This window comes from Pristiophorus japonicus, chromosome 8 (genome assembly GCF_044704955.1).
Source record: "Pristiophorus japonicus isolate sPriJap1 chromosome 8, sPriJap1.hap1, whole genome shotgun sequence".
NCBI lineage: Eukaryota > Metazoa > Chordata > Chondrichthyes > Pristiophoridae > Pristiophorus > Pristiophorus japonicus.
Window position 1 is genome coordinate 25,199,453 of NC_091984.1, and position 144,179 is coordinate 25,343,631.

General features: G+C 44.6%; 1 protein-coding gene and 1 pseudogene across 7 annotated transcripts; one reads left to right on the forward strand and one right to left on the reverse strand.

The window, feature by feature from the left end:
* The first annotated feature begins 4,356 nt into the window (after nucleotides 1-4,356).
* cdc7 (cell division cycle 7 homolog (S. cerevisiae)) lies at nucleotides 4,357-66,367 on the forward strand. Of its 7 annotated transcripts, XM_070886581.1 has the most exons (14): nucleotides 4,359-4,515; nucleotides 19,947-20,000; nucleotides 20,635-20,677; nucleotides 26,958-27,075; nucleotides 29,412-29,498; nucleotides 32,998-33,133; nucleotides 37,958-38,051; nucleotides 38,167-38,309; nucleotides 41,362-41,587; nucleotides 43,578-43,664; nucleotides 45,168-45,343; nucleotides 54,255-54,337; nucleotides 57,471-57,620; nucleotides 65,074-66,367. In XM_070886581.1, the coding sequence occupies exons 2-14, from the start codon at nucleotides 19,975-19,977 to the stop codon at nucleotides 65,487-65,489; spliced, it is 1,785 nt and encodes a 594-aa protein (XP_070742682.1). In that variant the 5' UTR covers nucleotides 4,359-4,515; nucleotides 19,947-19,974; the 3' UTR covers nucleotides 65,490-66,367. The 7 variants fall into 7 exon arrangements, with proteins under 7 accessions (XP_070742688.1, XP_070742682.1, XP_070742683.1 ...); XM_070886587.1 differs by lacking the exon at nucleotides 43,578-43,664 and having other exon boundaries at nucleotides 4,357-4,515; XM_070886582.1 differs by lacking the exon at nucleotides 20,635-20,677 and having other exon boundaries at nucleotides 4,360-4,515.
* A 72,676-nt stretch (nucleotides 66,368-139,043) lies between these two features.
* LOC139269956 (U2 spliceosomal RNA) lies at nucleotides 139,044-139,282 on the reverse strand (annotated as a pseudogene).
* Nucleotides 139,283-144,179: the final 4,897 nt, after the last annotated feature.

A 144,179-nucleotide genomic window follows, 5' to 3' on the forward strand; every position in this document is an offset into this window, starting at 1 on the left:
AAAAAATCCAGGCTGATTTGGGGGAAAAAAATCTGGGAAATTCCTCTCCGACCCATTTAGGTGATCGAAACTAGTCCAGATCACTCTGGCCATTAAATTCCCTGATGTACCTACCTTCTGTAAGATGTGATCTCCACCGCAGCCAGAAACAAATCCAATTTTCGCTTGAAGAAATTCAGCGAGTCTGCATCCATCACATGGTTTCCTATTTTCTGGGAAAAGAACCACTTCCTGACATCGAACTTAAATTTGTGACCCCTGGACCTGCCTAACTTATTTAATTGAAATAAACTGTCAGCTGGAACATCGTCTATTACCTTCATTATCTTACAAACCTCAACCTAAGTCTACCGTGCTCTAAGATATAGAGTCCCAAATCTTAGCCTATCTTGATAACTAAGATGCTTTAGACTTGGAATTAGTCAAGTGGCCTCTTTCCAGAGCCTCAATATCACCCACCATGTGAGGAAACTAAAACTGGACATAGTATTCCAAGTGTGGCCTGACCGGATTTGTACAAGGACAAAACAATACGCCTCGTCTTATACTCAATTGTCCGATGGATACACCCCAATGCCCTATTTGCTCTAGCTATTGCTGCATGGCATTGCTCATGTATCTTTAAGAATGTATGCACTAGAATGCCCAAATCTATCTCTATCTCCACTATTGTGTTCCTAACACAGATGAGACTGCACACAGGGAGGTTAAAGTAACAGTGACCTCAGTTTTATTAAGACACTCCAGAGTGAGTAACAGGCCTTAGGGGCCGGCTTATATACAGTGCTCAGGGAATGCGCTCCCTGGTGGCGGAACATGGGAGTGCCTGCTTTACAGATACACAACATCACTCCCCCCCCAAAGTCAAAGTGAAAACTATTTACAAGGTGAGGCGGTCAGGAGCCTTTCTTTCCCTGGTGGACCGCCTCGGTACAAATGTCTGTTCTGGTGTGTTGGCTGTGCCCTTGCTGGGCTGGCGTGTTGTTGGCCCTGCAGGGCTGCTGGGTGAGCCTGGCCTTGCTGGGCTGTTGGGCGTGATGGGTTCAATTTCCTGGTCCGTTGATTCTTTGGGTGTGTGTTGTGGGCTCGAAAAAGATGGTGTCTGCTGTGAGTTGTTCAGGGCAGTCTGTGAACCACAGCCTCATTTGGTCCAGATGCTTTCTGCAAATTTGTCCATTGTCTAGTTTGACTAACAACATGCTACTCCCTTCTTTAGCTATCACCGTGCCCGCGATCCACTTGGGACCACGTCCATAGTTTAGCACATACACAGGGTCATTCAGATCAATTTCCCGTGACACAGTGGCGTGACCATCGTTTACATTTTGTTGCTGCCGCCTGCTCTCTACCTGATCATGCAGGTTGGGGTGAACCAGCGAGAGTCTGGTTTGAAGTGTCCTTTTCATGAGTAGCTCAGCCGGGAGCACCACTGTGAGCGAGTGGGGTCTCGTGCGGTAGCTGAGCAGTACTCGGGACAGGCGGGTTTGGAGTGAGCCTTCTGTGACTCGTTTAAGGCTCTGTTTGATTGTTTGTACTGCCCGCTCTGCCTGCCCATTGGAGGCTGGTTTAAACGGGGCCGAGGTAACATGTTTGATCCCATTGCGGGTCATGAATTCTTTAAATTCGGCACTGGTGAAACATGGCCCGTTGTCACTGACCAGTATGTCAGGCAGGCCGTGGGTGGCAAACATGGCCCTCAGGCTTTCAATGGTGGCAGTGGCGGTGCTTCCCGACATTATTTCACGTTCAATCCATTTTGAAAAAACATCCACTAACACCAGGAACATTTTACCGAGAAACGGGCCCGCATAGTCGACATGGATCCTCGACCATGGTCTGGAGGGCCAGGACCACAAACTTCGTGGTGCCTCTCTGGGCGTGTTGCTCAACTGAGCACATACGCTGCATTGCCGTATACAGGACTCTAAGTCAGAGTCGATACTGGGCCACCACACGTGGGATCTGGCTATCGCTTTCATCATTACTATACCCGGGTGTGTGTGCTGTGGAGATCTGAGATGAACGTCTCCCTGCCCTTTTTGGGTAGCACTACGTGGTTACCCCACAACAGGCAGTCTGCCTGAATGGACAGCTCGTCCTTTCGCCGCTGGAATGGCTTGATTAGCTCTTGCATTTCAACGGGGATGCTGGCCCAGCTCCTATGCAGTACACAGTTTTTTACTAGGGACAGCAGAGGATCTTGGCTGGTCCAAGTCCTAATCTGGCAGGCTGTGAAAGGTGATTTATAATTTTCAAATGCTTCCATGACCATCAACAAGTCTGCGGGCTCCACCACCATCAACAAGTTTGCAGGCTGCACCATTTCCACCATCGTGGTGGGCAATGGTAGCCGACTGAGAGCATCCGCACAGTTCTCGGTGCCTGGCCTGTGGCGGATGGTATAGTTATATGCTGATAGCGCGAGTGCCCATCTTCGTATGTGGGCTGAGGCATTAGTATTTATCCCTTTGTTTTCAACGAACAGGGATTTGAGGGGCTTGTGATCGGTTTCCAGCTCAAATTTGAGGCCAAACAGGTACAGATGCATTTTCTTTACCCCGAACACACACGGTAATGCCTCTTTCTTAATCATGCTGTAGGCCCTCTCGGCCTTAGACAAACTCCTGGAGGCATAGGCGACAGGTTGCAACTTCCCTGCAACATTAGTTTGTTGTAATACACATCCGACTCCATACGACGACGCATCACATGTTAGCACAAGTCTTTTACACGGGTTATACAATACAAGCAGCTTGTTGGAGCATAAAATGTTTCTGGCTTTCTCAAAAGCAATTACTTGGTTTTTTTCCCCATACCCAGTTCTCACCTTTACGCAATAACACATGTAGGGGCTCTAAGAGGGTGCTTAACCCTGGTAGGAAGTTACCAAAATAGTTGAGGAGTCCCAGGAACGACCGCAGCTCCGTGACGTTCTGTGGCCTGGGCGCGTTCCTGATAGCCTCTGTCTTGGCTTCTGTGGGCCGAGTGCCATCTGCCACGATCTTTCTCCCCAAAAACTCCACTTCTTCTGCCATGAAGACGCATTTCGACCTCTTTAGCCGCAGCCCTATGCGATCCAGTCGCTGGAGGACCTCCTCCAGGTTTTGTAGTTGCTCGACGGTGTCCCGACCCATGATCAATATGTCATCCTGAAAAACCACCTCTCCATGTTTCTAGGAGATCCCCTCTCATTCTTCTAAACTCCATTGGATACAAGCCCAGTTGATCCAGTCTCTCCTCATATGTCAGTCCTGCCATCCCGGAATCAATCTGGTGAACCTTCGCTGTACTCCCTCAATAGCAAGAACGTCCTTCCTCAGATTAGGGGACCAAAACTGAACACAATATTCAAGGTGTGGTCTCACCCAGGCTCTGTACAACTGCAGTAAGACCTCCCTGCTCCTATACTCAAATCCTCTAGCTATGAAGGCCAACATGCCATTTGCCTTGTTCACCGCCTGCTGTACCTGCATGCCAAACTTCAATGACTGATGTACCATGACACCCAGGTCTCGTTGTACCTCCCCTTTTCCTAATCTGTCACCATTCAGATAATATTCTGTCTTCCTGTTTTTGCCACCAAAGTGGATAACCTCACATTTATCCACATTATACTGCATCTGCCATGCATTTGCCCACTCACCTAACCTGTCCAAGTCACCCTGCAGTCTCTTAGCATCCTCCTCACAGCTCACACCGCCACCAGCTTAGTGTCATCTGCAAACTTGGAGATACTACCTTCAATTCCTTTATCTAAATAATTGATGTATATTGTAAATAGCTGGGGTCCCAGCACTGAACCCTGCAGCACCCCACTGGTCACTGCCTGCCATTCTGAAAAGGACCCGTTTATTCCGACTCTCTGCTTTCTCTCTGCCAATCAGTTCTCTACCACGTCAATACATTACCCCCAATACCATGTGCTTTAATTTTGCACGCTAATCTCTTGTGTGGGACTTTGTTAAAAGCCTTTTGAAAGTCCAAATACACCACATGCACTAGTTCGCCCTTGTCCACTCTACCAGTTACATCTTGAAATATAGCACCTCTTGCGATGTTTTATTACATTAAAGGTGCTATATAAATACAAGTTGTTGTTGTCTCATCCGACAGGCGGTACCTCCAACAATACTGCACTGGAGTGTCAGCCTAGATTTTTTTTAGTGCTCAAGTCTCTGGAATGGAACTTGAACAACAGAACCAAGGCTGACACTTAAAAGGAGGAAATTTTGCAAGGTTATTGAGGAGAGGAGGGGAAACTAGCTGTTCGAAAGAGCCAAGACAGGCAGACTGGGTCTCTTCTTGTGCTGCACGGTTCTGTAATGCAGCACTTGCCCTCAGTGTTGAAGCAGCAGCAGCAGCTGGCAGGTGCCGCTATACAGATTCCGGGGCCCCGGCCGGCATTGCGTCACTTTCGGCGGGGAGTTTGTCGGCGGGATATTTTCCCTGCCGGGTCGCCGCAACGAGGGCTCGGTGCCCGGGCACAGTTCGGTGCCTCGGTGGGCGCTTTCCTTGGTAAGACTCTGGTTGATGGCTGCGGCCGCGGCCGCTTGTGTTTAAACGCGTTGCTGGTCGAGGGTTTAGCTCGGTGCAGCGTGAGGCCGCCCCTCGCAACAAAGGCCCGCCGCCCGTGGGCCTCCTCAAACTGCACCACTCACCCCCTCACTCCGGCCAGTCACAATTGTCTCCTGAACCACGTTCGGTGGCGGGGGGATTATCAATTACATCTCTGAAATCTCTGAGATAAGCCGCAGATTCATGGTTTTCCGCAGGTAGCACAGAAAACAGAATTTTAACAAATATATGGGGGGGGGGGGTGATTTTTTTGGCTAATTCTCGTTTTGGGAACTTGTCGGGTCATTTGATTTTAAAAGGTCAACATTTTAAGCAAGGGGCAGGAACTTTTGTTCCAACATCATGTCAAAGAGAAACAAATTATTTCACAGGGAATATCTTGTGGTTTATCACTAGAATTTTATGTAGGATTTAAAGAAAAATATATAACACTAAATCTTACCCCTTCTTGCTATGTGCAATAATCCGCAGTGAGGAACTGGGAAATAGCTTGTATAATCTCTCTTTTGGATGAGATGTTAAACTGAAGCCCTGTCTGGCTGCTCAGGTGAATGCAAAAGATCCCATGGCTCGAATCTAGGAGTTGGGTTCTCCTGGTGCCTTGGCTAACATTCATCCCTGAATCAACGTCACCAAAGACAGATTATCTGGCCTTCATTTATGCTGGTGAGCCTGCACTGTGTGCAGAATTAGCTGTGCTTCAGAAGTAATCCTTTGGTTATAAAGCACTTGGGATGTCCTGAGGATGGGTATGGTGCTGTATGTGCAAGTTATTTTCCTTCTATAGACCGACATTACAACTGTGACTACACTTCAAAAAAAGTACTTCATTGGCTGTAATGGGCTTTGGGACGTCCAGTGGTTGTGAAAGGCACTATATAAAGTCTGTCTTTCTATCTTTCTATGATCAACTTGGGTAATAAGTAATGAGGTTGTATCAGTTTTCTTTATTGCTTTCCAACATTCACTGTTAATGGCATAGTAAATAACATAGTCACTCGATTGGTCACCACTCCAGGCAACATTTTCCTTTGAACAATGTGGCTGATGCAGTATTTTTGTAGTCCACTGTGAAGTCATAGGAGCTGATTGGAACCAATAATTTCAAAATGAATTCCTGATCTCAGCTGTGCCTTTGTAGGATAAGGTGTTTTCTGTATGGAAGAAGGAAAAATTGATGAAGTCACTCTGGCTGTCACCTTGCACATTGACTAGCTCAAGAATGGCATTGGTGAATTATTAGGAGCAATTCACCTATGCATCCTCTTGGCCCAGGAGTGGGAAGAAGCATCAGAGAAAGCTGCATCTTGAGCATGTCTCAAATCAGGTTCTGATCTGTAAAGCTACTGTACAAAGTAGTTGTCCTGTTTGTGCCAAGCATTGCTACACACACAACATCTGTCAAATGTAGGCATAGGAACTTCCAATGGAAAAAGTTGAGAGGAAGTGCAAGCCTATGTAATTTTTAATTTATTATAAATATAGATGAATTGAAGCAATGAGTACACATATTGCAGAAATCTATCATTCTTTTTTTAAAAAATCAGGTATTTGAATCTTGCTTTTCTGTGATCTGACTGGTCTATTAGCTGAAGCCACCATTGCAGTCGTTTTTTTTGTGGGGGGGGGGAATCTGATTAGTCTGTAAGCTGAAGCTTTTTTCGTTGAAACCAATGCCAATGTTCCACAAGCTCCTGTCATATATTTTCCTTTATTTATATATTTTTTTAAAGTTCCAGAGCGCGAGAAGGAAGCTGAGTCCCAAGTCTCTGCAGTCGCTGTGCTGTCCAGGATATATATTGGTTGAAGAAAAGCAATGAAAAGTTGAGCAGGAGAAAACAAGGCAAAGTGTAGAGAGGAGGAATTACAAAGTAAAATAATATTGCAGAGAAGGGGAGGGCAGACTGAGCTTAGACAGGAAGAAGGCTTGGATGCTGAAAACTTCGATAAGCTGAAATGGTGCAAGGACAGAGCGAAGAGATTCTGTTGATCAGGGGGAAGAGGCATTTGGGTGGATTATCCTGACCGTTGCCCCCAGAAAATTCCCAATTGTACAAGCACAGAGATTAGGAAGAAGGGATGGAGACCCAGATCATTGGGTCTCTGCCTCTCTTACATACCTCAGGATTTCCAATGCTTTCCAGGGTGGGGGATACGATGATGGGGTTTGGCAGGGGCCTATCGTAAACGCAAGTCAGACTGAGTCATCCTAGTGAGGTGGGACATAGAAACATAGAAAATAGGTGCAGGAGTAGGCCATTCGGCCCTTCGAGCCTGCACTGCCATTCAATGAGTTCATGGCTGAACATACAACTTCAGTATCCCATTCCTGCTTTCTCGCCATACCTTGATCCCCCTAGTAGTAAGGACTACATCTAACTCCTTTTTGAATCTATTTAGTGAATTGGCCTCAACAACTTTCTGTGGTAGAGAATTCCACAGGTTCATCACTCTGGGTGAAGAAGTTTCTTCTCATCTCGGTCCTAAATGGCTTACCCCTTATCCTTAGACTGTGACCCCTGGTTCTGGACTTCCCTAACATTGGGAACATTCTTCCTGCATCTAACATGTCTAAACCTGTCAGAATTTTATACGTTTCTATAAGATCCCCTCTCATTCTTCTGAACTCCAGTGAATAAAATCCCAGTTGATCCAGTCTTTCTTGATAGGTCAGTCCCACCATCCCGGGAATCAGTCTGGTGAACCTTCGCTGCACTCCCTCAATAGCAAGAATGTCCTTCCTCAAGTTAGGTGACCAAAACTGTACACAATACTTCAGGTGTGGCCTCACCAAGGCTCTGTACAACTGTAGTAACACCCCCCTGCCCCTGTACTCAAATCCCATCGCTATGAAGGCCAACATGCCATTTGCCTTCTTAACCGCCTGCTGTACCTGCATGCCAACCTTCAATGACTGATGTACCATGACACCCAGGTCTCGTTGCACCTCCCCTTTGCCTAATTTGTCACCATTCAGATAATAGTCTGTCTCTGTTTTTACAACCAAAGTGGATAACCTCACATTTATCCACATTATACTTCATCTGCCATGCATTTGCCCACTGACCTAACCTATCCAAGTCACTGCAGCCTCATAGCATCCTCCTCGCAGCTCACACTGCCACCCAACTTGGTGTCATCCGCAAATTTGGAGATACTACATTTAATCCCCTTGTCTAAATCATTAATGTACAATGCAAACAGCTGGGGTCCCAGCACAGAACCTTGCAGTACCCCACTAGTCACTGACTGCCATTCTGAAAAGTACCAATTTACTCCTACTCTTTGCTTCCTGTCTGCCAACAGTTCTCAATCCACGTCAGCACACTACCCCCAATCCCATGTGCTTTAACTTTGCACACTAATCTCTTGTGTGGGACCTTGTCGAAAGCCTTCTGAAAGTCCAAATATACCATATCAACCGGTTCTCCCTTGTCCACTCTACTGGAAACATCCTCAAAAAATTCCAGAAGATTTGTCAAGCATGATTTCCCTTTCACAAATCCATGCTGACTTGGACCTATCATGTCACCTCTTTCCAAATGCGCTGCTATGACATCCTTAATCATTTTAACAACAACCGATGTCAGGCTGACCGGTCTATAATTCCCTGTTTTCTCCTTTTTTTAAAAAGTGGGGTTACATTGGCTACCCACCACTCCATAGGAACTGATCCAGAGTCTATGGAATGTTGGAAAATGACTGTCAATGCATCCGCTATTTCCAAGGCCACCTCCTTAAGTACTCTGGGATGCAGACCATCAGGCCCTGGGGATTTATTGGCCTTCAATCCCATCAATTTCCCCAACACAATTTCCTGACTAATAAGGATTTCCCTCAGTTCCTCCTTCTTACTAGACCTTCTGACCCCTTTTATATCCGGAAGGTTGATTGTGTCCTCCTTAATGAATACCGAAACAAAGTACTTGTTCAATTGGTCTGCCGTTTCTTTGTTCCCAGTTATGACTTCCCCTGATTCTGACTGCAGGGACCTACGTTTGTCTTTACGAATCTTTTTCTCTTTACATATCTATAGAAGCTTTTGCAGTCCGTTTTAATGTTCCCTGCAAGCTTCCTCTCGTACTCTATTTTCCCTGCCCTAATCAAACCCTTTGTCCTCCTCTGCTGAGTTCTAAATTTCTCCCAGTCCCTGGGTTCGCTGCTATTTCTGGCCAATTTGTATGCCACTTCCTTGGCTTTAATACTATCCCTGATTTCCCTTGATAGCCATGGTTGAGCCACCTTCCCTTTTTTCTTTTTACGCCAGACAGGGATGTACAATTGTTGTAGTTCATCCATGCGATCTCTAAATGTCTGCCATTGCCCATCCACTGTCAACCCCTTAAGTATCATTCGCCAATCTATCCTAGCCAATTCACGCCTCATACCTTCAAAGTCACCCTTCTTTAAGTTCTGGACCATGGTCTCTGTTTCCTTCTCCATCCTAATGTAGAATTCCACCATATTATGGTCACTCTTCCCCAAGGGGCCTAGCACAACGAGATTGCTAATTAATCCTCTCATTACGCAACATCCAGTCTAAGCTGGCCTCCCCCCTTGTTGGTTCCTCGACATATTGGTCTAGAAAACCATCCCTTATGCACTCCAGGAAATCCTCCTCCACCGTATTGTTTCCAGTTTGGTTAGCCCAATTTATATGCATATTAAAGTCACCCATGATAACTGCTGTACCTTTATTGCATGCACCCCTAATTTCCTGTTTGATGCCCTCCCCAACATCACTACTGTGTGGAGGTCTGTAGAGGTCTCCCACTAGCGTTTTCTGCCCTTTGGTTTTCCGTAGCTCCACCCATACCGATTCCACATCATCCAAGCTAATGTCTTTCCTTACAATTGCATTAATTTCCTCTTTAAGCAGCAACGCCACCCCGCTTCCTTTTCCTTTCTGTCTATCCTTCCTAAATGTTGAGTTCCCAGCCTTGGTCACCCTGGAGCCATGTCTCCGTGATGCCAACCACATCGTATCCGTTAACTGCTATCTGCACAGTTGATTCATCCAACTTATTTCGAATACTCCTCGCATTGAAGCACAGAGCCTACAGGCTTGCCTTTTTAATACACTTTGGCCTGCCTCCCACCACTCGCCTCATTTCCTGTATTGAAGGCTTGCTGCACACCCTACTGCGGGGTAGCCCAGAAAAGATAGTGCTGCATTCTTCCCCACTATCCCTGCCACTAGAGTCTGTGGGCGGGGTCCCAGGGCCAAGCTGAAGATTTTATGGTAGGCCTCCTCTGAACGTTTTAAATTTCTCCGCCCCCCTGCCCCGCAGCCAAGGGCTCAGAGTTCTGACATGTATCAGCAGACCTGAGAAGCCTGCAGCTGGGCCTTGTTTTGATGACCCTTCCATCAACACAAAGCCTGTGCTGCAAGTGCCACCAAAGCATGTAAATAGGCCAGGACAAGAAGTCCTGGTGATCCTGGAGCTGTACAGGAACACAGGGCTTTGGTTGTGCTGCTTCTGTCCAGTTCCCCAGGAAAATTTGCCACCTTGTGTTATTTTTGTAATGTGACAGACACTACTTCATTTCTTTTCAACAAATTTATTAGCTTAACTATCGCATCGATCATTAATCAGCACTCGCAGTCACCTATTTTGACCCGGGTCAATATCAGGAGTCGGTAATCCTTATGCCAGCACCATTAGAGAATTCCCTGGATTAGGATGCAAGTTCCATTTTGGTGGTGTGGCGCTGGGGGATTGGCTGCCTGTGAACATTAGAGGTCTCGTATCCCGCACAGTCAAGTAACACAACCGGGACACCGTCTTATCTTTTAGGTGTTTAGCTGCTAGCATTTGGCAGAGGAGAAAGAGAGAAGCTGCGATTGGAGAGGGAAGGGAGGAAAGAGAGATGCATGCATACACTCTAGGGAGGGGCCGGGCTCCGACGAGCTGGGGAGGGGGGGGTGGGCGGGCGGAAGTGGGAGTGAGCAAGGCAGACCATGTTACTGGTATCAGTGGCAAAGGAAGAGAACAAAGCTCTTTTGCTTGAAGAAAGTGGAGGAGGAGGAGATATTTATATTTTTACATTTTTATTTCCCTGACTGTTCTCATGTTTGTCAGTCAGTAAGAGGTGAGCAGGCCACAAGATGCAGCTAGGTAAAGGACTAGCATCAGATGAGGTGGGGGGAGTACGGTTATTGTAGCTCTGGGAGGAGACCTCCACCCCATCTCAACCAGGTCAGAGAGGGGCTGGGACTTGAGCTGCACAGCACAGCCCAGATACAGTGTGAATAGGAGGGAGAGGCTTCATGAGATTAAAATTTGTTTTTTTTTGTACCCAAAGGACAAGGCCCATCAGCCTTGAGTACTAAAACTCGACTATTCATCAGCAATGCTAAGGGACACCACTCGTGCTTAGTGAAACCTATCTATTATTGCTAACATGTGGCACAGCCTGCTGATGAAGTTAAATTTGGTTCCTTAAGACCTGTAGTTGCAACAGGGCCTAACAAGGGTCTTTGCAAACATTGTTGAGGGTCTTGTTACCGAACAATTACTTCAAAGGCCATTCTCGCCTCTACCACAGAGCATTTCCACGGTTCCGTTTTTAAGTCTCGCATTCTATCCAGCACGCACTTGCTCGCATTCTTTCTTTTAACTCTACTAAATTCCAGCCCTGCCGAAAAACCTGAGCTGTGTTTAAGGCCCAGACATGTGTGAAGTAGCAGATCTGCTGCAGTCTGGGGCACCTGGGCTACAAGTGGTCTCCGTGCTAGATTTTGTATAACTGCTCCTTTTTTTAGAAAATAACTGCTTGAGATCCAAGCTCCCCCACCTTTGCCCCTCCCTCCCTCCCTACCAAAATTCTAATCTACAGTTCCATTATCTTGTGGCTGGACCTCTTCAGTGCTCTCATAGAATCGTACAGCACAGAAGGTGGCCATTCGATTCAGTGTGCTCATGTCAGTTCTTTGAAAGAACTCTCCAATTAGTCCCACTCCCTGCTCTTTCCCCATTGCCCTGCAAACATTTCCTTACTCTCTTCATTTCTACCATTCATAATGATATGAAAGATATAATGATAAAGACATAAGAAATAGGAGCAGGAGTAGGCCATCTGGCCCCTCGAGCCTGTTCCGCCATTCAATAAAATCATGGCTGATCCAATCCTGGCTTCAACTCGACTTCCCTGCTCTCTCTCCATAATTCTTGACTCCCTTATCGATCAGAAATCTGTCTATCCACCTTAAATATATTCAGTGACCCAGCCTCCACAGCTCTCTGGGGTAGAGAATTCCAAAGATTCATGACCCTCTGAGAGAAGAAATTCTGTTTTAAATGGGTGACCCCTTATTCTGAAACTATGGCCCCCAGTTCTAGATTCCCTGGCGAGGGGAAACATCCTCTCTGCAGCTACCCTGTCGAGCCCTCTCAGACTCCTGTACATTTCAATAAAATCACCTCTCAGTCTTCTAAACTCCAATGGGTCTAGGCCCAACCTTTCTTCATATGACAGCCCCTTCATCTCAGGAATCAACCTAGTGAACCTTCTCTGAACTGCCTCCAATGCAAGTATATCCCTCCTTAAATAAGGAGACCTAAACTGTACACAGTACTCCAGGTGTGGTCTCACCAACAGTTGTAGCAGGACTTCCCTACTTTTATACTCTATCCCCCTTGCAATAAAGGCCAACATTCCATTTGCCTTCCTAATTACTTGCTGTACCTGCATACTAACTTTTTGTGTTTCATATAGAAAGATCTTCAGATCCCTCTGTACCTCAGCATTTTGTAATCTCTCCTCATTTAAATAATTTTCTTTTTTATTTTTCCTACCAAAGTGAATAATCTCACATTTCCCCACGTTATGCTTCCATCTGTCAAATTTTTGCCCGCTCACTTAGCCTGTCTATATCCCTTTGCAGATTCTTTGCGTCTTTCTCATAACTTGCTTTCCCACCTATCTTTGTATCATCAACAAATTTGGCTACATTACACTCGGTCCCTTCATCCAAATCGTTACTATAGATTGTAAATAGTTGAGGCCCCAGCACTGATCCCTGTGGTACCCCACTAGTTACAGTTTGCCAACCTGAAAATGATCCATTTATCCCGACTCTCTGTTTTCTGTTAGTTAGCCAATCCTTTATCCATGCTAATGTATTACCCCCAGCCCCGTGAGCTCTTATCTTGTGCAGTAACCTTTTACGTGGCACCTTATCGATTGCCTTCTGGAAATCCAAATATACGACATCTACTGGTTCCCCTTTATCCACCCTGATCGTTACATCCTCAAAGAACTCGAGCAAATTTGTCAAACATGATTTCCCTTTCATCATCATCATCATCATCAGAGGCAGTGCCTCAGAATTGAGGAAGACTTGCTTCCACTCCTGAAGTGAGTTCTCTGGCTGAACAATCCAATACAAGAGCCACAGACTCTGTCACAGGTGGGACAGATATTCGCCGAGGGAAGGGGTGTGTGGGACTGGTTTGCCGCGCGTTCCTTCTGCTGCCTGCGCTTGGCGACTTCGCGCTCTTGGCGTTGAGATTCGAAGAGCTCAACGCCCTTCCGGATGCACTTTCTCCACTTAGGGTTGTCTTTGGCCAAGGACTCCCAGGTGTCAGTGGTGATGTCGCACTTTATCAGGGAGGCTTCTTGTAACATTTCCGCTGCCCACCTTTGGCTTGTTTGCCGTGAAGGAACTCCGCATAGAACATTTGCTTTGGGAGTCTCGTGTCTGGCATGCGAACTATGTGGCCTGCCCGGCGAAGCTGATCGAGTGTGGTCAGTGCTTCAATGCTGGGGATGTTAGCCTGGACGAGGACACTGATGTTAGTGCACTTGTCCTTTCAGAAAACCATGCTGACTCTGCTTGACTGCATTATGATTTTCTAAATGTACTGCTACTACAGGTTGAACCTCTTATCCGTCACCCTCGAGCCTGTGCCGGATAAGGGATTTTGTCGGACGAGGGGAGGTCACGTTAAATTAGGTACTGAACAAGGGGATATTGTAGCTGGATTCGGGCTGGGAGTGTGGCAGAGAAATCGTGCGATGGATCGCGGGGTCAGGCCAGCAATTGTGGGAATTGGCAGCAAGGGAAGACTTCAATTTGTTCATGTCTGAGTTTTGCACATGTGCCTCCTGGTGGCCAGGAATGGTGCCGGACATAAGAACATGAGAATTAGGAACAGGAGTAGGCCATCTAGCCCCTCAAGCCTGCTCCGCCATTCAACAAAATCATGGCTGATCTGGCCGTGGACTCAGCTCCACTTACCCACCCTCTCCCCGTAACCCTTAATTCCCTTATTGGTTAAAAATCTATCTATTTGTGATTTGAATACATTCAATGATCTAGCCTCAACTGCTTCCTTGGGCAGAGAATTCCACAGATTCACAACCCTCTAGGAGAAGAAATTCCTTCTGAACTTGGTTTTAAATTGGCCCCCCTGTATCTTAAGGCTGTGCCTCCTAGTTTTAGTCTCCCCGACCAGTGGAAACAACCTCTCTGCCTCTATCTTGTCTATCCCTTTCATTATTTTAAATGTTTCTATAAGATCACCCCTCATCCTTCTGAACTCCAACGAGTAAAGACCCAGTCTACTCAATCTATTATCATAAAGTAACCCCCTCATCTCCGGAATCAGCCTAGTGAATCGTCTCTGTACCCCCTCCAAAGCTAGTATATCCTTCCTTAAGTAAGGTGATCAAAACTGCACGCAGTACTCCAGGTGCGGCCTCACCAATACCCTGTATAGTTGCAGCAGGACCTCCCTGCTTTTGTACTCCATCCCTCTCGCAATGAAGGCCAACATTCCATTCGCCTTCCTGATTACCTGCTGCACCTGCAAACTAACTTTTTGGGATTCAGAATACCAGGTGCAGTAGGCTTTGCGGAGGGGTTTCCTGTACGGGCTGCTCCTGCACACTCTCAACTTTGCCATCCTCACCTGCCGTCCGGACACGCCATGGCGTACCATCTTGCCGTCCGGAGGAGGCGGAGGTCCCCGATGGAGGGCACTCTACGAAGGGGTCCTCCCACTATTTATCGGGGACTTGGCCTGGAGGGTGGTGCACGGAGCAGTGCCGTGCAATAAATTTTTAAGGCGGTTCACGGGCTCCCAGGCCGCCTGCAATTTCTGCGGTCTGGAAGAGTCCGTGTTCCATGTTTTTATTGAGTGCACAAGGTTGCAGCCCCTGTTTTGTTATTTAAAGGGGCTGCTCCTGAAATTCTGGCTGCACTTCAGTCCCACACTCCTGATCTTCGGGCACCCTGTGCGGAGGGGAGCGGGTAGGTCCGAGGGCCTCCTCGTAGGACTGCTCCTGGGCACGGCCAAGGGTGCCATCAGCCGGTCCAGGCAGCGGGCGGTCGAGGGGGTTGTTCAGCCAGACTGCCTACCTCTCTTCCGCGCATACATCCGGTCCAGGGTGTCCTTGGAGATGGAGCACGCGGTGTCCACCGGTACCCTCGCGGCCTTCCGCGAGAGATGAGCACCGGAGGGACTGGAGTGCATCATCACGCCCGGCAACCAAATTTTAATTTGATTTTATGTTTTTAAGTTAATTTGTTTTAATTGCCGGTGCTTTTAGTGTCCCCCTCCCCTTTTATAGGGGGCACTTGGAGAAAAAATTCGATTCTGTGCCCAAAAAAAACCCCCCAAAAAATAAAAAAAGGGCCTTGTAAATGTTGGTGTTTCCCCCAGATCGGGGGGCACGGTTTAATGTTTTTTGTTTGCTCCTAAAAAGAGTTTCATGCACAAGGACCCCCAGGTCCCTCTGCACCGCAGCATGTTGTAATTTCTCCCCATTCAAATAATATTCCCTTTTACTGTTTTTTTTTCCCCAAGGTGGATGACCTTGCATTTTCCGACATTGTATTCCAGCTGCCAAACCTTAGCCCATTCGCTTAACCTATCTAAATCTCTTTGCAGCCTCTCTGTGTCCTCTACACAACCCGCTTTCCCACTAATCTTTGTGCCATCTGCAAATTTTGTTACACTACACTCTGTCCCCTCTTCCAGGTCATCTATGTATATTGTGGTCCCAGCACCGATCCCTGTGGCACACCGCTAACCACCGATTTCCAACCTGAAAAGGATCCATTTATCCCGACTCTCTGCTTTCTGTTAGCCAGCCAATTCTCGATCCATGCTAATACATTTCCTCTGACTCCACGTACCTTTTTCTTCTGCAGTAACCTTTTGTGTGGCACCTTATCGAATGCCTTTTGGAAATCTAAATACACCACATCCATCGGTACACCTCTATCCACCATGCTCGTTATATCCTCAAAGAATTCGAGTACATTAGTTACACATGATTTCCCCTTCATGAATCCATGTTGCATCTGCTTGATTGCACTATTCCTATCTAGATGTCCCGCTATTTCTTCCTTAATGATAGCTTCAAGCATTTTCCCCACTACAGATGTTAAACTAACCGGCCTATAGTTACCTGCCTTTTGTCTGCCCCCTTTTTTAAACAGAGGCGTTACATTAGCTGCTTTCCAATCCGCTGGTACCTCCCCAGAATCCAGAGAATTTTGGTAGATTATAACGAATGCATCTGCTATAACTTCCGCCATCTCTTTTAATACCCTGGGATGCATTTCATCAGGACCAGGGGACTTGTCTACCTTGAGTCCCATTAGCCTGTCCAGCACTATCCCCCTAGTGATAGTGATTGTCTCAAGGTCCTCCCCACATTCCCGTGACCAGCAATTTTTGACATGGTTTTTGTGTCTTCCACTGTGAAAACAGAAGCAAAATAATTGTTTAAGGTCTCAGCCATTTCCACATTTCCCATTATTAAATCCCTCTTCTCATCTTCTAAGGGACTAACATTTACTTTAGTCACTCTCTTCCATTTTATATATCGGTAAAAACTTTTACTATCTGGACGAGGAGTGGTGCTAGATAAGGGAGTCCCAGATAAGGGATGTTCAACCTGTACTTCCTTAATAATGGACTCCAGTATTTTCCCAATGACATGTTAAGCTAATTGGTCTATAATTGCCTCGTGATATTTTATTCCTCATGATACATTTTTAGCTCTGATTTTACCACATGCCTCTCAATTTTAAGTTTTGTTTAGTTTCAATCTCTTCCTTTATCCAAAGAGGTCTATCCTTTGATGCCCCCTTCATCTTACAGGAATATATCTATTTTATGTTCTGTGCATTTTTTCTTTGAAGATTCTCCACCGCTGATCTGTCATCCTGTTTGCTAATTTTTCCGCCCAGTTAATTTGGGCTACATCTCACTAAATTCTCTCTTTTTCCAGTCCAGCATCCTTTGACGCTTCACTATACTTTTCTATTTTCACATTGAACCTAATTGTATTGTGTTCAGTAATTCACAGTTCTACTGTCTTGTCTTTCTTTGCCCCACTTTGTTTTCTAGATATATAGAGTTTTTTTTAAAAAAGCTTGTGTTTGTAGATGGAAGACTTTTTTTAGGGAGAGTACATCTTTCAGTAAGGATCCATTCATTTAAATAGGCTGGAAGCTAAGAGATTAGCTCAGAATTTACAATGTTTCATTACAAAGTGTACAAGTTTAAACAAGTTTGCAGATGATATAAAAATGTTTTAGGCAAACTTAAGTTAAGTTACTTGAATGGCCCCATGTGTGGGAGATGGCATTTAATGTGGGCAAGTCACTTGTCATACACTTGGGATTAGGAAATTTTGGCTTGTTGATGCCATGCAGGGGTATCTGTTGAAAGTAACTGATCAAGAAAGAAATCTAGGAGCAACTGATCATTTGTTCAAGTCGCACAAGCAATGTCGGGTAGCATGCGGGAAAGTAAATAAGAGTTTTAAGTTGTATTGCTGAGATCATTGAGTACAACATGAAGGATACTGTATACTTCGGTTTTATAACGTTCTGGGCAGTGGGACTAGTTTGGGATTGATAAAAGGCTATGGGGGGAGTGCAGGGCAGTGGGATTAGTTTAGGATTGCTCTAGCAATGAGTGGGTACAGACAAGATGGGCTGCATGGCCTCCTGTGCTGTAAATTTCTATAGCTCTGCAGCTTTTCTATAGCTCTACAGTTGGGATTATGTTGTCACTACAGTCCTTTAAAACTGAAATTGCCAAGTTAATTTCCAGTGTAGATCTTAAGTTGCTGGATAGCTGCGACTGTAATGTCTTACTGGCAACTGCAGTGTGGTGGAGCTTAGTAATTTCCTTGGGGAATTGGAGAGGAATGCTCCATTTTTTCCCGAAATTGCCGACAGGTTTTTTTTTCTTATCTCATCTTGGAGATGGTGTGCTTAGTGGGTGCGTAAATGGTGTACTAAGTTACAGGTTGAATGCATGGGGATGTGCTTGGTGGTCTTTCCTTATCCATTTTGTATGTTCATATGTAAATGTTCTCAAGTGGACTGAGGCGTTCCCATCACCCCCGTCTTCGTCAAGCTCCAGTGGCTTCCTATATCTAAGAATGGACTTTGAACATTTTTATCCTCACCTTAATGACATGTAAGTTGTGATCCTTACCAATGGATCCATCACAGACCCAATTCACGTCCGGACCGGGGCCAAGCAGGGCTTGCGTCATCGCCCCAACCCTCTTCTCAATCTTCCTCGCTGCCATGCTCCACCTCACAGTTGATAAGCTCCCCGCTGGAGTCGAACTAAACTACTGAACCAGTGGGAAGCTGTTCAACCTTCGCCATCTCCAGGTCAGGTCCAAGACCACTCCAATCTCTGTCGTCGAGCTACAGTACGCAGAGGCTGAACTCCAGGACATAATCGATGTATTTACCGAGGCGTATGAAAGATGGGCCTTATGCTAAGCATTAGTGAGACAAAGGTCCTCCACCAGCCTGTCCTCACCGCACAGCACTGCCCCTCAGACATCAAGATCCACGCCATGGACAACATGGACCACTTCCCCTATCTCTGGAGCCTCCTATCAACAAGAGCAGGCATCGACGACGAGATCCAACACTGCCTCCAGTGCAGCCTTCGGCCGCCTGAGGAAAAGAGCGTTTGAAGACCAGTCCCTCAAGACTGTCACCAAGCTCATGGTCTACAGGGCCGTAGTAATACCCGCCCTCCTTTATGGTTCAGAGACATGGATCATGTACAGTAGACACCTCAAGTCGCTGGAGAAATACCACCAGCGATGTCTCCACAAGATCCTGGGAGGACAGACTAGTGTCCTCGTCCAGGCCAACATCCCCAGCATTGAAGCACTGACCACACTTGATCAGCTCTGCTGGGCAGGCCACATAGTTCGCATGCCAGACACGAGACTCCCAAAGCAAGCGCTCTACTCCGAACTTGTCCACGGCAAACGAGCCAAAGGTGGGCAGAGGAAATGTTACAAGGACACCCTCAAAGCCTCCCTGATAAAGTGCGACATCCCCACTGACACCTGGGAGTCTCTGGCCATAGACCGCCCGAAATGGAGGATGTGCATTCGGGAGGGCGCTGAGCTCCTCGAATATTGTCGCCGAGAGCATGCAGAAATCACTTGCAGGCAGCGGAAGGAGCGTGCGGCAAACCAGGCTCCCTGCCCACCCTTTCCCTCAACAACTATCTGCCCAACTATGACTGTAGTTCTCGTATTGGACTGTACAGCCACCTAAGAACTCATGCTAAGAATGGAAGCAAGCTTTCCTCAATTCCGAGGGACTGCCTATGATGATGACTCCGGCGGCCCATCCCTCTAAAAAGAAAGACTTGCATTTATAAAGAGCCTCTCACGACTTCAAGACGTCCCAAAGCGCTTTACAGCCAATAAAGTACTTTTGAAGTGTAGTCACTGTTGTAATGTAGGAAACACAGCAGTCAATTTGTCCACAGCAATGTGATAATGACTAAATAATTTGTTTTTATGATGATGATTGAGGGATAATAATTGGCCAGGACACTGGGGATAATTGCTCTTCAGAATAATGCCATGGTATCTTTTATGTCCACCTGAGAGAGCAGACAATGCCTCGATTTATCATCCGAAAGATGGCACCTCCGACAACGCAGCACTCCCTCAGCACTGCACTAGAATGTCGCCTAGACTTTTGTGCTCAAGTCTCTCTACCACCCTTACCTCTTCCAACTCTCTGTCCCTGCCCCCGATCCTCAAATTCTCACCACTTACTTGTTCTTCTGTCAATTTTGCCTTTGCCCTCTTGAATTTATCCCTCAGCATCTCTGCTTTGTTACCTCCCTTGAAATCCTACTTTATGTTTGTGCTTTTGCCTCCTCATGTCCCTATTCCTCTTTCATTCTCCCCACATCACTGCTCTGTGCCATCTCTTGCTGTGTAATGAGTGCTAAAAAAATGTAAGTTGTTATGCAATCTGTACCCTTTCACTACACTACTGTGCAAAACTTGCTGCAACCTATAATTAGATGGACTATCCATCCATTTAAATTCTATTATGTTGGCAGAATAACCCATTATATTGGGGAAGAATGAATGAAGGTGGAAGCTACTTTACAAAAGTAAGTGGTAATAATTATTCTTTCACTATACTATAGCACTCCTGTGGACAACAATTTACTTCCCTTTGATCATTGCCATCAGATTGAAGAAGGAATTCCTGTGATGCATTTAAAAAAAAATGTTTTTTTTAAACTTTTGCACTACTTCTGCACCATTCTGAGAGTTGAGAAGTTTCTAGGCTGTTCCCTGTGCCTGTGCTCTTTTCGGAGGTGTGCAATATTATTGTGGGTTGATTATCTGAAAGATGAACTCCTTTCCTTTCCATTACCCTCCTTGTACCTTGCCCTTGTTTTTGCCTCTGCTGATGGATTAATAACTGTCAGGAATTTCTCTTGAGATAATGTGAGCTGAACCAGTGTTTTACCACTCCAAGCAAAAGCATACAGGCAAGCTGAGGCCCTGTGTCACTGCACTGCCACAAGGGATTTTTTTTTTTGTGGTGTTTGATTAAAAACATCTTTAACAAAGAGCAGATGAAGGCAAGTTTATTTTTCAAAAGAAGTTATTTTTCTTTTTATTGGCACACGTCCAATGTAATTCCTTGCCAATCAGAATGGTTCAGCGATGGTATAGGAAGATGAAAGTCACGTGCTGAGGTTGTGCAACATTTTGTTTGTTTTCTTTTCTCTAAAGGGAAACTTCTCATGGGTTTAGAGGCTTTGGATCGTTGCCCAAGGTATGTGGAGGAGAACTGTTGCACTGCTGTCCCTTTGGAAGGCCGCTTAGTTATTTGAAATCTTGATTTGGTTTCACAATAAATACTGTGATTAGGACTTGGAGGAGATTTCAACTGCAGCTCCAGAAGAAAATAGGGTTTGTGTATCATTTGACCATTTATATTTGCGCATTATGTCCCAAATGGTGGGTTACTGGCATAATATGTAAATAATACAGTGCATGCATTGCATTGTACTGCAGCGGGTGTTGAACCAAAGTCAGTACAGGGTACCAGCAAATATAAATTGTTCGCAGTTGAGTCTCTGATGTATTTTTCATTGTCTCCCCGTGCACAGACCAAGGCTTAAAGTAAAAGGGGTTTTAACCATTTCTTTTGCCGGGAAAGGCATGCCTCCTCTTGAAAAGAAGTCATCAGTACTCTCTCACTTGCGGGGGGAGGGGGTGTGGGGGGTTGATGTATTCTATTGGAGAGGAGGAATTAAAATCTATATTTTTTTAAGCTATCAATCTGAAATGTCAGTGACGAGGTGACTCGTTGGGTCAATTTGTGTATGGGTTTGAACACAGTTCAGGCTGGTGGGATTAAAAACCTGCACTTTCATTGTCGGCTAGTTTTAAAGATCTTGCGTGAAATCAATTATAACAGTTTCAACCCAGAACCAAAAGCACAAAAAGTTGCACTTAATTGCCAGTTTCAGTCCGAGTCCAGAAAGCTGCCTGATGTGGAAGTGAAATTCACTCAGTCGGAGATGCTTTTCTGCAGCTGGAGTTGAGACATCATAACCTGTATTTTAGCGGCCGATGATGGCAAATGCACAGCGTGCGCCATCCTAAGTGCTCAGGATGGCCCTTGCAAGCTCTGGGTTTCTGTATGCGCTCGGCAGGTGCGAAAACCCCGAACTTGCAATCTATCAAGTTTTGCATTGACAGATCCTTCGAATCCGCTGCAAAAACACTTTCGCTGGTGCAGAGTTGGGCTATTTTCCAAACTATTGCCCAGAGAATGCCCATGAAAAAGCAGGGGTAAGTCTTTCTTTTACCAGCATATGGGTTAAAGTAAATGTTAAAATTAAAGATTTTAAATGGTTAAAAGATACACATACATTTAAAAATGGTTTCAGTCAATCTTGGCCCGTTTTAAAATGTTTACATTTATTTTTCAAAAATTTTAATAGTAATTTTAAATGCTTAATTAAAGGGTCTTTTCATTAATTTTGAATATGTGATCATTTATTTTTATTTTAAGTGGGAGTAAATTCTTATTTATTTGGGGATTTCTAATATGCTTATGGGGATTCTGTACGTAAATGGAATCCCCACAATCATCATCGGAATCTCCCTTTTTGATTGGTTGACTGGGCCAACGTGATCCTAGGGAAGCTTGCGAACCGCCTGCATCCATGGGTTCCGTAGGTCTTTTATGCAGGTGAATGCCTACAGACCCAGGACCCATAGAGTCCGAAGCTCCGAAGGCACCAGCTACATTTGTTTTTTTTTTCCAGTTGGGAAGCGTATTCTTCTGGTGTGCCTCCGACCGCACATTCGGGGCCATTATTGAGGCAGCAAAGAAAGATTTATTCTGATCCTTGTGCTGCATCTTGCCTGTCAGTGTTTGATCCTGATACTTGATGGTAAAATGCTGCAGTTTAACTGCATTATTGCTTTCACTTTAGGGCATTCCTGCTTCAATTCATTTCAGCTCTGTAATGAGGGCTAGAATAAACTGACATTGAAATCCCCAGCCTAAATGGCGTGCCTGATGTTTGGCTTTGCCAGCCAATTATTTTTCCAGTTGAATGCACTATTATCAAAACACATCAAACATTTAGATGCATTAACCTGTTATTTTTATAACACTTCCTGATAGCAGAGTACTCCAGTAGGTACATTTAATGTCACATTGACTGAACTTCAGCTATACAATTTACATTTTCAGCCGCTATACTGGAAACTACAACTAATAAAACTTTAGATAAAAAGTGCATGCTGCACACAGTCCAGCTGGTTTCACATTATTACATTGGAATTTAAACTCGGTTATTCCTGAGAACTGCCTGTTTCAGGTTCCATACCTGGGCATCTAGGGAGAGAAAAAACATGGAAAAATCATTTTCTGCTTTGCCTCTGCATGGCTTTTGCTGGGGTTACATTTGATCTATGAATTGTATTACCTGTACAGGCAAATGAGCGTTGGGCAAGACTTGCTTATAGTGCTATTATTCAGTTCATTAGCAAAGATCTGATTGCAGGAAAAGCTGTAAAAGTGGATATTCTGTAATAACTGACTCCGGGACCTATCTAACCCACAAGAAACAAAACTGAGTGAGTTGTATATATTTGAAAAATCCCCTTACAGAACTAAATATTCTTGGGGAAATATCAGCATTGTTCCTTATTTATTTCCCCCCGGAAGGCTCCGATCAAGATGTTTAGATTGGGAAAGATACATTCTGGTAGCAGGGGAAATGGACTGATCATGAACGAAACCTAGCTGAAGATAAAAAAGAAAACCATGAATACTGAAATAAAAGCAGAATAGTCTAAGGATAAGGGGTAAGCCATTTAGGACCAAGATGAGGAGAAACTTCTTCACCCAAAGAGTGGTGAACCTGTGGAATTCTCTACCGCAGAGAGTTGTTGATGCCAGGTCATTGGATATATTCAAGACGGAGTTAGATATGGCCCTTACGGCTAAAGGGATCAAGGGGTATGGAGAGAAAGCAGGCATGGGGTACTGAGGCGAATGATCAGCCATGATCTTATTGAATGGTAGTAACATAGAAAATAGGTGCAGGAGTAGGCCATTCGGCCCTTCGAGCCTGCACCACCATTCAATAAGATCATGGCTGATCATTCACCTTAGTACCCCTTTCCTGCTTTCTCTCCATATCCCTTGATCCCTTTAGCCGTAAGGGCCATATCTAACTCCCTCTTGAATATATCCAATGAACTGGCATCAACAACTCTCTGCGGCAGAGAATTCCACAGGTTAACAACACTCTAGTGAAGAAGTTTCTCCTCATCTCAGTCCTAAATGGCTTACCCCTTATCCTTAGATTATGTCCACTGGTTCTGGACTTCCCCAACATCGGGAACATTCTTCCTGCATCTAACCTGTCCAGTCCCATCAGAATTTTATGTTTCTGAGATCCCCTCTCATCCTTTTAAACTCCAGTGAATACTAAGGCCCTGTACATTTACAGTAAGACCTCCCTGCTCCTTTACTCAAATCCCCTAGCTATGAAGGCCAACATATCATTTGCCGCCTTCACCGCTTGCTGTACCTGCATGCCAACTTTCAATGACTGATGTACCATGATACACAGATCTCGTTGCACCTCCCCTTTTCCTAATCTGCCGCCATTCAGATAATTTGCCTTCGTGTTTTTGCCACCAAAGTGGATAACCTCACATTTATCCATATTATACTGCACCTGCTACGCGTTTGCCCACTCACCTAACCTGTCCAAGTCACCCTGTAGCCTTTTAGCGTCCTCCTCACAGCTCACACCACCACCCAGCTTAGTGTCATCTGCAAACTTGGAGATATTACACTCTATTCCCTCATCCAAATCATTAACGTATATTGTAAATAGCTGGGGTCCCAGCACTGAGCCTTGCGGCACCCCACTAGTCACTGCCTGCCATTCTGAAAAGGACCTGTTTATCCCGACTCTCTGCTTCCTGTCTGCCAACCAGTTCTCTATCCACGTCAGTACATTACCCCCAATACCATGTGCTTTAATTTTGCACACCAATCTCTTGTGTGGGACCTTGTCAAAAGCCTTTTGAAAGTCCAAATACACCACATCCACTGGTTCTCCCTTGTCCACTCTACTAGTTACATCCTCAAAAAATTCCAGAAGATTTGTCAAGCATGATTTCCCCTTCATATATCCATGCTGACTTAGACTGATCCTGTCACTGCTTTCCAAATGTGCTGCTATTTCATCTTTAATAATTGATTCCAATATTTTCCCCACTACTGATGTCAGGCTAACTGGTCTATAATTAACCGTTTTCTCTCTCCCTCCTTTCTTAAAAAGTGGTGTTACATTAGCTACCCTCCAGTCCATAGGAACTGATCTAGAGTCGATAGACTGTTGGAAAATGATCACCAATGCATCCACTATTTCTAGGACTACTTCCTTAAGTACTCTGGGATGCAGACTATCAGGCCCTGGGGATTTATCGACCTTCAATCCCACCAATTTTCCTAACACAATTTCCCGCCTAATAAGGATTTCCTTCAGTTCCTCCTTTTCACTAGACCACCGGTCCCCTCGTATTTCCGGAAGGTTATTTGTGTCTTCCTTCGTGAAGACAGAACCAAAGTATTTGTTTAACTGGTCCACCATTTTTTTGCTCCTCATTATAAATTCACCTGAATCTGACTGCAAGGGACCTACGTTTGTTTTCATTAATCTTTTTCTCTTCACATATCTATAGAAGCTTTTGCAGTCAGTTTTTATGTTCCCAGCAAGCTTCTTCTCGTACTCTATTTTCCCCCTCCTAATTAAACCCTTTGTCCTCCTCTGCTGAATTCTAAATTTCTCCCAGTCCTCGGGTTTGCTGCTTTTTCTGACCAATATATATGCCTCTTCCTTGGATTTAACACTATCCTTAATTTCCCTTGTTAGCCACTATTGAGCCACCTTCCCCGTTTTATTTTTACTCCAGACAGGGATGTACAATTGCTGAAGTTCATCCATGTGATCTTTAAATGTTTGCCATTGCCTATCCACCGGCAACCCTTTAAGTATCACTCTAGCCAATTCACGTGCTGCAGGCTCGAAGGACCGAATGGCCGACTCCTGCACCTATTTTCTATGTTTCTATGTTTCATACACACAGCAAGTCAGCCCACATTTAAAAAGGAAGCTGCGTAAATGTTGTGGGTATACCGCATCATCAGAGCTAGGTTATATATAACACAAATGTTAACCAATCTTTGTCTTCCGGATGCTAACTGACTTGTGTGTTTCCAGCCTTTCCTGTTTCTGCGAGTGCTGGAAATGGGATACTTTTCCATTTCACACACATCGTGTTGGCATTGAGCACTTGGAGTTCGGGTATAGTGGAGGGAAAGTAAAGCGCCCTCTACTTTGCTCCAAAAGTATGCCTTGGCCCAAATTCAGAAAGAGTGACATTTTCCATTTCCTACATCAGTAATCCTGTGGCTTCTGTAGTAAGATTGCCAAATTAGGAGTAAGTTTGAGCTGTGGCTTTGTGTGCACTAATTAGTGGGTTGAGATTAACCAATCCATTTCATCCCATCAGTGTATTTTAGATTTGATTTTAGTTCTTTTATTATCCCTTTCATCATACCGCAGGGAACCACGTAGAGCCACACAATTCTCATCACCTAAGAAGGTGCAGGATTATTGGGATCGTGGGTTCAATAGCCTTTTAAAATATATTCTTGTAAGAGGCAGAGCACTGCGGCCCAGCTGGAGTGCTTAACAGTCCTAAGGAACTCCTGGCCAAGAACTGATTCAAATTCACTTTCATGTGTGGTAGACAGAGCTCAAGTAATGAGCAGCCCTGAGATTTGAAGTTGCAGCGACCTGGTAGGGAAGCAGACATTCCACTGGATCAGCCTCGAGCCGCTGTGTGATCATAGCACTAATGCTATTCAGTGGTGCATAAAGTTTGCACCTATTTACTTCCCCTCCCTATAACAAATAATTTCCCTGTCAAGATTGGGGACACTAAAAATCAGAATAATTACAGTACAATTAGCAGAATTTTATTAACTTGTTTAAATTTGGACTTTCTGTTGTTTCCAGTCTCTCTTTTTCAAAACTAGTTAGTGAAGGGGAAGGGTAGCAGTTGATGCTGGATTGAGCTTTCCTCTGCTATGCGAGACTATTCCTCTTGGGCACTGTAACATGATTCTGGCCACATCATGCTGCAGAATAAATGACTTTCAGCAACACTCTGCTACAGATTGTTTAGTTTGCCTTTGGTGCACAATCATAGAGAATTGAAATGGTACAGCGAAAGAGCTGACGGTGGGGGGGGGGAAGGGGAAGGAAGGAGGGAGGAGGGAGGAGGGAGGAGGGAGAAGAGAAGAAGAAGAAGAAGAAGGAGTGGGACAAAGTGAATTGTCCTTTCAGTGACCCTGGACAGGTGCAACGGGCCGAATAGCCTCTTTCTGTGCTGTTAAATTGTATGATTCTACTGAGCTTTGAAAGAGTAATTCCAGTCTCCTGTGAAAGTTGTTTCTGTGTGTTGTTATGTCTGTCTCTAACTGTTGATGTGCTGTGTTTTCTCAGGGACATACCATGACGGCAACTTTGGAAACCATATCAAAAGATACTTTCAATGTGCATCAAAATAATCAAATAAAGAATGATTCTGGTAAAGAAAATGAAGATGGTTACAAACTTTCAAGTAAGTTCATTGCAATACAGATAGAATGCATTGTTTCTTGTTCAATTTTTCTGGTGCTTTTAAATTTCAGGGTAACATTGAAGACTAAAAGATCACCATTGGATCTGCTCAGACTTGTGCAGCTAACAACCAGGACAACTAAGCGGGCGAGAGTACAAACAAATTGATGACTGTCATCAGTGGTCGGTCAGTGCTCCTTGACTGTGAGGGCTATGTTGCTACAGGATCAACCGATACTGTGGGGGGTCTCCTGCTAAATGAAGCAGCCTTCATAAATTGAATTGTTCCATCTAGAAGCCAATCTGAGAAATGGTGAAAAGTTCCTTGCAAGCAGGGTTGGGCCGGGCTGCAGCTTGAAGTACATAGCAATGTTTTTGACCGCTGTTCATAGTCTACAATCTATTCTGCAATCTGCCAAAAGAAGGCAACAACATTGCTCAACTTAACACACCATTGCGCATTTTGACTTATTGGAGCTACATTGCGTCTGAGACAAAACATATGCTGTTCATCTCGGATGAAATGTATACACATTATTTTTCACGCCAGACTTATTTGTCATCAGTTTACTTATTTCAGATGTTTCTCTGGTTCTACATATTTTGTCACGTGCTATATAGTACCTATATCAAACAAATACAGGGAGAGCATAAACCATACTCTAACTTGTAAACTCTGAATTGCTATGTTTTTTGTTTTACATTGTCCATTCTACAGATAATGAATATAAAGGTAAAAGATAAATCAGTTATCTGGAAACTGAGGGACAGATTATGCGAAGAAAACTAACTGGGGATCATTTGCAAGTGTGCAACCTGTAAACTGTTCACAACACCAAGTGTCGGTTTATGTTTGCATAACCACACATTAACAAGTCATTTATCTAATATCACACTTTAATCTAGTAGATGTGATGGTCTGAAATACTGAAGAATTAAAATGGAGATGATTCTCCATCTTGAGTTAGCCACAGTAACAGTCACTTCCAAGGTGGAAAATAGCCATCCTGTTGGTTTACACAATATATATGCATATAGTGTAAAGTTGTTTAATTGAGCTGGAAAACAACTCTAAATTTTAAAGAAACTTTATAAAATAAGTCAGTGGGACCAATTTTCGGTTGACCGATTCCCATTGGGTGGGAGATGGGTGGGTGGGGAGGGTGGAAGATTTTTGTGGAGCTTTCTTGCCCCACAGAAAATCTTTTTGTATTTAAAAAAAATAAAAAAATAATTTGGTCTGTTTTGAGTGACCTGCAGTGGTCTCTTTAAGGATTGCTGCTTAGGTCACTCATGCCTAGTGCGCTGTGCATACTCTGCCCATTGGCACAGAGAAAGGGCATTGGCATCCTACAACAAACACAGGGTCCCGATTTAAATATTTAAACGAGGCTCTCTGCTGTTTTAGGCAGGAGTGCTGGCTGCTCGTTTAGAGGCTGGCTCAAAAATTGAGTTGGGCCACCCATGGGTGGGAGATTAAAAAATATGTTTTGTCTGCCAACTGTACCCATTTTGAGCACGAATGGGGCGGTAGACAGATGAAAATCGCCCCCAGTATCTCTTCAAGGGAATATTGGATTCCAACCAGAGGTTACGAGTTTCAATCTGTTCCTTAACAATGGTTTAATCTCATCTGTTGCCATTGGAATAAATTGGTGAGTTCTTGGCTAGGCTACTAGGTGGAACATTGATTGTCACATTTAGATTAAACGTACAAAATTGCAACATCTTTAGATTGACCATGGAGTGACATTGATGGTTGTTATATAATCTGCGGTCCAAGACAGCCTTGCCTTCCTAACTGCAAGTTAACTCGTCCTGATGGTGTATAGAAGTGGTTTGGGGAAGGGTGGAAGTGAACAGCCTTGTAACGCAGATAGTAGTTAATGCCTGCTGGCCAAAGCATGCAGTTGCTGGTCACAGTGCTGCTTATCCTGAGGATTCATCTGTAGAAGTTGGCTGAAATTTGTCAGTTTGAGGTCGGCCTGTTGTATGGGACATTATGTGAAATTACTGCATTGCCTTTTTAACTGCACTGATCTTCCAATTTGCCATTCGTTAAGTGATGTTGATGCCTGTCGCAGAGCTGTCTTCAGGGCAGATTGGCCTCTCTGCACTGCCATTGAACTGGAGGAGAATGCTTTGTGTAAAGTATGTAAGTGGGCTATTTAAAAAAATATTTATCAGTGCAAAGCTAAAAACTTTTAGCTTCAGACTGACAAATATTTAAAGGAAACATTTTATGAAATGTTTAAACTTCTTAAATAAGGTAGTGTGTTTTTAAGTATAATTTATCGAAGAATATTGCAGTGACAATTTAACTGCTTTTTTCTGTAGCGGAGATTAAAATGGATATTGACAGACTCTATGAAGTAGTACCTCAGCTATCAAAACATTTTTTCATCGAAGACAAAATTGGTGAAGGTAAATTTAGACTTTAGTATTTGCGAATACCTATAAACAATAAATTCCCTTGCTTTTTGACCTTGATCTTTATATCTTCTGATATAGCTTACTGGCATGCCACAATGCAAATATTCTCCTATTTAGCTCTTAACCAAGCCTTTTATGGGAACTGTTTGAGAGATCATTTGTGATGTGAGTCTACATCAGGATTTAGTTGACGAGGTATTGGCTGATTTACTGGACTCTGGCAGACGCATCGAAAAACAGACCTGATGTAGTATGATTCTTTAATATTTCATGCCATGCTGCAGAATAGATAATATTTACTAGAATTTCAACGTGCAATTCCGGCAGTGTACCATAGGCAGAGCAAATGCATTCATGGATAGTGCAATCTTCAGGTCATCAGAGATCATTATCATTTTTAAAACTGAAGATTATTCAACATCTAAATATACTGGTGCTCTCTTTTCCTCAACCCCCCCCTTCCCTCCACCCCCCGCCAATAAGTGTTCCATTAAAGAACATAGCAATCGGATCACAATCTTTGATTGCAATACCGATGACATGCAGTGTGGGAGTATTTTGTCCAGGACTAATATTTTCTTTTATACTTGCATTGTGAACTATTTTACAAAAGGTCACCCAAACTGCAGCCTTCTACTCGCAGAACATTGCTCAGCTATGCTGTGACCTTGCTCCCACCACGCTTGAAATCCTTATCCTTGCCTTCATCTCAGATGCTTTCCTCACTGGCTTCCACTCTTCTTAAATTTTGGCTAGTGTAGAGCTCTGTGGCCCTAGTGCTTTCCCAACGAAAAGTTCTCCACACCATCCCTTTTCTCATCAAGCTCCATTGACTTCCCATGCCCCTGCGATTTCAAGATTCTCATCCTGTTTGTCAAATCACTGGGTAGCCTTGTTCTACCTTATCTAGAAAATAATCTTGAGGCCCATGTCCCGTCATCTGACTATGGATTGATGCTCGTTCCCCACTTGCTTTATTCACCTATCGGGGGCTCACTGTGCCCATGTCCTTGGTAATTATCTTACTTGACCACTTTGCTTGCTACCTTTGTTCCTATTTTCAAAAGCTTTTTTTCCCCCACCTTCAAACCGAGGTTCTTTCATTTCTGCTCCTCTTCCTTTTAAAGCAAAGAATGTTTAAACTAAGGCCTTGTCTGCGCGCCCAGGTCGACAGAAAAGATCCTATGGCACTATATCATTGAAGAGCAGTTATCCCCGGTGTCCTGGCCAATACTTATCCCTCAATCAATATCGGTCAAATAGATTATCTAGCCATTATCACATTGCTGTTTGTGGGAACTTGCTGTGCACAAAGTGGCTGCTGCCTGTCCCACTTTACGACAGTGACAACACTTCACAAGTACTTATTTGGCTGAAAACCTTTGGGATGCCCTGAGGTTGTATAAGTCTTGACTATTCCAACGCATTCCTGGCTGGCCTCCCACAGTCTACCCTACATAAACTTGAGGTCATCCAAAACTCAGCTATCCATCTCCTAACTCGCACCAAGTCCAGTTCACCCATCACTCCTGTGCTCGCTGACCTATATTGGCTCCCAGTTAAGCAACGCCTTGATTTCAAAATTCTTATCATTGTCTTCAAATACCTCCATGGCCTCGCCCCTCCCTATCTCTGTAATCTCTTCAGTCCCACAACCCACCGAGATAGCTGCATTCCTCTAATTCTGCCCTAGTGAGCATCCCTGATTATAATCACTCAACCATTGATGGCCGTGCCTTCAGCTGCTTGGGCCCTAAGCTCTGGAACTTACTCCCTAAACCTCTCCACCTCTCTACCTCTCTTTTCTCCTTTAAGATGCTCCTTAAAACCTACTTCTTTGACCAAGCTTTTGGTCACCTGCCCTAATTTCTCCTTGTCAAATTTTTAATCTCAACACTCCTGTGAAGCGCTTTTGGGACATTTTACTACGTTAAAGGTGCTATATAAATACAAGTTAAAATTACAGTTGAGCATTTCAATTTCAGAACACATGGATATACAGTTAAAATGGATTGGCAGTCTTGGTGGATTTAGAGATTTTTTAAGTCTAAAAATTCACTTACAGAAGTTGCTTTGTTGCAGAAGGCTGCCAAAATTACATTTTCAATTTTTTTTTTTTAAGTGTATTTTGTGCCTTTAGAAAAATAACTTGAAAGACCAGAAGTAATTTAAACCTTACTGACGTCACATTGGAATACAAGTCTGGAAATGTTTGTGGTCTCTTGAGCTCTGCTCTTTTTAATTTCTAAAATTCTCGGACTGTTCAGTAATAAAAATACAAAGCTGTTTTTGTTCTGTTTGTGAGTATATCATAGTGTAGGCTGTGGATAGAGCTTGAGGATTTATACATATATCACAGATCCAAGAATGTGTAACCACTTTAAATGCACTTCATAAAGTAATACGTTGAATTTGTAGTGCTTTTGGAACGTTCTGATGCACTATGTAAATGCAAGTGACTTTTCTTCATTTCTCTTTTTTCTCTCTGTTACAGAATCACAATTTATCTGTTAATTTTTAATATGCTGTTTGTGAACATTTTGGTTTGTGTTTTTCTGGGTGTCCTGGCCAATATTTCTTGACCAACATCAGATATATATATTTTATATTATATTATATATATAATATGCAGATTATTTGGTCCTTTTAATATTTCTGTTTTTGGAATCTTGCTATGTGCAAAATTGGCTATCACATTTCCTACATTACACCGGTGACTACATTTCAAAAAGTACTTCATTGGTTGTAAAGCGCTTTGGGATGTTCTGAGGTTGTGACAGGCGCTATATAAATACAAGTTCCTTCTTTTACTGATGGGATTCCTATCTTCAATTGCCACTGTAAATTTCTCTTTGTAATGCTATTGAGCTTTGCTGTGTGGTCTGCCATCAAGTGTCAAAAGGAGTTTTTTATTTTATTTTTTTTTTAAACTTGATTATGACCCTGAACACTGTCTCTAATAAGCATCAGTTTACACGGAGAGAGAATTTTACTTTTTTTTTAAACTGTCTGAAAGCGGTAGACTATTATCTACTTCTGGATATTATTGCATTTAAATACAAGACACACATTTTTACTTATTGCAGGACCATCCCAAATACCCTCTCTTAATTTAGGCTTTATGGTATGATTTGCACTAATGCACAATGACTGCTTTTAACAAAATCCACCTGCTTTTGCTGCACATACTTCTGGAAGCTGAGACACAACCAGTTACTTTGGCGCCGAGAAGTGTAAACTGTACTGTTTGAGAACTCTTAGTTTTTTTTTATGGCATTCAAAATATGTGATATATTGCTTCTAGTGCTCCTGCTGTACATAATTCTGCATACTTCTGATAGTTTATCAAGTGTTTCATCTATAGGCATCTACTTGTGTACTGACAACAATAGTACCAGAATATTTCAACAAGATGTAGTTATTTCAGAAAAAAAACGTTTTAACTTTACGGATATTTAAAAAAAGATTTATTATTTCTGTCCTTCCTCAGGTACATTCAGTTCTGTTTATTTGGCTACAGCTCAGTTGAAGTCAAGAATAGTAGAGAAGTTTGCACTTAAACATTTAATTCCCACAAGCCATCCAGTGCGAATTGCTGCTGAACTTCAATGTCTGACAGTTGCTGGGTCAGTATCAACACCTATATTTTATTGTTCGTGCATCAGCAGGCAGATGAAGTATGTGTAGAAGCCAATGACAAAATTTTATCTGTCTGTCTGTTCTCTGACTAGCAGCCATTTAGCAAGTTCTCTGTCTGTCTAATGGGTAATTTAATTCTTTGCATCCAATTAACAATAATATGCTTTTACAGGAATGTTAACAAAACAGTAAAATGGAAAAATGTATAACATCGGTTATATTTTAAACAAAGGTATTTAAGGTTCCTCTGCTCCATTGGTTCATTGAAACTTTAATGATTGCATTAGAGTAATTCTGTTCCCCTGCTTCCCAGTTGTAGAATCAGTGTTTTGACTACAGATTTGACAGAATTCTCATTAAAAGTCCATATATGCAGCTCAATCAGTCTGTTCGTTTAAAAAAAGAACATTTGGAATGCAAAGTAATTTACTGCAATCTGAGTTACATCCACCATAAACAAGCACATTTAATTTGTCTGAAGTTGTCAAATGTCTTGAGTAAATTAAAGATATTTTGTACTAATCAAAATGTTCCTCTTTTTATAGGTATACTATCGAGGTGTTTGTTACAGGGAATAGAGAACTAGACTAGAACCAAGACTAACATTGTCACATTACAAGATAGGAATAGATTTTTCTTTTTCTCCCAATTTCCTCCATTCCTCACAAATCCCAAAATAGTACCTTGCCCAATTGGCCATTCTTCATGTATGGTCCTGAGCAGTGTGTGTTGGAAGAAATTTGACTATTGGAGACACCTTAATTAAGTCAGATCCGGTACTTGACTAATGTCCTTTTTGTGGTATCTTTCGGTAAGGGTCATTGGATAGTAATCAGGACCAAGGACCCTTGGCTGTTGTTTCTTCCACTCCATATCCTTGGGACAACAAGATGAATTGTACTGGCTCAAGTGCTGCAGCAGCGATCAGCTAACTCACCACAGACAAAGGGATTAATCCTGATACCTTCTTTGGTCTGTTGTTGAGTACCACATAATGTGCATTTACTCACTCAGCCATCACATGAGCCCAATTTCTCTTTTAAATTGAAATAAATTTAAAGAGTTCTTTTGAGTGTGGTTTTGGATACCACAAGATAATTGGATCGCCACTGCATTATTGACAGCTATAGTCCCCCACATAGAGAGTGTTTGATTTGATCTCTCAACGGTCAATTTAATGTGGGCCAGCCATTAAGTGGCACTAGCAAAGGCCTGCCAATTAGGTAAAGGTGGATATTATAGGCTAAAATGAGGGAGAGGGGAGAAAATATAACCAAGTGGCCTTCAAATAGGAGTATCTTTGAAGCGCTATTTGATCAGTCATTGTATGAGGTCAAGGTGGGTTCAAAGTCGGCCAGTAATTTTACATAAATTTCTGTTTCATTTATAGTCGAGTTTCTTTATTCTCTGTAACAGAATTCCAGATGACAATGCAAATATAATACTCATATCAATAAAATAAAGAAACTGGAAATGCTAGCAGCCTGACATAAGAACAGAAAATGCTGAAATTACACAGCAGATCAATCAACATCTGTAGAGAACATACAAGTTAATATTTCTGTTGTCGACCCTTCTTCAGAACCAACAAATATATGTAATAAGAAATAAACTGGCACCAGTACTTTTGTGAACACAAGTACCATATATATAAATTTATACAGTGGTCCACAATATTTCCAGTTTGCCATTTTGCTTTTGATACCATCAGTAACAAAATTGTATCTGTGGATAAAAATTTGTTATTTGATTAGTGTTTGATTGGTACCAAACTTTGTCAATCTATTGCTACTCAAAAATGTCAAAGGTTCGTCAGCCTTTTCTCGTTAACTTCCACCAACATCAGTCCCCAGCTGAACAGTAAGAACATAAGAAATAAGGGCCGGAGTAGGCCATTGGCCGCTCGAGCCTGCTCCGCCATTTAATAAAATCATGCTGGCCTGTTCCATGGACTCTATATATTGATTTGAGTTGGATACCAAGTACGTGAAAACTGAATGGTTGACTCCGCTCGCCTTCTGTTCGCATCCTGTGCAATTGTTATTGCTCCATAGCTGGCTACGATTGGAAATTCATTGCCTTAGTAAAGGTCTCTATCTTTGGATTGAATTTGTAACAACAGAACAAAGAAATATGAGCTTTTTCTCATGCTGCTGGTTAAGTATAAATACAGATGTTTGTGATGGAAGGGCTGTTTCAACGTTCTACCTTTTTATAAATGCATTGACTAGAGTATCAAAACTATTAGGATGCAGACCTGGAACTTGGTCAGCATGATGTTAACCAGTTAGTGTAGAAGACATTGAGTGTATTTGGTCACTAAGAAATGTTAGGAGTGAATATTTGTTTAGTTGGCTGTAAAATGTGACTTAACCTAATTATTAGCTTGCAACAGAAACATCAGACTTAAAAGTACACCAGTTTGTATCATTTTAGGGACCTCAGCAGTTATTTGTAAAGCAGAGTCTGTACAGGTGTTTACTATGTCCCTACCAATTGGTTTGCATTATGGACAACTAGTTGATTATTGCATTTTGATTATACTTTATACAGTCCTTTACAACATTAAACTTTTTTTTATATCAACAACCACGTTTGTTGAATTGGGGGGAAGGTTATTTGTAATGCTTGGCTAGATTGTTGCATAGATACACAAATATATTTGGTCTTGTGTTTAAAAAATCTCTGTGTGTTTTTTCTGTATTTCCTCTCTCATTTTGTTGGTCTGCTCCATGCTGCCCACATCCTCAAATGTGGAAGCATAATTCTACAAACGCCTGCAACATTCCAGCTACGTGTGGAAAAAGTGGCCTGGAGTGAGCCCCCCCCCCCCCCCCCCGCCCTTTCAATTCCCCCCTCCTATCCTGTGATGAAGTACTCGGCATTTGTTCAGAAAATCCGTTGAGACAAGAATGCCCCTTGTGGCCATCATGTGTGAACCAGTCACCTACTACTTGGTGGCACAAGTGCACATTTGTTTATGCTTGGAAACTATTTTTGGCTGTTCATTGGTCACACATATTTCTTTTGTGTATTTGGGACGCACGGTGGTGTTGAAGCAGCTCAGCAGTGTTGGGACATGACGATCTAAAATATTAGGATTATTAATATCAAGAGTAGCTCTGCTATTAAATTGGTTTAATATAACCTCATAGTTGTCCTTTGTCATTTGATGCTGCCACTGCAGGACCCCAGTGATATCAAAGCATGCTTCTGTTTGTCTAAGTGTTATTTAATCAACTCTCAATTATGATCTTGCTGTTAAAAAGAGCTTTAAGTTGAAGGCAGAAGTGATTGAGATGTGATCTGTCATCCTTCAGTTGAGCTACCTGCCCTCCGTTTAAAAATCTACCAGACTCTAATGCGTACATTGCTGATTCCAATTTGTAATCAGTGGTACATTTAGACAGAACATACGCGTTCTGTTGATAAAAATTTATCTTGTGTCTGGAACAAAGTTGTCATTCTTAATGAGAAACCTTGAAGTGAGCTAAAGCAGATGTACTGCTGAGGTTGCCTTGATGTACTGAGGTAACCTATCTGTGAAAGGAAGAGGACTGTTTTTGTATTTAGATTACATGGTTATTTTACGCCACATTAAGTACTTTTCTATGAATAAGATATTATGACAGATGACTGTTTAGTTCTTTTATTATTATAATAGAACAAGTGGAAGTAATTTTGTATTGTGTTCCCACAGAAATATTTTTCCATGTTTAACACACTTTTTGAACCTTAACCATAATGCACTATTTCTTAACTCAATTGTAGCTCATTGTATAGCCTACTTCATCAGTGTTAGTCATTGATTTAGTCCATTCAGTCTTCTCTGCTCATCTAAATCAGTTCTTGTTACCCCAAAATATTCTAAATCTTAAAAGTATTTGACATTTTGTGATAACTTACTGTGTCCCGTGTGCATTGTGCTGTCATCACACAGTATTTGACAAAAGTGATATTTGGTGTTAGATGCTTTATAAATGCAATATGCAGTTAATTTTTTTCAAAGAATTTTTATTATTTTAATACCGGTTTGTTCTTGACCATGTTTAAACAAAGTTTTTTTTAAAAAGAATGTCAATTTACATTGAGCAGCATGTTACAAATAGATGTAAGTATTGAGAGCTATTGATATATTAAAATCAAATTAAGCTTAGTGGATTTTGCTTTGTCCTCCTAAGTACAGGGGTAATTGTATATCGCTAAATTTTGACATCCTACTGTTAAAATATAATCATCATCATAGGCGGTCCCTCATATCGAGGATGACTTGCTTCCACGCCAAAAAAGGATGAGTTCACAGCTGTTTCAATGAAGGACCTAATATTCCAGGTCCTGAACTACATCCTGAAGGGTGGAAGATGCCTGTGCGTGGATTTTTTTTTAAACGTGTGATAACCGTTGCACACAAGCCATCAGCTTGACAGAGCTAGGTCTTGGTCCAGTGGCAAGGGCTAACCAAGACGACTGGATACTTGCTCTGCTACATGGACCTAGTGCGCACACATATCGCAGTGTGGGCTGGCCTGTGCTGCCCCTGGCCCCGAACGCCTCTCCTGGGCCCCGATCACACCCCTCTACAATCTCTCTCACCGCTCCTTCGCCCTGATCTCGCTGCTCCTGCTATATCTGCCCACGCTCCAATCACCGACCTTGACCTTGATGACGTCACTCTTCGCTGCTGTCGCCTAAACAAATAGCAAATAGAGAGTTACTGCACAATCTAATTTGATTTTAAGGATAAAATAGACTTCTGTTTGATCATCTTCTGGAGTTGTGTTATTTATATAGGATGAAATTGTTTATTCCAGGGGTCAAGACAATGTAATGGGAGTTAAATACTGCTTAAGGAAAGATGATCACGTGGTTATTGTTATGCCGTATCTAGAGCACGAGTCTTTTTTGGTAGGTTTATTTTTAATTCAAATTACATTTGATACGACAGTGCCCAACATTAACTAAAAATGTGAAGCTATTCTGTAATTGATTTTATTTTAACTGGAATACGTTTTTTTTTCAGGATCTTCTGAGTTCTATGAAGTTGGAAGAAGTACGGGAGTATATGTATAACTTACTGAAAGCCTTGAGACGCATTCACCATTTTGGCATCATTCATCGCGACATCAAGCCAAGCAACTTCCTGTACAATGGGCGTCTGAAAAAGTACGAATTTCTACATAAGAATACCTATGTTATGATGTAATTAAAATACATAGTTTGGCTAAAGAGAAGATACACGTAGTTTAATTTTATGCCAGTTGTAACTGTAAGGTATTTTGATGAATGCATTCCCTAATGGAAGTGAATTTTGGTTTGCCTTGATCCTAGAAGAGTCCTGAAAAATACTTGGGTATTATTCCATATTATGATGCACAGCTGTTACAAATTAGTACTTAACAGTACTAAACATTTCCTTAATAAAATGTGTGTGCCTTAGTGCTTGTGGTTTTATTTTAAATTAAAATGTGCCTTAATGCATATTACAGTTTAATGATACAACCGGATCTGTTCTGTGGTCTCAATTAGTGTGGTGATATTCGACTTATCTCTGTCTCCACATTCCTGAGATATTGCTGACTCCAAGAAACTTGAAAAAGATCCTGTACTGATGGGATTCTCAGCGGAGCTCCTTGGCTTTCCAATCATTCATATTTCGGCCTGTCTTTTTCAATAGGAGTATTGGTCCCACCATATCCGCTCTGTGAAACCAGCGATCTATCTCTAGCCCCAAGTAGTGCGGTGCTGATTCTTGAAAAAATTCTGTACTGATGGGATTCTCAGTGGAGCTCCTTGCCTTTCCAATCATTGATGTAGTTTCTTGCTTTATCCCATTTTTTGCAGTAGGAGTTTTGGTCCCACCAGATCTACTCTGAATCCAGCAAACTTTCTCTAGTCCCAAAAGCAAAATAATGTGGATACTGGAAATCTGCTTGACTACGTCATCATCCGAGCGAGAGACCGCAAGGACGTGCACATCACCCGCGCCATGACAGTGCTGGACGGACCACTGCCTAATCCGTTCTGTCATCAACATTAATATAGCCCCAAAACAGCGACAGCAACAGAAACTGCCGCAGAAATATCAACTCAGACCCAGTTAAGAGAGCCCTATACAGCCAGCGTCTCACTGCCAACCTGGCAACCCTCGATGACCCCGAGACGCAGAATGCCCACAGCGCCTGGTCTGCCCTCAAGGCCACCATAACCAGTGCCTGCGAAGAGACACTCGGTCACTCAACCAGGAAACACCAAGACTGGTTTGACGAGAACGACCAGGAGATCCAGGAACTAATAAACCGCAAGTGCAGTGCATTTCTGAACTTAAAGCAGCAACCCAATTCTGGAGCAGCGAAGCAGCTCAGCAGACAGCTGAAGGCCGAGGTCCAACAAAAAAACCCGCGACCTAAAGAATAGATGATGGGTGGAGAAAGCACAGGAGATCCAGCAGCTGGCCGACAGCCATGATGTGCGAGGATTCTTCACCGCAGTTAAATCCACCTACCGCACAAGCATCCAAGGCCCCACCACACTGCTGGCCAAAAACAGGGGGACACTCATTAAGGACACCGAGGCAGTCAAGACCCGCTGGAAGGAGCACTTCGAAGATCTTAATCGAGACTCTGCCTTTGACACGAGTGCCCTCGACTCCATCCCACAGCATGCTACCCGCCACCATCTCAGCAAAAGCCTAGCCCTGCACGAAGTAGAAAAGGACATCTGTCAGCTCAAGAACAATAAGGCATCAGGAGCAGATGGAATTCCCACCAAGGCACTAAAGTGTGGTTGCACGATTGCATGACTTCGTCTCTCTTATCTGGAAGGAGGAGAGCATGCCGGGAGATCTCTGAGATGCCATAATCGTTACCATCTTCAAAAAAGGGGACAAGTCCGACTGCGGCAACTACAGAGGAATCTCCCTGCTATCGGCCACTGGGAAAGTCATCGCTAGAATCCTCCGCAACTGTCTTCTCCCTGTGGCTGAAGAGCTCCTCCCAGAGTCACAATCCGGATTCTGTCCACTAAGGGGTACAACGGACATGATCTTCACCGCACGGCAACTACAAGAGAAATGCAGGGAACAGCACCAACCCTTGTACATGGCCGCCTTTGACCTCACAAAGACCTTTTGACACAGTTAACCGCGAGGGACAATGGAGCGTCTTCCTCCGTTTCGGCTGCCCCCAAAAGTTTGTCACCATCCTCCGCCTGCTCCACAACAACATGCAAGCTGTGATCCTGACCAACGGATCCACTACAGACCCAATCCACATCTGGACTGGGGTCAAGGAGCGCTGCGTCATCGTGCCAACGCTCTTCTTCTCGATCTTCCTTACTCCAATACTCCATCTCACTCTCATCAAGCTCCCCGATGGAGTGGAACTGAACTATAGAACCAATGGGAACCTGTTCAACCTTCATCGCCTCCAGGCTAGATCCAAGGTCGTCCCATCCTCTGTCATCGAACTACAGTACAGGGACGACGCTTGCGTCTGCGCACATTCAGAGGCTGAACTCCAAGACCTCTAACATCTTCACAGAGGCGTACAATGTTGGGCGGGGGCCACATTGTCCGCATGCCCGACACGAGACTTCCAAAGCAAGCACTCTACTCAACTCCTACACGGCAAGCGAGCCCCAGGTAGGCAGAGGAAATGTTTCAAGGACACCCTCAAAATCTCCGTGATAAAGTGCAACATCCCCACTGGCGCCTGGGAATCCCTGGCTCAGGACCACCCAGAGTGGGAGAGCACTGAGCACCTCGAATCTCATTGCCGAGAGCATGCAGAAATCAAACGCAGACAGCGGAAGGAGCAGTGGAAAACCAGTCTACCCATCCATCCTTTCCTTCAACCACTGTCTGCCCCACCTGTAACAGAGACTGTAATTCCCGTATTGGACTGTACAGTCACCTGAAAACTCACTTTTAGAGTGGAAGCAAGTCTTCCTCGACTTCGAGGGACTGCCTATGATGATGATGATGATGACAGTTTAATATAATGTCACGGTCGCAACTTTAACATTCCTATTTTATTTTTCTAACTTAGATAATTGAATGCCCATGAATGAAATTTCAACTTCTTCAGCAAACCTAGTTAATTTAGCATTTTTGTTAAATAAGTATTGGTGTGTCATCATTGTGGGCAAGAAGAGAGTTGATATTTTCTAATGATCTAATTCTTTTGACTAATCTCAGTTGTTTTTCATTACATTGCAGGTATGCTTTAGTGGACTTTGGTTTAGCCCAAGGCACACCTGACACTAAGATAGAGCTCCTTAAAATAGTAAAGACCGAGGACCAACAGGGAAGTTGCTCAAAGAATAAACCAACAACCAGCTATGGAAATAAGCTTCCTAACACCGTAACAATGAGTAATCAACACATTGCTGGCAAACTGCCCATTAAAAGGCCCTGGCCCCTCTCTCAAGCTAAACATGGAAAGGTTCTGTCTTGACTTTTTTTTCTGATTTATTTTCGTAATAGGATGCATTTGAAATATGAAGGAAAATAACAGTGCTGGCAGATTTAATTATTGCGTGTAAAATTGCTTTTTATTTAAAGGATAATGGCTGTAGTCTACTTTTAATGCTGTTGGTAATCGAGTATATGAATCCTGTGGGAGTACTCATGTGAGTGCTGGTAAGGAGTACAACTTGTTTAAATCTCGAAGATTATTCAATTTGCAGTAATAACTACTTTTGTAATCGCAAGATAACTGGATGTGGTTGGTTATTTGACTTGCCTTCGCTCCTCCATCTAGGAACATAGTAATGTGCAGGGCTGGAAATAACCATCTGAACAGTTCAAATGACTAGGGAATATATCTTGCAATACTTCCCATATTCATCTTTCAAATTTCTCTTCAGCTACGTTGTATAGTTCAAAAATCTTCCCCTATGGTCTCCCATTGATAATCTATTCCGTGCATCCACTACCCTCTATGTAAAGTAGTTAAATCTAAACTGTCTTTTCACCTTCCCTCTTCTACAAGAAGGCGTAGCCTCAAGTTTAGAATCTGTTTCCGTTAGCATATTGAGGTTTATTTTATACATCTAGGTACCCTTTAGGATCTTGAATACTTTGAATGCGTGATTCTTTTCTTCAGGGTAAATATTTGTAGCCTCTCCTTGTTGCTCGGGTGTCTAAGAAAAAGCTATTGTTCCCCTTCACAGCATCCAACTGTCTTTTAAATGCTCCAAGATTTTTGCCTTCACTACCCTACCTGAACTCCATTTCAAGTTTAATCACTCCTTGTATGGAAGAGAAGTCCCTGTCATTGGTCCTACTTTGCCAATTTGAAGCGATACTGCCATTTTGTACTTTCATGATGACATAGCTTGACATAGTATTCCATATTTACCTTTTCTATACTATTTAGTGTTACAAACCTCCACCTTTGCACGGTCTCCTTTTAATCACCTTCTTTGAAGACTAGAGTTTGGGTCCCTCAAGTCTTTCCTCATAACTCAACTCTCTGATACTAGGGAATGGTCTCATGGCTTCCAGGCCTTGCATCTCAGTGACAGAAACTGGACACTGTTTTCAAGATGTGGTCTGACCAGAGCACTGCAGTCTGATAACGCTCCGAGATCTCTTTCCTTTTTTCCCTTAGCTCATTCAACTCCATTTGCACATATTAAACTTTTTCTTCTCTTCCATTTGTGCAGTACTTCACATTTGACTTGTTTTTGCTCTGTGCGTTTTATCTAGCAACTTTCGTTGATTCTTGGTTTACCCCTGCCCATCCCAGTTTAGAGTCACCTATGAATTGAATCATTTTGTGTTGTTTCTGAACCCCATGTTGTTGATTGGAACCTCTGAGCCACAGTGAGGATTGCTAGTCCCACTCTTCTCTCCACCCCCACCCCCCCCTTTGCACTTTTGATAGAGTAATTAAGCAGAAACTGGTTTCACTGGAAGGAGGACCAGTAATCCGAGGGCGTATATTTAATATAACGTAAAAGAGCCAGAGAGGAGATGAGATTTTTTTTTACGCAGTGAGATGTTATGATCTGGAACGCACTGCCTGAAAGGGTGGCGGAAGCAGATTCAATAGTAGATTGAATTCAACAGCAGATAGTAACTTTCAAAAGATAATTGGTTATATACTTGAAAAGGAATAATTTGCAGAATAATGGGAAACGAGTAGGGGAATAGGATTAATTGGACAGCTCTTTCAGAGAGCTGACACAGACACGATGGGCCAAATGGCGGCCACCTCATCTGTATGATTCCATATATTCAAGAGTTTCTGTGATCTGGCTTGACTCAATGCACAATATAATGGTATTTATGACTGTCAAGACTTTATCATATTTTGAGACATTAAAGTAATACTTCCAATAGGAGGATATGATTTGGTTTTTTATATGTCATTTTACATATGTCATACCTCTGACGGGCCACACATAGCTTTAAAATTTTTATTGTAGGGGGAATCATCAGTTCCACGTTCTGTATTTGGGGAAAGAAATTTGAATGTTCGTAGCACTGGAATTTTTGAGGGTGCAAGTGTAAAGGTAAGACGTCCACAGCAAGGAGTTAATAACACGTTGAACACGCAGCTGATTTTTACAGTTGTACACATTTTGGAGATCGCCACCATCTATTAGCTGACGCCACTTTTTTGTTTGTGACCTCAGTATGTAATTTGCACCTGAATCTTTATATATGACTCTTGCTGTCAAAAATGATAGCAGACCAAGCTTGTGGTATCTGATTTAAATCTCACCTGATACATTTTTTTACTACTACAGTCTAGTAATTCAATACAGCAGCAAAATCTTCCTCCATTTGGAATGGGTCACTATGGAATTAACTCCAACAATGTTGACTGTAGCATTTAAGTTTTCATGTGACTGTTGCAACAAGTTTAAACTTTTTGGCTGTTATTGGATGATCTCTCATTGCACTGCCCAGGGGTACTCTGAGGTCCGGAGCATGGTTATGGCACTTAGTGGTTACAATAGAGTTACGTTTACCTGGCTTGTCCCTTTTAAGAATATGGCTGAAGTTCTCCCTTTAGACAAAAAAGGCCTAAATAATCACATCCTTGGGGCAGCTAATTGCTGAGGGAAGTTTCTGTCGATTTAGCAGGGTTTGTTTATGTAAATCCCTGGCTCTGCCCTTGGGGAAAAGCCAGGTTTTCAAGGTCATAAAAACCAGCAAATAGTGACTGGCTTTCTTTTTCTTTATACTTTTGACACAGACCCATGCGAGACACAGCACTATTTGTACATCTATCTAAATATTTTTATGTATTATAAGTACCTTTATGACTTCAAAATCTAAATTCTTTTAAAATGCGTATAAACCTATTGAATTCAATTAGTAGTGCATCTTCTAAAAGTAATGATTCTAATACTGTTAATTTGATCACTGTTCTCTTGGTTCAGTTACATAAGTACATGAGAACATAAGAAAAGACAGATAGGGGGAGACAGTTGGTTGATTAAGACTGTCCCAACCAGTCATAATGCAACAAGACATCATGGCCTGGAGTTTCTTCCAAGGGTGCAAATGGGAAATTGCACCCAAAATGCGCTAGTCTGGCCGAGGTGAAATTACACCCTAGTTTCTGCGCAAACTAATTACCATAAGCCCAAATGTAAAATCTCCCATGACTCAGTGCACTCAGCTGGTGTAATGACTCCCAGTGGTTTATAGTACTTCATTTGGTTGTTCTCATAATGTGAATCCATACTAGATTCTGTAAAGTACTATAAAATAGTACAAAGTATGAACAATTTAAAGTAAGCTGTCTTCAAATAGCTGCAGCTTACTGAACAACAAACATATGACTCTTGCTATCAAAAATTATAGCAGACCAGACTGGTGGTATCTGATATTCTGTAAATTTAATATTGCATCTCCATAATGTGTTGACTTGCATACTTATTTCAAAATAAGCATAAGAGCCAGACTTACAACACATGGCCTTTTATGCTGGACTCATAGATTTAGATGTTTGGTGCATATGCAAATGAGTTACACTCTTTTCAGGCTAATTCTTTGTTTTACAGCTAGTGAAACCGACAAAGACTGCAGATATAACATCCAGAAAAATAATAGTGGCAAAACGCAAAATAACATCAAAGGGCAATACAAGTGGTTTAGTCCGGAAGCCCGTCATCTGTCCATCAAACCTGACTTGTGATTGCTACACGACAGACAGAGTTTGCAGTGTTTGTCTCTCAAGGTAAAGTACAATGAACAATTTAAGAAAGCGTTCTTTGTGAGGAAACGTAATTCTAAATTCTAAACACATTTTATTAAAAATTCTAACCAGTGTTAATTTGCTATATGATTTACTAAATCACATTACTTTAGCTAGAACTTTAAAGAAAAAGATATAGTAAATTGTGAGATTGTGCATTAAGATTGCATGTTTGGAAAGCAGTGCATGAAAAGAGCAGAAACTTCTGCCGAGCATTTGAATAAAGTGTTTTCAGATATGCTATTGTTGGGGCCAGATTCAGATTAAGCCTTCCTCTAGTCTTTATCAGTGACTTTGATGTCAGCCTCTGACACCACACCAGTACAATGGTTCCCCTCTTTATGACTTCACTATCTTCATTACATTTAAGCTGGGTGGCAGTGTGAGCTGTGAGGAGGATGCTAAGAAGCTGCAGGGTGACTTGGACAGGTTAGGTGAGTGGGCACATGCTTGGCAGATGCAGTATAATGTGGATAAATGTGAGGTTATCCACTTTGGGGACAAAAACAGGAAGGCAGAATATTATCTGAATGGTGACAGATTAGGAAAAGGGAGTTGCAACGAGACCTAGGTGTCATGGTACATCAGTCATTGAAAGTTGGCATGCAGCTACAGCAGGCAGTGAAGAAGGCAAATGGTATGTTGGCCTTCATAGCGAGAGGATTTGAGTATAGGAGCAGGGAGGACTTACTGTAGTTGTACAGGGCCTTAGTGAGGCGACACCTTGAATATTGTGTACAGTTTTGGTCTCCTAATCTGAGGAAGGACATTCTTGCTATTGAGGGAGTGCACCGAAGGTTCACCAGACTGATTTCTGGGATGGCAGGACTGACATATGAAGAAAGACTGGATTAACTAGGCTTATATTCACTGGTATTTAGAAGAATGAGAGGGGATCTCATAGAAACATATAAAATTCTGACGGGATTGGACAGGTTAGATGCAGGAAGAGTTTTCCCAATGTTGGGGAAGTCCAGAACCAGGGGTCATAGTCTAAGGATAAGGGGTAAGCCATTTAGGTAAGCCAAGATGAGGCGAAACCTTCACTCAGAGAATTGTGAACCTGTGGAATTCTCTACCACAGAAAGTTGTTAGAAAGAGGGAGTTAGATGTGACCCTTACTGCTAAAGGGATCATGAGATATGGAGAGAAAGCAGGAATGGGGTACTGAAGATGCATGATCAGCCATGATCATATTGAATGGTGGTGTAGGCTCGAATGGCCTACTCCTGCACCTATTTTCTATGTTTCTATTACTTGCAGCTTAGTATTGATTTAGGGCAGTTTTGTGTTGTGTATTATAAGCCCACCATGAACTGGGTAAATACTGCTTCAACCCACTTCACTCAAGACTGTTGAAGTCCTCCAAGAGGAGATTTCAGTCCCATCTTCTAGAACAAATGTTGTTTTTTCCCTTTGCAATCTAGATGCAGTCTTCTAATTGTCATCAAATCCCTATGAGAATGAAAAAAATGCTCATCTGCGCCATCTTATTTTTTCTGTGCATCTTCAGAGCCAAGTTCATTTTCATCTTCCTCTTTCATTTCAGCAAGTCCCAAATAACTTTACAGCCTGTTGCAAGGAATCTGATCATTGTTTTTTGAAATGCATCAATTGAATCTGCATTCATTGCACTAGGTGGCAGTCTGTTCAAAGTTTAATTTCTAATATGAAGCAGTTAGCCTTATGGTTATGTTTACCTAATGTATTTCTTCCTCTATTGTGTCTCATCTTTACTTTCCACAGAAAACTTCTGCATTACACAAAGGCAAATCTTTAAATATTACCTTTAAGTTACCTCACCACCACCTCTCTCGACCCCTCCACTGCCTCTAATTTATCATGATATTTGTCCAACATCCAGTATTGGATGAGCAGAAATTTCCTCCAACAAATATTGGGAAGACCGAAGCCATTGTCTTCCGTCCCCGTCACAATCTCCATTCCATAGCCATCAACTCCAGACCATTCACAGCCGTGATGTGCTATTTGACCCTAAGAGGAGCACCCAACTGCATATCCGCTCCATCTCCAAGGCCGCCTACTCCCACCTCCGTAACATTGTCCATTTCTGTCCCACCTCAGCTCATCTGCTGCTGAAACCCCATCCATGCCTTTGTTAACTCTAAATTCGACCTTGCACCCTCCATACACAGAGCTCATCCAAAACTCAACTGCCCATATCCTTACGCGAGATGTTTCGTACACCCATCACCACTGTGCTCACTGACTCGTGGTCCGGCAATGCCTCGATTTTAAAATTATTATTCTCATTTTCACAGCCCTATTGGAATCGGCCCAATCTAGCTCTAACCTTCGGCAGCCTCACACCCCTCAAGATACCTGCGCTCCTCCAATCCTGGCCTCTTAGGCATCCCCAATTTTCATCGCTCTCCCTCTCTCTCTCTCTCTGTCCCCCCACCTATCTCTATCTCTCTCTCTCTCTCTCTCTCTCTCTCTCTCTCTCTCTCTCTCTCTCTCTCTCTTCCCCCCACCTATCTCTCTCTCTCTCCCCCCACCTATCTCTCTCTCTCTCTCTCTCTCTCTCTCCCCCCACCTATCTCTCTCTCTCTCTCTCTCTCTCTCTCTCTCCCCCCACCTCTCTCTCTCTCTCTCTCTCTCTCTCCCTCCCTCCCTCCCTCCCTCCCTCCCTCTCTCTCTCTCCGTCTCTGTCTCTCTCTCTCTCTCTCTCTCTCTCTCTCTCTCTCTCTGTCGGCCCCGGCCCTCTTCCCCGCCCCTCTCTTCTCCCCCCCGCCCCTCTCTTCTCCCCCCCGCCCCTCTCTTCTCCCCCCCCGCCCCTCTCTTCTCCCCCCCCGCCCCTCTCTTCTCCCCCCCCGCCCCTCTCTTCTCCCCCCCCGCCCCTCTCTTCTCCCCCCCCGCCCCTCTCTTCTCCCCCCCCGCCCCTCTCTTCTCCCCCCCCGCCCCTCTCTTCTCCCCCCCCGCCCCTCTCTTCTCCCCCCCCGCCCCTCTCTTCTCCCCCCCCGCCCCTCTCTTCTCCCCCCCCGCCCCTCTCTTCTCCCCCCCCGCCCCTCTCTTCTCCCCCCCCGCCCCTCTCTTCTCCCCCCCCGCCCCTCTCTTCTCCCCCCCCGCCCCTCTCTTCTCCCCCCCCGCCCCTCTCTTCTCCCCCCCCGCCCCTCTCTTCTCCCCCCCCGCCCCTCTCTTCTCCCCCCCCGCCCCTCTCTTCTCCCCCCCCGCCCCTCTCTTCTCCCCCCCCGCCCCTCTCTTCTCCCCCCCCGCCCCTCTCTTCTCCCCCCCCGCCCCTCTCTTCTCCCCCCCCGCCCCTCTCTTCTCCCCCCCCGCCCCTCTCTTCTCCCCCCCCGCCCCTCTCTTCTCCCCCCCCGCCCCTCTCTTCTCCCCCCCCGCCCCTCTCTTCTCCCCCCCCGCCCCTCTCTTCTCCCCCCCCGCCCCTCTCTTCTCCCCCCCCGCCCCTCTCTTCTCCCCCCCCGCCCCTCTCTTCTCCCCCCCCGCCCCTCTCTTCTCCCCCCCCGCCCCTCTCTTCTCCCCCCCCGCCCCTCTCTTCTCCCCCCCCGCCCCTCTCTTCTCCCCCCCCGCCCCTCTCTTCTCCCCCCCCGCCCCTCTCTTCTCCCCCCCCGCCCCTCTCTTCTCCCCCCCCGCCCCTCTCTTCTCCCCCCCCGCCCCTCTCTTCTCCCCCCCCGCCCCTCTCTTCTCCCCCCCCGCCCCTCTCTTCTCCCCCCCCGCCCCTCTCTTCTCCCCCCCCGCCCCTCTCTTCTCCCCCCCCGCCCCTCTCTTCTCCCCCCCCGCCCCTCTCTTCTCCCCCCCCGCCCCTCTCTTCTCCCCCCCCGCCCCTCTCTTCTCCCCCCCCGCCCCTCTCTTCTCCCCCCCCGCCCCTCTCTTCTCCCCCCCCGCCCCTCTCTTCTCCCCCCCCGCCCCTCTCTTCTCCCCCCCCGCCCCTCTCTTCTCCCCCCCCGCCCCTCTCTTCTCCCCCCCCGCCCCTCTCTTCTCCCCCCCCGCCCCTCTCTTCTCCCCCCCCGCCCCTCTCTTCTCCCCCCCCGCCCCTCTCTTCTCCCCCCCCGCCCCTCTCTTCTCCCCCCCCGCCCCTCTCTTCTCCCCCCCCGCCCCTCTCTTCTCCCCCCCCGCCCCTCTCTTCTCCCCCCCCCGCCCCTCTCTTCTCCCCCCCCGCCCCTCTCTTCTCCCCCCCCCGCCCCTCTCTTCTCCCCCCCCGCCCCTCTCTTCTCCCCCCCCGCCCCTCTCTTCTCCCCCCCCGCCCCTCTCTTCTCCCCCCCCGCCCCTCTCTTCTCCCCCCCCGCCCCTCTCTTCTCCCCCCCCGCCCCTCTCTTCTCCCCCCCAACCCCTCTCTTCTCTCCCCCCCCCAACCCCTCTCTTCTCTCCCCCCCCCCAACCCCTCTCTTCTCTCCCCCCCCCCAACCCCTCTCTTCTCTTCCCCCCCCCCCAACCCCTCTCTTCTCTCCCCCCCCCCCCAACCCCTCTCTTCTCTTCCCCCCCCCCCCCCAACCCCTCTCTTCTCTTCCCCCCCCCCCCCCAACCCCTCTCTTCTCTTCCCCCCCCCCCCCCAACCCCTCTCTTCTCTTCCCCCCCCCCCCCCAACCCCTCTCTTCTCTTCCCCCCCCCCCCCCAACCCCTCTCTTCTCTTCCCCCCCCCCCCCAACCCCTCTCTTCTCTTCCCCCCCCCCCCAACCCCTCTCTTCTCTTCCCCCCCCCCCCCCAACCCCTCTCTTCTCTCCCCCCCAACCCCTCTCTTCTCTCCCCCCCCCAACCCCTCTCTTCTCTCCCCCCCCCCCCCAACCCCTCTCTTCTCTCCCCCCCCCCCAACCCCTCTCTTCTCTCCCCCCCCCAACCCCTCTCTTCTCTCCCCCCCCCCAACCCCTCTCTTCTCCCCCCCCCCCAACCCCTCTCTTCTCCCCCCCCCCCCCAACCCTTCTCTTCTCCCCCCACCCCCTCTCTTCAACCGCCATCCCCACTCTCGCTCTCGCGCACTCTTCTCCCCCCCCTTCGCTCTTCCCCCCCCCCCCTCACTTCCTCCCTCTCTCTCTTTTTCTCTCTCTCTCTTTCTCTCTCTCTCTTTCTCTCTCTCTCTTTCTCTCTCTCTCTCTCACTCTCTCTCTCTCTCTCTCACTCTCTCTCTCTCTCTCTTCCCCCTCCCTCCGCCTGTCCTCCCGTCAGTTGTGGTTAGATCCAACCAGACTGATTGGATGAAAGACTCTTGTTTGTTGGATGTAAGTATGTTGCGTGATCAGCACCAAATTGCCAGCCTCACGCAGATCCAAGATTGACTGATGTGGGAAGTGCAAAATATCACCGATGCAGTTCAGATTGTTTGGTGCTGACTCTAGATGCTTTAAATAGGAAAGTTCCCTTCTCTAGCACACAATGTATCACAAAATGGAATAAAAATGCAAATGAAACTATATCTGAATTAATACAAACAGTATGTGTTATTTAAAGCTTTTATTGGTGCAGTGTAGGCAAAGTATGCAGCCTTGCGGGTTTTTGTCTGTTTGATTCTTAGTGGGAGAGGGGGGGAAGGAGGTGCCCCTGTGGTGGCGGTGTGCCCACATAGTAAAGCCAGATGGACTTCTCCTTGAACATTTTTGTAGAGTAGTTTTAGATACCAGTCCAGTCACTCAGAAACATAGAAATTTATAGCGGAGAAGGAGGCCATTTCGACCCATCGTGTCTGCGCCGGCTGACAAAAAGCTGCATTGCCCTCGGTCAGCAGCCCTGAAGGTTACATATAAACCTATGAACAATGGCGGAAAGGTAAAGAGCATCTGGCCCAACCAGTCTTCCCCATACAACTGTGACACCCCTTACACTGAAACATTCTACCCCAACCGGAGCCATGTGATCTCCTGGCAGAGGCAAAAACCAGATTAAAAACCCAGGACAATTGGGGTAAAAAAAAATGGGAAAATTCCTTTCTGACCAATCCAGGTGATCGAAACTAGTCCAGGAGATCACCCTGGCCGTATTCGATTCCCTGCAGTACTTACCACCGTATCTGCACCGCCAGCAAGAGGTTATCCAGTCTAATCCCAATTACAAACTCTAGGTCCGTAACCCTGCAGGTTACGGCATTTTTAAATGCCCTTTTAAATGTGGTGAGGGTTTCTGCATCCACCACCCTTTCAGGCAGCGAGTTCCAGATCCCCACAACCCTCTGCGTAAAGAAGCCCCCCCCAAATCCTCTCTGAACTCACCAATCACCTTAAAACTATGTCCCCTCGTTATTGACCCCTCCACTAATGGAAATAGGCCCTTGCTATTGTGTACAGTTTTGGTCTCCTAACTTGAGGAAGGACATTCTTGCTATTGAGGGAGTGCAGCGAAGGTTCACCAGACTGATTCCTGGGATGGCGGGACTGACATATCAAGAAAGACTGGATCAACTGGGCTTGTATTCACTGGAGTTCAGAAGAATGAGAGGGGATCTCATAGAAACGTTTAAAATTCTGACGAGTTTAGACAGGTTAGATGCAGGAAGAATGTTCCCAATATTGGGGAAGTCCAGAACCAGGGGTCACAGTCGAAGGATAAGGGGTACGACCGAGATGAGGAGAAACTTCTTCACCCAGAGAGTGGTGAACCTGTGGAATTCTCTACCACAGAAAGTTGTTGAGGCCAATTCGCTAAATATATTCAAAAAGGAGTTAGATGTAGTTCTTACTACTAGGGGGATCAAGGGGTATGGCGAGAAAGCAGGAATGGGGTACTGAAGTTGCATGTTCAGCCATGAACTCATTGAATGGCGGTGCAGGCTCGAAGGGCTGAATGGCCTACTCCTGCACCTATTTTCTATGTTCCTATGTTTGCTATCCACTATATCCAGGCCCCTCAAAATTTTGTACACCTCAATGAGGTCTCCTCTCAACCTCCTCTGTTCCAATGAGAACAAACCCAGCCTATCCAATTCTTCTCATAGCTAAGATTCTCCATTCCAGGCAGCATCCTACTAAATTTCCTCTCTAGTGCAATCAAGTCCTTCCTATAATACGGCGACCAGAACTGCACGCATTACTTCAGATGTAGCCTAACCAGAGTATTCTACAATTTAAGCATAACCTCCCTGCTCTTGCCTTTATTGGCCAAGGCATAAAATACAAGCATTCCGTATGCCGCCTTAACCACCTTATCCACCTGGCCTGCTACTTTCAGGAATCTGTGGACAAGCACTCCAAGCTCCCTTTGTTCATCTACACTATTAAGTGGACTACCGCTTAATGTGTATACCCTTTCATTATTAGCCCTCCCAAAGTGCACTACCTCACACTTCTCCAAATTAAATTCCATTTGCCACTGCTCTGCCCACCGAACCAGTAGATTGATATCCTCCTGCAGTCCATGACTTTCCTCTTCATTATCAACCACACAGCCAATTTTAGTGTCATCTGCAAACTTCTTAATCATACTCCCTATATTCAAATCTAAATCATTGATATATATCACCAAAAAGCAAAGGACCCAGTACTGAGCCCTGCGGAACCCCATTAGAAACATCCTTCCAGTCACAAAAACATCCATCAACCATTACCCTTTGCTTCCTACTTCTAAGCCAATTTTGGATCCAACTTGCCACTTTGCCCTGGATCCCATGGGCTTTAACCTTCGTGACCAGTCTACCATGTGGGACCTTATCAAAAGTTTTGCTAAAGTCCATATGCACTACCCTCATCGACCCTCTTGGTTACCTCCTCAAAAAAAATTCAATCAGGTTAGTCAAACACGATCTTCCCTCAACAAATCCGTGCTGACTGTCCCTCATTAATCCTTGCCTATCCAAATGTAGATTTATCCTTTCAGGATTTTTTCCAATAATTTTCCCACCACTGAGGGATCATGGGGCCATGTGCCATGCCATAGATAAGGCGTCGCAGTTGAGCACCATATTTACTGAAAAGACATCAAGATCAGGCACAAAAAAGTTCACAATTTCTTTCAAAAGCTTGATCATCTAGAAAATCTACTAGCCCCAATAAGATAGGTGTTCCAGTTCTCAAAATAAAACTCCTTATTCAAGGAACTGACTACTTTCCTGGTACATGATTTTTTATTGTCCCATGTCAACTGGTGTTAACCCATCCACACGGAAAGCAACAAATATTGTGCTTACCCAGATTAAGGGATAAAAGTCAGATCTCAGTGTATGTAAGTCAGTGTTCCTAATACCTATCCTCAGAATTAATTAAAGCCACAGTGAATGAGTATTTCGATCACAAACTCTAATTTTGTCAATATTTTAGCATCAGGATGAATTGGTTTACCTGTGACATCAATTTAATTGTTCTTAAATGACTCTCTACATGAGAGATAGCATGGCCTTTTCTATCCCGTGTTGTAAATAATTCAATTCTGCTGGTTTGTACGGTTTAGGACTGCCGAGTCCAGGAGCAAGAGAGAGATTTCCTCTCTCGCCTGTCTACAATATTCCATTGCTGGGTGGATGTGGCAGACAGCTGTGCAATCCATCCTCTGCAAGATCATGACTGAAGCAGCACGTCAAGGGCCCATGTGCGCTGCTGCATCTCTATATCCATTCATAACACTTGCGCAGGTGATCTGTATCAAAGCTTCATATGCCTTCCAGTTCTGCAGAACTCTTGGAGTGTCATCTGGAACTCTACCCCTTGCATTTTCTATTATATTTAAGAAATCAAGGCCAAAGGCTGTGGTCAGTAGTCCAGGATACCATTAAGATTAAAAAGTGAAAAAGAAGGTCTGCCAAACCACAAATTAGTGGCACTAAAGAAAGTGTGAGCAAGGCTGTCCGACTGAAGTAGTACAAGGAAAAACTGAAGTTTAAATAACAGTCCAAGTTTTATAACCACCTATTTGATTTGTACGTTGAACTGAAATGGTTTGAAATATTTCTTATTTGCTTGTTTCATAAGTGATAAGATAACCTCTTTCTCGGTAGACGTCAGCAAGTTGCCCCAAGAGCAGGTACTCCAGGATTTAGAGCACCAGAAGTCCTAATGAAGTGCCCACATCAGACGTCAGGTATGGAAGTATTAAAACAAGTTTTTATTTAGCTTATAAAATGGAAAACAAAACTTGGGTAATGTGGTGGTGGGAGGGATAGTTGTTTGAAATTACCCTTTCCCTTGAAGCTTTCTTCAAAAAAAACTTTCTACCTCCTATTGGGCCCAAGTTTCCACATGATTTGCGGCTGATTTTTAGGAGCAACTGGTGGAGAACGGACTATCTTCGAAATCGCAATTCTCCACATTTTTTTTCTGCAGTTCTAGTCAGGTAGAACAGTTCTACTTTGGAACAGAATTTTTTCTTCAAAAGGGGGCGTGTCCGGCCACTGACGCCTGATTTCAAAGTTTCCACAGTGAAAACGTACTCCAAACTAAGTTAGAATGGAGCAAATGAAGATTTTTGTAGAACTGAAAAAACCTGTTCCACACATTAAAAAATCAGGCGCAGGTTACAAATTAGGCGTCCAGAACGAGGTGGGGGGGGGGGTGGGGGGGAAGGGAAGTCATTAAATTCTACAATAAATCCTTATTTATACTTCTACAAATATTATACAATAAATCCAACCTGAATAAACATTTATAAGCAAAGAAAAGATTAAATAAACCATCTTCCTACCTGTGAAAGTGCTTCAGGCACGGAGAATACTGCAGTCAGCCTGAGGCACCCGTTCTTCCCGCGGGGGGGGAGGAGGCGCCCGTTCTTTCCCGCGGTGGGGGGGGAGGAGCCCGTTCTTTCCGCCGGGGGGGGGGAGAGGAGGCACCCGTTCTTCCTGCGGCGGGGTGAGGGGGGGAGAAGGCGCCCATTCTTCCCGTGGGGAGGAGACAGTGAGAAGGCTGAAAGTGCTGATGTGCTTTTATTAAAAAAATGTTCAAAAATTAAACAGCTACAAAGAACTACAAAAATGGCCGAGTGCCAATGTTTCCTTCACACTGAGCATGCGCGAACGCTCCAACGCGCACGCGCAGCGTTGCCGGCAGGAAAAAAACTAATTTAAATAGTACCCGCCCCTCCCACTTACAAAATCGGCGCGAGTGTAGGCTCTGCCCCCCTGGGCGCCGCACCAGGCAGACGAGGAGCTGCAGAACGCTCCAGAATCGCGAGGTTTTTTTTAGGCGTCGTTTTAGGCGCGAAAAACGGGCGCTCCAGCTCGGAGGGGCGCCCGTTTTTTATCGCGTGGAAACTTGGGGCCCATTGAGAGGAAACATTTACTCGTGTGCAGGTCATAAACCAATTGGAGATCCAACAAGCCAGGTCTACTACCTCGAATAGACCAATTTGAATGATGTATTGGGAGTTGTGACTTCGGCCACGTGTTGATCTAAACAAGGATCAGCATCCTCTCACTCTTTCTTGATGTAATTGCTGGCACTCAAATTCTCATCAGAACTGGCCGGGAGACATTCCTAGCCTTTCCTGAAATTTGGATTGTGAATTTCATGAACCCTCTGTGTACAAAGGAATTATCTGTGTTGGAATAAATGACTAAATTCTCTTGCTATATGTTTCTAATGAAGCCCCCAGACTTGCTAAAGCCTTATTTAGTTGCCTCCTAAAATGCCACATACAGGATAGAACATCAGAAAGGTGGATTGGTACTTCAGTATTCAGTGCACTGTGGAGGAGAACAATGATGCTTCACATTTCTTTTCCTTAAACAGTCTTGCCCGTGGTGCCAGAGTTAGTCAGAGTTGAGTACTTTTACACAACAAGGGAAAATAGGCAGTGAGTCACCGCAGGCTGCCATCGACTGAAGACTGGCAACATTTGGGGCAACAGCTCATCTAATTGCTCACTCTCACAGGGCTAATGTATAATGCTGATGGAGCCAAAATTAAGAAAGCAAATTGAAATAAAATTAGGGATGTGTTTTCCTCCTTCAGCTATTTGTATTCATTGGATTTTATTTTTATTGTATTAATTTAAAAGATATTAGGATTCATCCCTAAAATTAACACTGGGATAACCAAATTAACTCATTATCTTGCAAGTAACACAACAAACCCATCAAAAAGTATGTTTTATAATGTGTTATAGTATAAAACAAATACAATTTTAAATAAAAATGCTTTTCCTGTCGCATTGTACTGATGTGAGACAAACCATCAGAACTTTTGTCAAAGTATTTTTTATTCGATAATATGCAGATTGGCCAGATCAAATCCACACCAGTAATGAAGTCCCATACAGGAAATCTCACACTGAGGAATGTATGTAGATCAAATTAGGCCATCTTATACACACAACTTTTTTTTTTGAAATAACCATCATCTTTATGCCGGGTATTTTTTGTTTGTAACCATTTTTCCATGTGACACGTTGCAAATTTATCCAAAGTAGCCTAATATTTCAAACTAGGAATGTTTTAAATTTAGCTTCAAGCACATATGGGATAAATTTTTTGAGTCCTGAAGTTCATTTCCTGTTTTTCAACTAATATGCTCTGTTTACTGTTTTGCTGTGCACTTTCTTTAAAAATGCGAGTTATATGCTCAGTGTTATCTGTGTTACACTAGAACTAACTCGTGCATAGAGGAGGTTGCTAATAGTAGGTCATTTTTTTCTGGCAGCATTATATTAAGTATATATATTTTTGGTGGCACAGCTGCCCAGTGCTGTGTCTGCAGACCATGAGCAGAGTGCTTGGTTTATAGGAAAATCTCTGGTGGGTAGAAATGAATATAAATGGATACCAACTGAATCAAACAGTTGGGTTAAAGTCTGATTCAGCTGCACCACTTCATGTTTTCCTTTCCTATGTAAAATATTTTTGCAAATAAGAGTCAATTATTAAATGAGTAAAACATTTGATCTTTAGACAGAAAATGAAACACAGATTTTTGTGTAAGATTCAGCATCAGTGTTCATTATGTGGGATACGGAATCTGTTAAAAATTATGTGCGTGTTAATGCTCAGTATATTACAGAAATATGTTTTATATTTTGCTCATGAAAATGTAAAATTCAGCTACAAAAAATATTTTTCTATATAAAACAACTTTTTAAACTTTGTAGAAAATACTGAACTCTTCCATGCAATCTGTTGTAACACTTTTAAAATGTGTATGTCTATATTTGGATGGATGTGAGAAATGAGATGCTTTTAGCCTTGGCTTTTCTGCGAAGGCCCAAAATGTGCTTTGCTTCGCAGCTATTGACATGTGGTCTGCAGGCGTCGTCTTCCTTTCCTTGTTGAGTGCCCGATATCCATTTTTCAAAGCCAGTGATGATTTAACTGCATTGGCACAGATTATGACTATTCGTGGATCGAAGGAAACCATCCAGGCTGCTAAATCATTTGGTATGGATATAAATTCTTTAAAAATCAATAACTTTGTTTTGTCTATTACCAATAATGTTTCAAGTTTATTAAGACCGATAATATTTTTTCAATGCCCAATAATTTTAGAAGGCTGCTTTGTCAAAGGCAGTATTCAGGCATACTTGTACATGGCACAGATGTTTTTAAACATTCTTTGAATATCTTCCAGTATGTACACTGAACAGTATTCGCTCCATATTACTTAAACTGGAACAATGTAAAACTTCTCTATCAAGATAACTTAAAATTATCGATAGGAGTCACAATACATAATTGTGACATCCAGTCCTCCCCATTGATTTTCAAGTTATATGTATTATTTTATGTGTAATTGATCACATAGATTGGTCAGTATAACATACTGACATTAGGCATTTTTGACCAGGCAAGTTGATTAGTAGAAGTAGTCAGTGTTAATCTGATTTCCGGTATGTAAACTGATATTCAGACTCGTTTTTCAGCTCTGGTATCACCCCGGAATGTGGGAACTGCATACTATTATGAAGAGAAAGCTGCAAAATGCAGACTAATTAAGTCATTGAAAAAATTAGGGAGAAAGGAGAATTGAACTTGCAATGTGGAGAAAATGGGAGAAAGCAGGGTTGGTTAATTAAACATTGGGGTGGAGAGAAAACAGTTTTTTATGAAAAGAAAAGGCAAGCACTCATTAAAGTTACAAAAATTGGAAATGAAAAGAAGTGAATTTGAAAAAAAAGATCAGGTGAAACTAGTATGGAGTAAAATAAGAACTAAAAATAAAATATTAAAATAATCAAATATCCAGGGACTCCAATGATTCAGCAATGAGCACATTTACTGTGCAATGTGGTACTGAGTCATATATAGCTATTTATAGCATAGATGGATTTAAGGGCAAGTTAGATAAGTACACGAGGAAGAAAGGAATAAAAAGGATATGATGAGATGAAGTAAATAGAGCGGGAGAAGGCTCATGTGGAGCATAAGCACTGACCGAATGGTCTGTTTCTGTGCTGTAAATTCTATGTAATATAAGAAGGTTCCAGATTTGAATCCCTGGTCTATGCTGAGTTAGCCAATCTCAGCCAGGATGGCTTTGAGGTTGTTACAGTTGATTGCAATACACTCTGACTGAGAGGGAGAGCCAGTGAGGTTCACATAACTGATTGCTGTCTAACCTGTGGATGTCAGGCAAGAACAGGATCAAGCTTTGCATTGATGCCTCAATATTTGAAAAGCTTGTCTAGGCTAATGTACAAGAAATGGCCTCTTGGTCAAGGTTCTGCAATACTGCCAGTGCTCATGAAACTCTACCCTTGCGTGCGTCAAGAAAGATTGGGGATAGGGAAATAGAATTAATATTCCAGCAACAAAAATTAGGAATACTGTGGAACAACATGTTGAAGCTTCACACAGCATCACAAATGGTGTGATGTGTGTTGTACTTCACCACGGAGGGACAGATTCCTGCTATGTTTCTATGGGTACTGGCTGAGTGGAGGAAGGAGCTTATCTGAAACACACAGGAAAAGAGAGACTGGCCATAGGCCACGCTTGCACATATTCGAGCAGCTCAATCAAAGGCAGCCGAAATGGTGGAAGACCTGCAGAGTGAAGAAAATAACCTGGAAATTCAGCAAGTTACTTCACTGGGAAAATAAGTAACGGGCAATATATAAAAAATAAATAAGTTAAGTAATTGAAGTCACTTTGAACCTGATCTGTAATGCAAAAACCTAAATTAGAGTCTTCTACAGTTTATTTGGCAGTTGTGAAAGGTTTAATATGGATATGCAGAATTTGATGAGCGAGTCCTAGACTGGAAAGTTTTTACTCCAAGAAGCTCTGTATCACAGCATTTAACAGCTTAAAACTGACCAGGCATGTTTCTAGTGTAGCCAAAAGTCTTCGTACTTAAAGATGCAAGGGATAGTTGTCTGTGAGACGGTGCATAATTGGCAGGAAAACTCAAATATGTTGAGTTTTAGAATACAAAAAAAGTCTCCTTTTTTTTCCATAGTTCACTTAAAGGAAATGTCAGTATGTGACCTTTTCATATTTTTAAGAGTTTTCAACAATTACCATATTTGTTCCAAACTTGAATCACTTGAGAGTATCATAGACAAATGACCTAAGTTAATGTTGTTTCCTTTTGTGCAATATGCTAAATATACCTTTTATTTTGAAAATGTTTGTACAGAATTGTTTTACTGCAGTTTCAGCTGCATGTAATACGGGTTGTATTTAGGTTTTGTTGCAGACAAACATGTCTTGTTTATTAAAAAGTTCCAAGGAGTGGTTGGTCATTGAGTTAGCACACTCCCTTTTCAAGTCCATACCGATGGTTTTTCTCATTGCCAGATGTAATACTCCTATCTGAAATGACTTTTGCGCAGCTTGACGCAGTTCCTAGTGGGTACATAGACATGTTTTGTTAATTATACAATTCTAAGTCACTGCCAGTGCACAAAGCATATTGCTTATGGGCTTTCTCATTGCCAGATGTAATTGGCCTGAGTGAAAGGACTTTCAGATAATTTGATGCAGTCCTATTGGGCATAAGCTCGCAGTAGAGAAATAGAATTGAAAAGCAGAGAGTTATGTTAAACTTCTATAGAACTTTGCTTGGTCCACTCTCACAGTTCTGGTCTCTCTATTACAAAAATGATACAGCGGGATTGGAGAAGGTGTAAAAAGATTTACAGGATTGATACCAGAAATGAGCGATTCTAACTATCAGTAAAACAGGCTGCAGCTCTTTTCTCTAGAAAAGAGAATGCAGAAGGATGACCTGATGGAAGTCTTTAAAATTATGAAAGGGTTTGAAGGGGTAGCTGTAGAGAAGATGTTTCCACTTGTGGGAAAGTCCAAAATTAAAGGACATAAATATAACATAGTCACTAATAAATCCAATAAGGAATTCAAAAGAAACTTCTTTACCCATAGAGGGATTAGTATGTGGAATGTGTACCATTGGAGTATTTGAGGCGAACAGCATAGATGCATTTAAGGGGCAGCTAGATAAGCACATGCGGGAGAAAGGAATCGATTATGTTGATGGAATTAGATGCAGTAGAATGGGAGGAGGCTCATGTGGGGCATAAACACTGGCATAGACCTGTTGGGCCGAAAGGCCTGTGTCTGTACTGTACATTCCATGTCAAAAATACAAAGCTGTCCATAATTCAGGAATAAATCACCAACCTTGTTCAGAGAGACCTCGTGGATCACTGGTGTGTAAATGGGAAAAAATCGCTCCACTTGAGAGGAGGTGCCTTTCTGTAGCTAGGGTTAAGATGTATTGTTGGGGCAGAGTAGGGAGAGCTTTATTCTGCATATTCCTGTGCTATACCTGATCCAGGAATACTCCATGTTGGTGATAAATGAACAAATAATAAAATATGTAGCAGTAGCCCAGGCATAAGAGCTATGCTCTTGAACTTATGCCTTGCTGTGAACATATGTACTGTTAACTGTGGTCTGCTGTGTCACCAACCAGAATAGGAGTCACTTTCTGACTTCAGTGCAAACTGCACATCAGCTAACCTCCTATTAATGGCACAAAATGAGACAGTGTCAGGAGAAAAATCAGAATCCTTTATAGGGAGGGTTCTCCTGACCTAGATAAATTCTCATCTGGCATTATTGATCTCCAGAGATTCTTGAGTATCGTCATGGCTCTTGAAAGGTCCGGTATAGAGGAGCTAGAGGTTCAACAGGCATTTGCGCTGGATTCCAAGAATTCCTTTACCCTAAAAGACTATGGACTGGATTTTGCTGGCACTCGGAGGGCGGGTTTGGAGGCGGGTCTGCTGTCAAAATCTAAAATATTGAGAGCGGGGCAGTAGCCCGCTCTGAACCCTCCTCCGTGTAAGTTTCCCAAGTGCCGGCTCTGTCTGCGCTTTGTAGACCTGGCACTAAGCGGTGGGTGAGCCAGTTGAAATACTTAAGAGGGTGTTGCATTTTACCAACTACTAACCACAGGGCATCAGCACCCGACCACATTGCTGCCCGGGACCCCAGGGATGGCCTTGCTATGGCCAGATTTACTTCACTTGACGCTCTCCACCCTGGCTGGCACATGATGTGCCAGGTTGGCACCACGCCACCCCATAAAGCATTCCCACAATGCCCAAGCCATTCCTTTCACACTCATCGCCATTGCGGGGGGTACCATTCTGACTCACCATTCACTACAACTCCCAAAGCCACTTCCAAAGGAGCACACAAATCTGTCCAAGAAGGCAAATGTGTTCAAAATAAAGATTTCAATGTTTGACAACACATTAGAAGAAACTCTACATGAACATTGGCAAAAAGACGCAAGTGCCTACCCTTGTGTATCGTTAGTTGATATGATTGGACAAGGATGAGGGCGAGTGTGAGGGGTAGCTAGTGAGATGGAGGAGTGATAATGTAGAGAGAGAAGAATGGGTGGAGGTGCAATGTATATTGGTGTGAGTAAGGATGTGCAGGAGTAAGGTAGGGAAGGCAGACATGGGGATGTGATGAGAGGCACAGCAGGATGAAGTTGAGCGTGGCTTTGCAGTAACATTTCATGATCTGCTGAGATTATTGAACGGTTTGCACCACTGCAACCAGGTCCTCCTGACCACATCTGCTTGTTCTCTCCTGTACAATGTGCAACAGGCTGTGTGGTGTCCTGGGGAGGCCTCTTCCACCCATTGGAAGAGAAAAGAACCTCCATGCGTGCTCTGAATCCCTCCATAAACATATGGAGGGAGTCATGGGAGAGCTTGGTGCATCCGTGCACCTTTGTGCAGTGTTTGCAGCATCTCAGTGCTGCAGAGCACTAACCGCACAACTGTCAAAATGAATGTGGGCATGGTCCCTTTAAGGAAACTGGCTGATGACGTGTCATCAAATGACATCATCCGATCCGCTTCCTTTTAATTGGCCGGGACCAACACAAGGCGGGCTTAACGAGCCCAATCGGGCCAAAGCACTTTAACAGCGCGCGATGAAACCGGGAGCGGGGTCTCAGTCCGCCATCTGCTTCGGCCGCATATAGCCCCCCTCAGTCGGTGAAATCGCGACCTATAAGTTCGTCATTTTAATTCATCGGTTCACGTTGCTAGATTAGGACTCCAAATTTGTTGACTCCCACAATGCTATTTTTGGCTGTGACATACCTTTGGCAAGATGAACTGTAGGGTAGCACCCATGGTTTATGAAAGGCATTTGGAAACGGTAGTCTTTGGGTCAATAGGATTCTGAGCAAACAAATTTAGGATCATTTTAGCAGTGGCTGTTGGATCCACATGAAGAAGTATCTCTCAGAAGCCATCTGCAGAGTCACCTGGAATAGTATGCATCCTTTGATTCACCATTTTACCCTTACTGTGCTCTAGGCTAGTCTCGAGACACGGGGCTTCAGAATCCTACCGTTAATTTTTGGAATATGGTAAACTCCCCTACTATTGGTATGCTCGTATTTATGTGTGAGAGTTGAACGTTCTTCATTCTGACTCGCCGTGGCTTAGAGTTCTTTTGCTGTTTTAATGTTGGAAATTTCAATGCTCTCGATATTTCCCAGTACTGATACTGCCAGAAAAAGGCATTAAACATCGACGGGTTGGGGAAGATCACCTGCCTGCTCAGCGTGATTTTCTTAAATTTCTGTTATGGTTGCAGTTCATACCCCAATGGTTCGAAATCTTTTTTTGTGGACACAAGTGGAAGTGTGCTACTTGTACCCAATTATGCTTTGCTTCAGGTACAGAATAGGAGGTGTGCAGTCAGCACAGTAGTAGTGGTGGGAGAGGAAAATTGGATGCATGTGAAATTTAAAGGGATGGGGACAATTAAAGAGAAATGTAACAGTAATGTGGCAAAAATAAATCTGAAAGCCTTTGCTAAAGGCTCAAAAAGCATCTAAACCTATTGGCATCCTTAGCCAAACCTGAAAGAATAAGGAATTAAGATGTGGCAGGAGTAATAACGGCGGGGGAAACCCAAGGTGCGTGCATGCAAATGCAGAAAAGTGACAGAGCAGCCCAGGATCCCACCCCCTGTCTTCTGGTGGTGCTACTTGAGGTGGTTACTAGAAAGGTTGTTCTGTACCACTCAACAGCACCATCCCCATAAGTCAACGTTCTAGCATGCCTGCCAGAAAGTGGAGCTAAATTTCAGGCTGCAGCTCAACATACTGTCACTGGATGTGCCAGCCCTATGCTGTATGATAGCTGCAGGTGTCCTTGCAGACAATAGCATGGTTCTGTTTCCCTGTCTGTTGACACAGACGCTGAGGCCAGTTCCTCACGGTCTTTGCCAATTGTGTGTGCCAGGTGTTTGCAGATTTTCTTGTGGCATCTTTGCTGTTGTGACCAATCAGAGCGCACAAGCTGTTGATCATCCTGGCATGCCACCTTGCATGTAGAGCCATGGAAGGTATTGAGGTGCTTCTCGGGATGCATCCAATATCATGCTTAGTCAGACATTCACATATCTGAGTTGTACCGTTTTGGGCCTACTTCCTTTGGGAGCACGAGTCTCTGCATATACTAATCCTCTGCCAAACGATACAGTGCATTTTTGTTACATCCTTCCTGTTCTTCCCAAAAGTAAAGATAATAATGGGTTTCCCGTTGGGAATTCCCTATGTCCTGTGTGAAGGGGAAAATTTACCCTGGCAATCCTGGACACCTGTTTTATCCAGGCACGAACAGGAAATAAAGCAACTCACGTAAAAATAACAAAGTAGGGTGCATACCAAAGCAAAATACTGCGGATGTTGGAAATCTGAAATAATAACAGGAAAAGCTTGAAACACTCAGCAGGTCAGACAGCATCTGTGGAGAGAGAAACAGAGTTAACGTTTCAGGTCAATGACCTTTCGTCAGAACTGGAAAAAGTTAGCGATGTAACAGGCTTTAAGCAAGGGCAGGGAAAGGGGGGAGGGGAGAAAATAATAAGAGGTCTGTGATTGGGTGGAAGGCAGGAGAGATTAAATGACCAGACGTTACAATTGTACATGATAGGGTGCATGATGGTCGTCTTGCCTCACTTGCATGGAACTGCTTAAAAATAAGTCGGAGCTTGCTGTGGCCACCAGATATGATGGTGAAAAATAGGATGGGGGCAATAGTAGGCAGAGACCTAGTGTGAGAGATCTCTACCCCATTTACTGATTGGGTTTACCCAAGTGTAAAATGCAGGCTACCAGATGTGTAAATAATTTTCCCATTGACAGCAGAAGTCTATTTGCATTTGTGACTGATCTTCTTACAGAGAATGAAAACTATACATCAGGATAGTAATTCATATTTCCAGTGCTGCCAGCCCTAGCCTTAAAGCACACATTACATTTTAACCCAAATGTTTTTTAGTGTTGCAAAATCCATTTGTTTTTGCACTTTCATTGTGTGCAATATATGCTGTCTATATGTAAAAGATGAGAGTAAATTCAACTCGTGTCATTTCTGTATTCTAGGTAAATCTCTCTCATGCAGCAAGGAATGTCCAAAATTGGATTTGAGGACTCTGTGCGAAAGACTGCGAGGAACAGACTGCTTAAATAAAAGAAAATCAAGCCAAAAGAGCGAGCCAGTGGAGTTTTCACGTATCACTGGCAGTGTGCCAGGTCCAGATATAAAGGTCGATGAAAAGAAGGAAAAGGTTGATTTCTTGACGCACAAACGAGAGCTTCACAGCCAGCCAAAAAAAGTCAAGCAGGATATTCAGTGGGACTCTGATTTCAAAAGCATAGCTAGATCGTCGGATAGGAAGGGTTGGAATAGGGTCCCAGATCTAGCATATGAGCTGCTAGACAAGCTTTTAGATTTGAACCCGGCGACTAGGATAACCGCAGAAAGGGCTTTGAAGCACCCATTCTTTGAAGGCATGTAACTCAGATTGGGATATTAAATGATGTGAGTTGTATGTGTGGGATAAGCACAGAAGTACATGATTTAATAGTGACAAGGGCTCTCATTGTAGTCAAACTTTGTTGAAATGAAGGGCTTGACATTGATTCAGAATTTTCCACTAAAGCAAGTTAATCAGCCAACCTCCTTTCGAACCAGCTATTGAATTTCTTAATTTTTGACACATTCATGACCACTGCCACTCCCTAGCCCCCTTCTCCAATCCCTCGCACTCTTTTAAGAGTTTAATTGCCAAACTGCTTTTAATTAAAAAGTAGCAAATGTGTGCATCTAGGGATTTTATTTAAAATAATTTTATTTTCCTCCCCAACACTTCTGCGTCACACAACATTCTTCACCCAAGCGAGGAGGCAAGAGGCCTGCTTATCTCAGCCAATGCTCATCTCAGCCAATGCTCCAGTAGAGCCAACAGCCTGGATTGGCAGATCCTCCACAAGTGTCTGCATATGTTGTTGAAGATAACTAACATCAAAACCGAGTGGAATTCATTTCGCCACTTGCTGAGAAAGTCAATGTGAATTTTTTTTAAAGAGGAATTGCACCCCTCTGTTATCGAAAGTCCAGCGGTACCAATATCCTGTGCCATTGCTCATTCAGCATTTGCATTTTTCGTCTCCTATTTATACCCCTTTTAAAGCAATCTCCTCAAATGAAATGATATGGTAGTCTTGCCTGCCTCAATCTCCTGTGGTACTTGTCAAGTCCGTTCCTTAGTCACATCAGTTACTGGTTACAATAATATTTATTGAAGGCAGCAGCGCCGTAGTCTGACAGGACAGTTTGGTAACTATTGGTAGCGGAGGTGAACAACATCCAAATAAATGCTCATTTATTTCTCAACCTTTAGTGCTTGCCTTTATCTTAGACTTTAATGTCACTCTAAAAATGTTTTTGCAATTACCTTGTGCTTCTCTAGTGTTATTTTTGTGTTATACATTTTTTTAGACTTTCTTTTGGTTTGTAGTTTTGAGAAACATTAGCTGCCAAAACTGTTTATAATTTTATTCCAGACATGTATCTAGCAAAACATTAAAATATATAAAAATGTTTTGCACTTTTAACTTATTGCATATGTTTTCAAAACATCCAGTGGTGCTGTGTGCAGTTTCTGGCACCAGTTTGATTACTCAGCTGCAGATAAGTGAATCAGAACAGAAACTGGCATTTCTGCCAACAACTGGTACTTTTTAAATAAAATGAACAGCTTTAGGAGGGCGCGCACACACTTCAAAGAACTCTCAAATTTACATTTGATAACATTTGAAGTTTTTGGCTGTCTCTTTTGGTAACTGAACTTTTAATGTATGCCAATATTTGCTTTATTTTTTTGTAATTTGTAAATTACCCAGGCTTTACTGTGCCTCTCTCCCTCCACTCTACAATTAATGGCAGAGCTTTCAGCCATCTCTGGACCTCCTTCCCTAAATCCCCATCCTTCTCTCCCTCCATCCCTACCTTTGAAAGCCCCCAAATCATTCTCCAATCAAGGTTCAGGACACCTTTCCATATTCCCCTACAAAGGCCCAACATCTGCTCCTTTGCCTCCTCAATAAAGTACCATGGATTGTTTTTTTTCTGCATTAAAGGAGTTTTATAAATGCAAGTTGTTTCACTTTTTATGTGCGAGCAGTAGTTCACTAGCTGCATCAATCTCAATCCTGCTTAGTCATGTATGAGTGCAGTGTCGTAGCTACATGATGTTGATTATATTTGTAATTTGTTGCGATTAAAGCCCCGCACAAGAGTAGTTCCAGTGTGGTGGCCCAGTTTAAAATCAATCTCCGTCAATGGGGTTGTGACGATAGGAGGGGCATTGGGGGAAAAAAGAAAGCCTTAAATTTGGCAACTGTTAGTGAGTTTTGCGTTGGAGGTTCGAGCATCACGAGATCAAAATTAACCACTTTAATGGGAAACTGATGTTAAGTTGATGGTATCTTGTGCTGAAATAGTGAATTTGTAATAGCCATGTGGCACTCCAGGCTGCTTGAAACCTGTAACGCATCCAAAAATAATCAGCAGCTGGAGTTTAAAATTATCCTTTCAATAACATTTACTGAAATGGAGCTCGAATCTACAAAAGAACTGCATCAGATATCTCTACCATTCTTCACGTGTGCACTTCACTGTATTGCAAAATCAATTTTAAAGTGACCACGTTCTGAGTGCTTATTTTCCCGGGAAAACATTACACCCTAACGCATGATGTTGCATTTATTAAAAGCAGGCTATTAACTGACTGGTTGACCTTTCAGGAAAGCAAACTAGCACTTTATACCTTCTGGAGCTGGTCATTAGTGAGCATTGCACTGTGAATGTATTTTATGCTCACAAATCAAATTTCCATAGGCAACAGGTGCAGTCAAAGTGCATCCATTAGTTTTGCTTCATAAACTTAGGTATGAGGGTGGTGAGCAAACTCATCTATCCAGAATTTTGCAGGATATTTTTGTGCTTCTGTGAAAATCATATTTCTGAATTTTTTTTCATTCATTCACAGGATGTGTGCATCATTCACATTTATTACCCACTCGCTAATTGACCTTAACTAAGTGGCTTACTAGGCCATTTCAGAGGGCAGATTGAGTCAACCACATTGCTGTGGGTCTGGAGTCACATATAGGCCAGACCTTGTAAGGATGGCAGATTTCCTTCCCTGAAAGACAATAGCTTTTTATCCCAGATTTGTGTAATTATAAGCTGCCGTGGTGGGATTTGAACTTCTGTCATTCGTCCAGGCCTCGGAATTACTAGTCCAATACCATAACCACTATGCTACTGTTCCCTTAACCGCCTTTTCCACCCGTATTTTGGTCCAAAAATGCCCGTTTTGCTCCAAGGATGTCCCATTTGTTGGCGAAGCCACTGCTGTCACTTTTTTGCATTACGTTTGTGATAATAGGACAATGAAGTGGAAGTGAAGCTGAATTAGAAAAACAGCAGAGGAAAAAATGTGTTTCTAGGGGTGGTGCAGGATTGCTTCCCTGCCCTATTTCCTGGACAGCCAATGTAGTCAGAGACTATTCTGAATTTAATCTCTCATAAACCAGATACAGTACATAAGACAGAAATAATAGGAATATCTAGGGTCCGGTGAACTTATCGGAATATAAATGCTGTCAAAGATGTGCAAAAATGACTTCAAAAGAATGGACTTTAAAGCAATTGCAAATAAGTTCAGGTTATTTACAGCACAATAATGGTTGTGATATTTACAGAAGAAAGGTTGGATTTATTCAATTAACTTGAAGTTACAATCAATGAATTCTAGTCAAATCAAAATAGATTCAATAGTATCAGTGTGGCTGAATAGGGTACAAGGATTAATATTGTGGTTAAGCAGAAGATTTCTGAAACATAAAAGTATTTTGTAGGTGTGGACTGGATAAAATTGTCAAGACTGGCAACAGCAGGTTATATACGCGCACACATTTAATATAATGCTGAAAACAGGTGAAGTAACAGTAAAGGTGTTTCCAAATACAGGATACCGAGAGAAAGAAGGCGTTGGTTTACTTAATTATAACGAGAAGCATTAAGAAATGGCAGCATTAAGTATTTACAGAAAGAGGAACAGTTGACATTGGATATGATACTTCCAAGCAATGCACTCTTGTTTCAAACAGATGTTTCAAAGAATAATTTTATATGCCTAGATTTTCCTCTGCTCTTGTTTTGCTTTTGAAGTACACTTTCCTCCGTGGTCACACTGACCAGCAGGGCCAAACCATTTACCCACTGGTAAGAATGGTGCTGCGGTGCTGTTGCCAGAATGGACAGAACTGTTTGTCCTTGATGCCCGTGGTGACCATGCCACCCAGACTAACCACATTACCTATTTATTTATATCTCTGACTTAGGAACCTAGCCAAGTGTTCAACCAGCATTTGGGAGAGCGAATCGATTGGTGCAGTAAATGAATATACTTTCACCTCGGGAACGTGAATTTAAATCCAACTTTAACTGACTATAAAAGCCTTAATTCTATGCTGGTAGTAAGGGCCCAAATAGAATTACATAGAATTTACAGAAATTGGCTATTTGACCCAACTCGTGACTGTTGGTGTTTTTGCTCCATGGGTCTCCTCCCATTCCTTCTGCCTTTCAGCATATCTTTCTATTACCGTTCTCGCATGTACTCGTCTAGAATGGAGTCTGGCCGGTTTTAATGTGTTTCCCAGTGGATGTGGATCCACTGTATACAACTGGTATGGACTAAATTCAGTCTCAGAGCCTCCGTTGAAGGGTTTTTTTAAAAATTCATTCTCGGGATGTGGACATCGCTGGCAAGACCAGCATTTACTGCCCATTCCTGATTACCCTTGAGAAGATTGTAGTGAGCCACGGTTGCAGTTTGTGTGGTGTGCTGTTAGGGAGTTCCAGGATTTTGATCCAGCGGCGATGAAGGAATGGCGATATATTTCCCAAGTCAGGATCACTTGCAGGTGATGGTGTTCTTATGCGCCTGCTGCTCTCATCCTTCTAGTGGACGCTGTGGGTTTGGGAGGTACTGCCGAAGAAGCCTTGGTGAGTTGCTGCAGTGCATCTTGTAGATAGTGTATCTTGTAGATGGTACATACTGCAGCCACGATGTGCCGTTGCAGTGAATGTTTAAGGTGGTGGATGGGGTGCCGATCAAACGAGCTGTTTTTTCCTGGATGGTGTCAAGCTTGTGTGTTGTTGGAGCTGCACTCGTCCAGACAAGTAGAGAGTATTCCATCACACTCAAGACTTGTGCCTTGTAGATAGTGGAAAGGCTTTGGGGAGTCGGGGTGAGTCACTCGTTGCTGAATACCCAGCCTCTGACCTGCTCTTATAGCCACAGTATTTATGGGGTTGGTCCAGTTATGTTTCTGGTCAGTGGTGACCCCCAGGTTGTTGATGGTGAGAGATTTGACGATGGTAATGCCGTTGAATATCAAGGAGAGATTGTTAGACTTTCTCTTATTGGAGATAGTCTTTGTGTGGCACAAAAATTACTTACGAATTGAGTCCTAGCCTGAATGTTGTCCAGGTCTTGCTGCATCCTGACACAGACTGCTGCATTATCTGAGGAATTGTAAATGGAACTGAACACTGCAATCATTTTTTAAAATTCGTTCATGGGATGTAGAAGTTGCTGACAAGCCCGGCATTTATTGCCTATCCCTAATTGGCCTTAAGAAACTAGCAGTGAGTCACATTCTTGAACCGCAGAGAACAATTAAATGTCAACCACATTGCTGTGGGCCTGGAGTCACACATAGGCCAGATCAGGTAAGGGCAGTAGGTTTCCTTTCCTAAAGGACATTAGTGAACCAGATGGGTTTTTATGACTATCCAGTAGTTTCAAGGTCACCATTTTTATTTAAGAACATAAGAAATAGGAGCAGGAGTAGGCCAATTAGCCACTCGAACCTGCTCCACCATTAAATAAGATCATGGCTGATCTGATCATGGACTCAGCTCCACTTCCCGGACCGCTCCCCATAACCCTTTATTCCCTTATCGCTCAAAAACCTGTCTATCCCTGCCTTAAATGTATTCAATGACCCAGCCTCCACAGCTGTCTGGTGCAGAGAATTCCACGGATTTACAACCCTCTGAGAGAAAAAATTCCTCCTCATCTCAGTTTTAAATGAGTGGCCCCTTATTCTGAGACTATGCCCCCTAGTTTTAGTTTCCCCTATGAGTGGAAATATCCTCTGTGCATCCACCGTGTCGAGCTCCTTCATTATCTTATATGTCTTGATAAGATCTCTCATTCTTCTGAACTCCAATGAGTATAAGCCCAACCTAGTCAACCCCCCATCTCTGGAATCGCCTAGTGAATCTTCTCTGAACAGCCTCCAATGCAAGTATATCCTGCCTTAAATACGGAGACCAAAACTACGCAGTATTCTAGATGTGGCCTCATCAATACTCTTGTAGCAGGACTTCTCTGCTTTTATACTCCATCCCCCTTGCAATAAAGGCCAGCATTCCATTTGCCTTCTTGATTACTTGCTGTACCTGCATACTAACTTTTTGTATTTCATGTACAAGGACCCCCAGGTCTCTCTGTACTGCAGCACTTTGCAATTTTTCTCTATTTAAATTCTAATTTTCTTTTCTATTTTTTCTGCCAAAGTGGATAACCTCATATTTTCCCACATTATATTCCATCTGCCAATTTTTTTCCCCACTCACTTAGCCTGTCTATATCTCTCTGCAGATTTTTTGTGTCCTCACAATTTGCCTTCCCACCCATCTTTGTATCATCAGCAAACTTGGTTACATTACACTTGGTCCCTTCATCCAAGTCATTAATATAGATGTAAGTAATTGACGCCCCAGCACCAATCCCTGTGGCACCCCACTAGTTACTGTTTGCCAACCAGAAAATGACCCATTTATCCCGATTCTCTGTTTTCTGTTAGTTAGCCAATCCTCCATCCATGCTAATATATTACCCCAACTCCGTGAACTTTTATCTTGTGCGGTATCCTTTTATTTGGCACCTTATCGAATACCTGCGCGGCCTTCGGCCTCCGAGCACCATCGGAGCAGGCTGGGGAGCGGAAGGAATAGCATAGCGGCCTAACCGAGCAGGCTGAGCCCCCCTCGGCCTGCGAGCACCATCAGAGCAGGCCAGGGAGTGGAAGGACTAGCATAGCGACGTACTACTCCAGGGAGCAGCACATGCTGGAGCAGGAGAGCAACGGCAGTGAAAAGGGACGTCATCAAGGTCCAGGCCAGTGATTGGACTGTGGGCAGGTACTGCAGGAGCAGCGAGATCAGGGCGAAGGAGTGGCGAGAGATTGTAGAGGAATATGATCGGGATCCAGGAGAGGTGTGAGTTCGGGGCCCAGAAGAGAGTCCAGAGGCAGCACGGGCCAGCCCACACTGCGATATGTGTGCGCTCTAGGTCCGTACAGCAGAGCTGGTCTCCAGTCTTGGTTAACTTTTGCTACTGGACCAAGACCTAGCTCTGTCAAGCCCGTGTGGTGGCTGGGCTGGGGTGCAATGGTCACTACACGTTAAAAAAAAAAAATCCAAGCACAGGCATCTTCCACCCTTCAAGATTTAGTTCGGACCTGGAATTTTAGGTCCTTCATTGAAACACTTGTGAACTTTTTGACGTGGAAGCAAGTCATCCTTGATTTGAGGGACTGCCTATGATGATCGAATGCCTTCTGGAAATCCAAATACGACACATCCACTGGTTTCCCCCTTATCCACCCTGCTTGTTACATCCTCAAAGAACTCTGACAAATGTGTTGAACATGATTTACCTTTCATAAAACCATGCTAACTCTACTTGATTGAATTATGCTTTTCCAAATGTCCCACTACTGCTTCCTTAATAATGGACTCCAGCATTTTCTCAACGACAGATGTTAGGCTAACTGGTCTAAAGGAGGGGCGTTACATTTGTGGTTTTCCTATCCGCTGGGACCTCCCCAGAATCCAGGGAATTTTGGTAGATTACAACCAATGCATCCACTATCTCTGCAGCCACTTCTTTTAAGACCCTAGGATGCAAACCATCAGGTCCAGAGGACTTGTCCACCTTTAGTCCCATTATTTTACCAAGTATTACTATTTTAGTGATAGTGATTGTATTAAGTTCCTCCCTCCCTATAACCCCTTGATTATCCACTACTGGGATGTTTTTAGTGTCTTCTACCGTGAAGACCGATACAAAATATTTGTTCAAAGTCTCTGCCATTTCCCTATTCCCCAGTCTCATCCTCTAAGGGACCAACATTTACTTTAGCCACTCTTTTCCTTTTTATGTACCTTCATTACCTTGTGGGAAATGTACCTTCATTATTCATTAAATGAATATTAAATTCCACAGCTGTCGTGGTGGGATTTGAACTTGTGTCCAGGCCTCTGGGTTACTAGTTCATCAACATAACCACTATGTTATTGTACCCCACAATCATCAGCACTTCTGACCTTATGATGAAGGGAAGGTCATTGATGAAGCAGCTGAAGACAGTTGGGCCTAGGACACTGCCCTGAGGAACTCCTGTAGTGATGTTCTGAGGCTGTGTTGCTTTGCTTTCAACAAACACAACCATCTTCCTTTGTGCTGGGTATAACTCCAGCCAGTGGAGAGTTTTCCCCCTGATTGCCATTGATTTCAATTTTACTAGGGCTCCTTGCTGCCACACGGTCAAATACTGCCTTGATGTCAAGGGCAGTCACTCTCACCTCACCTCTGGAATTCAGCTCTTTTGTCCATGTTTGGACCAAGGTTATAATGACGTCTGGAGCCGAGTGGTCCTGGCGGAACCCAAACTGAGAATCGGTGCGCAAGTTACTGGTAAGTGCCGTTTGATTGCACTGTCGCCGACACCTTCCATCACATTGCTGATGGTTGAGAGTAGACTGATGGGGTGGTAATTGCCTGGATTGAATTTGTCCTGCTTTTTGTGGACAGGACATACCTGGGTAATTTTCCACATTGTCAGGTGTTGTAGCTGTACCGGACCAACTTGACCAGTGGTGCGGTTAGTTCTGGAGCGCAAGTCTTCAGCAAAACAATTGTTGGGGCCCATAGCCTTTGCTGTATCCAGTTCGCTCAGCCGTTTCTTGATATCACGTGAAGTGAATTGAATTTGCTAAAGACTGGTTTCTGTGATGGCGGGAATCTCAGTAGACTGCCCAGGTTGTGGGAAATAATGATACCATTTAGCTGCAGCATTTTAAGTTTGGTGTTAAGGTTTCTGGAAAAAAACTTAGAGTGCCTTGTCCTTTATCTGACCTGTGTTATAGCTAACCTGAGTGTGTGATGTTGACGGTTGAGTGAGAATGTTCCATGCTCCCGCACTGGCATCTCTCACCTTTAATAAGCTTAAATATCATTCCAAAAAACGAAATTCCTTTTAAGAATAGAGGAGGCAGCACAATTCTGGCAAAAGCATTTGAAGTATTGATTTACGATTCCTTCACTCATTATGTAAGTGAATTTCTCTCTCAAATTCTCTGTTCACAATGTTGCCAACTGAGTGGGCAGCTCAGGTGGACAGCTGGTGAATCTGCTGGTATCTGTTTCCAAAGTTTGGCTGCTCTTTGATATAATGCCAAGTAATCGTTCTCCGTGTGTAACTGATGGATAGCGTCAGTTCACAATTGGACTGACGGGGGGTCGGGGGGGGGGGAGGATGGAGGGGTGGGGGGAGGGTTGGTTTACATCTGAAGCCCATCCTGCCCACATACACAGGCCACAGCAGGTGCCACTGGATAGTGATTTGGAGCAGGATTAATGTTCCTGTTTTCCCCACTTCTCATGCCTAGGGATGCCGAAGGCACCTTCTCCCCACTGCTGCCCAGGTTCATCATTTAGCACTCATTTGCAGCTTTGTTTGTTTCTGTATGGCTCGACAGCACATCAAAGGATCATAGAATAGTACAGCACAGAAGAAGGCCAATCGGCCCATCAAGTCTGTGCCGGCTCTTTCGAAGAGCAAACTAGTTTAATCCCATTTTCCCGCTCTTTCTTAATTTTCCTGCAATTTTTTCTCCTCCAAGTATTTATCCGGTGCCCTTTTGAAGGCTGCTACTGACTCTGTATCCACCACCCTATCAGGCAGTGCATTCCAAATCCTAACCACTTCTTGCGTAAACATTTTTTCCTCATGTCACCTCTGCTTCTTTTGCCAATCACCTAGAATCATATAAATTTACGGCACAGAAGGAAGCCATTTGGCCCATCGTGTCTGTGGCCTCTGGTTATCGACATTCAACCATTGGAAACTGTTTCTCTTTATTTACTTTACCTAAACCCTTCATGATTTTAACAACCTCTATCAACTCTCTTCTTAGCCTTCTGTGCTCTAAGGCGAACAACCCCAGCTTCTCCAGTCTATCCATAGAACTGTAATCCTCATCCCTGGAGAACCATTGTAGTAAATCTCTTCTGTACACTCTCCAAGCCTTCACGATTTATGGTTCCATGGTTCCTGCTCCTCCATAGTTATCTTGGAGCTCATTGGATGAATTTGAAGGGCTCTTACTTTCACATTGATGTGCAGCAAAGCCAAAGTAAATTCCAGAGATTTACAATAAGATAGACATATTAAAATGTGCCTTTTTAAACTTCTATCACCCAAACAATGTACCTAGCAGAATCAAAAAAGGCGGCTCGTGGTCCAATATGTTGGAGTAATCCAAATCTCATCCCACTGTCTTGCTCTCATTTATCAATGTACTACTTGTAGATCCCCGTGGTAGCACTTGTGGAAATTAGCACAGCAGACTCACTGCATGCTGCACAGAAATGGGGAAGGAAGTTGTTGAGGTCCTTCAGGCCTGTTCCAACAGTCCTGTTGGAGCTACGTTTAAGATAATGGGGCAAAGATTGTGGTCGGAGGCCTACCCCCGGAGTATGCCTCCAACCTGCGAAAGGAATACGCACCGTCCTGCTGGTGGTGAGGTTGCGAGGCAGAGGGAAGCGTATTGGCCCCCGGATCCCAGGACCGCACCTGGGATCATGTGGGCCTGGTCCTCCAATCACAAAGCAGAATTAATTTTACTCTTTTCTGAAGGGAATCCCCTAATGAGATGTAATGGAATCCTGAAATCTGATCGAGTTACAATTTACAGAATTGGAACTTACTTTCTAATTAGCTTCATTCCACCAACCCCACTAAAATTAAATTTTTTGATAATTTTCAGCATCATTAAAACTCTAATCTGGGCCAATATTTGCAGAAACTCAATTGATACAGTATATGTGTATAATTTCCAAGATGAAAATGTTTAAATCATGCCTGAGGTATCCCTTTACGCCATTGCAAACAGGCCCTGTTTGAATCAACCGTAACATTTCCATGTGCAATTGCTGGCCAGTCGGTAACTCTTTGGCAACAATTGCTTTCTCATGGGCCGTGCGGATGATCTGTCGTCATCATCATCATCATCATCATCATCATAGGCAGTCCCTCGGAATCGAGGAAGACTTGCTTCCATTCCCGAAGGGAGTTCTTTGGTGGCTGAACAGTCCAATACGAGAGCCACAGATTCTGTCATAGGTGGGATAGATAGTCGTTGAGGCTAGGGGTAGGTGGGACTGGTTTGCCGCATGCGCTTTCTGCTGCCTGCGCTTGATTTCTGCACGCTCTCGGTGTTGGATCTCATCGTTGATGCCTGCTCTTGTTGATAGGAGGCTCCCGAGATATGGGAAGTGGTCCACCGTGTCCAGGGCTGTGCCGTGGATCTTGATGACTGGGGGGCAGTGCTGTGCGGCGAGGACAGGCTGGTGGAGGACCTTTGTCTTACGGATGTTTAGCGTAAAGCCCATGCTTTCGTACGCCTCAGTAAATACGTCGACTATGTCCTGGAGTTCAGCCTCTGTATGTGAGCAGACGCAGGCTTTGTCCGCGTACTGTAGCTCGACGACAGAGATTGGGGTGGTCACGTATGTTGACAGACCGGAAGTTCCAGATTTTGCGCAAAGGCATGTGCATACAGAAATCCCGAACTTGCGGTGGATTTCAAAGGCGGTATGACGACGTACTCTGAGAATATGCCGTCATACCCACCACAAAACCCAGGTGGGCCAATGTATATAAGCAGATGCGCAAGTTTGGTGATTTATTTCTATTCCGCAGAATTGGTTATTTTTTGCGTTAATTATGTTAGGTTTTTTATTTTTTAGTACTATATATCTCCAGGCCACGAGCAAAGTATGGCGACTGAAACAATTTTGAAAAAGGATTCTTTGAGCATTCTCATTGGTTTCCTTTGCCTTCTTGCGAGTTGTTATTTGGTTGCTGTTTGCTGATTCATATCTATTTGCTACTTTTTCATTGATATGTTCCCGACCTGTTCAGCTGGTAGTTGATGCAGTATCATGAATGACATTTGAGTCAATCAAGTGCAAGTGTGACATGTACTTATGGCTGACATTTTCAAGTATGACAGATGCATATTAGGTGCAAGATCTCTCATGGCATTGCACACAATAAGTCTGAGGATATGCTGTTTTACAATAGTAGTATAATGTCATGTAACAGACAATGTATTACAGGGCCACAGATTTACAGGGACTAAGTAAGTCAAATCCCATTGTTTTTTTGCATGATATTTCTGGAATTTAGACCAGAGTTTCAGGGATTGAATTTTGCCCATTTCACTTAGAGTGAGTGGCCTTGATGAGTATTATTATGTTGCTTTGCTTATGTATTTTTTTAAATCAGTTAACGTCATTAAAGCCTAGGATACACTGTAAGAGGGCAGGCAATGTAGCTTACATTGGTTTACCCGATGATTGCTGGTGTTTGGCAGTCATCATAGGTAGTCCCTCGGAATCGAGGAAGACTTGCTTCCACTCCCAAAGTGAGTTCTCTGGTGGCTGAACAGTCCAATACGAGAGCCATAGACCCTGTCACAGGTGGGGCAGACATTCGTCGAGGGAAGGGGTGGGTGGGGCTGGTTTGCCGCACGCTCCTTCCGCTGTCTGCGCTTGACCTCTTCACGCTCTTTGTGTTGAGACTCGAAGAACTCAACATCCTCCCGGATGCACTTTCTCCACCTCGGGCGGTTTGGCAGTAGTGATGGGGCAATTGCAGGGCTTGGCAGCGAGGTGGTCTGTGAGTACTGGGGAAGGTGTAAAGGTCTACCAGCAATGGTGGCAATATGGCAGAGCTGAGGATAGTGCCGGAGCCTGGGCCACTGAGGAGATCTCCAGATTGTGTCAGAAATAGGGGCCCTCCTGGGGTCTGGTAGCACGGGTTGTACATCACTGGGTTGGGGATGTGTCAGGGTTTGTATGCACTAGGGAGAGGTTAGCACTGGGAGGGAAGTGTTGGGTGCTTGGGAGCACTGCGGGGGGGGGGGAAGTTCTTGGAATCTGGGAGCACTAGGGAGAAGGGTTTCCAGTCTAGCAACTGTGAGGAGGGGGGGGAAGCGAAGATCCTAGGGGTAATGGCAAAACGGTTTCCTGGGTCTGGGAGCACTGGAATTTAGGCTTTGTGGATGTATCTGGCAACATAGAATGGGTTATAGCAACAACAACCAGTCAGGAAGCTACCAATCACAGCATCAGGAGGTGGGCAGACAGTGGGTTGTGGGAAAGACTGAGGGCTAGGGCTTGGGGGAGAGAAATTCAGAGCCAAGGGAAAGCGAGAAGATCTCCATGCCAGTAATTACAAGGTGTGGCATGAGAAGGACAAGTAGGAAGTTGGGCAAATTGTCATGAAGACGCTTTCTGGAAACCACAATGCAAGACGTTTTACTGTATAAATTGTTAAGCATATATATATATATTAAAAATGATATGCTCGCATGCATTCCTGTTGTCATGTCACACTTCCTGTGCCCCATTCCCACTCTTTTATTCATTCGCATTAACATCATACGTTTTGATTTCATATAATAAAATATGATTTTATTCAAGAAGTTTATCTGCTCGCCTGTCATGGTTTTCAACAGAGTAAGTGCCTCAAGTACACATTTCACAAGACTTGCAGCTAAATATGTGAGGGTCATCATCATCATCATAGGCAGTCCCTCGAAGTGAGGATGACTTGCTTCCACGCCAAAAAGGGATGAGCTCACAGGTGTTTCAATGAAGAACCTAATATTCCAGATCCCGAACTACATCTTGGAGGGTGGAAGATGCCTGTGCGTGGATTTTTTTAATGTTTGATGGCCGTTGCACACCAGCCACCACACGGGCTTGTCAGAGCTAGGTCTTGGTCCAGTGGCAAAGATTACCCTAGACGACTGGAGACTAACTCTGCTGCATGGACTGAGCGCGCACACATATAGCAGTGTGGGCTGGCCTGTGCTGCCCCTGGGCCCTCGCCACTTCTGGGCCCTGAACTCACGCCTCTCCTGGGTCCCGGTCACTTCCTTCTACAAACTCTTGCCGCTCCTTCGTCCCTCCTGCTGTGCCTGCCCGCACTGCAATCAGTGATCTGACTTCGCAGCCGTCGCCCTCCTGCAGTGGTATGCTGCCACACGCTGCTCCCTCTGATGACCCCGACCTGCTGATGGTCTTGCAGGCCGGGACCGTGCCGATTTCTGGGCTGGGCCGGGCCGCCGCACCCTGCTCCCTCTAATGAGGGTCATACAGCAGTGCTGGATCATGTACTTCCACCAACAGGCTAATAAATGCCATAACCTCCAACGTAAACACTTACAGGTTTGATGTTTCATCCAAGACCCCATCATTCTCGGTAACATCTACTGCAAACTGGCCCTGTTGGATCTGGTTCTCTTCATTGCAGAACTCCCCACAGACACGCCTTAGCTCTCTGCACAAAGTTTTTTTTATTCGTTCATGGAATATGGGCGTCGCTGGCACGGTCAGCATTTATTGCCCATCCTAATTGCCCTTGAGAAGGTGGTGATGAGCTGCCTTCTTGAACCGCTGCAGTCCGTGTGGTGATGGTACTCCCACAGTGCTGTTAGGGAAGGAGGTCCAGGATTTTAACCCAGCAGCGATGAAGGAACAGCAATATATTTCCAAGTCAGGATGGTGTGTGACTTGTAAGGGAACTTGCAGGTGGTGGTGTTCCCATTCGCCTGCTGCCCATGTCCTTCTAGGTGGTAGAGATCGCGGGTTTGAGAGGTGCTGTACAACTATTCATCAGATAGCATAGTGTATCCAGGTGCTTCTGAGCACACAACTTGGGCCGTCCACTTATGGGACAAGACTGGAAAGAGGTGCTGAGATTGTGCCTTGTGACCTCCATCTGTAGCAGAGTGAGAGAAGGTCAATTCAGAACCTTCCACAGGACATACTTAAGACTCACCCTGACATGGGCAGACGAGTGCTGGTAAAACAGGGGTCTCAAGGGTGCACTCCTGCACACATTCTGGGCTTTGCCACACCCTCCAGGCCTTTTGGACAGACATTCTCGAGATCACTAAAGTAACCATTCCCATAGAACGAAGCCAATCCATACCTGATCTGCTATCAGCAGGGCATCATCATCATCACAGGCGGTCCCTCGAACGAGGATGACTTGCTTCCACTAGTTCACAGGTGTTTCGATGAAGGACCCGATGTTCCAGTCCTGAACTCCAATTGAGGGGGTGGAAGATGCCTGAGCGTGGATTTTTTTTAACATGTGGTGACCATTGCACACCAGCCACCACACGGGCTTGACAGAGCTAGTTCTTGGTCCAGTGGCAAGGGTTAACCAAGATGACTGGAGACCTGCTCTGCTGCACGGACCCAGCGTGCGCACATATCACAGTGTGGGCTGGCCCGTGCTGCCCCTGAACCCTTATCTGTCGCACCTCCGCCACGGTCTGTCGCCGCTCATCCGTCCCGACCTCCCCACTCCTCTGTACCTGGATTGTGGGACAGCAATCACAAGTTCAAATGGATCTTAACTCCCGGCACCAAGTTGCTGCATGTCCCGCTTTTGCAGTACAACCCCCTACAACAAACAAGTGGCCTCCGCACAGTGTGGGACAGCTGGCTGTCAGAGCAAGTAATGTATAGGCTTTGCATGGAGCTGGAGAAACACCAGGAGATACGCGGCCCCTTCCTGTCGGACAGTCTCCAACCCATCTCAAGCCCACAAAACCAGACTAGCTTCAGGAACACCTGTTAGAAAACATTCCTCCAATGCACACAACTGAGATGGACCTGCTGCAGCTGTGAACTTCAACCCTCCCTACAACACCCCGGGGTCAGCATCCCCTGAGTGAGGATGACCCGCTCCCCCTAGTATTTACAACTGGATCACTTACGTATGCCCCTCATGTATTTAGCTGCAAGTCTTGTGAAATGTGTACTTGTGGCACTTACTCTGTTGAAATCCATGACATGCGAGCAGATAAACTTCTTGTATAAAATCATATTATATGAAATCAAAAAGTGTGATGTTAATGCAAATGAATAAAAGAGTGGGAAATGGGACACAGGAAGTGTGACATGACAACAGGAATGCATGCGAGCATATCATTTTTAATATATATATATGCTTCACTATTCATACGTCCAGCAAAATGTCTTGCGTTGTGGTTTCCAGAAAGCATCTTCATGGCAGTCTACCAAACTTCCACATATGGTGGATGCACAAACAAAGTTAATAACAGGCATTGGTTTCCATGGGGGCTCTGAATCACAGATGTGTCCTCCAAGATAGCTGTGTACAGCTGGTGTGCAAAGATTACAATCTACAGACTGACACATACATTGTCTACCAGAGAGTCATGAACCGTTGAAGGAAATGCACAAAATCCATGTTGCAGAATCTCCTTCATATCTCCTTGATTCCTAATGGCAGTGTATTCATCCCACAGTGACTGATTGCACAAATAATCATGTAAGTGAGCTAAAAACCAAAATGACTCCCTCCCAAAAGCAGAGTGAACTCAAACGCGTTCTGCTTTAAAGCACAGGTTCGGCTGAATTAAAAAAGAGTAGGATCTCAGGAAGAGAGTAACTGTGCTACAAAATGAGACCAATCTCCACGGTGTTTGCAGGAGAAAGCTAAAATTCCACCAGAGTTTAGGAACATCTTTTCTCCAGGAGAAGATGATGTGTTTTGGCAGCCGTCAAGCTTCAAGGATGTGGTGCTCAATATTGAAGCCTTTATGTCCTTCCAAATGTATCATCATCAAGCTACTGGCTGAATTTTTTAAAATGTGCTGCATTTTATTTTTTGAGCAGTACGTTCTGTGCTGACCTGAGACATTGTGATAAGTCATTTAGAAACAATGAAATATCTAACGGGAAGGCAGATGGGGGAAGGCAGTCACTTACTGCTCGGATTGCTCTGCTGCACTAATGAGGCTTCATCATTTTAACCACATTGTTTCTAACTTGTGCAGAAATGATGGATTATGATTGTATCATAATCTGTGGCTAAAGTGACTGCCAGATTTCAGGAAAAGTTGATATCCAGGATAATTTTCTAGTAATTCTAGTTGACGTAGTTTGAAGTATAGATATATATATCACTACTTATGCATCTGTATTTTTAGGGAGCCTGTTAAAAACATGAAGGTACTTGCTGCCAACGATACAACGTAGTTGTGTGTGCACAGTTCCAGTGGGTTTTTTGATTGTTCTCGCCGGACCCCCCCCCCCACAAATTGGTGAGAGGGAAAGGTGAGGGGGGAAATTTCAGGTATTGCGAGGTCTGTAATGTAACTTGAAGCTGATATTAGGATGTCAGCTTGTGAGAGTTTGATTGTACTCTCACAGAATGCGTTTATCTCTATCAGACCCTCTGTCTGTTGTGGTTTGAACACGCGGCCGGTGAACAGAATGCAGGAGCAGGATGTTAGGATTGAATCGGCTGCAAAAAAGGATCATTGAGAAAGAGAGTGGAGACAGTGTGGAGAGATAGAGAGAGCAGCACTGGACAAAGAGACTGGGGAGGAAAGCGAGAGGGAGGGTATAGAAGGAAAATAGGAAGCCAGAGAGAGTGGCAGCGGTGTGATCAATTCATCAATTTAAGAAGGAAATATGACTTGAAGCTGATATTAGTGTTATGTATTCATGCTTGGGGTCACCAGACACCAGGGGGCGCCACAGTTGGAGGTCATCGGACTGTACGCACGCGTGCGCCGTCACTGGTGTATAAGCGCGGGTACCTTGTCACGCGGGTTACTTTGGGCGCAAATAAAGTTGGATCAGGTTTACACCTGAGGCAGTTTGCAGTAACTAGTCTTTTGAGTCATTACATTCATTACATTTGGTGACGAGGTAACTTAAGAACCTTCGCATGTACAATGGGCACAATTGGAATTCTGGAGAGATTCGCGGGTGGTGAGGATTGGGTGGATTTTATCGACCGCCTGGATCAGTATTTCGTGGCCAACAAAATGGAGGGAGACGCTGGCGCAGTTCGGTGCAGGCGGTTTACCTCACCGCTTGTAGCCCAAAAATTTATGGCCTCATGAAGAATCTTCTCTCGCCTTTACGTCCAACGGACAAAGAATATGGGGATTTGTGTACTTTGGTGTGTGACCATCTTAAGCCAAAAGAGGGGATCATCATATCACGCTATCGCTTCTATACGTATGTTCGTGCTGAGGGCCAGGATGTGTTGGGATTCGTCGCCGACCTATGACATCTTGCTGAACCGTGTAAGTTTGGGAACGTGTTGGAAGACATGTTGCGAGATTTCTTCGTGATAGTCATCAGCCATGATGTGATTCTTCGGATTTTATTGGCCGAAGAGAAGCTGGATTTGAGCAAGGCCATCGCGACTGCCCAGGCATGCATGACGACTGATGATAATTTGAGGCAGATATCATCGAAGAGTCGGAGCTCCATGCCAAGTACTGCAAACAAGGTTGTGTCGTTTCTGGCAGAGTTGCTTATGGCAGGGCCTACTCGACTGTTCATGTGAAACCTGTAGCTGCTCAAAGTCTGCCAACTGGTACAAATCCAATTTCACCCTGTTGACGTTGTGGGGGCAATCATTGGCTTAATCAGTGTTGTTTTAAACAGTACTCCTGTAATAGCTGTTCGAAAGTGGGGCATCTTCAGAGAATGTGCCCACAACTGAGCAAGCGTGCTGCCGCTCATCACATTGCTGATGATGACCAGTCCAGTTGTGGCCTGGATACACAACTTGAGGAGGAAGTGTATGGTCTGTATTCGTTCTTGGGAAAGAGCCAACCGATAATGGTTAATGTGAAACTTAATGGCGTGCCTGTATCAATGGAGCTGGACACGGTTGTGAGTCAGTCGATAATGAGCCAAAGGACATTCAACAAGCTGTGCGACACTGAGGCTGTGAAGCCTCCTAAGCTGAGTCCAGTCAATGCCAAGTTGCGTACTTACACCAAGGAACCCATACCGGTGATTGACAGTGCAGTAGTCAAGGTGTCATATGATGATGTGGTTCATGAACTACCGTTATGGATCGTTCCAGGAAATGGTCCAATGCTGTTCGGCAGGAATTGGTTCGAGAAAATCAAGTGGAATTGGAATGCTAGCAAAGCATTGTCATCGGTGGATGACACTTCATGTGCAAATGTGTTGAAGAAGTTTCCTTCTTTGTTTGAACTGGGCATTGGCAATTTTACTGGAGTCAAGGTGCAGATTCATCTGGACTCCAATGCAAGACCTGTCTATCATAAATCTCAGTCTGTTTGCTACATGATGAGGGAGAAGGTTGAAATTGAGCTTGACAGACTCCAACGTGAAGGGGTCATATCACTGGTCGAATTTAACGAGTGGGCCAGTCCTATTGTGCCTGTGTTGAAGAGTGATGGCACTGTCAGGATTCGTGGATACTACAAGGTTACGATTAACCGATTTTTGAAACAGGAGCAGTACCCGTTACCGAAGGCTGATGACCTGTTCACCATGCTAGCTGGTGGGAAGTCGTTCGCTAAACTAGATCTGACATCGGCCTATATGACACAGGAGCTTTCGAAGAAACTCTCCTGCATCAACACCCATAAAGGACTGTTTGTCTACAACAGTTGAGTGCAGCGAAGGTTCACCAGATTGATTCTCGGGATGGCAGGACTGACATATGAGAAGAGACTGGATCGACTGGGCCTGTATTCACTGGAGTTTAGAAGAATGAGAGGGGATCTCATAGAAACATATAAAATTCTGACAGGACTGGACAGGTTAGATGCAGAAAGAATGTTCCCGATGTTGGGGAAGTCCAGAGCCAGGGGACACAGTCTAAGGATAAGGGGTAAGCCATTTAGGACTGAGATGAGGAGAAACTTCTTCACTCAGAGAGTTGTTAACCTGTGGAATTCTCTACCGCAGAGAGTTGTCGATGCCAGTTCGTTGGATATATTCAAGAGGGAGTTAGATATGGCCCTTACGTCTAAAGGGATCAAGGGGTATGGAGAGAAAGCAGGAAAGGAGTACTGAGGTGATGATCAGCCATGATCTTATTGAATGGTGGCGCAGACACGAAGGGCCGAATGGCCTATTCCTGCACCTATTTTCTATGTTTCTATGTTTCTAACAGGTGTCCTTTTGGAATTCGTTCGGCTGCAGCCATATTTCAGAGGAATATGGAGAGTCTACTGAAGTCCGTTCCTAGAACTGTCTTGTTTCAAGATGACATTCTGGTCACAGGCCGCGACACTACTGAACATCTGAACAATCTTGAAGAAGTCCTATATCGTCTGGACAAAGTGGGGCTCAGGCTGAAACGTTCGAAGTGTGTCTTCATGGCACCTGAAGTTAAATTCCTGGGGAGGAAGATTGCTGCTGATAGCATCAGGCCTACTGATTCAAAAACCAAGGCCATCAAAAATGCACCCAGGCCTCAGAATGTGACAGAACTGCAAACATTCCTTGGGCTACTCAATTACTTTGGTAATTTCTTCCCCAGATTGAGCACTTTGTTAGAACCACTGCACGTGCTACTCAGAAAAGGCAACAACTGGGTTTGGGGTGTGTCTCAAGATAGAGCCTTTGAGAAAGCTAAGAATCTGCCGTCGCAAAGATGAACGGTCCATTCAGTCAGATTGTTTACTGTGGGGCAATCGTGTTGTCATGCCTAAGAAAGGCAGAGAGAAATTTGTACGTGAACTACATAACACTCATTCTGGTATTGTCATGATGAAAGCCATTGCTAGGGCTCCTGTATGGTGGCCTGGAATTGACTCTGATCTGGAATCATGTGTGCATCAGCGCAATACTTACATGCAGCTAAATAAAGTACCAGCGGAATCTCCGCTGAGTCTTTGGTCATGGCCATCTAAACCGTGGTTGAGGATCTACATCGATTTTGCAGACCCTTTCCGAGGAAAGATGTTTTTTGTTGTGGTGGATGCATATTCAAAGTGGATAGAGTGTATTATTATGTCATACAGCTACTATTGAGAGCCTTCGTGTCATGTTTGCTACTCATGGTTTGCCTGACATTGTTGTGAGCGCCAACAGATCTTGCTTCACAAGTCTGCAGTTTCAAGAGTTCATAAAACTCAATGGTATTAAACATGTGAGGTCAGCGCCATTCAAACCTGCTTCTAATGGTCAAGCAGAGCGTGCTGTTCAAATGGTCAAGCAGAGTATGGAACGTGTAACTCAGGGTTCACTGCAAACTCGCTTGTCCTGTATACTGCTCAGTTACAGGACCAGACCTCATACGCTTACTGGGTCTCCCCTATTGATGAAGAGAAGTCTCAAGACCAAGCTCTCTCTTGTTCATCTCGATTTGAATGATCGTATTGAAAACAGACGTCAAAGTCAGCAAGGGTATCATGATCGTGCTGCTGTATCACGTGACATCTCTGTCAACGATCCGGTTTATGTACTGAACTATGGTCAAGGTCCAAAGTGGATTGCCGGTACAGTTACAGCCAAGGAGGATAACAGAGTGTTTATTGTCGTGCTCAAGAATGGGCAAACATGCAGGAAACATGTTGATCAGGTAAAACTGCGGCACACGGATGAACTGGAACCACTTGAGGAAGATGCAGTCAGTGACCAACCAACCAATGTTCATTCATCAGAGGACTTTGCTGTCATTATTGAACCTGGACCTTCAATCTCTGATGTGGTCATTACCACTCCCATCAGATCGGTTACACAGCCTTCAGTCACAACTGACTCAGAACGCTCGCCTCGAACTGAAGTTGAACTGAGACGATCAACTTGTGAGCGGAAAGCCCCAGACCATCTTAATTTGTAAAAAGACTGATATTAAGATCTTGAAAGGGGATGTTGTTATGTATTCCTGCTTGGGGTCACCAGACACCAGGGGGCGCCACTGTTGGAGGTCATCGGGCTGTATGCGCGTGTGCACAGTTACTGGTATATAAGCGCGGGTATCTTGTCACATGGGTTATTTGGGCGCGAATAAAGTTGGATCAGATTTACACCTGAGGCAGTTTGCAGTAACTAGTCTTTTGAGTCATTACATTCATTACAATTAGGATGTTGTCAGATTGTGAGAATTTTATTGTACTCTCACGGAGCATGTTTATTGCCATCAGCTTCTCCGTCTGTTGTGGTGAACGATACTTTTTCATATTTTGGACTTGACATTTATGCACAGAACGCTTCGGCACAGCTTCTGGTTCATCACTCCGTAAAAACATTTTAAAACTTGTTATTTTAACAGTATACATACCATCATAAGTAGCACCATATTATTTGAATTTTTGCAGAACAATAATGTGTGGTTAAGGAAAATTTCAAATGTGATAAGGCTGGAGAGGGAAATACTTCCATAGGCCCAAAGATCGCTGATGTCCTGGGGGTAACATTTGCTAATGCAGTTTGGGAGTGTTTAAACTAATATGGCAGGGGGATGGGAACCTATGCAGCGAGACAGGGCGAAGTAATATGGAGTCAGAAACAGATGGTAGAAAGGTAAAAAGCAATAGTGGAAGGCCGAGTAAACAAAGGCAAGAAACAAAAAGGGCCACACTACATCATAATTCTAAAAGGACAAAGGGTGTTAAAAAAACAAGCCTGAAGTCTTTGTGTCTTAATGCAAGGAGAATCCGTAATAAGGTGGATGAATTAACTGTGCAAATAGATGTTAACAGATATGATGTGATTGGGATTACAGAGACGTGGCTCCAGGATGATCAGCGCTGGGAACTCAACATCCAGGGGTATTCAACATTCAGGAAGGATAGAATAAAAGGAAAAGGAGGTGGGGTAGCATTGCTGGTTAAAGAGGAGATTAATGCAATAGTTAGGAAGGACATTAGCTTGGATCATGTGGATTCTATATGAGTAGAGCTGCAGAACACCAAAGGGCAAAAAACATTAGTGGGAGTTGTGTACAGACCTCCAAACAGTAGTAGTGATATTGGGAAGGGCATCAAACAGGAAATTAGGGGTGCATGCAATAAAGGTGCAGCAGTTATCATGGGTGACTTTAATATGCATATAGATTGGACTAACCAAACTGGAAGCAATACGGTGGAGGAGGATTTCCGAGAGTGAATAAGTGATGGTTTTCTAGACCAATACGTCGAGGAACCAACTAGGGGGGAGGCCATCTTAGACTGGGTGTTGTGTAATGAGAGAGGATTAATTAGCAATCTCGTTGTGCGAGGCCCCTTGGGGAAGAGTGACTATAATATGGTAGAATTCTACATTAGGATAGAGAATAAATCAGTTAATTCAGAGACCATGGTCCAGAACTTAAAGAAGGGTAACTTTGAAGGTATGAGGCGTGAATTGGCTAGGATAGATTGGCAAATGATACTTAAGGGGTTGACAGTGGTTGGGCAATGGCAGACATTTAGAGACCGCATGGATGAACTACAACAATTGTACATCCCTGTCTGGCGTAAAAATAAAAAAGGGAAGGTGGCTCAACCATGGTTATCAAGGGAAATCAGGGATAGTATTAAAGCCAAGGAAGTGGCATACAAATTGGCCAGAAATAGCAGTGAACCCGGGAACTGGGAGAAATTTAGAACTCAGCAGAGTACAAAGGGTTTGATTAGGGCAGGGAAAATAGAGTACGAGAGGAAGCTTGCAGGGAACATTAAGACGGACTCCAAAAGCTTCTATAGATATGTAAAGAGAAAAAGGTTAGTACAGACAAAAGTAAGTCCCCTGCAGTCAGAATCAGGGGAAGTCATAACTGGGAACAAAGAAATGGCAGACCAATTGAACAAGTACTTTGGGTCGGTATTCACTAAGGAGAACGCAACAACCTTCCGGATATAAAAGGGGTCAGAGGGTCTAGTAAGAAGGAGGAACTGAGGGAAATCCATATTAGTCGGGAAATTGTGTTGGGAAAATTGATGGGATTGAAGACCGATAAATCCCCAGGGCCTGATGGTCTGCATCCCAGAGTACTTAAGGAGGTGGCCTTGGAAATAGCAGATGCATTGACAGTCATTTTCCAACATTCCATAGACTCTGGATCAGTTCCTATGGAGTGGTGGGTAGCCAATGTAACCCCACTTTTAAAAAAAGGAGGGAGAGAGAAAACAGGGAATTATAGACCGGTCAGCCTGACATCCGTTGTGGGTAAAATGATGGAATCAATTATTAAGGATGTCATAGCAGCGCATTTGGAAAGAGGTGACATGATAGGTCCAAGTTAGCATGGATTTGTGAAAGGGAAATCATGCTTGACAAATCTTCTGGAATTTTTTGAGGATGTTTCCAGTAGAGTAGACAAGGGAGAACCAGTTGATGTGGTGTATTTGGACTTTCAGAAGGCTTTCGACAAGGTCCCACACAAGGGATTAATGTGCAAAGTTAAAGCACATGGGATTGGGGCTAGTGTGCTGATGTGGATTGAGAACTGGTTGGCAGACAGTAAACAGAGTAGGAGTAAATGGGTACTTTTCAGAATGGCAGGCAGTGACTAGTGGGGTAGCGCAAGGTTCTGTGCTGGGGCCCCAGCTGTTTACACTGTACATTAATGATTTAGACGAGGGGATTAAATGTAGTATCTCCAAATTTGCGGATGACACTAAGTTGAGTGGCAGTGTGAGCTGCGAGGAGGATGCTATGAGGCTGCAGAGTGACTTGGATAGGTTAGGTGAGTGGGCAAATGCATGGCAGATGAAGTATAATGTGGATAAAGGTGAGGTTATCCACTTTGGTGGTAAAAACTGCGAGACAGACTATTATCTGAATGGTGACAGATTAGGAAAAGGGGAGGTGCAACGAGACCTGGATGTCATGGTACATCTGTCATTGAAGGTTGGCATGCAGGTTCAGCAGGCGGTTAAGAAAGCAAATGGCATGTTGGACTTCATAGCGAGGGGATTTGAGTACAGGGGCAGGGAGGTGTTGCTACAGCTGTACAGGGCCTTGGTGAGGCCACACCTGAAGTATTGTGTACAGTTTTGGTCTCCTAACTTGTGGAAGGACATTCTTGCTATTGAGGGAGTGCAGCGAAGGTTCACCAGACTGATTCCCGGGATGGCGGGACTGACATATCAAGAAAGACTGGATCAACTGGGCTTGTATTCACTAGAGTTCAGAAGAATGAGAGGGGATCTCATAGAAACGTTTAAAATTCTGATGGGTTTAGACAGGTTAGATGCAGGAAGAATGTTCCCAATGTTGGGGAAGTCCAGAACCAGGGGTCACAGTCTAAGGATAAGGGGCAAGCCATTTAGGACCGAGATGAGGGGAAACCTCTTCACCCAGAGAGTGGTGAACCTGTGGAATTCTCTACCACAGAAAGTTGTTGAGGCCAATTCACTAAATAGATTCAAAAAGGAGTTAGATGTAGTCCTTACTACTCGGGGGATCAAGGGATATGGCGAGAAAGCAGGAATGGGGTACTGAAGTTTCATGTTCAGCCATGAACTCATTGAATGGCGGTGCAGGCTAGAAGGGCCGAATGGCCTACTCCTGCACCTATTTTCTATGTTTCTATGTTTCGCTACTCTTTGGGGGAGGGGGGCAATTAAGTGTTATATGAGGCTACGTAAAAAGGAGCTAATTTCCCAATGTGAGATCACCGCATTTGAATACTTTTCTGGTTCTTCTGGTGTGTTGCTCAGAGCGTGCTAGGAACGCCGGGGTCAGGAGGCACTGCGGCTGGGATTGTGGGTGTTGTAGTCAGTGAAGGGCTGCTAACTGCTGAAGGAGCACTGGGAGTTGGAGGTCATGTAATGAAACCTCCAGAAATATATTTCCAAGCAGAGTTGACAACCCAACTACCTGCACTCCAGTTACTGGCCAGTCACCTTGGGCCAGGTTAGGCACATTGGGTAGTAGGTAAGCCTCTGGGCATCATGTCCGTAAACACTTGCATAAATTTGGCTTGTATTCCTTTGAGTATAAGAGATTGAGGGAGTGATCTGAGTGAGGTGCTTAAAATATTAAAAGGATTCGATAGGGTAGGTACAGAGAAACTATTTCCTCTGATGGGTCAATCAAGAGCAAGGGGACATAATTTTAAAGTTAGAGTCAGGCCATTCAAGAGCCGAATCAGGAAGTACTTTTTCACACAAAGGGTAGTGGAACACTCTCCCCCAAAAAGCCGCAGATACTGGGGGTTAATTGGAACTTTCGAGACTGAAATCGATAGATTTCTGTTAGGTAAGGGATGTGGAACAAAGGCGGGAAAAATGGGTTGAGGTATAGAACAGTCATGACCTAATTGAATGGCAGAAAAGGCCCAAGGGGCTGAACGGCCTACTCCTGTTCCTATGTTCTGATGGTATCTGAATTCAAATGATTAGGCTCATGTTCTTAAACTATCTTATTGAATGAATCAACGAATAAATGAGCAATATATATACGTAGGATAAACATTTTGGGGGAGAAATTCGGGTCATTTGCGCCTCCCGTTAGCACCCTCAGGGGGTGCTAACAGGGCATAAATGACTTTACGACCAGGCACGGCGTCGCTAACGACCCCCGCTAAATTCGGCAGGAGTTTAGCGGCGGCAGTAACACATAGCGTCCCGTTCTGCTGCACTGGTGATGCTGACGTTATCACTGTCCGCTGTGCCCAGTTAGCCCCCTGGACAGAGACAGCTTCAGGGATTGCGTACCGGGATACCGGCTGCTAGCGGGGCAAAGGTTAAAGGAAGGGAGGCCGCTGTTCCTAAAAAAATATATACATTTTCTTGTGCACCCCATTGCCGCTTTGGACGTACTCGATTAACCCGGCACTCCGCTTAAGTGCTGGGCTGCTGGCATGGCACCTTCGCTCCCCAGTGGTCCGGGTAGGAGCCCCTCCTATGTGGCATCGCTACACGGCCCAGTGCGTAGCGCTGCTGAGCCATGTGCCCTGCTCCCGACCCACTACCGCCCCAGAAAGGAAGTGCAGCACTTTATTTAGCACTCCACCTCCTTTCAGGGGCGATAACCCCAATTTCTCATGAGAGACAAGACTTCTGCTCCTGGCGCAAATTCTCGTGCCCCGTGAGTGTACCGCCCCCAAATGGGGCGCACCCCTAAATAATCAGTTTATCTCCTGTAATGTTGTATATAAAGATTATTCATTCCATTGAGAAATAAAAACTCCATGGGAAAAGTGATTCATCCGTGGCTAACTAAAGAAGTTAAGAATAGCATTAGAGTAAAAGAAGAGGCTTATAATGTTGCAAAGGATAGTAGTGGTCCTGAGGATTGAGAGAGCCTTAGAAACCAGCAGAGGATGACTAAAAAATTGATAAAATGGGAGAAAATAGAATATGAGAGTAGATTAGCAAGAAATATAAAAACAGATTGCAAGAGCTTCTACAAGTCCATAAAAAGGAAGCGAGTATCAAAAGTAAACATTGGTCCCTTAGAGGCTGAGACAAGAAAAATTATATTGGGGAACAAGGAAATGGCAGAGGCATTTAAACAAATATTTTGTATCTGTCTTCACAGTAGAAGACACATAAGTATATCAAAAATAATGGGGAACTAAGCAGCTAATGAGAGTGAGAAACTTAAAGCAATTAATATCAGTGGAGAAGAAGTACTTGTGAAACTAATGGAACTAAAAGCCAGCAAATCCCCTGGACCTGATGGCCGACATCCTAGGGTTCTAAAAGAGGTGGCTACAAAGACAGTGGATGTATTGGTTGTGATCTTCCAAAATTCCCCAGCTTCAGGAAAGGTCCCAGTGGATTAGCAGGTAACAAATGTAACCCCGCTATTCAAGAAAGGAGCAAGAGAGAAAACTGGGAACTACAGACCAATTAGCTTGACGTCAATCATCAGGAAAATGCTAGAATCCATTATTAAGGAAGTGGTAACAGAGTACTTAGAAAATCGTGATATGATTAGGTAGAGTCAACATGGTTTTATGAAAGGTAAATAGTGTTTGAAAAATGTAATTCGAGTTTTTTGAGGATATGACTAATAGGATAGATAAAGGGGAACCAGGGGATATACTACCGTATATTCATTAAGGTACCACATAAAAGGTTGTTAAGCAAGATAAGGGCACATGGGGTTGAGGGTAAGGTATTAGCATGGATAAAGGATTGGTTAACAGACAGAAAACAGAGAGTAGGGATAAATGGATCATTTTCAGATTGGCAGGCTGTAATTAGTGTGGTGTCACAAGGATCTGTGCTTGGACCTCAGTTATTTACAATCTATATTAATGACTTAGATGAAGGGACCGAGTGCAATGTGTCCAAGTTTGCTGATGATACAAAGCTAGGTGGAAAAGTAAGATGTTAGGAGGACGCAAAGAGCCTGCAAAGGGATATAAACTGGTTAAGTGATAGGGCAATAAGGTGGCAAGTGGAGTATAATGTGAGGAGATGCGAGGTTAGGAAGAATAGAAAAACAGAATATTTGTTAAATGGTGAGAAACTATTAAATGTTGATGTTCAGAGGGACCTGGGTGTCCTCGTGCAAGAAACACAGAAAGTTAACATGCAGGTACAGCAAGCCATTCGGAAGGCAAATGGCATATTGGCCTTTAGTGATAGAGGGTTGGAGTACAAGAGTAAGGAAGTCTTGCTACTATTGTACAGGGCCTTGGTGAGACCACACCTGGAGTACTGTGCACAGTTTTGGTCTCCTTATTTAAGGAAGCATATACTTGCCTTAGAGGAGGTACAACGAAGGTTCACTAGATTGATTCCTGGGACAAGAGGGTTGTCCTATGAGGAAAGGTTGAATAGATTGGGGCTCTACATTCTAGAGTTTAGAAGAATGAGAGGTGATCTCATTGAAACATAGAAGATTCTGAGCAGAATTGATAGGGTAGATGCTGAAAGATTGTTTCTCCTGGCTGGAGAATCTAGAACTAGGGGGCATAGTCTCAGGATAAGGGGCCGGACTTTTAAGACTGAGATGATGAGGAATTTCTTCACTCAGAGGGTTGTGAATCTTTGGAATTCTCTGCCCCAAAGTGATGTTTAGTTGTTGAGTATATTCAAGGCTGAGATAGATAGATTTTTGGACTCTAGAGGAATTAAGGGATATGGGGCTAGGGCAGGAAAGTGGAGTTGATGTTGAAGATCAGCTATGATCTTATTGATCAGGGAATAAAAATAAACCCAGCAACTACAGGCCAGTCAGTTTAACCTCGGTCGTGCAGATGCTTTTAGAAACAGTAATTAGGGACAAAATTAACATCCACTTGGATAGGTGTGGATTAATTAAGGAAAGCCAGCCGGATTTGTTAAAGGCAAATCGTGTTTAACCAACTTGATAGAGTTTTTGATGAGGTAACAGAAAGTGTTGATGAGAGAAATACGGTTGACGTAGTGTACATGGATTTCCAAAAGACCTTCATCAAAGTGCCATGTAGTAGGCTTGCCAGCAAAATTGAAGCCCATGAAATAAAGGGACAGTGGCAGCAGAGATATGAAATTGGCTAAGTAACAAGAAACAGAGAAGTGGCTGTTTTTCGGACTGGAGGAAGGTATACTGTGGTGTTCCCCAGGGTCGGTACTAGGATTAATGATTTTCTTGATCTATATTAAAGACTTGGAAATGGGTGTACAGGGCACAATTTCAAAATTTACAGATGACACAAAACTTGGAAGTATAGTGGACAGTGAGGAGGAGAGTGATAGACTTCAGGAAGACATAGAGAGGCTGGTGGAATGGGCGAACAGGTGAAATTTAATGCAGAAAAGTGTGAAGTGATACATTTTTGTCAGAAGAATGAGGAGAGGAAATATAAACTAAAGGGTACGATCCTAAATGGGGTGCATGAACAGAGCGACCTCAGGGTATGTGTGCACAAAGCGTGATGCATTTTGGTAGAAAGAATGAGGAGAGGACATATAAATTAAATGGTACAATCCTAAAGGGGGTGCATGAACAGAGAGACCTGTTGGGTATGTGCACATAAATCATTGAAGGTGATTTTGAGAAAGCAGTTAAAAAAGCTTACAGGATCCTGGACTTTATAAATAGAGGTATAGGGTACAAAAGTGTGGAAATTAAAATGAACCTCTATAAACCACTGGTTCGGCCTCAACTGGAGTTTTGTGTCCAATTCTGGGCACTGCACTTTAGGAAGGATGTGAGGGCCTTAGAGAGGATTTACAAGAATAGTTCCAGGAATGAGGGACTTCAGTTACATGGATAGACTGGAGAAGCTGGGGTTGTTCTGCTTGGAGCAGAGAAGGTTGAGAATAGATTTGATGGAGGTGCTCAAAACCATGAGGGATCTGGACAGAGTAGATAGAGAGAAACTGTTCCCATTGGCGGAAGGGTCGAGAACCAGAGGACACAGATTTAAGGTGATTGGCAAAAGAACCAAAGGCGACAAAAGGAAAAACTGTTTTACACAGCGAGTGGTTAGGATCTGAACTGCCTGAAAGGATGGTGGAGGCAGACTCAATTTTATCTTTGAAAAGGGAGTTGGATAAGTATCTGAAGGAAAATAATTTGCAGGGCTACGGGGTAAGGGCGGGGCAGTGGGACTAACAGAGAGTCCTGTAACCAGTGCTGTGATTCTATGATTGAATGACGGAGCAGTCTTGAGGGGCTGTATAGCCTCCTCCTGCTCCTAATTCTTATGTTTTATGTAACATGCGACAATTTACTTTTCTGAAATTAAACTGAAGTTTTCCATTAATAGAAACAGAAAATGCTGGAAATACTCAGCAGGTCAGGCAGCATCTGTGGAGAGAGAATGAGAGTTAACGTTTCAGGTCGATGACCTTTCATCAGAACTGGAAATTCATCGCAGTCAGAAGTCTTCCATTGTTTTCATCAGTCTTTAAATTTCTATTCAAGCAACTAGAATGGCGATAAAGAAAGCTTTTTGACTTTCCACACTGTCTTCCTTAAACTCCAGTATGTGTTGGGTTTGGAGCTAACAGTGCTGGGTGGCACCTTCTATTGGATGAGCTGTGCAAATGTAAGGAAAGTGGGCTAGCAACAACAGCAACAACTTGCATTTATATAGCACCTTTAATGTAATAAAACATCCCAAGGTGCTTCACAGGAGCATTATCAGACAAAATTTGACACCGAGCTACATAACAACAACAACTTACATTTATATAGCGCAGTTAATGTCGTACTCAATAAAAAATATTTTTGACACCGGGCTACAGAAAGAGATATTAGGACAGATGACCAAAAGCTTGATCAAAGAGGTTTTAAGGAGCAGCTTAAAAGAGGAGAGAGTGGTAGAGAGGGGGAGAGGTTTAGGAAGGGAATTCCAGACCTGAGGGCCAAGGTCACTGAAAGCAAGACTGCCAATGGTGGAATGCTTAAAATCGGGGATGCACAAGAGACCTGAATTGGAAGAGAACAGGGATAACAAAGGCTTGTGGGGCTGGAGTTGGTTAGAGATAGGGAGGGATGAGGCCATGGAGGGATTTGAAAACTAGGCTGAGGATTTTAAAATTGAGGCGTTATTGGATCGGGAGCTAATGTAGGTCAGTGAGCATAGGGTGATGTGTGAACGGGACTTGGTGAGAGTTAGGATATGGACAACAGTTTTGGATGAGCAAATGTTTATGTCGGGTGGAAGATGGGAGGACAGCCAGGAGACCATTGGAATAGTCAAGCCTAGACATAACAAAGGCACGGATAAGGGTTTCGGCAGCAGATGAGCTGAGGCAGGGACGGAGTCGGGCGATGTGATGGAGTTGGGAGTAGGCAAGCTTGGTGATGGAGTCAATATGTGGTTGGAAGCTCATCTTGGGGTCAAACATCAAGGTTGCCAATGGTCTGGCTCAGCTTAAGACAGCTGCCAGGGATGGAAGCGGTGGCAAGGGAATGGAGTTTGTGGCGGGGACCAAAAACAATGGCTTCAGTCTTCCAAATATTTAGTTAGACAAGCAGTGTGAAAAATCAGAGAGACAGTGGAGGGGTCCAAAGAGGTGGTTGTGAGATAGAGCTGAGTGTTGGCATACATGTGTTTTCGGATGATGTCGTCAAGGGGTAGCATTTAGATGAGAAATAGAAGGAGGCCAAGGATAGATCCTTGGGGACTCCAGCAGTAACGGTGCAGGAGTTTAGCCAGTTTTTACAAGGAAGATACCACTTGCTACGTTTTATTACGTTAAAGCTGCTATATAAATATAAGTTGTTGGTGTTGTTATTTTTGGTACCATTACTTGCTGCCAGAACTTTAGTCCGGGGGTAGCCCTCTTATACTGAACTTAATTAAGATTTCTAGCATCTGGCAGTTTTGTGTCTTATCCAGTAACACTGAGGGGGGAGGAGGTGGGGCTATCATTTGGCATTCCTTCTCCTGTAGAATTGTTCATTGTGTTTAGTACACTGCTCCAGTTTTTTGCTCTGCAATGTTGTTTTTTGATTTATTGCAAATGTTACATTGGCCATATTTTAGGTAACCCTGCCAAATTGGATTCGTTTCATTTTGAATTTGTATGTTTTCCTTGAGACAGTTCAGAGCATAGCAGGGGTATTTATTTTTAATAATTTACATATTCAACTTTACACATGTTTCGTTGGAATAAAATATCATTATAATTTTAAATTATTTATATAATCCGGTTATACTTAGATGCTAATGGATCTAGCAGAATGTATATTCAGAAATCTGCGTATTCCACTTATTGTTCTTACGACAAGTATGGATAATCTCAGTAAGGTTATGATTATATAATTTTAGTTGTTAAAGAAAGTGCTGTCCATATGTGCACTTTAATTGCATGTAAATCTGGTACAACCTTGAGTCTGCCAACTACTTTCACCGTTGACTGGCATTTATGTGCTGCTGGAGGCAACTGCGGCCTAATTTCTGATTGCTATCACCTAGTGACTTAATCACGGTGCATTGAATTCCCAAAGAGACTGGGAACATGGTAATTGGTCATCTTGGGAATTGTAATTGTTTTTGTGGACTGTAGTTCACACAAGAGTTAGAGGAGCGAAGAACTTAAACACCCACAGTGCTTAGTAGTTGTGTGATAAAAGTAATTAATTCAGGTAAGTGGGTTGTGGTGTTGAGGGATTTCAAACCAAGAAGGTTCCAGGTTCAATGTCTAGTCTGTGTTGAATTAGCTAACTTCGCTGGGACAACAATGGTGCCAGCAAACTCACACCAGGGAGTGGAAAATTCAGCCAAGTTTTCCACTCGAACCACTTTCCAATGTACCCTGGTCGGCTGCAGTGTAGAGAAGTGCAAACACAGCGGGCTATCTTCAAATAAATAAATTTGTCCATGATGGCTCATTGGGCCGCAGATTGCGGTCGGAGACTTCCTTCGGACGAATGCCTCCGACCCAAAGAAAATCTACGAAAATACCTGTTGGTCTCGGAGGAACGCAGGATTCCGGTCGGAGGCATTCATTCGCTGCGCAATGCATGGGAACATGTCTTCGAGGTACGTACGCATCTGCTGGAATGACGTGGGCCTGGACCACCAATCACTATCTAGTATTCTCATTGATAATAATGGGAACTCCGTTTGTACGTGCTCCTATTACTATCAATGAGAAAACTCCTAAAACAAGAAACACAGCACAATAAATAAAAAAAACACCTCAAATATTTAAAATTAATTGAAATTGAATGTAATAATATTTTAGAAAAAAAAAAGTTTGCATTTTTTAGATGTGTTTTAATAGGGTTAAAAATAAACTTACCTAATGGATAATGTTTTTAATATAAAAATGAGTGATTAAATTGAATTTTTTAATGTTTTAAAACTCTTACGCTAGTAAAAGTAAGCTATGCATCTGCTTTTACCAGGCGTAAGAGTTTAAAGGACATTCGCTGAGCAAGTGTTGGGCAAATAGCCCAATTTCTGCCTCGCGGATGTCCTTTCTGCGGGGATATGTTGGATCTGTCTAAAGAAATTTTGACAGATTTCAGACATAAGGTGCTGGTAATGATTTTGCTGTTCATCCTATCACAGACCTTCCCTTTTGTTCTTTCCTCCCCTCCACCCTTTCCCTGGCTCTGTACTTGCTTAAAACCTGTTACATCTCAAACATGTTCTATTTGTGAAGGAAGGTCATCGACCTGAAACAATAGCTCAGTTTCTCTCTCCACAGATGCTGCCTGAACTGCTGAGTACTTCCAGCATTTTCTGTTTATATATCAGATTTCCAGCATCCGCAGTATTTTGCCTTTGCATCTTATAATGTTCCAAAACACTTCAGACAAATGATTTAATTGGATGTGCTGGTATCCCTGTTATTACACGGGTAAATGTAGCAGTCAACTTGCACATAGCAAGGCCCCACAAACAACAAATGGGATGAATGACCATTAATCAGTTTGTAAATCTGGTCTTTGAGAGAGCTCCTTGCTCTTCGAATACTGCCAGGCAACCTTTTACATCCATCTGAACCACTGTAACAGGCAGACAAGGCCTCAGTTTAACATAATAACATATGATTCAGGAGCAGGAGTAGGCCATCCGCCCCTCAAGCCTGCTCTGTCATCCAGTAAGATCATGGCTGATCTTCTACCTCAACTCCTCTTTCCTACTCTATCCCCATATCCCTCGATTCCCTTAATAGCCAAACATCTGTTGATCTCTATCTTAAATATAGTCAAAGACAGAGCCTCCACAGTTCTTTGGGATAGAGAATTCCAAAGAGTGAAGAAATGTCTCCTCATCTCAGTCCTAAATGGCTGAACCTTTATTCTGAGACTGTGATCCATGGTTCTAGATGCCCCAGCCAGGGGAAACAGCCTCCCTGCATCAACCCTGTCAAGCCCTGTAAGAATTTTGTATGTTTCAATGAGATCACCTCTCATTCTTCTAAACTCTAGAGAATATAGACCGAGTCTACTCAATCTCTCCTCATAGGATAATCCCCCATCCGAGGAATCAATCTGGTGAACCTTCATTGCACTCCCTCTATTGCGAGTATATACTTGCTTAGGTATAATGGGGAACAAAAAAATGGCAGACCAATTGAACACATACTTTGGTTCTGTCTTCACTAAGGAAGACACAAATAAACTTCCGGAAACACTAGGGGAACGAGGGCTTAGCGAGAAGGAGGAACTGAAGGAACTCCTTATTGGTCAGGAAATTGTATTAGGGAAATTGAAGGGGCTGAAGGCCAATAAATCCCCAGGGCCTGATAGTCTACATCCCAGAGCATCTAAGGAAGTGGGCCAAGAAATAGTGGATGCATTGGTGGTCATTTTCCAACATTCTATAGAAACATAGAAAAACAGAAACATAGAAAATAGGTGCAGGAGTAGGCCATTTGGCCCTTCGAGCCTGCACCGCCATTCAATGAGTTCATGCCTGAACATGAAACTTCAGTACCCCATTCCTGCTTTCCCGCCATGCCCCTTGATCCCCCTAGTAGTAAGGACTTCATCAAACTCCTTTTTGAATATATTTAGTGAATTGACCTCAACAACTTTCTGTGGTAGAGAATTCCATAGGTTCACCACTCTCTGGGTGAAGAAGTTTCTCCTCATCTCGGTCCTAAATGGCTTACCCCTTATCCTTAGACTGTGACCCCTGGTTCTGGACTTCCCCAACATTGGGAACATTCTTCCTGCATCTAACCTGTCTAAACCTGTCAGAATTTTAAACGTTTCTATGAGATCCCCTCTCATTCTTCTGAACTCCAGTGAATACAAGCCCAGTTGATCCAGTCTTTCTTGATAGGTCAGTCCCGCCATCCTGGGAATCAGTCTGGTGAACCTTCGTTGCACTCCCTCAATAGCAAGAATGTCCTTCCTCAAGCTAGGAGACCAAAACTGTACACAATACTCCAGGTGTGGCCTCACCAAGGCCCTGTACAACCGTAGTAACACCTCCCTGCCCCTGTACTCAAATCCCCTCGCTATGAAGTCCAACATGCCATTTGCTTTCTTAACATGCTGTACCTGCATGCCAACCTTCAATGACTGATGTACCATGACACCCAAGTCTCGTTGCACCTCCCCTTTTCCTAATCTGTCACCATTCAGATAATAGTCTGTCTCTCTGTTTTTACCAAAAGTGGACAACCTCACATTTATCCACATTATACTTCATCTGCCATGCATTTGCCCACTCACCTAACCTATCCAAGTCACTCTGCAGCCTCATAGCATCCTCCTCGCAGCTCACACTGCCACCCAACTTAGTGTCATCCGCAAATTATTAGATACTACATTTAATTCCCTCGTCTAAATCATTAATGTACAATGTAAACAGCTGGGGCCCCAGCACAGACCCTTGCAGTACCCCACTAGTCACTGCCTGCCATTCTGAAAAGTACCCATTTACTCCAACTCTTGGTTTCCTGTCTGCCAACCAGATCTCAATCCACGTCAGCACACTACCCCCAATCCCATGTGCTTTAACTTTACACATTAATCTCCTGTGTGGGACCTTGTCGAAAGCCTTCTGAAAGTCCAAATATACCACATCAACTGGTTCTCCCTTGTCCAATCGACTGGAAACATCCTCAAAAAATTCCAGAAGATTTATCAAGCATGATTTCCCTTTCACAAATCCATGCTGACTTGGACCTATCATGTCACCTCTTTCCAAATGCGCTGCTATGACATCCTTAATAATTGATTCCATCATTTTACCCACAACCGATGTCAGGCTGACCGGTCTATAATTCCCTGTTTTCTCTCTCCCTCCTTTTTTAAAAAGTGGGGTTACATTGGCTACCCTCCACTCCATAGGAACTGATCCAGAGTCAATGGAATGTTGCAAAATGACTGCCAATGCATCCGCTATTTCCAAGGCCACCTCCTTAAGTACTCTGGGATGCAGTCCATCAGGCCCTGGGGATTTATCGGCCTTCAATCCCATCAATTTCCTCAACACAATTTCCTGACTAATAAGGATTTCCCTCAGTTCCTCCTTCCTACTAGACCCTCTGACCCCTTTTATATCCGGAAGGTTGTTTGTGTCCTCCTTAGTGAATACCGAACCAAAGTACTTGTTCAATTGGTCTGCCATTTCTTTGTTCCCCGTTATGACTTCCCCTGATTCTGACTGCAGGGTTCCTACGTTTGTCTTTACTAACCTTTTTCTCTTTACATATCTATAGAAGCGGTTGCAGTCCGTCTTAATGTTCCCTGCAAGCTTCCTCTCGTACTCTCTTTTCCCTGCACTAATCAAACCCTTTGTCCTCCTCTGTTCAGTTCTAAATTTCTCCCAGTCCCCGGGTTCGCTGCTATTTCTGGCCAATTTGTATGCCACTTCCTTGGTTTTAATACTATCCCTGATTTCCCTTGATAGCCACGGTTGAGCCACCTTCCCTTTTTTATTTTTATGCCAGACAGGGATGTACAATTGTTGTAGTTCATCCATGCGGTCTCTAAATGTCTGCCATTGCCCATCCACTGTCAACCCCTTAAGTATCATTCGCCAATCTATCCTAGCCAATTCACGCCTCATACCTTCACAGTTACCCTTCTTCAGTTACCATGGTCTCTGAATTAACTGTTTCCTTCTCCATCCTAATGTAGAGTTCCACCATATTATGGTCACTCTTCCCCAAGGGGCCTCGCACAACGAAATTGCTAATTAATCCTCTCTCATTGCACAAATCTCAGTCTAGTTGGTTCCTCGACATATTGGTCTAGAAAACCATCCCTTATGCACTCCAGGAAATCCTCCTCCACCATATTGCTTCCAGTTTGGTTAGTCCAATCTATATGCATATTAAAGTCACTCATGATAACTGCTGCACCTTTATTGCATGCACCCCTAATTTCCTGTTTGGTGCCCTCTCCAATATCAATGCTGCTGTTTGGAGGTCTGTACACAACTCCCAAATAAAGTTTTTTGCCCTTTGGTGTTCTGCAGCTCTACCCATGTAGATTCCACATCATCCAAGCTAATATCCTTCCTAACTATTGCATTAATCTCCTCTTTAACCAGCAATGCTATCCCACCTCCTTTTTCTTTTGTTCTATCCTTCCTGAATGTTGAATACCCTTCGATGTTGAGTCCTGATCATCCTGGAGCCACATCTCTGTAATCCCAATCACATCATATCTGTTAACATCTATTTGCACAGTTAATTCATCCACTTTATTACGGATACTCCTTGCATTAAGACACAAAGCCTTCAGGCTTGTTTTTTTTAACACCCTTTGTCCTTTTAGAATTATGATGGAGTGTGGCCTTTTTTGTTTCTTGCCTTTGTTTACTCGGACTTCCACTATTGCTTTTTACCTTTCTACCATCTGTTTCTGACTCCATATTACTTTGCCCTGTCTCGCTGCATAGGTTCCCATCCCCCTGCCATATTAATTTAAACACTCCCGAACTGCATTAGCAAATGTTACCCTCAGGACATCAGTTCCAGTCCTGCCCAAGTGCAGACCGTCCCTTTTGTACAGGTCCCACTTCCCCCAGAACTGGTTCCAATGTGCCAGGAATTTGAATCCCTCCCTTTTGCACCATTGCTCAAGCCACGTATTTATTCTAACTATCCTGCTGCCTCTACTCTGATTAGCACGTGGCACTGGTAGCAATCCAGAGATTACTACCTTTTGAGGTCCTAGTTTATAATTTAACTCCTAGCTCCCTAAATTCAGCTTGTAGGACCTCTTCCCACTTCTTACCTATATCGTTGGTACCTACATGTACCATGACAACTGGCTGTTCACCCTCCCTCTCCAGAATGCTCTGCAGCCGCTCCGAGACATCCTTGACCCTTGCACCAGGGAGGCAACATAACCATCCTGGAGTCTCGGTTGCAGCTGCAGAAACTCCTATCTATTCCCCTTACAATAGAGTCCCCTATCACTATGGCTCTCCCACTCTTTTTCCCACCCTTCTGTGCAGCAGAGCCACCCATGGTGCCATGAACATGGCTGCTGGTGCCTTCCCCTGGTAAGTCATCTCCCCCAACAGTATCCAAAACGGTATATCTGTTTTGGAGGGAGATGACCACAGGGGACTCCTGCACTACCTTCCTGCTCTTGCCTTGTCTCTTGGTCACCCATTCACTATCTGTCCTAACCCTTACCTGCGGTGTGACCAACTCACTAAATGTGCTATCCACAACATTCTCAGCATCGCGCATGCTCCAGAGTGAGTCCATCCACAGCCCCAGTGCTGTCATGCGGCCTGTCAGGAGCTGCAGCTGGACACACTTCCCGCACACATAGTAGTCGGTAGTCATAGACTCTGGGTCAGTTCCTATGGATTGGAGGGTAGCTAATGTAACCCCACTTTTTAAAAAAGGAGGGAGAGAGAAAACAGGGAATTATAGACCGATTAGCTGGACATCGGTAGTGGGGAAAATGTTGGAATCGATTATTAACTATGTAATTTGGAAAGCAGTGTCAGGATCGGTCCAAGTCAGCATGGATTTATGAAAGGGAAATCATGCTTGACAAATCTTCTAGAATTTTTTGAGGATGTAACTAGTAGAATGGACAAGGGAGAACCAGTGGATGTGCTGTATTTAGACTTCCAAAAGGCTTTTGACAAGGTCCTACACTAGAGATTAATGTACAAATTAAAGCACATGGTATTGGGGGTAATGTATTGATGTGGATAGAGAACTGGTTGGCAGACAGGAAGCAAAGAGTAGGAATAAACGGGTCCTTTTCAGAATGGCAGGCAGTGACTAGTGGGGTACCGCAAGGTTCAGTGCTGGGATCCAAGCTATTTACAATATACATTAATGATTTAAACAAAGGAATTGAATGTAATATCTCTAAGTTTGCAGATGACACTAAGCTGGGTGGCAGTGTGAGCTGTGAGGAGGATGCTAAGAGGCTGCAGGGGTATCACGGGGTATGGAGAGAAAGCAGGAAAGGGGCACTGAGTTGAATGATCAACAATGATCTTATTGAATGGTGGTGCAGGCTTGAAGGGCCAAATAGCCTACTCCTGCACCTATTTTCTATGTTTCTATGTTTCTATGTGAGTGGGAAAATGCATGGTAGATGCAGTCTAATGCAGACAAATGTGAGATTATCCACTTTGGTGGCAAAAACAGGGAGGCAGAATATTATCTGAATGGTGACAGATTAGGAAAATGGGAAGTGCAACGAGATCTGGGTGTCATGGTATATCAGTCATTGAAAGTTGGCATGCAGATACAGCAGGCGGTGAAGTAGGCAAATAGCATGTTTGCCTTCATAGCGAGAGGATTTGAGTATAGGAGCAGAGAGGTCTTACTGCAGTTGTACAGGGCCTTGGTGAGGCCACACCTTGAATATTGTGTACAGTTTTGGTCACCTAATCTGAGGAAGGACATTCTTGCTATTGAGCAAAGGTTCACCAGACTGATTCACGGGATGGCAGGACTGATATATGAAGAAAGACTGTGTCATGTATTCAACCAGCATTGTAACCCATGTATAAACTGACCTAAGTTGTACACCGTGAGAACACTGACCACTAGGTGGGAGACACTCCTAACCTGGACATTCAGGTATAAAAGGGGAAGCTCCACCCACCTTCATCACTTGAGTGCTAAGGAATAAAGGACAGGTCACAGACTGACCTTCTCTCAAGCATGGGCCTCGTGTGCATTTATACTGTGTAGTAAGGACGTATCATAGAAACATAGAAACATAGAAAATAGGTGCAGGAGCAGGCCATTCAGCCCTTCTAGCCTGCACCGCCATTCAATGAGTTCATGGCTGAACATGAAACTTCAGTACCCCATTCCTGCTTTCTCGCCACAACCCTTGATCCCCCGAGTAGTAAGGACTTCATCTAACTCCTTTTTGAATATATTTAGTGAATTGGCCTCAACTACTTTCTGTGGTAGAGAATTCCACAGGTTCACCACTCTCTGGGTGAAGAAGTTTCTCCTCATCTCGGCCCTAAATGGCTTACCCCTTATCCTCAGACTGTGACCCCTGGTTCTGGACTTCCCCAACATTGGGAACATTCTACCTGCATCTAACCTGTCTAAACCCGTCAGAATTTTAAACGTTTCTATGAGGTCCCCTCTCATTCTTCTGAACTCCAGTGAATACAAGCCCAGTTGATCCAGTCTTTCTTGATAGGTCAGTCCCGCCATCCCGGGAATCAGTCTGGTGAATCTTCGCTGCACTCCCTCAATAGCAAGAATGTCCTTCCTCAAGTTAGGAGACCAAAACTGTACACAATACTCCAGGTGTGGCCTCACCAAGGCCCTGTACAACTGTAGCAACACCTCCCTGCCCCTGTATTCAAATCCCCTCGCTATGAAGGCCAACATGCCATTTGCTTTCTTAAGCGTCTGCTGTACCTGCATGCTAACCTTCAATGACTGATGTACCATGACACCCAGGTCTCGTTGCACCTTCCCTTTTCCTAATCTGTCACCATTCAGATAATAGTCTGTCTCTCTGTTTTTACCACCAAAGTGGATAACCTCACATTTATCCACATTATACTTCATCTGCCATGCATTTGCCCACTCACCTAACCTATCCAAGTCACTCTGCAGCCTCATAGCATCCTCCTCGCAGCTCACACTGCCACCCAACTTAGTGTCATCCACAAATTTGGAGATACTGCATTTAATCCCCTCGTCTAAATCATTAATGTACAATATAAACAGCTGGGGCCCCAGCACAGAACCTTGCGGCACCCCACTAGTCACTGCCTGCCATTCTGAAAAGTACCCGTTTACTCCTACTCTTTGCTTCCTGTCTGCCAACCAGTTCTCAATCCACGTCAGCACACTAACCCCAATCCCATGTGCTTTAACTTTGCACATTAATCTCTTGTGTGAGACCTTGTCGAAAGCCTTCTGAAAGTCCAAATATACCACATCAACTGGTTCTCCTTTGTCCACTTTACTGGAAACATCCTCAAAAAATTCCAGAAGATTTGTCAAGCATGATTTCCCTTTCACAAATCCATGCTGACTTGGACCTATCATGTCACCATTTTCCAGATGCACTGCTATGACATCCTTATTAATTGATTCCATCATTTTACCCACTACTGAGGTCAGGCTGACCGGTCTATAATTCCCTGTTTTCTCTCTCCCTCCTTTTTTAAAAAGTGGGGTTACATTGGCTACCCTCCACTCCATAGGAACTGATCCAGAGTCAATGGAATGTTGGAAAATGACTGTCAATTCATCCGCTATTTCCAAGGCCACCTCCTTAAGTACTCTGGGATGCAGTCCATCAGGCCCTGGGGATCTATCGGCCTTCAATCCCATCAATTTCCCCAACACAATTTCCCGACTAATAAAGATTTCCCTCAGTTCCCCCTCCTTACTAGACCCTCTGACCCCTTCTATATCCGGAAGGTTGTTTGTATCCTCCTTAGTGAATACCGAACCAAAGTACTTGTTCAATTGGTCTGCCATTTCTTTGTTCCCCGTTATGACTTCCCCTGATTCTGACTGCAGGGGACCTACGTTTGTCTTTACTAACCTTTTTCTCTTCACATACCTATAGAAACTTTTGCAATCCACCTTAATGTTCCCTGCAAGCTTCTTCTCGTACTCCATTTTCCCTGCCCTAATCAAACCCTTTGTCCTCCTCTGCTGAGTTCTAAATTTCTCCCAGTCCCCAGGTTCGCTGCTATTTCTGGCCAATTTGTATGCCACTTCCTTGGCTTTAATACTATCCCTGATTTCCCTTGATAGCCACGGTTGAGTCACCTTCCCTTTTTTATTTTTACGCCAGACAGGAATGTACAATTGTTGTAATTCATCCATGCGGTCTCTAAATGTCTGCCATTGCCCATCCACAGTCAACCCCCTAAGTATCATTCGCCAATCTATCCTAGCCAATTCACGCCTCATACCTTCAAAGTTACCCTTCTTTAAGTTCTGGACCATGGTCTCTGAATTTACTGTTTCATTCTCCATCCTAATGCAGAATTCCACCATATTATGGTCACTCTTCCCCAAGGGGCCTCGCACAATGAGATTGCTAATTAATCCTCTCTCATTACACAACACCCAGTCTAAGATGGCCTCCCCCCTAGTTGGTTCCTCAACATATTGGTCTAGAAAACCATCCCTTATGCACTCCAGGAAATCCTCCTCCACCGTATTGCTTCCAGTTTGGCTAGCCCAATCTATGTGCATATTAAAGTCACCCATTATAACTGCTACACCTTTATTGCATGCACCCCTAATTTCCTGTTTGATGCCCTCCCCAACATCCCTATTACTGTTTGGAGGTCTGTACACAACTCCTACTAACGTTTTTTGCCCTTTGGTGTTCTGCAGCTCTACCCATATAGATTCCACATCATCCAAGCTAATGTCTTTCCTAACTATTGCATTAATCTGCTCTTTAACCAACAATGCTACCCCACCTCCTTTTCCTTTTATTCTATCCTTCCTGAATGTTGAATACCCCTGAATGTTGAGTTCCCAGCCCTGATCATCCTGGAGCCACGTCTCCGTAATCCCAATCCCATCATATTTATTAACATCTATTTTCACAATTAATTCATCCACTTTATTGCGGATACTCCTTGCATTAAGACACAAAGCCTTCAGGCTTGTTTTTTTTAACACCCTTTGTCCTTTTAGAATTTTGCTGTACAGTGGCCCTTTTTGTTCTTTGCCTTGGGTTTCTCCGCCCTCCACTTTTCCTCATCTCCTTTCTGTCTTTTGCTTTTGCCTCCTTTTTGTTTCCCTCTGTCTCCCTGCATTGGTTCCCATCCCCCTGCCATATTAGTTTAAATCCTCCCCAACAGCACTAGCAAACACTCCCCCTAGGACATTGGTTCTGGTCCTGCCCAGGTTCAGACCGTCCGGTTTGTACTGGTCCCACCTCTCCCAGAACCGGTCCCAATGCCCCAGGAATTTGAATCCCTCCCTGCTGCACCACTGCTCAAGCCACGTATTCATCTGCGCTATCCTGCGATTCCTACTCTGACTATCACGTGGCACTGGTAGCAATCCCGAGATTACTACTTTTGAGGTCCTACTTTTTAATTTAGCTCCTAGCTCCTTAAATTCGTTTCGTAGGACCTCATCCCTTTTTTTACCTATGTCGTTGGTACCAATGTGCACCACGACAACTGGCTGTTCTCCCTCCCATTTCAGAATGTCCTGCACCCGCTCCGAGACATCCTTGACCCTTGCACCAGGGAGGCAACATACCATCCTGGAGTCTCGGTCGCGGCCGCAGAAACGCCTATCTATTCCCCTCACCATTGAATCCCCTATCACTATTGCTGTCCTACTCTTTTTCTTGCCCTCCTGTGCAGCAGAGCCAGCCACGGTGCCATGAACTTGGCTGCTGCTGCCCTCCCCTGATGAGTCATCCCCCTCAACAGTACTCAAAACAGTGTATCTGTTTTGCAGGGGGATGACCACAGGGGACCCCTGCACTACCTACCTTGCACTACTCTTCCTGCTGGTCTTCCATTCCCTAGCTGGCTGTGGACCCTTTCCCTGCGGTAAGACCAACTCACTACACGTGATACTCACGTCATTCTCAGCATCGTGGATGCTCCAGAGCGAATCCACCCTCAGCTCCAACTCCGCAACGCGGACAGTCAGGAGCTGGAGGTGGATACACTTCCTGCACACGTAGTCGTAAGGGACACCGGAAGTGTCCCTGAGTTCCCACATGGTACAGGAGGAGCATAACACCCGACCGAGCTCTCCTGCCATGACTTAACCCTTAGATACACTTAAATTGGCAACAACAATGTTAAAAGTTACTGACTAATATAAGAAGAAAAAGAAAAACTACTCACCAATCACCAGCCAATCACTTACCCCCTAGGCTGTGACGTCACCTTTGTTTCTTTCTTTGCCTTCTCCCTGTAGCTGCACCGGTACACCTCTCGCCGACCCCGGACTCGCGCTGCTCCGAGCTCCCGCCTCTCTCCGACCCCGGACTCGCGCTGCTCCGAGCTCCCGCCTCCTCGACTGACTGCACGAACTGCCTGACTCCCGCTGGCCTTTATAGGCCTCTCGCCGACCCCGGACTCGCGCTGCTCCCAGCTCCCGCCTCCTCGACTGACTGCTCGAACTGCTCGACTCCCGCTGGCCTTTATAGGCCTCTCGCCGGCCCCGGACTCGCGCTGCTCCGAGCTCCCGCCTCCTCAATGGCGACGAGGATGGGATCTTCCAACGAAGTATGGAAAGCCTCCTCAAGTCGATTCCAGGGACGGTGGTTTTTCAGGACGACATCCTCATTACGGGTTACGATACTGAAGAACACCTCCACAACCTGGAGGAGGTGCTACGCAGACTGGACCGGGTAGGTCTGCGACTGAAAAAGGCGAAGTGCGTCTTCCTAGCTCCAGAGGTAGAATTCCTGGGGATGAGGGTAGCAGCAGACGGGATCAGCCCTACTGCGTCCAAGACAGAAGCGATCCAGAGAGCACCCAGACCCCGTAACACGACGGAGCTGTGTTCGTTCCTGGGGCTCCTGAACTATTTTGGTAACTTTCTTCCCAAATTGAGCACGCTGCTAGAACCGCTACATGTGCTCTTACGCAAAGGTCGCGAATGGTTCTGGGGGGACAGCCAGGAAAGGGCTTTTAATAGAGCACGCAATTTTTTATGTTCCAACAATCTGTTAACGCTATATGACCCATGTAAGAAACTTGTGTTAACGTGCGATGCGTCGTCCTATGGTGTCGGGTGTGTGTTGCAGCATGTCAATGCCAAGGGTCAGTTACAGCCGCTAGCTTATGCCTCCAGGAGTCTGTCCCAGGCAGAAAGGGGCTACGGGATAGTAGAAAAGGAGGCGCTCGCATGTGTATATGCAGTAAAGAAAATGCACCAGTACCTGTTTGGCAGGAAATTTGAGCTGGAGACAGATCACAAACCCCTAACGTCCCTTTTGGCCGACAACAAGGCCATAAATGCAAACGCATCGGCCCGCATACAGAGGTGGGCACTCACGTTAGCTGCCTATGACTACACAATTCGGCACAGACCGGGCACCGAAAACTGCGCCGATGCACTCAGCAGGCTCCCACTAGCCACCACTGAGGGGGCTACCGAGCATGGTGCTGAGATGGTCATGGCTGTTGAAGCTTTTGGAAGCGAAGGCTCACCCGTGACAGCCCATCAGATTAAAGTCTGGACAAATAGAGACCCGCTATTGTCTCTGGTCAAGAAATGTGTCCTGAATGGGGACTGGGCAGCCACGTACAGGGCATGCCCTGAGAAATTTAAACCATTTCACAGGCGCAAGGATGAACTCTCGATTCAGGCCGATTGCCTACTGTGGGGAAACCGTGTAGTCATGCCCCAGATGGGCAGAGAGGTGTTCATCAGAGAACTCCACAATGGGCACCCGGGCATTGGCACGATGAAGGCAATTGCCAGGTCACACGTTTGGTGGCCAGGGATAGACGCAGATCTGGAACTTTGTGTTCACAGGTGCAACACGTGTGCCCAGCTGGGCCATGCGCCCAGGGAAGCCCACTTGGCCCCTGGCCATGGCCCGCCAAGCCTTGGTCACGCATCCATGTGGACTACGCAGGTCCTTTCATGGGGAAAATGTTTTTGGTTGTAGTAGACGCCTACTCCAAATGGATCGAGTGTGACATTTTAAATTCAAGCACATCCTCTGCCACGGTAGAAAGTCTACAAGCAATGTTCGCCGCCCACGGTCTACCGGACATCTTGGTCAGCGACAATGGCCCGTGCTTCACAAGCACTGAATTCCAGGACTTCATGGCAGGCAATGGAATTAACCATGTTAGAACGGCACCGTTCAAGCCGGCCTCAAACGGCCAGGCAGAACGAGCAGTGCAGATAATCAAACAGGGGATGCTCAGATTCCAAGGGGGTTCACTACAAACCCGCTTATCACGCCTCCTGTTGGCCTATAGATCCCGACCACACTCGCTCACAGGGGTTCCACCCGCAGAGCTACTAATGAAAAGGACGCTCAAAACCCGATTATCCCTTATACACCCCACCATGAAAGAAATTGTCGAGAGCAAGCGTCAGTCACAATATCACTACCATGACAGGAATGCGAGGGCGCGATGTATTGATGTAAATGATCCTGTTTTTGCCCTCAACTACGCTGCAGGGCCCAAATGGCTCGCAGGCACTGTGGTTGCCAAAGAGGGAAATAGGATTCTGGTCGTTAAACTTACCAATGGACAAATCTGCCGCAAACATGTAGATCAAACAAAAAGGAGGTTCAGCAACCCCATAGAAGAAGCAGAGGAAGAACACGATATAGAGTTCACTCCACCACAGGTGACCAAACACCGGAACCAAAGGGAGGAGAGCCCAGTCACTGTGGGCAGTCTGGACAGGCCTGAGGCACTGCAAACAGCAGACACTCAGGCCAGCGCCCAACAACCGGAGCCCCAACTCAGGCGCTCTACAAGGGAGCGTAAACCACCAGAGAGACTCAACCTGTGATCCCAATAAGACTTTGGGGGGAGGTGATGTCATGTATTCAACCAGCATTGTAACCCATGTATAAACTGACCTAAGTTGTACACCGTGAGAACACTGACCACTAGGTGGGAGACACTCCTAACCTGGACCTTCAGGTATAAAAGGGGAAGCTCCGCCCACCTTCATCACTTGAGTGCTAAGGAATAAAGGACAGGTCACAGACTGACCTTCTCTCAAGCATGAGCCTCGTGTGCATTTATACTGTGTAGTAAGGACGTATCAGACTGGATCGACTAGGCTTATATTCACTGGTATTTAGAAGAATGAGAGGGGATCTCATAGAAACATGTAAAATTCTGATGGGATTGGACAGGTTAGATGCAGGAAGAATGTTCCTAATGTTGGGGAAGTGCAGAACCGGGGGTCACAGTCTAAAGATAAGGGATAAGCCATTTAGGACCGAGATGAGGAGAAACTTCTTCACCCAGAGAATTGTGAACCTGTGGAATTCTCTACCACAGAAAGTTGTTGAGGCCAGTTCGTTAGATATATTCAAAAGGGAGTTAGATGTGGCCCTTACGGTTGAAGGGTTCAAGGGGTATGGAGAGAAAGCAGGAATGGGGTACTGAAGTTGCAAAAATGATCAGCCATGATCATATTGAATGGTGGTGCAGGCTCGAAGGGCCGAATGGCCTACTCCTGCACCTATTTTCTATGTTTCTATGTAAGGAGACCAAAATTGTACTCAATACTCCAGGTGCGGTCTCGCCAGGCACTATATAATTGCAGTAAGACATCTTTACTCTTGTATTCAAATCCTCTTGTGATAAAGACTAACATACCATTTGCTTTCTTAAATGCTTGCTGTACCTGCATGTTAACTTTCAGTAACATCTCATCTAAAGGATGGCATCTGCAATAGTGCAGCAGTCCCTGAGTACTGAATTTCAGTGTCTGCATGGATTATACACTTAGGTCCTGGAGAAGGGCTTAGACCCACAAATGTCTGACTTGGAGGCAAGGGTGCTGTCAACTGAACCAAGCTGATACGACACTGGCTAATTGATCCATAGAGATGACAAACATCCAGATTTGATCACTGGTTTATGTCGGGTTAGCTGACCTCAGTCAAGGTGCTGGTAGGGGCCTTACAATTGGCTTCACCACCTGGGATAGGGAAGGGAATTGAGCCAGGGTTCCCAGTCAGGAAACAGTGACCCCTGCTGGAACTTCTCTTCAGTAGATGTCAGGTAAGGACAGGATTGTATATGGCTGTGAAGCCTCCCCCCCATTGAATAGTCCAGTCATACTGACTTTTATTCTGCACACATAAAATGGCTCCTTTGCTGAGATACTAGAGCACAACTGGTGTCTATGGAACCATAACACAGCAAGGACACGACATCTTCCAGAGAATGAAAGGCACTCAGGCCCTTATGATCTCTTTCTTCCAGAAAATGTACCATACTAATTCTCATTGCAGCTTTTTAACATCCACCTGAACTGGTAGACAGGACCATGGTTTCATTCAAAGGATTGCGCCTCTGTCAACGCAGCACTCCCTCAATATTGCAGTGAAATGCGAGCCTACATTAAGCACTCAAGTTCTTTGTGGAGGGCTCAAAACCACAATTGCTTAAACCAAAAGAAAGAAAGACTTGGATTCATGACCACTGGATGTCTCAAGGCGCTTGGCAGCCAATGAAGTACTTTTGAAGTGTAGTCACTTGTAATGTGGTAAACACACGTTTCGCGCACAATTAGCTCCCACAAACAGCAATGTGATAATGACCGATAATCTGGGTTTTTTTTTGTTATGTTGATTGAGGGATAAATATTGGCTCGGACATCGGGGATAACTCCCGTACTCTTCTTCGAAATACTGCCATGGGATATTTTATGTCCACCTGAGAGAGCAGACGTCTTATCTAAAAGACAGCACCTCTGGTAGTGCAGTGCTCCCTCTGAAGTGTCAGATTACATTTGTTTGTACTCAAGTGGGACTTGAACCTACAATCTTCTAACTAAGAAGCAAGAGTGCTACCCACTGAGCCACTGCTGGTGAGACTGCTACCCAGTGAGCCAAACTGACACTGAGAAAGAAATAGTCTACTTTTTGTTCCAAATACAACATTTTCCATGCATGTTTTTAAGAATTTGTATTATAATTTCTGTCAGTATTAGATGGAATTATTGTACGTGAGACTTGTGCATGCATGTCTGTGTGTGGGGATGGGGAGAATGGTTTCATTAGTTTGAAATCTTGGGCCTAAATACCTTTATTGACATTTAATACGCTATTAGAATTGAATGCTTTATTAAGGTTTAAGAACAGAAAATCATAAGAAATAGGAGCAGGAGTAGGCCACCTGGCCCCTCGAGCCTGCTCCGCCATTTAATAATATCATGTCTGATCTGATCATGAACTCAACTCCACTTCCCTGCCCGCTCCCCATAACCCTTTACTCCCTTATCGCTCAAAAATGTGTCTATCTCCGCCTTAAATCTATTCAATGACCCAGCATCCACGGCTCTCTGGCGCAGAGAAACCCATAGATAAACAACCCTCTGAGAGAAGAAATTCCTCCACATCTCAGTTTTAAATGGGCGGCCCCTTATTCTGAGACTATGGGCTAGAACCTCCACTTTTGTGGTTATCACCCAAAAATGGGCGATATTTCCGTCGTGGCTGGTAAAAATGGGTTTTCAGATCGCCAGCTTCCCACCGACTCTAAAACCACCTAGTCTCCACTTTTGAAAAAAGGCGTTTCCGCGAGCGATATTATAAAATGGACGGTAGCGTTAAATTTTTTTGACCTTCTGCCATAAAGTGTGGCCTTCCTTAGCAAGGGCATGGCAATGCTCAATTCCCGCGATTCTGGAGGTCAAGGGTCACCATGACATGCGCAGAAGAGGAGACCGAGAGAGAGGGAGCTCAGAGGGACTGAAGGCGTGGCTGGGTGTGGGAGGAAGGAGGAAGACTTTAGAGCTTCACAGCAAGTAGGCAAACAGAAAGTAGGTGTTACCAGCCACATATTTGACTGAATTTGGCCTATAATGGAGAGAGAGGAGGAGGCATCACAGCACGCTGTGGAGACTGATGCTGGAGAGAGCAGTGAGGTGGGAGAGGAGCACATTGGAGGCCGCAAAAGAGCCAGGAGGTTCTCGGATGAGGCAAATGCCTCCCTCCTGCAGGAGGTCGAGTTACGCTGGGGTGATTTGACACAGGGAGGGCGTGGGAAGCCCACTCCAGAGACCTACCAGAGGATATGGACCGAGATAGCAGAGGTGGTCTCGTCGGCGACCAACGAGGTGCGTGAGGGCAACCAATGCCGCAAACGATGGAACGACCTTGTGGGATCCTCAAGAGTAAATATTACATTTATTTACATGAACTTATGTATTTATATAATTTGATTTGTAACAGTCATGAGTGACTATGAGCAGATGTGAGGTCTTGCACTTTTACTGGGAATGTTTAACTCGAAGTCTGCAGTCATGGTGTACGTCTTTAGGTAAAGAATAATAATAATCATAATAATCATAATTACATCTGTTGGTTATGTGTTGTATCAGTGTCTGTGACAGTACCTAGCAATGATATCACACAATGATCCCATGCCATGTTGTCCTGTCATCTTTTACAGAAAAAGCTATCGACGATGAAGTCCGTGCAGAGGCGAACGGGTGGGGGGCCACCAGTCCCCAGCGACATCACAGAGATGGAGGAGCGAGTGCTCGCACTCGTGGGGAAGCACACCCGGACAGCCACGGATGCATCTGCAGACCGTGAAGTGATGCCACGTGAGTAAAGCTTACACCATTGCGTCATGTAAAATCTATAGATGCCACACCCACTCTGTTATACCCTTGGATGCTCTGATAATGACTCCACGAGGCAATGTGTTGTACTTGAACTGTAGTGAGTGACCTTAGTCCTTTATTTGATAACTTCAGAGTGAGGATCACACCTGGTGGCCTGCCTTTTATACTAGGCCAGGCACACCTGTACAGGTAACCTACAAGTCTCCCACTACTGTGCCCTCTGGTGGCACACCTTGTGATAGTATAAACAGTAGCCATGTAGGATACAGGACACACTCATATCCGAACAATCATATATGATAGATGATTTCTAAAAGTGTCATAGAAATAATGCTGGCCTAATGAAAATCATTGTAATGCACAATATGTTGATGGTCATGAAATGTGATGTCTGTGATGATTTTGATAGCGCTGGTACTTTTGACGTATGTATGCTGTGTGTAGCGCTGGACTCACCTTGTCATTCTAGCACCCCCTTCTTCTCTAATAACTCATTTGTGTTTTGCAGCTCAGCCAGCAGCGCAGCCCCAGGCAAGATCACAGAGGCCAGAAGATGGGGGCGGGGGGCAGGAGTCGGCGGATGATCCTACTACATCTGGTGCTGAGGAGCTCCGATTCTCTTCCATCAATTCACTGGGACTGTTCTCCACAGATGAGAGCGCAGAATCTGCATCGCCACGCTCTAGAAGCCATTCCACCCCAAGGCCATCTAGTTGTCCTCTGGTCATTCCCGCCTCCACTCTGGAGGTACCGGCCCCAAGCACCTCTCCACAGGGCAGCCCATTTGTCCCCAGGATGGCGCCGACCCCGCGGAGGCCTCGTAGACACGGCAGGCCTGTTTCACGAGCGCGACATGACAGCAGAGAGACGGTACAGTTGTCCAGGAGGACTGTAGACATTGGTGACCAGCTAATCGAAGCATTGGGGGGGCATATCCCGACAACTGGCCACCATGACCAAGTAGATTCTGTGCATGGCGGAGGCCCTGGATGCGATAGCCAGGAACACTGCTGTCACAGGCCTCCCAGTAGTCCCAGAGCACGGCACTCCACCCCTAGTTTCCGCACCACCACTGCGAACGACAGATGAGAGCAAGGACGAAGATTCTACTTCTGCATCAGACAATGTTGCCCCCTCGGCACCACCCCGCTCCCATACTCATGCAACGACCGCATCTGCCTTCATTCCCCCAATGAGGCACCGCCTGAGGAGCTCCTCAGCTAGGTGCTGTGGAGCGAGGAGGGGAAGGGATAGAGGTGGGGAGAAGAAAGAGAGCGGGGAAGGAAAGTTAGCTGCATGTGAGCAGGTGATGGCTGTGTTAGATCTCCATCTGGGTGTATGCAATTTGTTGCAATGTATGGGGGCTGGGGACCATGCTCCTGCTTTACTTTTGTATTCTGTGTTGCTGGACATGTTGAACATGTGATTTATGTCAATGGTGAAAAAAGTGGGGTGTGGGTGGGGGTTGGGTGTTATTGGCTGTGATACTTATGATTTCAGACCAACGTTGGTATTAAATTTTGTTATTGAACATAACCTTGTAGCGCATTGTCTCAGGTAGCTGGACCGTTACACACTGGTGATTCCTTACCATCAATCAACATAAACTTTAACTGGCACCAAGGTGATGGGCATCATTGATGCCTGAGCTGCACACACACAGCAGTATGTCAGCATTGTCACTCACATCAGCGGTCTTTTAGGCAAGTCTTTCAGATATCAGCTCCTCACATAAGAGTGGGATTTAACAAATGCCAGCCACACTGCTGACGTTTGTTCCGGTTAGTTCCACTTTTTGTGGGCAGTTTTTTCAGCGAGCGATATTGTAGGCTATATGTGTGCGAGGTGGTGAGATGGGCGATCTCCATGGCCGCTAGTTTGGGTAAATATGCTCTTTATGACAAAAATACAGTGGGCGGGCGTTAATATTGAATCTCGTCATTAATTGCGTGCGGAAAGTAACGCTGGGTGAAATTATGGCCGTTGATTTCGCCCATTCTGCTGATTCCGCCCAAAAAAAGTGGGCAGGCAGTAATATTTTTTCCTGGCGTTAAGCACATGTGGAAAATAACGCTCGGTGATATGTCTCCTAAAAATGCCCGTCTGTTTCCATTTTGTGCCAAAACGGATGATATATGGGCATTATACATCATTTCAGCGGTAAAATGGGTGTTAAGTGGGCGTTAAGCATGTAAAAAAAGTGGAGGTTCTATCCCTTGGTCCCCTGGTTTTAGTTTCCCCTATGTGGAAACATCCTCTCTGCATCCACCTTGTCGAGCCCCCTCATTATCTTATATGTTTCGATAAGATCACCGCTCATTCTTCTGAACTTCAATGTGTATAGACCCAACCGACAACCTATCTTCATAAGTCAACCCCTTCATCTCGGAATCAACCGAGTGAAACGTCTCTGAACAGCCTCCAATGCAAGTATATCCTTCCTTAAATACGGAGACCAAAACTGTATGCAGTACTCTAGGTGTGGCCTCACCAATACCCTGTACAGTTGTCGCAGGACTTCTCTGCTTTTATACTCAATGCACCTTTGCAATAAAGGCCAACATTCCACTTGCCTTCCTGATTACTTGCTGTACCTGCATACTAACTTTTTGTGTTTCATGCACAAGGACCCCCAGGTCCCTCTGTACTGCAGCACTTTGCAATTTTTCTCCATTTAAATTATAATTTGCTTTTCTATTTTTTCTGCCAAAGTGGATAACCTTACATTTTGCCACATTATACTCCATCTGCCAAATTTTTGCCCACTCACTTAGCCTGTCCACATCCCTTTGCAGATTTTGTGTGTCCTCCTCACAATTTGCTTTCCCACCCATCTTTGTATCATCAGCAAACTTGGCTACATTACACTCGGTCCCTTCATCCAAGTCATTAATATAGATTGTAAATAAGTTGAGAACCCAGCACTGATCCCCACGTCTTGGCCTTGTTTTCAGTTTGATACCATCCCTTATTTCCTTAGTTAGCCACGGATGGTTATCCCTTCTCTTACAGTCTTTCCTTCTCATAGAAACATATACAACGCAGAAGGAAGCCATTTCTGCCCATCGTGTCCACACCGGCTGAAAAAGAGCCGCATGGCCCTCGGTCAGCAGCCCTGAAGGTTACATAGAAACCTATAAACAATGAACAATGGCGAAAAGGCAAAGAACACCCAGCCCAACCAATCCGCCTCACACAACTGCGACACCCCTTATACTGAAACATTCTACACTCCACCCCAACCGGAGCCATGTGATCTCCTGGGAGAGGCAAAAACCAGATAAAAATCCAGGCCAATTTAGGGAGAAAAAATCTGGGAAAATTCCTCTCCAACCCATCCAGACGATCGAACCTAGTCCAGGAGACCACCCCAGCCTTATTCTATTCCCTGCAGTACTTACCATTATATCTGTGCCGGCCAACAAAAGGTTATCCAGTCTAATCCCAATTACCAGCTCTAGGTCCGTAACCCTGCAGGTTACGGCACTTTAAGTGCCCATCTCTTAAAAGTGGTGAGGGTTTCTGCATCCACCACTCTTCCAGGCAATGAGTTCCAGGTCCCCACAACCCTCTGCGTAAAGAAACCCCCCCCCCTCAAATCCCCTCTAAACCTTCCACCAACCACCTTAAAACTATGCCCCCTCGCAATAGACCCCTCCACCAATGGAAATAGACCCTTTCTATCCACTATGTCCAGGCCCCACAATATTTTGTACACCTCAATGAGGACTCCTCTCAACCTCCTCTGTTCCAATGAAAACAAACCCAGCCTATCCAATCTGTATAGGCTACAGATATATATACTAAATATATTCAAAAGGGGTTAGATGTAGTCCTTACTACTAGGGGGATCAAGGGGTATGGCGAGAAAGCAGGAATGGGGTACTGAAGTTGCATGTTCAGCCATGAACTCATTGAATGGCGGTGCAGGCTCGAAGGGCCGAATGGCCTACTCCTGCACCTATTTTCTATGTTTCTATGTTTCTATGTCCTCACAACTAAGATTCTCCATTCCAGGCAACATCCTAGTAAATCTCCTCTGCACCTTCTCTCGTGCAATCACGTCTTTCCTATAATACACTGCATGCAGTACTCCAGCTGTGGCCTAATCAAAGTATTATACAATTTAAGCATAACCTCCCTGCTCTTATATTCTATGCCTCGGCCAATAAAGGCAAGCATTCCATATGCCTTCTTAACCACCTTATCCACTTAATGTGTTTACCCTTTTCTTATTCGCCCTCCCGGCACGCTCTGTTTTCCATTTCCCCCAGTGCTACACTGATCTATTGCCTGCTCCTTATTCTTTGACTTTTAAAATTTTCGCTCATCTGAATCCTCCCCCACACTAATTAGTTTAAAGCCCTCTCTACGGCCCTAGTTATTTGATTCGCCAGGACCCTAGTCCCAGCATGGTCTAAGTGGAGCCCGTCCCAAAGGAACAGCTCCCTCTTACCCCAGTACTGGTGCCAGTGTCCCACGTTCCAAAAACCATTTCTCCCACACCAGTCTTTAAGCCACGTGTTTAACTCTCTGATTTTATTTATCCTATGCAAATTTGCTTGTGGCTCAGGTAGTAATCCAGAGATTATTACCTTTGTGTTCTGCTTTTTAATTTGGCCACTAGCTGCTCATAATCCTTCAGCAGAACCTCTTTCTTTATCCTACCTATGTTGTTGGTACCCACATGGACCACGACATCTGGATCTTCCCCCTCCAAGTTCCTCTCCAACCCTGAGGAGATGTCCTTAACCCTGGCACCGGGCAGGCAACACAGCCTTCGGGACTCACGCTCTCGGCTGCAGAGAACAGTATCTATCCCCCTAATGATACTGTCCCCTACCACCACAGTGTTTCTTTTTACTCCCCCCCACAGTGCTGTGGTCAGTTTGATCATCCTCCCTACAGTCCCTGCTCTTGTCCACACAGGGAGTAAGAGCTTCGAACATGTTGCTATAAGCTGTAAGTGGCAAGGATTGGTAAAAATAAATTCTATTATGGACATGTTTATGCCTCATAACTGATTTGATCTACTTTGACATTAAAACTATTCTTTCATTTGTTCTGCATTGAAATTATGTAAACAAACACTTGATCAAGGAAATTCAATATCAACTGAGTGACACTGGAATGTTTTACTTACAAGCTTGAAGGTCAAGTGAGTTATGAGGTTTGGCATCATAAGTAGGTTACTTTGCATGTTACACTATTACAAGATCACTTATTATAGTTCTACCACTTTTGTGATGTGGAAAGATTTCTACTTTAAATATTCATATCTAAAATGATAAAGAATAGAGAAATCATAATTCAGGACATGTTTCCACTTATTATTTGTATCTTCCGGAAAATATGTAATAAGGTCTGGCACTGCTGCCATTACATTCTTGCTGTTTTGTTAGGGTCCAGGAAATATTTCGACTGAAATGATTGAAAGAACTTTTTCAAAGTGGTCATATGTTCCGCTTTGCCCTTCCTCCATTTCCACACAGCATGTACCAAGAGAGTAAACATGTGACCCATTCCCACACTTCTACCGCCGGCAGTCTCCTACCAAGTGTGGAGAGATGTGGGAGGGTGCTCCAATATTGCTGTAATCAGCACGTTGGAAACTGATCTCAGTCAGGGACACTAGAGGCCCTACAATTGACCTCAGCAGCCCCGGGTTATAGAATAGTAAACAAGCCAGGGTTCTGGTTCCTGATCAGGAGACAATGACCCCTGCTGGAATGTTTCTTCTGTGAATGTCAGATAGGGACAGGATTAGATTTAGCTGTGAAGACTCTCACTGTTGAATAACCCAGTAGCACTGATTTTTAAGCCACACATAAATAATGGATTCTTAGATGTTTTTGAGGAAAAACAATGACTAATTGAAACCAATTAGCATAGGAAGAATGCAAATGAGAGGGATAAGTGAAACAAGGTGGGAGTATAAGAATATAAGAACATAAGAAATAGGAACAGGCATAGGCCATATGGCCCCTCGAGCCTGCTCCGCCATTTAATAAGATCATGGCTGATCTGATCATGGACTCAGCGCCACTTCCCCTCCCGCTTCCCATAACCCCTTATCCCCTTATCGTTTAAGAAACTGTCTATTTCTGTCTTAAATTTATTCAATGTCCCAGCTTCCACAGCTCTTTGAGGCAGCAAATTCCACAGATTTGCAACCCTCTGAGAGAAGAAATTTCTCCTCATCTCTGTTTTAAATGGGCGGCCCCTTATTCTAAGATCATACCCTCTAGTTCTAGTCTCCCCCATCAATGGAAACATCCTCTCTTCATTCACCTTGTCAAGCCCCCTCATAATCTTATACGTTTCGATAAGATCATCTCCCATTCTTCTGAATTCCAATGAGTAAGGCCCAACCTACTCAACCTCTCCTCATAAGTCAACCCCCTCATCCCCGGAATCAACCTATTGAACCTTCTCTGAACTGCCTCCAAAGTAAGTATATCCTTTCGTACATATGGAAACCAAAACTGCACGCAGTATGAGGAGAGAATTTCAATAAAATGTAAATAGTAAAATATTCTGCAACTATATCAGTAAAAAGAGAATAATTAAATGTGAGATGAGACATCTGACAGAAGAGGATAATAGCAGGAATACTGAACAATTACAAAGGCCGAGATTTTCCGGGAGGTCAGCAGGCACGATTGGTGATGGGTCAGGTGGAAAAGTGTATTTTTCCCCAGTGGGTTAGGGCCCTGCTGTGAACCCGCCATCACGTGCCTTTCCCAGGGATGGATTACGGGTGTCTCGGGCCCCGGGCAGTACCCCTGCCATCAGCCCCCTACTCCCATTCACATCCTGCAGTAAATGACATTAGTGAGCTAAGTCACAGGGCACTATACTGAGTATGCATCAGGTCAAGGTCAGGTCAGGTCTATATCTCAGGTTATGTTCTCATTAATACTATGACGACACTCATTTAATATTTTATTGGCCCAGAAATTCTGGCCTCCCCGGGTCCATTCGGAGTTTCTACAAACAGATCATCCGTATCTCAGGAGCGAGGACATTTGCAAGGGCATGTTTGCAATATTTACCCATATCTTGCCCAGCAAATGTCCTCAAAACTCTTGCACCTGATAAAAGCAGGCACATAGCCTACTTTTACAGGCGTAAGAATCTTAAAACACACATAAAACATAAAAAAAGTAATTAAAAATACACATTTTATTTTTAAAAACTCTGCTCACTACGTTAAATTTATTTTAAACCATTAATTTTAAAACTTTTTAAAAGCTCGGAAAAATTTTTTTCTCCAAGGTATTTATTAACTTTAATTTCAATTAATTTTAATTATGTGAGGTGTGTTTTTTATTTTTTAATTGGTGTTATTGTGTTTGTTTTATTTTCTCAATTAATACCAGTGAGAACTCGTAGATATAGAGTTCCCATTGCTATTAATGAGAAAGCTGTGGAATACTGAACCTGATTGGTTGAGCAGTCACACGTGACTGCACCTTCTGCATGCAAACCTGGAGGACGGAAGCGCACTGTGCTGCGTGGAAAGAGAAGGCCTCCCCAATGGAATCTCATGCTCCTCCGGGACCAGCAGGTACTTTCGGAAAAATTCTCCGGTTGGAGACAATTGCCCGCGGGAAGCCTCCGACTGTAATTTCAGAGTCATTATGTTTCCAAACAACCAAAGCTTGATGAAACATAGAAACATAGCGAGAGGGATGGAGTACAAAAGCAGGGAGGTCCTTCTGCAACTGTATAGGCTATTGGTGAGGCCGCACCTGGAGTATTGCGTGCAGATTTGGTCACCTTACTTAAGGAAGGATATACTAGCTTTGGAGGGGGTACAGAGACGATTCACAAGGCTGATTCCGGAGATGAGGGGGTTACCTTATGATGATAGATTGAGTAGACTGGGTCTTTACTCGTTGGAGTTCAGAAGGATGAGGGGTGATCTTATAGAAACATTTAAAATAATGAAAGGGATAGACAAGATAGAGGCAGAGAGGTTGTTTCCACTGGTCGGGGAGACTAGAACTAGGAGGCACAACCTCAAAATACGGGAGAGCCAATTTAAAACCGAGTTGAGAAGGAATTTCTTCTCCCAGAGGGTTGTGAATCTGTGGAATTCTCTGCCCAAGGAAGCAGTTGAGGCTAGCTCATTGAATGTATTCAAGTCACAGATAGATAGATTTTTAACCAATAAGGGAATTAAGGGTTACGGGGAGCGGGCGGGTAAGTGGAGCTGAGTCCACGGCCAGATCAGCCATGATCTTGTTGAATGGCGGAGCAGGCTCGAGGGGCTAGATGGCCTACTCCTGTTCCTAATTCTTATGTTATAGAAACATAGAAAATAGGTGCAGGAGTAGGCCATTCGGCCCTTCGAGCCTGCACCGCCATTCAATGAGTTCATGGCTGAACATGCAACTTCAGTACCCCATTCCTGCTTTCTCGCTATACCCCTTGATCCCCCTAGTAGTAAGGACTACATCTAACTTCTTTTTGAATATATTTAGTGAATTGGCCTCAACAACTTTCTGTGGTAGAGAATTCCACAGGTTCACCACTCTCTGGGTGAAGAAGTTTCTCCTCACCTCGGTCCTAAATGGCTTACCCCTTATCCTTCGACTGTGACCCCTGGTTCTGGACTTCCCCAACATTGGGAACATTCTTCCTGCATCTAACCTGTCTAAACCCGTCAGAATTTTAAACGTTTCTATGAGATCCCCTCTCATTCTTCTGAACTCCAGTGAATACAGGCCCAGATGATCCAGTCTTTCTTGATATGTCAGTCCCGCCATCCCGGGAATCAGTCTGGTGAACCTTCGCTGCACTCCCTCAATAGCAAGAATGTCCTTCCTCAAGTTAGGAGACCAAAACTGTACACAATACTCCAGGTGTGGCCTCACCAAGGCCCTGTACAACTGTAGTAACACCTCCCTGCCCCTGTACTCAAATCCCCTCGCTATGAAGGCAACATGCCATTTGCTTTCTTAACCGCCTGCTGTACCTGCATGCCAACCTTCAATGACTGGTGTACCATGACACCCAGGTCTCGTTGCACCTCCCCTTTTCCTAATCTGTCACCATTCAGATAATAGTCTGTCTCTCTGTTTTTACCACCAAAGTGGATAACCTCACACTGTATAAACAGTAAACAACAATGCTTTAATTTTTTTAATCCTTACATTTTGAAACTAAATCGACAATGAGAACAATTTAGAACAAGACAGGGTCATTTTTTTGGAAGACCATCATTTGTCATTTGCATTCCATTTTCTCCACAGAGGCAACTACAAGTATAACATTACATTGGTCATTTCCTTGATTTTTGTCGGCTAAACTCATCAAAATGATTTTCGCGAAGTCAAGTCCGCTCAGTACTTCGCTCTCGATGCTCATGATTGAAAGACTATTAAGTCAATCTTGTCCCATTCGGTTCCTGACCTCATCCTTGATGCGTTTTAGTTTCGAGAATGACCTCACCACTGCAATTTGATACCATTATCGACAGATATATCCAAAGAGCTATTTCAATGTTAGAAAAGGTTTGGGTGAGAGCAAGTGTATGGAGGAATTGGTACATTCTCAGCTCTGCTGATTTAGTTTGTTTGACACAAATTGAGGTTTAAAGCTCTGTTGAGGATGCTACCAAGCTAGAAAACTGGATGAATACACTTTCAATCATAGGTTCCAGATCTTTGGGAGAGGAGCGGGCAAGATTTGCTGCGGCTTGTGTGATTTCATGAGTCGAGGGAGCGGCTAGTTTGGACAGGAATCCAAATTTACCGTTGATTTCCTTGTATGCTTCAAGACGGTGTTTCAAGGTACTGATTAGTTGATTAATGACGACAAGGAACACTTCAGGTTTGAATTTCTCCTTGGGTGACAGCACAGTGTTTTCAGCATCTCCATCGTCACAGTGGCGGTTGTGTACCCGGACACGTCTCTGAGCTGAATTGTACTCGTTGTGGCCACACAGTTTAATCCCTAAGTCTTCGAAGTCCTCAAACTCTGTCTGCTGGGTCTTGACAAAATAGACAAGAAACTTGAGTAAGGACACCATAACATTCAGATTCAAGTCGGTGTCGTGAAGCGAAAGATTGGTCAGGTGAAAGCGCTTTGAGACTGTGTTCCAAATAACAATAAGAATAGCCCAGTTTGTCAAGGATCAACTGAACTTCATTTTGGCATTCAACTTTCTGTTCCGTGTCAGTTGCCAGGGATTCCAACACTTTGCATATGGGAGTGTAACCTTTGAGCAGGGCTGACACTGCTTCATACCTTGCTGACCATCGAGTAGCAGAAAGCTGTTTGATGACAGACAGCCCTAAAGGCTTTAGTTTTTCATAAAGTAGTCGCCAGCGGTACGTCGATTCAGAGAGAAAAGTGTACAACTTTTGTACAAGGTCAAAAATTCTGACGATCACTGGGCTGCATTCGGCACTGTTTTTCCCCACAAGGTTGAGTGAGTGCGCTGTGCATGGTATAAACGTAGCATACGGGCATTGCTCTTTGATGATAGTTTGGACACCAATGTATTTCCCACTCATATTTGAAGCATTATCATAAGATTGTCTGCGACAATTTTGTTTGTTGATCCCATTCTCATCCAGACAGGCCAGCATTATTTCTGCTATTTCTTGTCCAGTATGACCGATTATCAGCAAGCACTTTTGGAACCGTTCCTCAGGACCAGTCAGTAGAACACAGCGGATGACAAATGTCAGCTGATCGGAGTGTGTGACATCTGCCGTTGAATCAACAGATATTAAATAGAACTTCGCTGATTTAAATTCCTGGATAATTGTCTCAAGTACTTTGCCACCCATCTGACTAATCAGTTCTTCACAAGTGGTGGAAGACAAGTATGAAGTATGCCCCTTGCCTTTGTTGGCGAACCGTTTGATGTGTTCAGTAAGAAATGCATCGCAGTTTGCGAGAACCTCCAACACACCAGATAATTATCATTACTTGGAGACCCAACGATTTCATTTCTGCCTCGCAATGAAAGACCTCATTCACAGAGAAACGTCATCACACAGACAGCCCACTCTAGTACCTTGCGCCAGTAGTGCTGTTCATTTTCAAACTGGAAGACAATATGACCATCAACACAACCAGTGCCTGCTTGTCTAGTGCACATTACTACCATGGCTTCTCTATGCTCATCTCCATGCTTCCGGTCATTAAACTCATGAGTAAAGTGGCTACTTGTTCATACTGTAACCTTGCAAAAAAAGCAGTATACTCTACCATTTAAAGATGACTAACAGAGCCACGTTCGCTCCACACATTCCCCTGTCAGCGGGTGCACACGTGTGAAGAAGGATTTCGAGCAGTATTGGCAACATCCTCCCTTGGCATGAATCACGCCGGAGTTTTGGAAGTCTTTATCATAGTTTCTGCAGTCCTCACTACCTTTTGCAATCCAATGGCTTTGCATGTCTTCTGAGATATTATCTCCCCACAGCCCAATGTCATTCGTAAGTTGCGCTTCTTTCAGCTCAGTATGAGCCAGTTGATTTTCATGTTCTTCAACTTTTTGGACTTGGAGTTCCAACTCGGCCAACTCCAGGTCCGGTGCCACTAATGGTGACGTTGTTTAAGTTGACTGCACAGCCTCATCTTGGCCTTCATCTTCATGACCTTGAGTTTTTAGTTGGAAAACATTATCTAGTTTAAGCAGTTTAGCGACTTCTCATCTCTTTTGGTCTTTCCTTTTTTTCGCCCCCAATTTGTGTGTAGAATGCATTTCCAGAAAAAGGGCATCTAAAGTTTATTTACATCAAAGTCAAGACTAACATGTGCCTGAGCTCTCGTGGCTTCGCTCCACTCTTGCTATGTCACTTATGTCAATACTGTTTACCCTTACCCTTAATCTGACCCTGTATGGCCCCATTCTAGGCTTGGGCGACTGCCCCATCTGCCCCCACCCCCCTTAATCCGTCCCAATGTCGGGTCTATCAGCGCATGGGCAGACCCAACAGGGAGTGCTGGGTGACCCAGTTCAGTAATTACGACCTTGTTTTGAGATTATTAAGAATATATTTGAGCTCACCTTTTGATTTTACATGCTTTCCCACAGGGTCCACGCTGCTTGGAGATCACGTCTGTCAAGCTGAGGCAGAAATTCAGTGGCCATTGAATCAGCTGTTGAGTTGACAGCTTCAAATGTACAGTAAATGCTCCCACCTTACAGAGCTATCTTTCCTCAGCAACAAGCTCTTCCTCACTGCATTTCCACAACAGGTTCACCATGCTGCAAGTCTTTATACAAAACTCCATCCAGTCTGACCTCATTACCTCTCACCATGGACAGGTCGCTTCTCTCATCTCTACTTCACCTGCCATCTCTTCCCTCAGCATGGGTGCCCTTCATACTCTCTCACCTTAGTCCTCAGAATCCCACCATGATCAGCCCCAATTCCAGCAGCACCAGACACACCAGCAGCACCATCAACAACACCACCAACCTTCTCCGCAATCACCTGATGCTGCACAGGACAGAGAGCATCAGTACCCGACCTCGTTGCTGCCCGGGATGCCAGGGATGGCCTCACCATGGCCAGATTTACTTCACTTGTTGCTGTACACCTTGACTGCTGCTTGATGCGCCAGGTTGGACCACCCCACACCATAAAGCATCCCTGCAATGACCAAGCCATTAATAAGATGGTGGAATGGGCAAAAAAGTGGCAGATAGAAGTCAATATTAGTAAATGTGACGTGGTACATTAAGGTTAAAAAAAATAAATGCAATAATTATACTTTGAATGGAAGAAAGACGTGTAGAAGAACAGGGAGACTGGGAGGTTATAAATTAAGAAAACATTTTTTAAAAGCACGTGGAGTGGATAAGGTTAGAAAAAAGCAAATGGACTATTGGGTTTTATGGTAAGAGGGATAGATATGGTAAGAAGGATGGTAAGGCAACCGAGAGAGTACATCGCAGATTCACTGGGATGCTGTCTGGCACAAGGAAATACAAATACCGAGAAAAAAATCTGGGCCACTTTCCTTAGAACAGTGGAGATTAAGGGGTGATTTGACATTGATACTTAAAATGATGAAGACCTGGGATAGGGTAGATTAAACAGGCGGCCTCCAGTTGTTGAAGGAGCTCGAATGAGGGGATATCTATTGCCTGACTGTGCTGCAGTTCCAAGCTCACGGCGATTCCCCCCTGGCTTCACATCAGTTTGTGGTGCCGCATCGCATTTCTGTTCACAGAGACACTGCAGCTCCAATCTATATCGCCGAGTGGGTGAGCAGGAAAGTGCAAAATGTCAATCTGCAAAATGATGAAATATAAGAGATGCATATTATGTGTATTTCATTTTGGAGATACTTGTGCAGAAAGTATTCCTCCCTTCCTCTTTAAATAATTAAGCCTCATTAGTATCGATTGTTAGACATTACCTGTCATGTATTCAACCAGCATTGTAACCCATGTATAATCTGACCTAAGTTGTACACTGTGAGAATACTGACCACTAGGTGGTGAACTTGTGGGAGACACTCCTAACCTAGACCTTCAGATATGCTATGAAATAAAGGACAGGTCACAGACTGACCTTCTCTCAAGCATGGGCCTCGTGTGCATTTATACTGTGTAGTAAGGACGTATCAATGGCGACAAGAAACTGGGATTTAAACCACGCGAGCATGTCCACTAGCAGAACAGACGAGAGGTACTGTGTTAAGGAATGGTTGGGACAGAGATTCAACATTGTTAAAGCAGCACACAGTTCTCCAGGCAGACAAGGGCAGTCGGGCATGCCCCAACATGTAGTCGAACCCAGAGGGGGAGTTCAACAGAGACAATGGCAAGCTGAACGGCGATTCACACCATTGCAAGGGACAATGCGGCCAGTAATGGGGCCATCAACACCTGTTAATGGCGCACTCAAGGGCAATAACAGGGGCAGTCAGGGACGATCGACTGGCAAGGGACCTTTTGTTTCAAACAGCAGCTCATGCTGGAGACGTGGAGGCACACACTCAGCCGGAGTTTGCAGAGATGAGCAAAATACCTGCAGAAATTGCAGAAATGAACGCTGGGGGAAATTGCTGGAAGCTGAAGTTCAGCGAGTTCATGTGGAGCACGTATACAGTTCATACACCAGGACGCCACCGATAATGATGAAAGTGCTCCTCAATGGCATCCCAGTATCAATGGAGCTAGACACGGGGGCCAGCTTTTCAAACAGTTCGAAAAGTTGTGGCCGTCCAAGGCCAGGAGGCCAAAATTATCGCCGATTGACGCACAGCTACGGAATTACACAAAGCAGATCATTCCGGTGCTAGGCAGCGCGACGGTAGTCGTGACCCACAAAGATTCGGAGAACAGACTGCCACTCTGGATTGTCCCAGGGGATGGTCCCGCACTACTGGGGAGAAGTTGGCTTGTTGTCATGAACTGGAAATGGGGCGATGTCAATGCAATTTCCTCTCTGGAGCGAGTATCATGCTCACAGATCCTGGACAAATTTGACTCATTATTTCAACCCGGCATTGGCACTTTCATGGGGCCAAGGTAGTGATTCACATAAACCCGGACGCCAGGCCAGTACACCACAAGGCCAGAGCGGTGCCGTACGTGATGCGGGAAAAGATAGAAGGCGAATTGGACCGCCTGCTGAGGGAAGGCATCATCTCGCCAGTCGAATTCAGTGACTGGGCGAGCCCGATTGTGCCGGTGCTCAAGGCGGATGGGTCGGTCAGGATATGTGGCGATTACAAGGCCACCATCAATCGGGTGTCACTCCAAGACCAGTACCCACTACCGAGAGCGGAGGACCTCTTTGCGACGCTATCCGGTGGCAAACTTTTTTCAAAATTGGACCTGACCTCAGCTTACATGACCCAGGAGCTGGCGAGTGAGTCGAAGAAGCTGACCACCATCACGACACACAAGGGGTTGTTTGAGTACAACAGATGTCCGTTCGGGATTCACTCGGCCGCCGCGATCTTCCAATGAAATATGGAAAGCCTCCTCAAGTCGATTCCAGGGACGGTGATTTTTCAGGACGACATCCTCATTATGGGTTACGATACTGAAGAACACCTCCACAACCTGGAGGAGGTGCTACGCAGACTGGACCGGGTAGGGATGCGACTGAAAAAGGCGAAGTGTGTCTTCCTAGCACCAGAGGTAGAATTCCTGAGGATGAGGGTAGCAGCAGACGGGATCAGCCCTACTGCGTCCAAGACAGAAGCGATCCAGAGAGCACCCAGACCCCGTAACACGATGGAGCAGCGTTCATTCCTGGTAGCTCCTGAACTATTTTGGTAACTTTCTTCCCAAATTGAGCACGCTGCTAGAGTCGCTACACGTGCTCCTACGCAAAGGTCGCGAATGGGTCTGGGGGGACAGCCAGGAAAGGGCTTTTAATAGAGCACGCAATTTGTTATGTTCCAACAATCTGTTAACGCTATATGACCCATGTAAGAAACTTGTGTTAATGTGCGATGCGTCGTCCTATGGTGTCGGGTGTGTGTTGCAGCATGTCAATGCCAAGGGTCAGTTACAGCCGGTAGCTTATGCCTCCAGAAGTCTGTCCCAGGCAGAAAGGGGCTACGGGATGGTAGAAAAGGAGGCGCTTGCATGTGTATATGCGGTAAAGAAAATGCACTAGCACCTGTTTGGCTGGAGACGGATCACAAACCCCTAACGTCCCTTTTGGCCGACAACAAGGCCATAAATGCAAACGCATCGGCCCGCATACAGAGGTGGGCACTCACGTTAGCTGCCTATGACTACACAATTCGGCACAGACCGGGCACTCAGCAGGCTCCCACTAGCCACCACTGAGGGGGCTACCGAGCATGCTGCTGAGATGGTCATGGCTGTTGAAGCTTTCGGAAGCGAAGGCTCACCCGTGACAGCCCATCAGATTAAAGTCTGGACAAATAGAGACCCGCTATTGTCTCTGGTCAAGAAATGTGTCCTGAATGGGGACTGGGCAGCCACGTACAGGCATGCCCTGAGAAATTTAAACCATTTCACAGGCGCAAGGATGAACTCTCGATTCAGGCCGATTGCCTACGGTGGGGAAACCGCGTAGTCATGCCCCAGATGGGCAGAGAGGTGTACATCAGGGAACTCCACAATGAGCACCCGGGTATTGTCACGATGAAGGCAATTGCCAGGTCACACGTTTGGTGGCCAGGGATAGACGCAGATCTGGAACAATGCGCCCAGGGAAGCCCCCCTTAGCCCCTGGCCATGGCCCGCCAAGCCTTGGTCACACACCCATGTGGACTACACAGGTCCTTTCATGGGGAAAATGTTTTTGGTTGTAGTAGACGCCTACTCCAAATGGATCGAGTGTGACATTTTAAATTCAAGCACATCCTCTGCCACGGTAGAAAGTCTACAGGCAATGTTCGCCGCCCACGGTCTACCTGACATCTTGGTCAGCGACAATGGCCCGTGCTTCACAAGCACTGAATTCCAGGACTTCATGGCAGGCAATGGAATTAACCATATTAGAACGGCACCGTTCAAGCCGGCCTCAAACGGCCAGGCAGAACAAGCAGTGCAGATAATCAAACAGGGGATGCTCAGAATCCAAGAGGGTTCCCTACAAACCCGCTTATCACGCCTCCTGTTGGCCTACAGATCCCGACCACACTCGCTCACAGGGGTTCCACCCGCAGAGCTGCTAATGAAAAGGACGCTCAAATCCCTGTAATCCCTTATACACCCCACCATGAAAGAAATTGTCGAGAGCAGGCGCCAGTCACAATATGACTACCATGACAGGAATGTGAGGGCGCGATGTATTGATGTAAATGACCCTGTTTTTGTCTCAACTATGCTGCAGGGCCCAAATGGCTCGCAGGCACTGTGGTTGCCAAAGAGGGAAATAGGATTCTGGTAGTTAAATTTACCAATGGACAAATCTGCCGCAAACATGTGGATCAAACAAAAAGGAGGTTCAGCAACCCCATCGAAGAAGCAGAGGAAGAACACGATGTAGAGTTCACTCCACCACAGGTGACCGAACACAGGAACCAAAGGGAGGAGAGCCCAGTCACTGTGGGCAGTCCGGACAGGCCTGAGGCACCGCAAACAGCAGACACTCAGGCCAGCGCCCAACAACCGGAGCCCCAACTCAGGCACTCTACAAGGGAGCGTAAACCACCAGAGAGACTCAACCTGTGATCCCAATAAGACTTTGGGGGGGGAGGTGAAGTCATGTATTCAACCAGCATTGTAACCCATGTATAATCTGACCTAAGTTGTACACAGTGAGAACACTGACCACTGGGTGGTGAACTTGCGGGAGACACTCCTAACCTAGGCCTTCAGATATAAAAGGGGTAGCTCCACTCACTTCCAGCACTTGAGTGCTATGAAATAAAGAACAGGTCACAGACTGACCTTCTCCCAAGCATGGGCCTCGTGTGCATTTATACTGTATAGTAAGGACGTATCATTACCCATCTGCTTCATCATATTCAGTGTTAGTGTGAGGCTAAGAGATAATCTGATCATGTTGGGCGTTAATGAATAATCCTGTTAAATGCATTACATTTGAAAGGTCAGATTTTAATCATAATGAAACAATGTTGTAACATTAATCTCCATTCTCGATGACTTTTCTGCCTTTGCCACATTACTTACGACTGCATATCCGCTTTATGTCAAGAAACTGGAATACTTTGTGCAAAGTTCTATGTATTTCCCCTTGACTGGGTAGGGGGGTGTCTAATTCAAAATAAAAACTATCAGTAATGCAACCCACTCTGTGAAATTAATAAAAGTGCATTGTTAGAAATTCTTGTTACTCTAACTCGTGAACTTCCCTCTTCCTCACCCCGCCCCACACCTCCCCAACTTTTCAGATTTTGTTGGTAATTTATTTTTATGTACAACATAGTTTTTTTGGAATTGGAACACATTTCATTTTGTGCACCGGCTGTCAGCATCAAGCACTCCCAGCTCAGGTACAACACAAGCTCAACACATTGCTTCGACTCTGGCTCAACAGTCAACTTTAACCCCAGGCTCTGACGAGCATCCCCTCCTGCTCCAGTGTTAGACGTCACCATCCTGATATTGTGGCCTCTCCAAGCGAAATCTCCACCTAATACAAAATTGTGGCAGTCACGTAGGAGCAGGGCTGAGTCTGCCCAACCTGTTTTCAGAGGGGAGAGAAAGGTATTCTTGCATGTTACCACTCTTGACGGTTACAGCACTTAAATGCTTGAACAGACCACTTCAAATCGATTGATTACGTCACTGATAAGGTTTGTTGGTAAATTGCACTAAATATGCAGACAGCTAGAAACATCAAAGAACAATGCAAGAGATTTTAAAGTGATACATATATATGTATAAATATATATCTAAAGAGGTTGTTTTTATATTATCGTAAGGAAACAGTCCACTAAAGATCTGCGCCGAGAAATTCTGTGACATTTTTGCTGGGGAATGAGAGCAATCTGGATTGGGGAAAGCAATTAGGGGTGGAACCTGTTTCCTTTGGCTTCCTGCCCCTTGCTGACCTCGTTGATGGATCCTGATGGAGGGATGTGCAGTTCCTCCACTTGCCCTCCCTCCATCGTGATGTAATTGTGTGAGACTAATGGGCTGCCAAGCCCACTGGCAAACCCTGCCAGTTCCTCCCAGCATACAGGATGCTGGAAATCTGAAGTAATATCGGAAAATGCTGGAAATACTCAGCAGGTCAGGGAGCATCTGTGGAGAGAGAAACAGAGTTAATGTTTCAGGTCGATAATCTTTTGTCAGAACTGGAAAAAGTTAGCGCTGTAACAGTTTTTAAGCAAGTCATCATCATCATAGGCAGTTCCTCGGGATCGAAGAAGACTTGCTTCCACTCTTAGCATGAGTTCTTAGGTGGTTGTACAGTCCAATACGAGAACCACAGTCTCTGTCACAGGTGGGACAGATAGTTGTTGAGGGAAAGGGTGGGCAGGGAGTCTGGTTTGCCGCACGCTCCTTCCGCTGCCTGCGCTTGATTTCTGCATGCTCTCAGCGACGATACTCGAGGAGCTCAGCACCCTCCCGAATGCATGTGCTCCACTTAGGGCGGTCTATGGCCAGGGACTCCCAAGTGTCAGTGGGGATGTCGCACTTTATCAGGGAGGCTTTGAGGGTGTCCTTGTAACGTTTCCTCTGCCCACCTTTGGCTCGTTTGCCGTGGACAAGTTCGGAGTAGAGCACTTGCTTTGGGAGTCTGGTGTCTGGCATGCGAATTATGTGGCCCGCCCAGCAGAGGACGGTAACGTTGGTGCGTCTGTCCTCCCAGCAAGTGCAGGGACAGGGAAAAAGGGGAGGGGAGGAAAGAACAAAAAGGACGGTCTGTGATAGGGTGGAAGGCAGGAGAGATTAAGAGACAAAAGGGATGATGGTTCAAGGTAAAAGGACATGGTAATGTGACAAGTAAAGAAACAAAAGATGGGTCGAGCGGAGGTGTAAATGGGAATATCAGAATCATCAGCAACATCTGCCATCCAAAACAAAATAGGGCAGTGGTTACAATCTGAAATTGTTGAACCCATTGTTGAGTTTGGAAGGCTGTAAAGTGCTCAATAGAAAGATGAGCTGTTGTTCCGTGAGCTTAGATTGAGCTTTGTTGGAACAGTGTAGGAGACCGAGGACAGAGAGGTCAGGTTGTCTGTCATTTTAATTCTCTTGCCCCACTCCCACTCTGCCCTCTCTGTCCTCACCATGAAATGGGAGTACTTACTGTACAAGAGCCAATCGTGGGCCTGCAGAAACACTGTATCTAAACAGCAATCGTTCTGAGAGAGAGATTGGCAAAGGTGTTCTGATATCCCTCTGGCTCCACAGGGTGTGCGCTCTCAGTAGCTTGGTTATTGGTGTAGGCACCTGCCCTTATTATCCAAAGGATGCTCTTCCTAGCACTAGGGATGAAGTCAAGGTAAGAGCCAAAGAGTCTCTCCCATTGCCAGTGGTGGAGTGTGGGGGTCCCAGAATCCCCAGGTCTTAATGTTATGCTAAAAACTAATTGGAAAAACAATCTCATAATTATTATCAAATTAGGAAAACCATTTCCTATGATGAAAATCAAATAAATAATAAATTGTTTACATAAATAAAACAGAGTATTTTTGTGCCTGGAGATATGAACTTAATTTTCCTGAGGCTGGATCCAGTTTCAGCTTTGTGTGTAAATTAGGGAACAGATGACTGTTATCTGTGGACTCCCTGACTGTTGTGCTGCCAAATATCTTTTGCCAGTCGAACCTGGTTGATAAATGATTCTTGTTTACACCTTGGCACACAATCTTTCTTCATTACAAAACAGATGTGCAGATAATTGAACTCTCATTAGTGTACCTGGTTATCTTGTACATGAGCCAACATTCGTCCTATAGTACACCTTGAAATGTGTCCAATAAGTATCAGTTTCAAGTTCAATACAGTGTCTTTCATATTATCTCCTACCTTTAACATTTGATGCTGGCCAAACCACATGGGTGGCGAGTTATGCTAAATATTTTCTTTGGAAAAAAATGGAATATCCCATCTCAAGGGAAAATTGCTACTGCCCAGTAGTAACTTCTCCTTCCAATATTGAAGGAGTTCAGAGCCAGAGCACTGCCCCTCTCGTGAAAGAAATACTTGTAGTGATGAGTCACACTAATTGAAGTCAATGTCAGAGGAATTATTGGAGTGGGGGAGAGAACTACAGCTATCAAAAGAGTTAATCAGAGTTTTCTTTCATCAACATTGTATGTATCACTTCCCACTGTTTTTTCCCCCCAGAAAGCTTGCGTAACTACACTGAATGTTGTCACTTCACATGCTTCTGGAAATAATGCCGATGGATCAGTGCCGACGGAAGGTGAAAAATACACTTGTTCTGATTGATCCGTCATTGGCCTGGTTGGATCTCTACACACTCTTCAAATCTGGTAGCGCAGCAGGGAAAGAATGCACCCGTTCCATTCTACTGTCTGGTTAGATCCCTAAAACAATCAGACAAAAATATAACCCATTTCATCACCATATGGAGATTAAAATGGTCGTTAGCCACAGCAACAATAATATGCACATGATAAGAAAGAAAGACTTGAATGTATACAGCACCTTGCACGACCATTGGACGTCCCAAAGCGCTTTACAGCCAATGAAGTAATTTTTGAAGTGTAGCCACTGTTGTAATGTGGGAAACGCAGCAGCCAGTTTGCACAGAGCAAGCTCCCACAAACAGCAATATGATAAAGACCAGATAATATGTTTTTAGTGATGTTGGTTGAGGGATAAATATTGGCTGGTAACCGGGGATAACTCCCCTACTCTTCTTCAAAATAGTGCCATGGGATCTTTTATGTTCACCTGAGAAAGCAGGAAGGGGGTACTGAAGTTGCATGTTCAGCCATGAACTCATTGAATGATGGTGCAGGCTCGAAGGGCCGAATGGCCTACTCCTGCACCTATTTTCTATGTTTAGCGCCTCATCTGAAAGACGGCACCTCAGACAGTTCAGCACTCCCTCAGCACTGCACTGGAATGGCTTGATTTTGGTGCTCAAATCTATGGAGCTGGACTTGAACCCACAACCTTCTGACTCAGAGGCAAGGGTGCTATCCACTGAGCCACGGCTGGCAAAAGGCAAACGCCACTGGACCTCTGGCATTCGGCAGCCTGGCCGAGATTGGAGCCATTGGTTGTCAATGAAACAAACTCGCGATATAAAGCAGACAGAAAAATAGCCTGACCGTGCTGCAATCTTTCAGTGAAGCTACATTGTAAGGACAGGTTAATAAAGCATATGGGATCCTGGGCCTTATAAATAGAGACATAGAGTACAAAAGCCAGCAAGTTATTATAAAACTCCTTACTTGCAAGCTGTGTTATAAAAACCTTCCCATATATGCTGATCTATTATTCTCATTACTGAGCCAATTTAAAGTATTTCTATATTAAACTGCTAATTGTTACTAAATCACTCCTCATTCACAGAGCAATGAATTTGTCTTGCTGATTGGCCTATCGATATTTCCATAAGTTTTGGCCAATACCTAGTTTAGATCTGTTTAAAAGCATAGAAATTGATGCTGCTTATTTGGTCCTTGTACAACTTTATAAAACCACATGGACTTTGCTACATTGTGATACTTTTGTCATTTTTTTTAAACCAAAAAAAATCTTCACACAATGATATGATTAAAAATTTAAAAGAGTGTACTTTAAAATGCCTATCTTGTAAATGCAGCAGCCCCAACAGTGAGCACTTCAAAGGCTATATCTGGATAATGTTTAACAGAAATATTGCAGCCTCAACAATTCCTAAGTGCAGTAAAGAATTCCAATAGTTAAGCATTTAAGAATAATGCATTGCATGACGTTTCTTTCATGCTGTGAGAATGACAGAACAGCAATATTGAGGAATGATTTCTGAATGGCAGGTCAGAGGAGTCGGAGTTGGTGTGCAACAACATTGTTACCTTTTTTTAATGTTCATGTTAGCATTGGGGTATAGAACAGTTTCCTGTTCGGGCACCCAGTATCAGCATCACTTCCAGGTCAGGTATAGCTCAACTAGATACAGAATAAAGGTCCCGCTACACTACCCCAACAGTACCCCTAGCATTGCACTTATTCCATTTCCCACAACAAGCGGCCTGTCTGAATGATATCTTTTTTTTTAATGTTTTATTCATTGCCAATCTTTCCAATTCTTTGTCAGATCACAAACGCCAGAGGTCACCTTGCACACATCAAGGATCACCCTGCGCCAATGCTCTTAGCCAAAAGGCCTAGAGCCCAAGCACCGTTCCTGGAAGTACTGCAATACCAGGTTCGTGCCATGGAGGTGGATGGGTCAGGCCCCCCACACACTTCCGTGGAGGTGGATGGGTCAAGCCACCCCACCCACCTCCTATTTCCAAAAAGCATAGGAGAATCACCTTCCTGATCCAGGGAGAACCACGTTGGGGGTCATGGTTACTCCCCTGTCAGGTCAGTTACGCATGATCTTAGCCAAAAGGCCGAGAAGCGATGAATCATGATATCTTTTTTTTAAAATTTTTCATTGCCAATCTTTCCAATTCTTTGTCAAATCACAAACGCCAGAGGTCACCTTGCACACATCAAGGATCACTCTGCGCCAATGCTCTTAGCCAAAAGGCCTAGAGCCACTGCACCGTTCCTGGAAATACTGCAATACCAGGTTCGTGCCATGGAGGTGGATGGGTCAGGCCCCCCACACACCTCCGTGGAGGTGGATGGGTCAAGCCATCCCACCCACCTCCTATTTCCAAAAAAGCAAGCATATACCTTCCTGATCCAGGGAGAACCACCTTGTCAGGTCAGTTACGCATGATCTTAGCCAAAAGGATATCGCCATAGTGCAGCGGCAGGTCAGAGTGCAAAGGTAAGAGTTTGGTAAGTGGGAGAATGTTAAGGGTTAATCCCGTTTAAACCATTTCAAGGTTGGTGTAAATTACTAGTGACAATTTCTAGTAGCTTCTAAAGGTAAAATAAGATTACAAGTTTAAGTAAAACTGAAATATTAAACAGATAGGATTCTTGTAGATTTAAGCAGAGACAAACAAGCAAGCTAGCTTAGTTAATTGGACAGCTAGTAAAAACTGGTTCCCTAAACAGGTCAGTGGTGAGTCAGCTAGGAACAATATAAAAAGAGAGGGCTTGGTCCAGACTTGCTCAGAGTGCAGCGGCAGGTCAGAGTGCAAAGGTAAGAGTTTGGTAAGTGGGAGAGTTCAGGCAAGTGGGAGCAGGAGGTGATGTTTTGTCTTGTTTTCCCCACCAGCGCTGACTCCCCGACCTGGGAGGAAAAGAAAACAAAGTGTGACATCACAGCAAGAGGTTCGGGGGACGTTGGAGCGGCCTATAAAGGCCCAGCGGCAGTCGAGAGTCGGCGGCAGTCGGAGAGGCGGGAGTTAGGGGACGTCGGAGCGGCCAGGATGGTATGGTGCCTCCCTGGTGCAAGGGTCAAGGATGTCTCGGAGCGGGTGTAGGACATTTTGAAGGGGGAGGGTAAACAGCCAGATGTCATGGTGCATATAGGTACCAATGATATAGGTAAAAAACGGGATGAGGTCCTACAAGACGAAATTAGGGAGCTAGGAGTTAAATTTAAAAAGTAGGACCTCAAAAGTAGTAATCTCAGGATTGCTACCAGTGCCATGTGCTAGTCAGAGTAGGAATCGCAGGATAGCTCAGATGAATACGTGGCTTGAGCAGTGGTGCAGAAGGGAAGGATTCAAATTCCTGGGACATTGGAACCGGTTCTGGGGGAGGTGGGACCAGTACAAACTGGACGGTCTGCACTTGTGGCAGGACCGGAACCAATGTCCTAGGGGGGGAGTGTTTGCTAGTGCTGTTGGGGAGGGGTTAAACTAATATGGCAGGGGGATGGGAACCTATGTAGGGAGACAGAGGGAAATAGAATGGGGGCAGAAGCAAAAGATAGAAAGAAGAAAAGTAAAAGTGGAGGGCAGAAAAACCCAACGCAAAAAGCAAAAATGGCCACATTACAGCAAAATCCTAAAGGGGCAAAGGGTGTTAAAAAGACAAGCCTGAAGGCTCTGTGCCTCAATGCGAGGAGTATTCGGAATAAGGTGGATGAATTAACTGCGCAGATGACAGTTAACGGATATGATGTAATTGGCATCACGGAGACATGGCTCCAAGGTGACCAAGGCTGGGAACTCAACATCCAGGAGTATTCAACATTTAGGAAGGATAGACAGAAAGGAAAAGGAGGCGGGGTGGCATTGCTGGTTAAAGAGGAAATTAATGCAATCGTAAGGAAGCACATTAGCTTGGATGATGTGGAATCTGTATGGCTGGAGCTACAGAATACCAAAGGGCAGAAAATGCTAGTGGGAGTTGTGTACAGACCACCAAACAGTAGTAATGAGGATGTGGACAGCATCAAACAAGAAATTAGGGATGCATGCAATAAAGGTACAGCAGTTATCATGGGCGACTTTAATTTACATATTGACTGGGCTAACCAAACTGGTAGCAATGCGGTGGAGGAGGATTTCATGGAGTGTATTAGGGATGGTTTTCTAGACCAATATGTCGAGGAACCAACTAGAGGGTTGGCCATCCTAGACTGGCTAATGTGTAATGAGAAAGGACTAATTAACAATCTTGTTGTGCGAGGCCCCTTGGGAAAGAGTGACCATAACATTGTAGAATTCTTTATTAAGGTGGAGAGTGACACAGTTAATTCAGAGACTAGGGTCCTGAACTTGGGGAAAGGTAACTTCGATGGCGTGAATTGGCTAGAATAGACTGGCGAATGGTACTTAAAGGGTTGACGGTGGATAGGCAATGGCAGACATTTAAATAGCACATGGATGAACTTCAACAATTGTACATCCCTGTCTGGAGTAAAAATAAAACGGGGAAGGTGGCTCAATCGTGGCTAACAAGGGAAATTAAGGATAGTGTTAAATCCAAGGAAGAGGCATATAAATTGGCCAGAAAAAGCAGCAAACCTGAGGACTGGGAGAATTTTGTAATACAGCAGAGGAGGACAAAGGGTTTAATTAGGAGAGTGAAAATAGAATATGAAAGAAAGCTTGCTGGGAACATAAAAACTGACTGCAAAAGCTTCTATAAATATGTGAAGAGAAAAAGATTAGTGAAAACAAACGTAGGTTCCTTGCAGTCAGATTCAGGTGACTTTATAATGGGGAACAAAGAAATGGCGGACCAGTTAAACAAATACTTTGGTTCTGTTTTCATGAAGGAAGACACAAATAACCTTCCCGAAATACTAGGGGACCGAGGGTCTAGTGAGAAGGAGGAACTGAAGGAAATCCTTATTAGTCAGGAAATTGTGTTAGGGAAATTGATGGGATTGAAGGCCGATAAATCCCCGGGACCTGATAGTTTGCATCCCAGAGTACTTAAGGAAGTGGCCCTAGAAATAGTGGATGCATTGGTGATCATTTTCCAACAGTCTATCGACTCTGGATCAGTTCCTATGGACTGGAGGGTAGCTAATGTAACACCGCTTTTTAAGAAAGGAGGGAGAGAGAAAACGGGGAATTATAGACCGGTTAGCCTGACATCAGTAGTGGGTAAAATGTTGGAATCAATTATTAAAGATGAAATAGCTGCACATTTGGAAAGCAGTGACAGGATCGGTCCAAGTCAGCATGGATTTATGAAAGGGAAATCATGCTTGACAAATCTTCTGGAATTTTTTGAGGATGTAACTAATAGAGTGGACAAGGGTGAACCAGTGGATGTGGTGTATTTGGATTTGGACTTTAAAAAGGCTTTTGACAAGGTCCCACACAAGAGATTAGTGTACAAAATTAAAGCACATGATATGGGGGGTAATGTACTGACGTGGATAGAGAACTGGTTGTCAGACAGGAAGCAGAGAGTCGGGATAAACGGGTCCTTTTCAAAATGGCAGGCAGTGACTAGTGGAGTGCCGCAGGGCTCGGTGCTGGGATCCGAGCTCTTTACAATATACATTAATTATTTAGATGAAAGAATTGAGTGTAATATCTCCAAGTTTGCAGATGACCCTAAACTGGGTGGCGGTGTGAGCTGTGAGGAGGATGCTAAGAGGCTGCAGGGTGACTTGGACAGGTTAGGTGAGTGGGCAAATGCATGGCCGATGCAGTATAATGTGGATAAAGGTGAGGTTATCCACTTTGGGGGCAAAAACACGAAGGCAGAATATTATCTGAATGGCGGCAGATTAGGAAAAGGGGAAGTGCAACGAGACCTGGGTGTCATGGTTCATCAGTCATTGAAAGTTGGCATGCAGGTACAGCAGGCGGTGAAGAAGGCAAATGGTATGTTGACCTTCATAGCTAGGGGATTTGAGTGTAGGAGCAGGAAGGTCTTTCTGCAGTTGTACAGAGCCTTGGTGAGGCCTCACCTGGAATATTGTGTTCAGTTTTGGATTCCCTATCTGAGGAAAGACGCTCTTGCTAGTGAGGGTGTGTAGCGAAGGTTCACCAGACTGATTCCCGGGATGGCAGGACTGACATATGAGGAGAGACTGGATCAACTGGGCCTTTATACACTGGAGTTTAGAAGGATGAGAGGGGATCTCATAGAAACTTATAAGATTCTGATGGGACTGGACAGGTTAGATGCGGGAAGAATGTTCCCGATGATGGGGAAGTCCAGAACCAGGGGACGCAGTTTTAGGATAAGGGGTAGGCCATTTAGGACTGAAATGAGGAGAAACGTCTTCACTCAGAGAGTTGTTAACCTGTGGAATTCCCTGCCGCAGAGAGTTGTTGATGCCAGTTCATTGGATATATTCAAGAGGGAGTTAGATATGGCCCTTACGGCTAAAGGGATCAAGGGGTATGGAGAGAAAGTAGGAAAGGGGTACTGAGGGAATGATCAGCCATGATCTTATTGAATGGTGGTGCAGGCTCAAAGGGCCGAATGTCCTACTCCTGCACCTATTTTCTATGTTTCTACAGTGCCACAGTAAGGGCAGTTTTATGCTGTAGACCCATACCTGGATGAAATTAGAGTGAGAATGTCCAGACTCATTTCACGTCGATCCTTACAGCCAGTTTACAGAGGAGACCTTCTGATTAAGCTAGATTTGAACCCTAGTCGTAGAGGTGGAAGATCAGTGTCTAAGGCACCCTGACACCTTGATTCACAGCAACCCCTTACTATAGAGCTAGTAAAGCTGATTCAACTTAAGGATAGGTGAGGTGAGTCAAGGATAACACGTAAGGAACAACATTTGTTACTGATTTCTGTCAAGAATGTGCACCAGATGTCCTCAAATATTGCCTCTGAAAGCTACAAATGGGCTTAAAGTAAAAAAAGATTAAAGAAGCAAAACCAAATGACCTTGCCCTCTCAGGAATAAGTTACCCCATCCAGTTCACACATTTTACCCAAATTGGTACAAGAGGGAATGTACTG

Coding starts and splice junctions, on each gene's coding strand:
- cdc7 (XM_070886581.1), top strand. CDS start 19,975: ATGAAGGTGGAAGCTACTTTACAAAA. Junction 33,134..37,957: donor CAATGTCTGACAGTTGCTGG/GTCAGTATCAAC, acceptor TGTTTATTCCAG/GGGTCAAGACAATGTAATGG. Junction 38,052..38,166: donor TAGAGCACGAGTCTTTTTTG/GTAGGTTTATTT, acceptor TTTTTTTTTCAG/GATCTTCTGAGTTCTATGAA.